General features: G+C 36.7%; 1 protein-coding gene across 3 annotated transcripts; it reads left to right on the forward strand.

Moving 5' to 3' along the window:
- The first annotated feature begins 39,469 nt into the window (after positions 1-39,469).
- Positions 39,470-91,530, forward strand: MDFIC (MyoD family inhibitor domain containing). Of its 3 annotated transcripts, none has more exons than XM_030959482.1 (5): positions 39,470-39,543; positions 41,578-41,734; positions 52,917-53,048; positions 75,233-75,508; positions 88,012-91,530. In XM_030959482.1, exons 2-5 carry the CDS (start codon positions 41,644-41,646, stop codon positions 88,257-88,259), a joined length of 747 nt encoding a protein of 248 aa, XP_030815342.1. In that variant the 5' UTR covers positions 39,470-39,543; positions 41,578-41,643; the 3' UTR covers positions 88,260-91,530. The 3 variants fall into 3 exon arrangements, with proteins under 3 accessions (XP_030815342.1, XP_030815339.1, XP_030815340.1); XM_030959479.1 differs by lacking the exon at positions 39,470-39,543 and adding an exon at positions 40,730-41,157; XM_030959480.1 differs by lacking the exon at positions 39,470-39,543 and adding an exon at positions 41,270-41,338.
- Positions 91,531-144,179: the final 52,649 nt, after the last annotated feature.

The following is a 144,179-nucleotide window of genomic DNA, read 5'->3' on the forward strand; positions in this document are numbered from 1 at the left end:
ACACCACCTACATGGGATTTGTAGTCATTAACATATCTTCTGGTGAATCTACCAAAAATTTTAATGCCATTACTCATCCTTTAGAAGTAATTTAATTTTATTATAACATTTCAAAAAATATACAGAAATACCACATGAAAAACAAGCTATGTGATCTAATGCACTGGTAAAATAAATTATTACAAAGTGTATTTGTTTTTAATAATGTTGGACAGCTTCCATTGTGTGACAAGAATATTGCATACAGTTGTTGAGCTGAATCTGTTAAGAAAGGTTTAGTAATCATTATGAATATATATTTTCAATAGACTGGAGTACAGAAATTCAGAATAATGCTTCCAGTTAAGAGCATTTTGGTCATGTTAATATGCTTTTCTGACTTCTATTGGGATTGTTTTTGTGTTTTTTGAGAATTGGAGTTTTTGTTGTACTTTTGGCTACAGGATAAATCTGTTTTAATAGGTTTCTAATGTGTAGTGAGCACAAATTATTTCAATCAATTTGGCGGGATTATATTAGCCAATGGTATTTTTACTGTCACTCAAGGTTTCCCCAGGCTTTCCTTGGAGATGCCTCAGCTGTTGATCAAGCAGAGTTCACACAAACGTCTCAAAATCAGAATCACACCTCTCATGCCTGCTGTTACTTTTTACATGTGGAGGAGGAAAAACTTTGATCCAGATTTCATCTCAGAGAAAAGATATTTCCCCAGTATGTTGAATAAATGTACCAGCTTAAAAAAGGCCCAACTTTGAAGTGAACTCAAATAAATTATTCTTTTTTTTTTTTTAAATCATGAACATTATAATTTGTCTTTAAATTTTTTAGGGTTGAGATGTTAAATATTATTGCAGTGAATGAGTGGTTGCGTTTGGTGACCCTTACAAAATGATATTTTTAAAAACTTATTCTAAGGGTTTTTTTCTGATTTTGAATTATATAAAGTCCAAATGATAACTGCTCTGCTTATAAAACAATATTTATGATCACAGCGATATTGTAATACATATACTTATTGTTAAGCAGTAGAGAAATCTGAAAAAGTGTCCCCTCTCTTTTATGCAATTCAAAATGGCTTTTCTTAGCAACCTGAGGGCTTTTTTGGTGTAGCACACTATTTATGAGGAAACTTCCATAATTTTGCAATATTTTCATTACTAATAATGGCTTAAAACAACTACAGTTTTAGGAGTTCTATAGTCCTCACTGCTCTAGAGGTTTTCTAAATATTTTCATTATCTGATATAAAATGACTTTCTGCTCAGTGTACCATATAAATCTGACCATGAAGTTACTTACTAGGGTAAGTGAAAGGTGTTGGTCTGTGCTTTTATTGCCCTATTTATGGAGTGATTGCTAAACCCAACAGTACCTTATAACCTCATGAATAAATCATGGAATCATTCACTGTACTTATAAAAATGTCTGATACTTCTTTCCAGTTTCCGGCATTTGAACATCTTTCAGTGACTGAAATATATATTTACTAAATGGTGAGCAAATGGAGTTATCAGGGGTGACTTTTGTCACTCGAAATGGCTGCGAGCAAGGGCTCCTCTGAATTAAGGAACTCTGAATGTCAAAGCTACTTCATCTGTGTTTACACACATACACACTGGCTGTGTTTTCGTGCCTGCCTGCCTAGGAAGTTTATGGGTTTTTTTTCAAATGCAGGGGCAGCCTTGCACTGAGACGCAAAAATTTCATGTTTGAAGCTGTGTCCAGAGCTGTGCCTTCTGCTTAACCCTCACCTTCCTGCACAGTCTTTTGGACCAGAGGAATGGAGCTTTCATGCATGAGCAGTGCAGGGAGTTCCTCAGGCAGGCTGCTGGAACAGCAAAGCGGTTCCACCACGGGGCCATGGCAACACTGCTGACTGCACCCCTGATGTCACTTTATGCCAGCTCTGATGGGGTCCCCAGCTCCATCCCGCCTGGTTGTGTCAGGGAACAGGAACCAGCAGGGACAGCAATAGGGCTGCTGCTGACAGAGCTGCTCTGAGTTCATGCTCCTCTTGCCCTGTTGAACCTGGCTCTGTCTGAGGCCTGAGGGGGCAGCAAGATCTTCTTGCTAACATGCAAAGGCAGAATTAGAAGCATGGCATATGTGTTGGGAAATATTAATGCCAGGCCCTGAATTCTTTATCATGGTCCCTACAACATTTACATTGCTATTGTCAGCTACTATTATTGTACGTCTGAGTACATCAAGCAAATGGGTTCAGCCATTTTCTTACGTCATACAAACATAATGCTGCATTGTCCCAGAGCCCCATGCACTTGGCCTAATCTTTTTGCTACCTTTTATCTAAAACTCTGTTACTCCTGTTGATGACTTTAATAATATGCTCCAGACAACTGTGGCCATGACACACAATGTCTCAAAACAAACTGGTAGTGCAACCTCCTCCTAGAAGACAGGCCCTGAACATACAGCAGTCCTGGGGTCTCACTGAGCCTGGATTTGCCAGTGAGGCCTGCAGATGGTTGAAAGGATTCTGAAAGTGGTGTCATTTGTGCTTCCATTCACCACAGTGAATCCTGTGGTCATTATCACAAAGCTGCGACCAAGGCTGCTCCTCAGATGCAGCAGGAGTCACCACTTAGGCTCTCTTGGACACCAAAGGATAATAATTCTGCTCCTGATTTGGCTCCTTTACACAGCTGGGCCAAAATTCTGTCAACTCTCCAGTGTTAAAAGGAGTTTAAAATGCTGATTTTATTTGCTGAAAGCAAGCTAAAAATGTCATGACAGGGACTATGTCAACAGGCTGCTTTTAGTACAGAAGTTTTGAGCAGGTTAAGTCTGTTATATTTTTGTGTGGTACACATTTGGCTGTAAATAGCCCAGTACTGTAAACAGGAAAATGATAAATTAGTGTTCATTTCAGTGCAATAAAAATAAGTTTAGATGAATTACCTTGAAGGTAAAGGAAGCGTAAACATTTCTGTGCAAATTAGGTCAACCTGGGATTCATTTGAAATAATATAGGAACATTTATTTATTTGAATATCGAAGGTATCTAACCTTCCAAAATGTAAATTCAGTGCTTCTGACAGGCACAGACTGCTCCTTGGAGATCTTGTAAACAGTTTCTTTCTGTGTCTGACTTCCCAAATCCTTTCTCTATCTCCAACTTAATGAATGGTTTTACTCCTCAGGAAACACTTGCTCTGGTCCCAGTTTGAGTATTTTTATGTCTAATGTATTATTATATTGCATAGTTCAGGTGCCTGAAAGTAAATCTCCAGGACATATATTTTAATATATGAAAGTCTGGACTATATATATACACATGTATATAAAAAAAAAGTATATTTAAATACATATATATGGAGAGGGAGAGAAAGAGAGTACTAGAATTAGATACGTAGGTAACTGAAAGTTGGACTTTCACACCATGGTGTTTTTGTGCACTTCTGTCATGTTTTCAGTCCTTTTCAAACATGATTTTCTGTCTTTGTAAGTTATACAGGTAGAAATTCAGTGAAAAATCTACATTTTCAATCTTTCCCTCCCCACATCACTTTTGTAGTATATATGTACACTCTAATATTAAACCTAATGACTGATTGGTTTTTGAAGAATTGACAGCATTCATCCTCCACCTGACGGTATCTTTTCAGTGACAGTTTCTGTGCTGTAGGCATTTTTAAATAGTTCCTCATACATGAGAACAGAATGGACTCCAAATATAGACAATTTAAAATGTATGAAGAGAGTTAACTTCATATGTAACATTCACTTATCAAAACATCAGGAATTTATAAAAGACACTTCTCAAGTAACTGCGGTAGTATATATAAGTGTGAAGCTTGTTCTCTGGGAACTGGAAGTCCACTTTCATTTACATAATTTTAATTACTTGTTAATATTCTGTTACTATGTGGTGGGAAGAACCAGTATAAGGGACAAATACCTTTCTCCCAGGATTCTTCATTATCACTGCCTTTCATCTCATGAAAAACTTCTATTGACAAAGGAAAAGGGAGTCTCAGAAACCAAGAATGATTTCTATTTCATTTATCTTAAAAGAAAGAATCACTGCATGACTATGTGAACATTTGTTATTAGTTTCTTCCTATGCTAGTGTCATTCAGATCATGTGGGCAGCCTATTACCACTTTTTGGCAGATGACCACCTGTATCTACAGTGTCAGGCATTGGAGATGATCTCAGTTGGTCAGAGCATGGTGCTAATAATGCCAGGATTGTGGGTTTGATGGTTATGGGCCATTCACTTAAGAGTTGCACTTGATGATCCTTGTGGGTCCTTCCGACTCAGAATATTTTGTGATTCTGAGAATAAACTTAGGGGCTAAATGAGTCTGTCTGCAGATTTAAAGGCATGTTGGCAAGGTAATGTAGGCAAACTCTCAGAGACAAACAAGGAATATGTCTCTCATATGAGGAAAAATACCCCAGATCATCTGCTTTTCAAAGCTGCAATTGCAACATTATTTGTACACTTAGGCATAAGATTTCAGGGGAATTGTTTTCCACTTGGGAATACACATCCAGGTTATCTTACCTGCAAAGTGTGATTTATTCTTCTCTGAATGTAGATGTGATTGCATCAGGATATCAGTACTCTCCAAAACCTCTCAACCTTTCTGATGCTACCAGATCTTTGGAATGTTGCATGAAGCAGGATGAATCTGGCCCAAGCAAAATTTACAGCAGGAAAATCATCAAGACTAGAAAAATCCAGATATACAGTAGTCTTGCTAAGGTTATTGTTTTTCCTTCAGAATGTTTCTGGTCAGATACTCTAGTAAGAAAAAACCAGAACCTCAAAATTTATAAATCACATTCATATTACATAGCAAAAACTAAATAAATATACCTTCATGTCACTTAAAGAACAATAAAACTTCCAATATCCATCATTTCTGGGAGAAATGGCAAACTAAAAACACAAAGTTACTGTGATGTGGTGTGGTACTTAATTTTACATATTGAGAATGTTCAATGAATAACTTCATAGAGAGGCACTTTTACATCTTTTTAGCTATGTCCACTTGCTATGAATCTTGGTTAATATTTCTGTGATGACTGCAACAATCGAGTCTGAAAAAACAGTTGTAAAGAAAAGCCTATAATTTTTGTTTAGGTATCTTAATGCAGTGGCACTGCAACACAGGGAAGGAATCAGGTTAAAAAAATGTAGGTTGGCATAGTATTTAAGTGTGCAGCAGTCAATCAGGTTTGCTTCAATTTATCTTACAGCTATTTGAAATCTCTCTGAGTAACTTGTTTTTGATATGCAAGTGCTGTCTGTGGTAGAGCAACAGAGACCCTGTGCAGCTTGGGGGCTGCAGGGGTGGGTGCTGCAGCTGAAGCTGGGGGTGCTGCCATCTCCCATGTGCTGGTGAATGTGACTGCTGGTGCTTTCTGACCATAGCAGGGGCTGCCTCCTCTGCTGGAACATTGCTAGCTGTTTTATGCATTTTATTTTTCTCTAACAAGTCAGCAGACAGGTTTGAAGACTGGTCAAAACCTGGCTGTATGCAAAGGACATGTAAAGCAGATATAGGCACTTTGTCAGTGTCTCCAACGGGCTTCATTTATCAGCCAAATAGTAAAAAAGTAATATGCTGTAGGCAATGTTTTGCTGTTGGCTTTGGGTTTAGCTTTTTAATATGTATTGGCATGAAGCATGCTTGAAGATTTTACTGCTTGCCAGACTGGGAATTGCTATCTAATGATTATAACAGAGATTTCAGAAACAGGACATCTGTGCTTCTTCCTACTACTTTCACTGGCTTTCTGTATGACCTTAAGTAGGTAATTTTCCTTCTCTCTGTCTTAATTAACTCACTGTCTATATTATAAATATAATAATTCCTGCCCATCTTAGCCTAAATATAAATTATTAATTTGCCATATTTTTATGAGTGTGCATTTAATAAGTAAGGTATGTTTGAAAAATAAAACTATTTTAATTATTTTATTTTGGTTTGTGCTATATCAGTTAGATGCTCTCTTCAAATCTGAACATGGTGGATTGCCTCCCATATCTTAAATGAGTCCTCTGACTTAATCAAAAAGAGCTGTTCCAATGATGATTAGAACCTCTTCATTTATCTCTAATAGGACCATTTTTAGAATTGGAAAAGCTGTTAGTCCTTCTTCCATGCAATCAAACAACCTTTATATGCCAGTTAGTATCACAAGTAGCAGTTTTCTTTATGCCTAGAATGCAACCAGTATCTTTCAGTATGAGAAAGGAAGTTTTAGCCCTTTCTTCCGTTTTCTCTGCTTCATTTTTGCTGAAGGGGTGGGTGGGATATGCCCATGTTCTCACAGACGCCTTAGTGCCTGGACTTGTTATCCCTTGTGTTTAAAAGTGATTAGGTAATTTCTTCTCTTCCAGTAAAATTGAACCGTGCACTCAGGTTTTCATAACACCATGACATAGACTGGCAAATCAACCACAGGATGCTTATTTTTCTTTTCTTATTTCGAAGTGATCAGATCATCAGAAACTCAGTTAATAGACTTTTCAAGGGGGTTTAAGAATCCCTTATTTAGCAAACTATTTCTTCAGGAAAATAGAAGTTAACATCCATATTTTTTTGTTTGGCTGTGGGTGGCCATTTATGAAGATCTACTCTGGCTGAAAGACATGGAGAGAGAGGCACCTGCTTACTTGAATCTACTTCATACAGAAATATTTTGCACTGTGGATCCTTAGCTAAGGTAGCTGTTTGTTAGTTGTGTGAGTACCTGTTTCAGCTGGTGAGCAGGCAGGGATGTTGATACTCCTGATTCCAGACACAGCACCTCTCTATACTCCAACAAAATTCTCTATCTTGAGTCCAAGACACAGGATCAAACTTTATAACTGTTCTCTGACCTTATAGGAATCGGGCATTGTAACAGAAAATATCTGGAAAGAGATGCTGACTTTGCATGAGTCTCAATTTACAGGGCAAGACCTCCTTAAGATGCTGCAAATTGTGTAATTTGAAATAGGAATCTGAAGCCAAATCTTCCATATCTAGTGTGTCTAATGTTTTTACCATCAGGCATCTTGAAAAGAAGGCAGAGTTTCCTCAATATTTCCTGTTAAGGCTATTAAATATTGCATTAAATAACTAAATGTGGACTAGGAGAAAGGTTAAAGGGATAGCAAGCAAGAGCATTCTCCTGGGACATAGTAAACTTATACTCATGTACCTGTTCCAAAGTATGCTTAATTTTTCATATGAAATGCAGTTCACTTGGTAGAAACACTAATTTTCACCTAATAATTTTTAGATAAGCATACTGCAAATAGGAAGGCTAACAAGAGACAAATACATTGCTGTTGTCACTTCAGACCCTGGGATAATTCATTTGCCTGTTTGGTAGGTAATTTCCTTTTGATTGAATAGTGAAAAATGAGTCTTTTAATATTACCCATTTAGGATGGAAATGATTTCTCCCCACCCCCTTTTAGAAAAAAAGTAGAATGTCATCCTGGTATTGCATGGAGGGGCAGCAGGAGCTGTGAGCTGGTAAACTAATTTCATTCCTCTAATTTAGATTTAGTTGCAACCCTTTCTCATGGAACTGCACTCCCAGTGAGTAATCAAGGAAAGATGGTTTACCTTTGAGTTTATACCACTATGGCTTAGGCTGAATAAATGCTAGGTGTGCAGAGTATCATCTAATTGTCTAGTTTTCCCTACAGGGGTCTATCCCTGTTAGGCAAACGCTGTGCCAGCCCAGCAATGGCTTGAACCTAACCTGGGTAATAAGTGCACATGAAATTTAGTAGCTCAGCAGAACCCAAAGCTTTTGACAATCAAATGGTTAACCCTTTCACAGATCTGTTTCTTGGGAATTGAATAAATGAGGGTATTGTAATGTAAAGAACATTTGTTGGCTGAAGGCCACCATGAGGGAGATTAGTGGGGGGTATTAAAGATGAAATTATAAAGTCTCAGTGAAAGAGATTCAGTTGAATTCAATGATAAATGACAGTGAAAGGAAGAGAGGGATATTTCTGAGATGAGCTGTATTTCCCTAAAGAAAAATACTTGTGAGATCAGATTTTTAAAGAAGGAGTATTCTTTTTTTATTATTGAAAAGGTTAGATTATATCATTTTTGAGAGCTCTGTTCTACTGAATGTAATAAAAATTGACATGAAGTGTTTTAAGTTTGTTGATAATTCCATACTATTCTGACCCACTTTATCTGAATATCTTAAAATTCAATTTCACTTGTAGAAGGTATTCTCATATTATCCTGCTATATAGGCTACAAAAGGCTGGTAAATCCATAGATGTTCATGACCACTCATGCAGAAATGAAATATTTAACTACAAGGGTATCTTGTATTTCAGAAGTTATTTGCTGACACTTCATTCTCTGATCCTTGTAGTCCATACAAAATGATTTGCACATAGGAAATATAAGTAAATGCTTTACAAATTGACTTTTTGAATATTTTCTCACTACTTCTAATAGATATTATTAAGTGCTTTCTGCTCTAAAATGTTTCAAATGTTGTGGGGTTTTTTATCATTTAAAAGCACATTGCATGTATTAATCTTCTTAAAGGAATCCTCAGTTTTCCTCAACAAAAACAATTAGAAAATAAGGTTGCACAATCTTATAAAGTGACATAGGAAAGCTGATGCGTATTTATTATGCTTATTAATTTAACTTTTGTTAAAAGAAAGATTGATTATAATGCTTTTTTTAATAGGAAAAAATCCTTACATATTTTACCTATATCTAAACAGGTAGAAATCACTGATTTTTTTTGCCTAGTTTGAGTGGTTATGAATACAGAAATCTAACTAATCTTCCTTCTTTAACAGTTAGAACAAATTACAGTGCCCATTTCATCCAGTAAAAATACAGCCTCATGTCATCCTAAATCACATTAAGAATCAGTGGAATTTGGGGAGGTGGATGTTGAACTGTCAGATTTTAGAAAGAGTGGAGAAACTTGAGATCAGATTTTCAGCCTACAAATTCAGATGGAAGAATTTAATCAGCCACTTTCCACACAGTCAGTGTGCTTCACTGACTATCAGAAGTTCTGTCTGTCACATACAGATGGGGATGTGAAAGTCTGATATGTTTCCCAGCTCTACCTAATTGGATAACTACAGAACCGGTATTAGAATAGACAATTAGTAGTCAGCACTGTACACTGGACAACAGCCACATTTGGAACAGAGAAGATATATATTTTCAGTGTACCTTCTATGTCAATAAACCAAAAAAAAACCTTAGGAGTGAGTCAGCCTTTACACATCGGATGTTAGCATACCATTTCTATTATAGAAAATAGGTTTCTGTTGTTTGTTTGAAAGCATAACTCTTCGATTTCCATGTGTATTAGATAGCCTTTATTTTTATTTTGTGCTTCCTGGAATGGAAGGAGAATAGGATGACCCTCAGCAAATGCTAAGAAATGTCTATGTACCACCTCACTCGGAAGATTTTCATTCTTAGTCACTTGCCCTGGTAACCCACAGGGAGTCCCAAAGTGTTATAGTCACTCTCATGGATGGAAAATGTGAATATTACAAATTTTACCACTGTAAAACACTTTCCGAACCTGCTTCTTGTGCTATGCAAAGGCCATTACCCCATCCAACTCTGCAAACAGACTGTCCTTTATTATGTGTGTGATAGCATTAGCATCACAGACAGTGTTCATTTTCTTACCAATCCCCACTACAGGACATGAAGAAAAAAGCTTCATGATTGAGGCAGATGCTGTTCAGCAGGATTCCAGCATTGACATAGCAGGCTGAATAGTAACATACATTTCAAACATTATATTATAAAATTCCTGTAACACATCTGGTCAGTGCTGTTGCTAGAAGTCGTAGCCTGACTCCACCAGGCACCCTGTTTTGCCTCAGTTCAGTTACTTGCATTTAAATACAGCCTAGGCAGAATGGAAAAGCAATGAGATTTTTGAATAATTTGCTGGAGGGCTTAAAATATCTTAGTAGAACAAGATGACTACCTAAAAAAAATAATTCTCCTGGGTGGCACATTCATGGCTTCATGACTAATTTGAGATGGCATAATTTTAGAGATACTATGACGAGGACAGAGCTGCTGCGTCCTAAGACTTCAACCTACTGTCATAATGTGAAGGTATAAGGACACCTGAAAGGGCACAATACTTGTCATTTAAATTAAAAGTGCCAGAATAGTTGTCCATGTTGTTGAGTTTCTGAAATGACAACATCTCTTGTTTTGTTTCAGATGCTACCAAAACCCATACTTTAATTATTTCTGCTATGGAGCATTTTGGAGTCACTCTGGAATATAGACTTTAAATCAAATTGTTAAATAAAGCAGAAGTAATTAGTTTCTGGTTTCTATTTGGTTTTGGGTAGAATTTAAAATTTTTGGTTATGCAACCCTAAGCAGTTTGAAAACAAGTCACTTGTGAGGATATTATCTCAGTGAGATGCATTTCCAAAACGGCAGTTGGAAGGATGTGTAAAGTTTGTTTATATGAGCATGGCCTCTTGTGCTTGGTGTTCTCCAAAGCAGTTCTTCAAACTGATTTGTTGCCTCAATCTGAAATAGTGCAAACAGACCAGCTAACAGTTAACATGGAAAAACCAGATCTTTGTTAGGTTCTGAGAAGGGCAAATGATGATGTGGAACAGCACTTTAAGGTACAATAGAAAACTGGTGAGATTTATCCTTTTTTTTTTTTTAAGTATAGCATCAGTTAGTGACCTCCTTATACCTGTTGCAGAAGAAACACCTAAAGAGTTTTTCTTTCGTTTTTAAAAATTAAAAAAAAAAAAAAAGAAAGAAAAAGAATGTGTACATTGGTGAGGCTTTCAAGCTAAATTTTTAGAAATTAATTTATTAAGGGGAAAGGGAATAAGGGGATTGTAGGCCTTCTCTCTGCATTTAGTGCTCCTAGGGATTACATGTGTCAAAGCTTCTTTGCTATGGCATTCCACACTCCTTGCCAAGCACACTCGCCTTCTTCTTGAACCTATTCATGTTTTACTAGGTGTAAAACTAAATAAACAAAGAAAAAGTCTTTTTAGGAATTTCCTGGAAATCCAAAGTGTACCAAATTCTTGACTTTGAAATAATTCGAGAGCAGGCTGCATCTTATTAAACTATGCATACTAAAGTGTATCTGAAATCTTGATACAGAAGCCTTCCAAGCTGCAACTATATTTATACTGCATGATAATATTAAATTAAAAATAATAGTAAGAAGCATTGAAACATTACTTCTTTTGCAAAAAAAAAATCCTGGGTTTCTGTTGGATTATTACAGATGTAGGAGTAAAATGTGTTGACTGTATTGTTTCACTGTCTTACAAACCACCAGGACACAGCAATGCCAGATGATTGGGGTTTATAGCCAGAAATTAAGGCACATTAAAAATATATATAATGAGGCTGTAATAATGCTTATGAGAAGTCTGAATTTAGAAATATCTCAGTCACCAATCACCTCCCAACAATGAATAATCCCTGAGAAAAAGAGCCAGAAAACCCAAGAGATTGCATATACTTTCTTGGAATTATGAACAGATTTCTAACTTGATGGAAATTCAAGTAGTGTCAAAAGTTGTGCAAAGCAAAGGTGTAAAAAGGCCACATATGTAATAACACAGAAGCACATTTACATTATTATATTATATTAATTATATTGAAGTTTGGCATGACAAGAAGTGTGAAGAAATTGCATTGACATGTAGCTAAATATGGATTTAGTGTCTCATTGAAAATTTTCACCTCCTCCCTGGAAAAGTTCTTTAGGAAGTTTAAATAAGAAGAAAATGACACAAATACTATAGTACTTGAGTCATATTAGATTTGAAAAAGACATTTTCATGTGTTCTGAAAGTGTTAGAGATCTTGAAATTATAAGTAAGGAGATGAGTGCAGACAAGTAAAGTCAGCAGAATAAAGATAAGTACTTGGGATGTAAAAAATTAGATAAAGATGGTCATTTTTAAAAAGTTATTTGTGTACAACCTTTTTACACTCAAATAGAGAAATCTCATCAATCATTAAAACTGATTCATGATTCCCAAAGTAAGTGCCTCTTTTCTTTACTTGTAATTTTGCCAAGCCTGAAACATCTGTTCTAAAATTTCCCATATCAACTAAATTTTTTTTTTAAAATTTCAATCCCAACAGATATGTTTCTACCACAAACAAGATTAGACTGAATAAAGTGATGATTTATCCAGGGTCACAATGGCGAATTAAAAAAGATGCACCTAGCCTGTGCCTTAAATGTTGTAGCACAGTGGCTCAATCACAAGTCAGCTCTTTACAAACAAACATGATGTGGGTTTCACAATTCAATGTCCTTTACTAAAAAATCTGTGACCCTGGAGAGAAGCACTTGCCAAAGTGTTGGTTTGTTTTTTGTTTTTTTTTTTTGGTTTTTGGGGTTTTTTTTATGTTGTTTGTTTGTGGGGTTTTTTTGCTCTTTTTTTTTTAATTGACCCCTCCCCACTTTTAACATAATCACTTGAAATTGTAAGAGCATAACTAAGTAAATGTGGTATCTCTTGGCTGCATTATGTTGGTAGTTATAAGGATGTGGCAATGTGGAAGCTACACAGGAAGCAATTGATCCTGAAGGTTGGTATTTTTCAAGAATTTCTCATTATAATTAATTACCAAAAATAATAAAAATGCATTTTTAGTTGTACAGTGTTAGAAAATGAGAAACTGTGTCAGAATATAATGGTGCAGCAGAATTACTCTTGTGGAAGATTTTATTTTTCTCAAAAGCATGTTAGTTACATCAAGAGATTTCAGTCCACTTTTGAAAACAGCCATCTAGAGTTCACTGTTAGTGGAATTAGAGAGGAACCTTATGTAAACCCCAAATTTAGGCTCCTCTATAAGAAGGAAGCCTGGATCATAAGCCTGGCTTCCCACTTTGGGCCCATTTCCATAAAATTCAGAGGGGTTTAGTTCAACATACACTGTTTAAGATGCATCTAATTCAAATAGCCTTCTGTAGAGAATCTTTAGTGCATTCATCCTTCCACAAAGAGGTTCTCCATAAAAGCTCTCTCTTTCAAGCCAGATAGCACCTGTACATGAATAACTTTCACCATAGGAACTCACTGAGGCAGCAAACTGTGATCTTAGTGTCTTTTCAGAAATAACAGGCTCTTGGAACAATATTCTCTAAGTCCCCTTCAGAAGCAATTAACTGCTTCCAGTACACCTGGAGCATATTAAGCCTGGGAGAAGCCTTAAAGCTACAGTTCACATTTCACTTCAGTCTGGTAAGAAATCAAATAAAAGGGGGAATTTAAGAAGTCAGCTAATGCTCATTCCATATTTCTGGCAAGCAAAATATTCATAGAAGGTGCTTGCTTCCTTTGGCAAGGGAAACCCTATTTCCATCTTAGGAAGCTTCACCTTGTATGAATATTTAATCTCCTTTCACTTTAACCAGAGAAAACGTATAGTCGAACATTTTAAGGGCTTTTCTCAGTTTCCAGCTGTGTGATCTACACATCAACATAAAGATCTATGGCATTTGCTAAGACTACCTGCTTTCAGAAATGACACAGGTGTAGCTATGATCACCAGCTTGTCACATATCAAGCTATTAAGTGCTAATGATATCTGATGATATACATTTATTAAAATCACCAAATCAGTGACAGCAGTGTCTCTCTCAGCATATGGATGATCTGGAAAAAAACCCTTAGAATTATTTAGCAACCTCTGAAAAGTTAAGGTATATCCTCTGCTGAAGTTTGTGTCCCTCAGACTATTCCAACTCACAAAGGGAGACTATTAATGGGTGTGAATGTCCCCTTCTCTGAGAAGGTGGGAAAAATCAAACAAACAGAATTTTTTTGAGAATTGAATAGGAATTAAACAACATTGAAAGCTCTGGTTTTCTTTTAAAAACAGGATAAGGTTTTGAAAGGTCCTGATAGTCAAAGAGGACAAGAAATGTCAGAAGTAATCACATTTGAGTACGTGGCATTGAGCCGAGAGTCTTCATATGCTGATCCTACCAATGATATCCCTGTCACATGTGATCATAGTCTAGGCAAAATCATGAAGACGCAGATGAGATAAACCTGAAATAAACTTTTTGCTTTTGTAAAACTGCAGGAATATGAGACAGCTATTATCCATCTAATTGGGATCTAGCAGAAAGAGTAAAATACTTATTCCTAATATTAAAGAGCCATGACTTAGATGCAAGCACAATGCACTTCAGAATGAATGTGCCAGATCAATGTGGCTGGCTTTATTAGCTAATAGAGGCTATAGACAGCCGATCAACCTCTTCCTAGTGAATGGATGAGAACTGGCCTGCGCTTCATTTTTGTTCCATAGCTTGCCTTGCAACAAGGAGCATTCATACCTGTTTAAGGACTAGTGTGGTTTATTCGGTAGTTTAGAAGCTCCGTATTAGGTTCAAATGATATACTGTGATGCACAAAATAATGCATGACTGAGGAATCAATGACACTAAAGGAACAAAACTAAATTGGGAGGAGCTGTCAATTCCCTCAAGGGCAGAGAGGTCCTGCAGAGAGATCTTGACCAAATAGAAAGATGGGCAATCACTGACTGTATGATATGAATTTGAACAAGGGAAAGTGTTGGATTCTGTACCTGGGATGGGGCACAGACAGACTGGGGAACAAGAAACTGTCTGCTGTGCATCAGGTACAGCATCACCAGCCAGGCAAGGGAGGGGACATGCTCTGCTTTGCACTGGGGCAGCCTCACCTCGAGTGCTGCACAGACAGACTGGGGAACAAGAAACTGTCTGCTGTGCATCAGGTACAGTATCACCAGCCAGGCAAGGGAGGGGACATGCTCTGCTTTGCACTGGGGCAGCCTCACCTCGAGTGCTGGGGCTGGTTTGGGTGCTACAATAAAAGAAAGATATAAAGCTAGGAGAGAGCATCCAAAGGAGGGCAGCCAACATGGTGAAGGGCCAAAGGAAGGGCCTCTTCTTGAGAAGAAGCCATATGAGGAGTGGCTGAGTGGTCTGTTCAGCCTGGAGAAGAGCAGACTGAGGGGAGACCTCATTGCAGTTACAACTTCCTCATGAGGGGAAGAGGAGGGACAGGCACTGCTCTCTTCCCTGTGGTGACCAGTGACAGTACCTGAGGGAATGGCCTGAAGTTGTGTCAGGGGCGGTTTATTTTGGGTATCAGGAAAAAGGTATTTCACACTGAGGGTATTTGGTCACTGGAATGGGCTCCCCAGGAATGTGGTCACAGCACCAGCCTGCCAGAGTTCAAGAAGCATTGGGACAATACTCTCAGGCACATGATGTGACTTTTTGGGTGTACTGCACAGGGCCAGGAGGTGGGCTTGATTATCCTGATGGGTCCCCTTCACCTCAGCATAGTATATGACTCTATGATACAGATAGATATAAAATTTGTGTAGATAAACTTTCATCTGGCATTCCCTAATAGGTAGTCTTGTCTGAAACACTGGCTATTCAACTTTAATGTTCTTTGAACATATTTTAAATAGGCACAATATAAATGATATTCCATTCAATTGGCACTTCTCCTGGGACAGGCATGCCTTAGAGCATTTTTAATAACGTACTGACTTTATATGAATGTGATGGAAAACTGTCTATTGTTCTTCCACTGGACAAGGAACACTTTACCTTTGTGAGAGTACCACAATGTTTTGTGACTCTTTCTCACAAAAAAGCAGTTCCAGATGGCTGAGAGCAGAAAGAAAGATTAAGGTGACCATGGCTTTTTTGTTCGTTTAATCTTAAGCAATCTGTCAGACTAGGCAAAAGCAAAGGGACATATCACAATATGCACATATGTGTCAACTAAATGAAAATATCAACTCAGCTCAAAATTTCTTGCTCTTATCAATAACTCTTCTAAGATTGGCAAGGGATTGCTCTTTACCATTTCAGCACACGCAGGAGAAAACAGTCAGTTTGGAAACCTGGGTGAGGACATGGGTCTCAAGGATAAAACTGGGAGGTTATTCTCTGAACATGACTGGTAGCTTGAAGAGTAACATCAGTCTTGTATTGAAATGACTGCTGCTCTCATCTCTTTTTCTGGTGTTTCAGCAAGGTAAGTAGTTGAGCACTGCCATAGTGAAAGTGTCCTGAATGTACTGCTATGCCAACTCTTTGATTATATCTTCTCAATAGATATTGTGTCCTAAATTTAGAAAGGATTTCTTTTAATCAACAAATAAAATGGATAACAATTTCATAGTTTTTTGTTCCTGATAGATTGGGTAAATAACTTTAGAGACCTACTGTAATCCTTTAGAAGTTTATTGTTACAATGAAACAGGAATAGAGCCAAATACTTAGAAACAGGATTGGAAAAGAGAAGCTATATAGGAAAAGGAATGACATATGGACAGCACAAGACAAACAAAAAAAAGATGAAAAATATTTTAGAGGTCTGGAAAATTAATTTCACTAAGATTTTGGGAAAAATTTATATTTTTGCAGGATTTGCAGGATGTATTTTACAATTGAGAGAGAAAGAGAGAGGCTACATTTGAAATTATCAACCGTAAATATTTGCACGTATAACTTTGAAGAAGTGTTTCCCTTTGGAAGTGTTCCTCTACAGTAATCATCTAGAAAGAAGCTATAGAATATTTTTATGTTCACCTATACTGGTAATTTTACATTTCCCAGGTAATATATTTCTTTCTTTTTGTCTTTTTGTGTTAGGTTTGCTAGACTTCTTCTTTCCCAATTTCTCAAATTAGTTTATTTCTTTTTTTTAAAGAGACTTGAGAAGAGAATAAATTAGTTTAGATCTAGTCTCTGCGAAAGTGGTTTCATTCAGCAAGAAATTATTTTCTTTTAGCTTGCATATTTATACTTATGCCCGGAAGCAAAAGAATGTGGTGTTATGCTTTTGAGATTAATGCTTTCATTTTGTCTGCTTCATTTTGTAGCATTTTTGAAAAATCATATACAAAACAAAATTGTTTTAGCACTTATTCTGTGTGCTGGATTTATGTCTTCAGAGTGCCTAGCAGAAACTGTTTTAGTACCAATGGAATTGTTACCAGACTTAAGCTTTAATGCTTCTGGAAGATGCTCTTCAGGTAAGTCTTCAGGCCCTGTTTCTGCAATTGGATCCACTTGGGTGAAATCATGCCAAGGCCTGTTCACTTCACATAACTTGCAGATGACTCATTTTTTTGGGTAGCTCTTCAAAGTTATCACTCTACAGCTTTTGTGTACTTTCCAGGTGCTGCGTATAAAGTACTTGACATACATTTGTGTATATCACAATCAAACAATGGTTAAACACCAGATTTCACAAATTCGTCTTTTTGATTCTTACATGTTGATAAACTTGAATTGCACTTACCATATAATTCCTTGCATGAAAAAGACCTACAAAGACATTGTTTTAGTTCTCCCAAAGACCTGAGAAACTGAAGAGTTCCTACCTCAGAGGTAGGATGTGAGTGTGGGCCTTGTGCAGCTGAATGCTCAAGTTGGGTTTACTGCATTATTTGCACTCACTTACTACTGCTGGCTCTCTGCTGTGGGCATGGGCATTAACCTGTGTTAAGCACCTTAACCTGAAGGGATTTCACATCTGAGAACCTCAGAAGGAAAAAGAGGCAATCAATGTCCAGCCAGGAAACAGATGGCTCCCTTGCCTAGGAGTGCTGACAGATACCCTTATGAATTTCCTACTCTGTGTCATTTCCCTGCTTTCAGTGGATACTATTCTCACAAGCCTATTTCTTCAGGAGCTTCAAGATAGCCAAAGCCCACATGTCTGTCACAAGGTTACAGATTCCACGGAGCAGCAGTGTAATTAGGTTCAGCATTGCAACAACTTACTTTGAAGTCCATTAGGTGGACGTAGCCTTGTGAATTTATCTTCTGAAGATTGGAGAATGGCATACAAAGATAATTATCACAAATGGCGGGAAAAACAGACCAAAAAGATAGTGTCAGGAAAACCAGGAGGTCTCAAAATAAAGGAATTGACCTTGTAGTGTATAAATAATGACAAACATTGGTACAAAGGTCGTGCTTTTATTTTGAGAAATGAGACAAAGGACCTAATATTCACAGCTAAACAGAAGCATAATATCCACAGGGGCCCCAGCTGCCAGAGGTCATTCTTAAGTCACATTTTACAAGTCACAGACTTCAAGCCTTCTTTGGTAATATTTCAGCAAATAAAACAAAACTGAACTTCCAAGATTTCTCACTAACCGTAGCAGCTATTCATCATTCTAAATCTCTACTGGCACTTTCAGAGCTTTTCTGTCACAGTCACTGGAGTGGCAGGAAATTCCTGTATGGAGCTTGTCTTTTCAGCCAGCAGTTCCAATTACTTCGGTCCTTGACTGTCGCTTTGACAGCATCACATCTGAGCCATCCAGCAATGTGATAAAAATTAGGAAACAACAAAACCAACACATGGCTTTTGAATAGGGTATTTCTTAAAAAGTGTTTGAATATGTGTGAGTTAATTACCATGCTCCATGGTCACAAACTAGAGTGGATTTCATCATTTGTATTTCTTTCATCTGTAGTCAAGTGTTTCTTCTTCAAGACCTGTCACAAAAACCGATACAATTTCTCCATGTCTTCCTTGTGAGGCAGAGTTGGGATTTTAAATGTTATTGGAATTATCCTCTATATTAATGAGAATAAATGAATTTTTAAAAATAAACAGAATAAATTTTCAGAAATTCTTTGATGTTTTCATACAACACTCCTACATTTTAACTGTGAATTACTTCAGGTACATGTATAAAACTCTTTTTGAAGTATTAAAAAACCTGAAATAGAAAATAGTTTAATTTTCATCACAAAATATTATTGCTGCTTCTCCACACATGTGCCATTAATTAATAGTCTGCATTTTGAGTATAGTCACAGCCTTGCTATTTGAAACAATTCCGTGGAAACAAGTTTTACAAAAATAAAATTTATTAGTGTACTTTTGTCTACTGGGCTTGTAGAGACCAATTTCTAGCAGAGTCTGAATAAAACAATGACAGTCCTGCTGAATTCTGTGAAGCCTTAAGACTGAGCTTCCCTTTGTTAAAAATCAAAATGTGTCAGAAATCTACTGACTCAGAATAAAATTGCAGGTTACAATTTCACCCTTGGGCTTAATCAAACATGTGGTGTAATATCAAATTTATTGTGTACTTTTGCTTTGAGCTTTGCTGACATTTCAATGCCATCAGCAGTAGAAATGTCGAAAAATGTGATTGTCTTTTTCTGCATTTGGATATGGTGCCACAGTTCACCTTGGCTTTAACAAGTTTCAGGATATTGTCCATTTTTAAGCTGATAGAGGCCATTTTAAAGATCATATTTGTGTATATAAAGAATCTCATATCACACTATGGTTGTTATCATGAACCACTAAAATACTACTTTTGACGTTCTGCTATATGGTTGATTTTAAAGTCCACAGTCCTTGATTACCATATTTATGAATACAAAGATTATGTGATGGAGTATGATAAATGTATAAATAATATACTGGATACTTTTTTCCTTTCAGATATTTAATTTTACATTTTAGACCCCAAAGCATATTTTTTTTAAATTTTAATCAAAACAAGAAATAAACCTGTACAAAATCTATACATTTGGTATCATGTTGCAGACACATTTTTTTAAGCAGACAAAAAGCTTTCAAGTGGCTAGGACATGTGCATTATGCCCATGCATCTGTGTAATGTATATATATTGTTTTAGTGTACGTGTATCAAAAAAAAAAAGCAAAACAAAACAGAGGTTTGAAATCTTATTTTCTTTCTGTATTTATTTTGTGAAAAATGCTGGTCTTTTTATCTGGAATTAGTGTTGTATTTTCTGCTATTCATGTCTAACTTTTTTCAGCATCTCAATTTTGTGAAGAAATTTTAATAGTGAATGACATCTTCGATGAATAAATAAAAAGGTAATTCTTACTCAACAACACCCTTTCTTCAAGTGCCTCACCTAAACTGGAAGTTTATTTTTGCACTCACTGGTGAAGCAGGTATTATTACTGTATTTTAAAACCACAAGAGATGAGACACTGTAGGATATAGTGTAATACCCCCAGATGCAGGTGTCTAAGTGCATGTCTGTGCTGAAAGCCCTCTCAAGACACACGCTGACATATGGAGGCTGTGGCAAGAGCAGCTCTCCTGTGGATGGCAAACCTTGCTGCCACTGAAACAAGAGACATGGGGTGGCAACTCCTTACCTTGGTGGTGTCTCACAGGACCCTTTGATTCGTGAAACCTATCCTGGCAATCCCTCATGTGGCATCTAATCAGGGTGGTGCTTATAACTCCCTAACAGAAGTTTCCACCAGCTAGAGATACCTGGATGCCTGGCTTTTTTTATAGGCTTGTCTCTATACTGTTGACCCAGTGGACACCCCATTGTTGCAATATTGCAACTGAAAAATGTGTTCAAGCACAGTGTTTTTAAAGGACTGACACAAAATTTGCTTAGGACTGCACCAGATTTTATGCCATAATGGAGAGAATACAGCTCTCCTCAAAGCCAGTGCTAAAACTTCAGAGCTGTGTTTTTCTTCATATTTTGTTCCTGATGCTCTTTAGGAAATCAAATTCTTTACTTTCTTTCTGTAACTATGAAGTCCATATGAAATGCTACTTATTCAGCTTGGTGTGAATATCAGTGATTACCTTCCAACATAAGTGCAATTCAAAAGATTATTACACTCTGATTAGGTCTTGTTATTATTGTTTGTTTCTAGGATCCTGTTTTTCTGTAGATGCTCATCTGCTGCCTACAGAGAATGCTGGATAGAACATGAAACAAAAATGAGCTTTAAGTGACATTTACACCTCCTAATCTGAGCTATTTGCAATTATTTTATAATCTTACAGGAGAAGCATTAACAGCTGATTGAGACTGCAAATGATGCAGGTAACAGCCACAAGGATGAGTCATTGAGAGCCCTCTGTTGCAGATCTGGCTGCGATTCTTCAAATTGTAGACCAAATGTTAAACTTGCTCCATGACTGACTAAATTCTAAACTTCTCCTTGGCAGTCCTCCTAAATACAGAGTGACACTGTAGCAGTGAACATTGAATGCTATCACATCGGCCAAACATCTGTGTCCAAATTCTGGCTTACCTATAAGGTGAGTAAAATTTAGCACCCTGTCAGGTACTAACCACACTGTAGCACCCCTTAGGCTTTTTTAACCTTTCTCAATAAAAGTCAATGGCCATCTCTGACCCATGTAACATTAGTTTTGCCAGTGTAATCCAAATTTCCTCTTTATAGTCAGTGTTGCTTGCTGTATTTGGTTTAATATTTTGGCCTTTTTCACACAGTTTAATCTGTAGAAATCATTCATTGTCCCATCTGTGGGGTTGAGAGGCCATATACAGATTCTTCTAAGCCTTGAGGGCCATCTTGACATCTGGACTGCAGGTTGGCCATGCTCATGAAAGGCTCAATACAACAGCTGTAGCCCTAACATATTGTTCTTTATATCCCTTTAGTAGCCATATTTTCTGTACTGTGTTCAACCCACCACCTCAGCAAGCAGCTCTGTACCGGGCCTCTGCCTGTCACTGCTCTGCACCACCACAGTGACCTGACTGCCCCAGGATAGTGTGGCAAGACAATATAGATCAGAGGAAGGTGTCAAAACCAAGTGGAGCTCTGGGAAAGCGCTGAATGTGTTGCCATGTGAGGCAACATCCAAGTGGTTGCTCTGGGAGTGATCATCTGTTCATCCCTGCGCCAGAGAACTGAAAACTGTTGCTGACAATGGTCCTCAGCTCAGCAATGTGCAGGGGACATTGTCCCACTGCCACTGGCTGGAACTGATGAGAAGGTCACTTGCACAGAGTCATGTTAGTTTTGGTTACTGTCACTCTTTATCTTTGGAATGATCAAGAACAATTTTAAACTCAAGTATGCTGTCCTAATAGCCTTGTACCATGATCTCCCACTACTGCCTTACTATGAGCATGCTCTTTACTAGGTATATCAGGAGTTCCTTTAATCTCCCCCTATATTAAAATAAAAGGTGTTAATATAAATGTTATTGCAAGCAGAAATATAGCAGGCTTTAACTGCTTAGTCTTGTTTTGCAATCAACACAGAAAGCTTAGAATGACAGTAGCTATAATGTACCTAATTTCAAAATCACTGACAGAAAACAAAGGAAAAAAGCCCATTAAGTTTGAAAAAGGGAACTACAGCAGAATGAAGAGACTTCTAAAAAGGAATAAACTGGAAATAATATGGATTAAAGACAAACTTGCAAAACATATAAAAAGATATTTTTTACACATATAAAGAACAAGAAGCTTGCAAGAAGTAAATAAGAGTTTGTAGAGATATTAGATAATCAGGGTATGTGAAAAAAATATAGGGAAAATAAAGATGAAACTACTTTTAGCATCTGTGTTAACTGTGGAGAAACTTGGTGTGATGTCTGAAGTCCTTGAAAAACAGGTTCTGACATCGAAGCATCTGTTCCAACAAAAGAGTTCATGCAACAAAATTGCAAAGTTAAGAATAAAAGATAACAGCATTTTTGAAATTAAGAACTTTAGAGTAATTTAGGTACAAAGATGCTATATTCTTTACTACAATGTGAAACCTTTTTTTAAACTGCTTTGCTACCCAATGAATGGATATTTACATATATGTTGTTGTTCAAAAAAAATAAAATTCCAAGAGGATCAATGAATCTATTGTTTCTCATTTGAACTGGGCAATTACAAACAGAATAGCAGAAAAGTATTAGTAGACATGGAACAAATATGATCTGTTTGGGCAGAATTAGTGTTGCTTTTGTAAAGAAAAGCCACATCTAAAATTTTGCATACAATTCATGGGAGGAGTCAGCAATCACACAGACAAGAGCAATCCAGCTGCCAAAGTTGTCTTACAATGCCAAAAGGGTTTTTACAATGTTCCTTGCCCTTTTTAGAATGCTTCTGTAAAATAGACTATGCTGCCACTGAGTAGCAGGGAAAGTCTTGGAATAGATAGATAATTGCTGAAAAGTCGGAAAAAAATAAGTTTATACAGTCTGCTTTCTCAGTAGAGGGAGGGTACTAGCAGAGAACTATAAAAGTGTGTGCTAGATCTGTGCTCTTAAACATAGTGGGAAATGAAGTAGAAAGATAGGTGGAAAGAGAGATAATAAAGTTTGCTAGTATTACAAATTTATTCAGGACAAGAATGAGGACCAGCTGAGAAGAGTTGAAGAACATAATACTTGTTAATAAAAAAACAAATGAAATGAAATAGAAATAAATGTTGAGTGATGTTTGTGAGGAAAAATAACTTCAGCTCTAGCTATATGTATAAACCCTAATTTAACATACACAACCTTCACTCGGGAATGATATCTTCAAGTTGCAAAGAGTAGATAACTGTAGAGAAGCAGTTATAAGAAATAGTCATCTCAAACCAGAAAATATTGTTACACCTCTCTGTAATTTCACAGCGTGAGCTTGTCTTGAACACTGTATATACTTTTTGTTCAGTTTTCTCTCCTCTCTCTCCAATCAGAAAGATACAGAGAAGACAACAAGGATGATTAGAAGTATGAAACAGTTTCTATATGATTGTAAATTAAACCTCTTACTACTCTCCAGACTAGAAAGAGACATTATTAATGTAACAATAGTTTATAAAATCATCAAGATTATGAAGGAGCTAAAAAGTGTATGATTGCGTACTGTCTTTTCTAGAGAGAAAAAGCAGCTATCAGATGAAATTTGAATAAGGCAAGTTTGAAACAACAAAAATCCTCTTCATGTAATGAAGTTATTACTGGACACTCATGGTGTTAGAAGTTGATATAAGCTTGAAAAAGAATTGGAAGAATAAGCTATTCAAAAAAGCTACTGAATAACAGTAATTACTGAGTTTGGCTACTTATAAACTGACAATATGTGTGGCCTGGTAGAGTAGACTTAGGATATATAACTTAATAACTTTTTCCACAGCCTGCTGAGGAATACTTGGGGCAGATGGTTGATGAAAAAATCAACATGAGCCGGCAGTATGTAGTTGCAGTACAGAAAACCAACCAAATCCTGGGCAGCTTCAAAAGCAGCATGGCTGGTAGACCAGAGGTGATTCTCCTGCTCTACTCTGCTCTTTCAGACTCCACCTGGAGTACTTAATACGGTTCTGGTGTCCCCAACATTAGAACATGGAACTGTTGGAACAAGTCCAGAGGAGGGCCATGAAGCTGATAAGAGGACTGGTGTCCTTTCTCTCAGAAGACAGGCTGAGAAAGCTGGGACTGTTCAGACTGGAGAAGAAAATTTTGGGTGGAGACCTCATAACAACCTTCCAGCATCTGAAGGTGGCTTACAGGGAAGCTGGAGAAGGACACTTGATAGAACAAGGAACGATGGGTACAAGTGATAGAACAAGGAATGATGGGTACAAGTCACAGAATCACAGAATTAACTGAATTGGAAGAAACCCAAAAGGATTTTTGAGTCCCAGTCTCAGCCAAGCACAGGAGACCAAGAGCCACACCAACTGCCTGAGAGTATTGCCCAAATAGATCTTGAACTCCATCAGGCTTTGTGCTGTGGCCGTTTCCCTGAGTAAGTGCCCAATCACCCTCTGGGTGGAGAAACTTTTTCTAATATTCAGCCTACATCCTCCCTGACACAACTTCAGGCCATTCCCTTGGCCACCATAGAGAAGAGATCAGCATCTGCCCTCCTCTTCCCCTCATGAGGAAGTTGCACTTCAATGAAGTCTCCCCTCAGTCTCCTCCAGGCTGAACAGACCAAGCGACCTCAGCCACTCCTCACACAGCTTCCCCTCAAGGCCTTTCACCATCCATATGGTCCTCCTTTGGACACTCTCTCATAGCTTTATATCTTTCTTATACTGTGGTGCCCCAAAGTGCAGAAAATTTACAATGTGAGGCTGCCCCAGTGCAGAGTAGTGTTTGGCAATTCCCTCCCTTGCCTGTGTGGTGATGCTGTGCCTGACACACCCCAGGACACAGGTGATCCTCCTGGCTGCCAGGGCACTGTTGACTCAAATTCCAGTGGCCATCGATCAGGACCCTTTCCACAATGCTGCTTTCCAATATTTCATTCCCCAGATTGTACCTACATCCCAGGTTGCCCTATCCCAGGTGCAGAATCCGTCACTTTTCTTTGTTGAAATTCATGTGGTTGATGATTGCCCAGTCCTCTAATTTAGGTTAGATATTAGGAAGAAATTCTTTTCTATGAGGGTGGTGAGACACTGGAAGAGGCTGCCCAGGGAAGGCAGTGTGTGCCCCAGCCCTGGCAAAGTTCAAAGCCAGCTTGGATAAAGCCTTGAGTAATCTGGGCTAGTGGGAGGTGTCCCTGTGCATGGCAGTAAGGGTTGGGAATAGATGATCTTTAAGGTCCATTTCAACCTCTTAAGATTCTATTATTCTATGAAATATAATTGTTTTTGCAGAGGCATCTTTTCCAGGGTAATATTAGAGACAAGGTAATGAGGTACTTTGGACTTGGTCTTACCAGATTCAGGGATGAGTGTTCTATTATGTTCTCTCCTTATTCTACATATTTCATTAGAAGAAGCATTGATTTCCTTATATATTCCTATAAACAGGATTAATAAGTGCTCAGTTCTGTTTCATGTTGTATTTGGTATAGTTTTATTTCTAGAAAAGGTAATTTAATTCATTAAGGTATGCAAATGCACGTCAAGTTTCTTGCTATCGATGGAGAACAGGACGTTGTTACTGTAGACAAAAAGAATAGTGACATTTTGGTTTTGAGGTGTTCACTGTAATATTATTATTAATAATCAGCTTCTTTTGGTACTATGATCTGGTTTAAGACTGCTTATGTTTGATGAGTCAGGGATTTCTAAATGTTTCTTTGTTTTAAGGAGTTCATTAGCCCCATGAATTAGAATTCAATAACAAAGTGGAACATGATATATGAGCTACACCTATACAGACAAGCTGATCATTCTCTGTTTTTCTTGAGAGTCCAATTTGTCTGGTTAGCATCTGTGAATATACATTAAGATCCAACCTCAACTAAAAGTACTTTTGACAGAGAAGCCCAAGTGGGAATGAGAACTTTATGCAAGGCTCAACACCTCACCTGCCATAAGGACACGGAAGCAGTCTGCAGAAATGCCCTCTGGCTGAGGGCTACAGGGCATTTCCCACCATGGATTAGGAAGAGGACACTGTCCCTGAGACCCTTCCTTCTGCCCTGAGTGTTTTCTGAGAAGTGACAGAGCAAGGACCTTAAAGCCAACAGACACCACCAGACAGTTTCTCCTGCACAGCTTGATAGCTGCACCCTAACTTCCACAATTGAAACCTGTTTCCTAGCACATTTCATATTTTACATGGCATGCAAATGAATTAATCTTCAGAGCATTCCTATGCATTAGGTAAATGTTGCTCTGAAATAGAAAACCCCAACCAGTCAACTCATCAGAAGACAGGAGACAGGCAGTGACAGGAAGGCTTCTGAAATTGCCTTGCATCTGGGCTCAGAATTCAGGAAATCTTTTCATTCCTGCTATTGCATAGAGGTCATCTTGCTCTTTGATGTAGTCTAGAAAATGAAATGAGCTATTAAAGTCTGGATACATTGCCCCATTAAATTAGAAACATTTACAAGCCTAGCATTGCACATAAAACATAGATAGCACTTCTCATGATAAAAGTATAACCAGACTTTGTTTCTTCATTTTGGATAGTGTGACCTGTGGTCTCTCTTTTCTATCTGGCTTGTGGCTTACTGCATTATGTAATTTTACATTCACTTAGAGGCCAGTCAAAATGAAATACTTTGCTGGAAGCGAGATGTAAACAAATGTTTGATCTTGCCCTGCCATTTTTCTTAGGTCTTCTGCAGAGCTGGGTTACAACATGCCAGTATTCATTAAAGGAAATTTATTTTAGAACCCATACTGTATTGCTCATAAATATTTCAAGGTACCTGCAAACCTAGGTTAAGAGCTATCTTGTCTTAGAAAACTAAAAAGACAGCTATTGTACACTCAGTTCTTTACACTAAAATCATGTTCAGCAGTAACTAAGTGGACACACATGAATATTTATTTACAATGTCAACTTTAACCACTGCTTCTGCATGTTAGCTTGAAAGTAATCAACTAAACAAAGAAGAGAAAACAAGGAATTCTCACAAACCTTGTTGTTCTATATCTAAAATCTAAACTCTAAATATAAATTATTGAATACTTTGCTTAAGAACCTAAGTATTTTTTCCCCATATTTTTACTTTAAACAGATACTGTAGGTACAGATGTAGTCTTTTTGCATTTACATAAAGCTGGTATTATTAAGAATATCCACATGAGAGAAGGTTACAAAGATGATCCTTGTAAGAAGGTGAATCAGATAGCATATATTGTAATATAGAGTACTTTTTGCTGTAGCTGAATGACACGTTTAGAAAAGCTGATACTTTGATGAGAAGATCAACTGCACAGTATTCTCCCAGAATCTTCTCCAGAGTCTCAATGCAAACTAACATAAGGACACAACGTCTGTGTCAAGAGAAATAAACACACATTAAACCAGACATTCATTTTCCTCAAATTACACTCTGAAATCATACCCAACAAAATACTGTGAAAAGATAGGAGTGCAAATTTTACCGCAACAGTCACATTTCAGATAAAGAAAAGCTTTTGTATGAAGTTGTACCCACAGTCCCCAGCATAAAATATTAATAATTCCAGCTATACTGCTTTATAACTGAGGAGGAATGTTCCTAGGAGAGAATAATTTGATTTAAAAAATCCTGATGCTCAACAAGTATTTAGTATTTGTAATTAAAAATGTATATCTCTTGGCTAATATGTAGGAACATTGGTGAAATATGTTTGATTATTTTATTCAGGTGTGTGATCAGAGCTTAGCATAAAGAGCCTAATATAAAATTGCAAAGGACTATTGCTGAGCTCATATACTGAGGCAATAAATTATCTTATTTTTAATAACTTGATCGTCCTAAAATGCTCTTCCTTGTTTTTTGTGCAAGGAGGACTCTAGTTAAATGCTGTATTCGCCTGTTCTCTTTTTTTAAAATAGTCTGGGAGGAACTGAGTGTCACTGTCCTTCCCCTCGCTATATGCTGGAGGTCAGGGATTTTTGTTTCTCACAGAGCACTTTTGCTTTACTCTGCCTCACCTCCTTACAACGTCCAGAAGAGGTGGCAAGCTGCTTTTGACAACGTGAACCTTACTATGTTCAGTGTGAAAAGGGAGCTGGTTGTGGTCAGATGTGGGCAGCAAGTTGTCATTTAGAAAAGAGCTCCCAACTAATGGATAAAGTATTTTTAAGCATGCTGGAATGGTTCCACAGCCAAGCTGTTATAAATGAATAGGCCTTTTGTTGTGAGCCTTGATCTCTTCCCTCCTTCTCCCTTTCTCCCTCCCCCCACCTCTTTGTCAGGATGAGTCAATATCCTTCTAATTGGGTGTCCTTTCTGGACTTTTTCACCAGATTTTAGGCATTAGGAAAGTTCAAATCCTTAAACACAGAGCCCAGGTGCCCAGAAACTATTTTTTTTCTTTAACAGATTTATTGCTTCAAGAGGCATTCATCTCAGAAGCCTCAACAGTATTGTTATGGAGTTTTTTCTGCGCACAGAAAATGTAAAAGGAACTCAGTTGTACTTCACTGAAATGGCATTATCATCCCAAGAATGAACAAGCTGATTTGTTATGTCTTTAACAAGAGCCCTGTCAACTTCTAAATCATGTTGTGGGATTGTTCTGAAACCGTGGCCCAGTATGCTTTTAGAGATAACTACCCTGCTATCTTGGTGGAAGCTCTGATTTTGTCATCACATCCTTTCTGACTGCCTGAGGAAAGTGAAAGTGGGTGAAGCCCTCTCTGTCAATAATACCACAGGTGAGAATGGCTAAACTGGAACGCTTGATAGTGAGGCAAGACTAAAAATCTGGTAATGGTGCCTCCTAATGGAGACCCCCCACATGGTCCTGGTGAAGATTATTTACAGGTGTGTTCACTGATTTTGCAAATTTTTGCCTTGAGAGTCTTAACAAATAATAACTGCCTGGAATTCATTGGATCCTGGCATCCCAGGATCCCAGGCAAATTTAAGCTTCCTAGGAAGCAAATACTGCCATTCTTATTTCCTAGGTAATTAAAGGAGACTTGCAAAGATTAAGTGTTTTACTTATAGATGCTGCGAAAGTTTGTGGTAGATTTTAGAAGAGTTGAGGTTTCCTGTGTTAAAAAAAAAAAAAAAGCAGAAGAAACTATGTTTAAAGAAATGGAGCTGGGACTCAGTATTTATTATAATAAATACTCATGTATTTACTGTGCAGTTGTAGTCCATCTCCTTTCCAGTATGCTTTTTAAAAAACACCATTAAGTATATTCACCAATTCAGATTTCCTCTCTGTTGTCTCGGTGAATCATTTCTGGATATGAAGTGAGAACATCAGAAAGCTGAAGACAGAAAACTGGTGGAGTAAATAAGGCCTTCTATTCTTTTTTTTTTCATAATGGCCAGTGAAAAGGACAAACATGTTCTATTTCTTTTCTGACTAACACTCCAGGAAGTGCCAGCTTCCCAGTGGATCAAAGTTACCTGCTTCCTCATTAGAGAGACTCTCCAAACCTGCCCGCCCAACTCTGCAGCATCTTCCAGTTTCCTTCTTCACTTCCATTAAATTAAAAGGGTTGAATTTTATATAGCTTTAGACAGATGCATATGAGTTCAGAAGAAGAGGGAGAATGATGATCAGAAATGTCATCAGCTTAGTTTCCCCAGTTCTGAAAATCACCAGACTACAAACTAATGTTCTGGGGTTTAGTTGTTCAGCTGCAGAAGACATTACCTCCTTTTAACCTGAGTACCAGTCATTCCTTCTTTGTAAAAATCCCCACATTAACCAAACATGGCTGGTTTGTATATAGCAGGCTACTGTGTGGGAATGATTTGAGTTTCTTGGTATTCACTGTCTAAATAAATATGAAGTAATAGCCTTGCATTGGCCTTTTACTTATAACTCACAATATTAACTTAAAAAAAAAAAATCCTCCAAACTCAACTTCAACTTCCTCTCCAAGCACTTAGGAGATTTTTCCACCAGAACCTCCCTTTTAATTCTGTAATGGTCTCTTCCTAGGAGTCATTTTTTTACTTCATTTATACTTTTATACTTTTGGGGATATAAATGAAACAGGCTTGTTCCCATGAGACTGGAGAATTGCCACCACACTGGACTTGTTTCCAGCATGTGCTAACAGGCCAGTCTGGCAGATGATAATTGTCACCCTCTCACAGTGGCAATATGAAACTGAGTCATAAACCCTAACTCAAATCACATATGCTCACACCTGAGTCTCAGCCCTCAGGTTCTATGCAGGTAACTCCCTCAGGCAATTATTTGTCCTTAGCCCTGCTCTTAGGGACAGGAACATACTCCTTCCAAATTCTATACAAACTTTACCTATGCCTGCCCTTCGTGGAAGATGAGCTGAGACTCTCAACTGCTTTCAGACCTTCAGTTACCCAGAAAAATCTGTCTTTTTAATGTTGTTTTTTAAATGTGCTTCTCTTACTGGCTGATGTGAAAACAGTCATGTGGCTGGAATATTCCAACACCAAATAGCTCTTGTGATTATCAAATGCCTCAGCTCCATTTCAGCATTTATGCACTCTCAAAAGCCATAAACTGCCCCATGTACTCCTCCACTATGAGTATTGTCTCTTAATCAAACTGGATTAATAAGTTTTAAGAGACAATACCCATAATATATGTGAATTTTGGCAGGTTATGGGAATAATGGGCCAGATGAGGAGATGTAAAAAGCAATATAAGTTGCAAGTCCATGACCTAGAGCTTACACAGCCTGCAGAGAGCAGAAATACGTGCTGTTAGCAGAGAAAGCTACCAACAGGTTCACCATCATTTACATTCAACATGAAAATGTTTACATTATGTCTTGCCCCTAGCAAGCTTAGACGTATTGACAGGGGTAAGTTTCAGTACTGTGTGATATTTGGTACTAATTATATTTTCACTTGGAAAGGCCCTTGTACCCCAACACAGAACTAACAGTTTGCTCTAGAAACCCTTCATGTATTGATTTTATAGTATTGTAGAAGAGATTGATTAAATGGTTTAATTCCTGTCATTTCTGAATTTTAAATTTATGTATCAATTATCATCTATACATTATTTACCCACACTTAGAGAAAATAGTTAAAATATTTCTTTATTCTATTCTGTTCAGGTGCTGTAAGCATTCTTTCTGATAGCTGTCCATAAAAGTCTACTGTACACACACCTGACCACTGCTCATTAAGTGCATTGGAAATTAAAGTCTTTAACTGCTCACTTATCCCAAAGTACTAAAATTTCACTACATGGGCTATCACAAAGTGCAACATAAGGGAAGCCCATCTATGGACAGCAGCATGGAGCATGTGTGTGTTTGTGTTTTGAACCATAAAGCTGTAATGAAAATATTTTATGGCAGGATCCTCTCAGTTCCAGCTCAAGAGTATCAGATCTGTGACCTATGACACAGGCTCTGCTAAGCTAAATATTATGCTAACTTGGTTCAGGAGTTTATGTATTCACAAGTGGAAATTAAAAATCTAGGTTATGCTAGGGGATTGCAGGTATAGCCTGTGGTATGCAAAGATGAGTGAGATATAAACTGAACAAATGTAAATCTTCTGATTTTGCACAGAGTATAGCACAGTGACATTAGTACTTTTCCAGTTTTAACAGAGCTATGTCTCCTTTAATTGACTTAGTTGTGTGATCAATATCACAAACTGCACATGGCATGCAGAAAACTGACTCTTTCTCAACAGTAATATTGTATGAGATTGGCTGTGGATTTATAAACAGACAAAATATTTTAAAATGAAGGACAGAAATCCAAAGAGAGAAAGACATAAGTAGAAAGAACCTAGTCATAAATTAATGAAACTAAACATCCTTCACACATTAAAAAATAAATTTTAGTATTGATTAATGCAGTGAGAAGCACAATTCCATCCCATTGATACCATACTGTCACTTCAACCTGAACTTGCAATTTTCACAAGTTTCAGTATTTGTCTTTGAAACTGTTACCTGTCATGCTTTATGAAACTCAGTGACATTTGTATTTCTTTTAGTACGTTAATATAATTAGAGTTTTAAAAAACCCACTTCAGGGTTAAAATAAATCATAAAACTTCATTAATTATTGCATGATAAGAAGTCCAGTGTGCTGGATTTTTTAGTAAAGTACCGTAGGTTTGTGCTACTGTTACTTTGTCTCCTTTAATAAATATTGATTAGGATTAAATACTTTATAACATATCTTTTTCCATTCATGAGTTCTAGGCATCCACCTTCACAAATGAGGATAAATGTATAATCTCATGGTCTAGTGTAGCATATCCTTTGTGCATGCACACTGTAAGTGTAGTTAACTACGGGTGTCTAGACAGATACTTACACAAACATTACAGAGTATGTACAGAAATCTGTCATGTATTTTCTTCACTTTGTTTTACCAAATTCCCAGATTGTGTATTTCCCTGAAAACTGTAGAGGAAACTATTGTAGCAGTTTTCAAATTGCTGCATCCATGGGTCAAGAATCTGATTTTTCTGGTCAGTGTGAGGCCTAAGTGACTCTACTGTTCCCAAGACCGACCATTTACATTGAGAAAAAGACAAAATATCTTCTGCTTTATTTTAAGAAGCCCTCCTGTGTCATGACACCTTGGTGCTATTTATCAGTTCTCATTCAATCAGAAATCTCATACAAGAGGAGAATGTATTATGTGATAAGTGTGAGAAGCTTTGGATGCCATGGAAGAGAGTTATTTGTTGGTATTAAATAGGGGGAAACCAGCAGTGTTTCTGCTTACCCTCATGTTTTGTATTTTCTAATGACAATTTTTTATATATATAACAAGAAAAGAAAAAGGCTGATAATCTGAAGATTAACTTACAGATTTTTCCCATTGTAGCAAATTTTTTTTAAAATTCTTAGCATACTTGATCCCATATACAACGGGAGGCAGAAAGAAATATGAATACGTCTTGAGTGCTCCTTCACGTAAATTTCCAGGTGTATATTTTGGAAAAGTGGAGTGAGTGGGAATCTCTGCTCCCACCACTGCAAGTGACAAAGTCATGAGAGAAAATGGCACCAGCATTTTTGCTACTCACTTGGTTTACTCCTTAATTATATTTATGGTGAAAATTGACTAAAAATGTACCTTTTATTCTAAAAAACAGGTATCAAATCTTTTGAAGACCAGAGTAGTAGTACTTGAAAGTTTAACAAGCCACTGGAGAGGATTGGATTAGGTCAGGATTGGTTACTACTGTTACACAATCAAATCTGACTCAAAAAAAAAAATACTGACATAACAAAATTGGGCAAAAAAATTAGGGAAGTGGTCAGAGATCCAGGACTGGAACACCAGAGATGTGAAAGTGAAAGCAGCCATGTTTTCATTAAATTTTTCATTATATTGCTTAAATTTTCTTTGTCTGTTGTTCATGGTTATCAGAATTTTACTTTGACATAAAAAATTGTATTAAGTCAAAAATGCAAATAATTTATTGAGTAAATATGAAGACCACTTTGGAAAACTTCAGAAAAATATTTCACTTGCTTAGGTTATCACTGGTTATCAAGGTAATTTAGTCTGCTGGCATTTATATCTTGAAACATTCTCTGAGAGATCAGCTAGTGTGTTAGAAGTATAAAATAACCAAGTACAAACAATCTTACTTTATTTACAACAATAAAAGGAAAAAAGCCCCACAGCTCTGACCCCAAAATAACTGATTTTATAAGTTTACAGGAGCCTGTTTATACATCTTATAAACATAAAACAATATGGAATAAAATTACACTCTAACATTGTGACTTATACAGCTTTTTCATTAATACTTTTAAATGTTTTAAACAAACCACAGAAAAAGTAAAAGAGAAATAAAGGAATTTTACACTGTAACAGGCTCCCACAGTAAACTAAAATGTAATAACTTCTTTTAAAGGCAAACCACAAAAAATTCCAACGATTTTATGTCCACATACAAACATACATTCTTTCTCTCTCAATGATATGTGGCAGATATTACACATATTAGTGAACAGTATCATTGTGCCACCATTCACCAGGCAGGACTGCATCTCCTAGATGAGATCCAAAACTACCAGCTATATGGGAGTCGCTTTAAACCTCATTTGCATTTTCTGTTTTTATCAGTATTTTAGCTGAGGTATTATGAGACCTCGTGTAAATATTTGGTTCTTGCACAGTAGGTGGTTTAGAATTGCCATTAATTGGCAGAAAGTATAACAGAATACTTTTTGGAATGAGTTTCTCTGTTGTGATATTAGAAATATAAAGTAGCTTTCAGTATTGCTTATTAAAATAATACATCAGAAATTATTCTAAAACTAACGGTCAGTATGACAACTATGTAGTCCTTGAAATGATATAGGTAATTTCCTTTTGTGTCTTTCCAGTTATTTCAGCAACTCTATAGAATGAGGAAGGGAACTAGGCTAAAGGCAATTGGTCCTTAGCTTTTCTCTTTCTTCCTGGGGAAAATCCCCATCCTAGCAGCACAGTCACAGAATTAGACCAGACCTGGACCTAATATTTGTATAACTTCATTTTTCTAGTTAAGAAACTGAGGCAGAGGACTATCTCACTCCATTCCCTGTTTTCGAAAAGTAAAATGGTGTCTTTTTCCATCCTTGCATGGGTTGTCAGAATGGTCACCTGTCAATGTAGACAGAGAATAACTTTTTGATACAAATGAAGTTTTGTAATTATTTTATTGTGTAATATTATTCTGTAAATTTCATTCTGTTCAATGTAGAGAACAGCATGTTCCTGGCAGGCAATCCCCCCCACCCCATTATTTTAGGCAAATATACAAATAAACAAATCATGACAGTTAAAAATACTAGTGGAACTGACTGAGAATAATATTTATGTTTGTTTATTCCTATAATCTGCATTTTACATGTACTATCTAAATGAGCACTTGATGCTAAGGGTTTGCTCCAGTCATCTATATGGATACCAAAATGAATCACCAGGAGCATATATATTCAGGCAATTAAAAGAAATATTGATCATGATACAGGACAAAAACCCTTCCGAAATATTTTACTTCAAGAAAACTATAATTCCCAATTGTTGTTGTACTGGCATTTTTTTTCTTTTTTCAGTTGTTAACATATGGGTGAGAAATAACTGCAAGATAGCACAGTTGTGAGTGAGAAGCATGAGAAAACAAATTCTGTTTCTATGTATAGCAATGACTTTTTATCAACAATTTGGCTGTGCATTCAGTATTATGGGCTCATAATATGCAAATGCATTTGGCTGTTAATACACATTCACAGCTTACACGTTAGTGATTCCAAAGGAACTGTTACAATATATGCTCTGAATATGTATGAAGAATAATACACAATATGGAAGTAAGAGCATTCTATATTATGAAAATATAAAATAGAATGCACAGTATTTTCAGTACTCATTCACAGTGTAGTCTCTTGCAGCTCAAAAGGAGCATCTGTACTCTATTATCAGCTCATATTAAAAATGTACAGAATTAACTAAATTTTTATAGATCTCAGGATGTGTTACCATGACCTCACACAGCAATATAACATATAGTCTTCTGTTCCACTGCATAATTTATTCTATTTGTAAAACATACTTGGTTTAGAATTTTCAGATTTAAAATCTTTGGGAACAGATTGATTAGATACTCTTTTCACGTAGAAATATTTTTGGTTTTGTAGAATTCTAGATAAGGTATTTTTAAAAACATCATTTGATATTGGTGATTAGTTTGATACTGCTGAGAAAAGGTAATGTAAATTTCATGAATACTCACAATTGTAAGGAATGTGCATGAAATACTAATGTAGAATAATGCCACATCCAGATACTTCTCAGGGTGCAAAAGCATAAGGAGCCTCGTTAACCAGAAAAACATCAGAAATATTTGGTTCAATTTTTTTTTTTGTTGTATGCTATAAATACAGCCTCTAGGATTATGAGGACTAAATATTGCAGGAAAATTCATTAAGTGATTTTAAATTCACTAAGTCTCTATATAACTCATATTACAATATTCTGTGGTAAGCTAGCTACAATTTTTAATCAATATTCTCTTAAAATTCCTACCCAGTTAACTCAAAAGATGCTGTTGTCCATCACTTGCCCTTGCTGAGATGATCTTTAATGTCACTACAAGTTCCAAATAATCTTCAATGCCTTAAAAATTAGTGCAGAGTTTGAACAATTAGTTTTTGCTCAATTTTATTTCTTCTGATGTCCTATATAAGTTTTTTATTAATGAAGGTGCAATATTAACTGTAAAAAGCTGAATAACTGAAGGAATATTTGCAAATTAATTAATTGTTGCAATCCAGCACAGCTGTAATTGTATACTGAACACTTCTTGACTTATTTGTAGGAATGTAATGAATTACTAGTTGACATTTTCTTGTGATGAACTGTCATTTCCATGCCTCAACATATGATGTTATTTTTCATGAGATCTATTACCCGCCTGAGTGAACTACTTGCTTGAGCTTGCTAAGGAACAGCTGAAACTACCCTCAGCCAGGCCATGTGATGTGCTTTGCCCTAAGCAGGACAAAGCTTGAGCTGAATTCATCTTCATGCAACACCTTGAACTTCATTAGAGTTACATCAGAAAAAATGTTATTTAAAAAATTAATCTCAGTGAATCTTCTTTGCTTGACTTAATAATTTATCAATTTTAATGAAATCTTTACCACCTGTGTTAGACAATATTTTACAGAAACTATTTCTTATACTACTGTATTTCTTACACTTAGTCTAAACAGAAAAACAAAACAGAGAAAAAATCTTGAGCTGGCAGAAATCATTAAGCCTCATATTCCCTTTCTCCCCATTGTGGAGTCCATCCCATGGCAGAAAAACATCAAACCTGGATAAGAATTCTTTATTGTAGAAAAACCTCTTGCTCCCAGGTACAGCATTACTGGAACAAGATGCTCCTCTAAAAGATAATGCATATCTTTATTTCCGCTCTGGTCACAGAAAGAGTTAAATCTGCATGTCTCTAGTTTCATTTTAGACTGTTTATTTGTTTCTGTTAGTGCTCTTTGGAGGTGGATTTCCTTGGCCTAAAAGGGGGCAGTTGCCCTGTTAGGACCAGCTGGTGTCTAAGGCACCATCAATCCCACAGCACTTCATGCTTTATGAAGTACAAATCCTCATCTACAACACAGCTGCAACCAGCTTTGCCCTGGCACCTGACAATTTACATGGCTTTTTAAAGGATGCTTTACAGAAGGGTAATACAAAAGCTAGGTCATGAACTCCAGGAACCAAAAGTACTCCAAACCAAGCACAATAGTGATCTTCAAATTCTCTTTTACTGTCCTTTTATGCATATATTGTGGGTGTTTCTGCTTTTAATCTATATTTTGAAAATTAATTTAAAAATTATAAACTTCAATTGTAATTATGTTATTTTACAATATAATTTGCTTTTAATTCCAAGTTTTTTATTTAGCCCTTTTAAGTATCACTGTCTTTCCATTTCAGCATTGCTGCACTATAAAATATTTAGGACAGAGATCCTGCCATGATCCTAATACTGGAAAAACTGGTGAAGTTTAGAATAATACACATATGTTAAAATTACATATTACAAAGTTGAAAATCACGTTCTCAGGCATAGCAGAAGAATAACTTGAACTCACAGGTATGGAAGTACAAGCAATCAATCACAAAAAGATTCAACAATATTATTGTCCATTATTCAGACCTATTTAGGGGTGTTAAAAGGGAAGTAAAATGTCTTCAGTTCCTCCTGACAGAAGGAAATCAGCATCAGTTAAAGAACAGCCTTGGGGAAGGAAAGGGTAGTGTTAGGATGGAGGGAAAATTAGACTACCTAGACCTTCATTGATCCCTAAGTAATAGCTATTGACCACATTTTTTATTTGAAGAGTTATGCACAATTTTCCTACAGCATTTCTGAGATGGCCATCTCTGCTACCCACAACTTCCTCCAACACAAACTATTTAAAATCCAAAAACCCACAAACACTAAAAGTTTGCCTTGGAAAATTCAAGCTCAAAATATAGCTTGAATTTTTAATAATGTGAGTAAACAACCTCTGCAACTGTTAATTTTGGAATGCTGTGGGCTTACTTTAAATAAACAACTTGCATCTTTCTGAAACACTTCATTTTGTTCAGTGACAAGTCTATTTTGACTGCAGGTAATATCTTTTGCATGGCTTGTGTTGGAGCTCAGTCTAGGAACTGGTGATAAACAATTTTGTCCTGAAGATATGGGATTATATTGTACATTTTGTGCACTTTTAACAGAAGTGTATTTTAGAGAATCTTTTTAATAGAGAAAGAAACTTGGAGGACTTTTTCATGGTGATGGTGGTGTGTGTGGTTTTTTTTACCAGGTGTGGTTTTGTGGGGTTTTTTTTGGGTTTTCTGGTGGGTTTTTTATTTTTTTTTGCTCATTTGTTTTGGTCAGGGTAGTTTTTTGGTGTTATTTTTTTTTCTTTCATGAAATTTTAGCTTGCCTACAAACTATTTATTTTCTGTTTACAAGGCTTTTGAATTTCTCTTCACATCAATCCCAAGATTTGCCATCAATTGCCTACAAGACCTGAATTTTATGGTTTAGCAATGGAAGACTATATCAGAATACATAAGTGCAACATCCAGTAACTTGGTTGCTATAGTAAGATACAGTATACCTCAGATTTGTAGCCGACTTGAAAGGCTGCTGGTGTTAGTATCCGAACTGCCCACTTCCTGAGAATCGTCAATAATATTTTAGAATTATATGTATTTTACAGGAAAGTAATCCCAACAAATATTTGAGCTTTGCTGCGTATTTGTTAGAAGTATGCTGTACAGGAAGTGCGTATGCCAATGAGCTTTGCCTATCTGTGGTATCTCATTAACAGGAACCACATCTGGACCCATCTTTTTACAATCACAGCCTTTGGTATGCAATATGCTGCCTATTGCACAATATTTTTAATGTACAGTTTCAGTGTATTGTGCTTTTTGTGTATTGAATTATCTTACCTTTTCTTAATCAGATTTTGTTTAGGACTGCCTCCGACTGCATCTGTTGTACCGTCTGCTGAAGATCCTGTAAATTCACTTAGTTAGAGATTTAAACTCTACAACTGAACCTTGTCATGGTGACCTCGTCCCATCACCTTTTTAAAGAAGATAAAGCGAACGTCATGGGAGTTTACCATGTGGGTTTCACAGATAAGGTTAAAAAAACCCACCAAAATACCAACCCTGGGTGGTATCAGCTCTCCATAGGCATTTATTATCCAATGAAATATTTTGGAAGCAGGGTGTGGTTGGCTAAATTATTGCTCCTCCCACAGCTCTCTGCTATGTTTCCAGTTGCAGAGGGAAAAACACAAGCTTGTATGTTGAGAGTGAGTCATAACCTTTCTTCTGCTACTGACTCACTTGGGAGTTTGAGGTAAGTCGTTCTACCTTATGTTTTGATCACTCTGCCCCCAGGACAGCAAGGAGGGAACTGTGGAAAGTTATGTAATGTTTGCATAGATGAAAAGTGTAGATATAGCGACCAACATTATTATTACACAGTAAAATAATAGCTTTGTTGGCCTCAAATGGATTTTTTTCACATAGCTTCTTTCCTACATAAAACATCTTTTCCCCCCCATTTTCCATATAAATGTTTAAAGAAAGACTATGCTGCAGCAAAAAACACCTTAGGTTACTGAAATACTAAAAAAATTACAGTATTTTTTGGAGGAAAGCATGTGCACCTTTCATCACACTTCTCTCTGCACCAACAATGACAAAAATAAAGCTGTAGAGTGGTGCAAAATTACTGATGTCTTCTGAAACAAGAGTTAGCTCTGAAGGGTGTGGAGTTCACACAGAACTGGCTCCTAGTCAGGTAATTACACTTCATCCTGGTTGTTTTGCAAGCATGTCAGGGAAAGGCTAAGCTTTAAGAAGTTAACATTTAAAAACTGAGCATATTGCTTGGCATGTGTGATATCAAAATAAATATCTATCAGCTATAGTCTCTCATGGTAGGATGCTGATTGGCTATAACTTTTTTATTTTATATTCCTACTTTTGTTTCTCAAAAAATATATCTAAATATCTCACTGTCACGAGACATACCAGTAATCCTAGCATATTTACTAATAAATAAATAAATAATAAAATAATCTGCTTGTAAGTTTTAAGGAAAATACATTTTAAACCTGTACACAATTGATTGAAAAGGGTGACATACTGTGTTCCCATAAGCAAGGCAAAGCATGTAGCTTATGGACACCAGCACATACGTGAGCAATAATTGCAGTACCCTATGTTGTGGGCAAGAACAGAGCATAACACTGATGATCACATCACACTGTGCCATGGGAAAGAAGTGTTATTTCCTATATGGAGAAAGTCCAGGTAACACTACTTGGCAGATGGTAGCAGAGGAAGTAGTTTGCACTTCAGGGTTCTGCTTTTGAAAAGTGCTTGTTCTATTCCTCGTGTTCTTTGAGTATTTCTGTGTGCCCGCTGTGAAGTCCTTTCAAAGGATATACGAGCACGTTACCAGTCAGGGGCAGGGGTAGAAACGTGGTACGCGCAGCAGGGCCCGCCGGAGGCTGCGGGGGCCCGCGGTTCCCCACGTGCCGCTCCGCGCTCCGAGGCGCAGCCGGTGGCGGGCGATCCGCGGCACCGCGGCCAGCCTGGGAGCCAGCGCCGCGCCCCGTAGCGTGCCCGCGCCACTGCCAGTGCTGAGCTGCGCACCGTGCCCGGCCTGGGAAGCCTCCCTTTCACATTCTCCTGGGGCTTTTTTTTTTTTCCCTTCTTGCCTACTTCTGTCTGAGGGGTTACGGTCTCCTGGGGGAATTTCCATGGCTGGAGGCCCGGCCGGGGCCGGCCGGCCCCGCGCAGCCCAGCCCAGCCCAGCCCAGCCCGCGGGCCCGTGGCTGGAGGGCGGCAGGAGCTGCACAACCGCCGCCCCGAGCCGCAGCCGCCGCCAGCCGGAGCGGGCTGTTTCATTGTCCGGAAATGATGGAGAAGGAGTGACTGTGGCGGCGGTGGGACAGCGGCTGTGAGTGCCAGGCTGTGCGCGCCACTGCCGGGGAAGGCCCGCGGCCGCGGGGCGGGCGGCGCGGCGTGGAGGAGGCAGCTGCCGGGCCGGGCGGCGGCGGGGCGGGAGCGGCGCGGAGCTCCCGCGGCCGGGGCGCGGCGCAGGGCCGTGCGGAGCGGAGCGGAGCGGAGGAAATGCGGAGGTAGGCGCGCCGCGCTGCCGGCCGGCTCCGCCGCGGCCGACGGGCCCCCCGGCCACCCTCACGGCCGCTCCCGCCCCCGGCCCCGCGGGTGCTCGCTGCAGGGGGCGGGGGGCGCGCCCGCCGCCGCGCCGGAAAGTTGCCGCCGCTTCCCTACTGTCCCTCTTCGGTCCCTCGCCCCGAGCCGTGAGTTTTCTGCGTAAAATACATTAACGAGTCCTTTCATTTGCTTGTTCCTTCAGGGTCGCGTGTTAGTTTTGTTGGAGAGGGGGTGCAGGCTCTCGGTTACTTGGCGAGAGAGCTGGCAGATGTCCCAAGTGAGAGAACCTCTTCCTCCGGGGCCTGGAGGGCCAGAGCAAGCTCCGACTGAAAACAGCTCTTTGATCTCCCTCCCTCGAGGTAAGTTGCTTTAAAGTTTCTCTGTAATTGTTGCGCGTTATATATGAATGATACATTTACTGATTTGACTAGTGAGTTTTAACCCCTCTTTTTTTGCCCCTCCCCTCTGTAGTGTATCTCTGCAGGACTTTCGCTTCACCATTTTAGTGTTTTAACCCAAAATTCCCATGGAAAAATTAACAAAAAAATAAAAAGTAAGGAAAAATTTTGCTGCTCTCAGCCCTGATTTTCAGTACTTGAAAAACTGCAGTCATTCAGAGGCAGATGTTGCTCCTTAAAAATCGCATTTGTTTTTCTCAGCTTTGTGTTTGTGTTTGGAAATTCTTCCCTGTAAAGCTGTCCTTCCAGGTCTTGAAGTAAATTATGGAAGTTTGATCCAATAGTGAGAGCCTTGTCCAGGTTGGAAGTCACTTTGCTGTTTTTTTTCTTAGATTGCTCTGTGATGCTGAAGCTAAAATCAGTCTCTGAGAGTATAACTTGTTTCATATCAGCTGTTCAAAAGGTTATTTAAAAGTATGTTCATCTTAAAGATAAATTATTTATGTCTTATTTGCTTTTGAACAAAAACCACTGATACTCTGATCACCTTCATGTAGAGAAGTTTGACAAAGTATATTTTAGGTTATCCTCAAAATTGGGAAGTATGCTTGCCTGTCAAGTCCTGGTCTGTGGAGATGAGACTTTTCTTTGTTTATTTATTTACAGCTACGATTTTCCAGAATTCTGACAGGAGTTTAAAAAGTCTCTGAAAAACAGACAAATAATCTTGTTCAAGAACTGTAACTTTATTCATAACTGGTTAACTGGAGCAGAGTCTGGTAATACAGTTGTGCAACTGTGGATTAAAAGTGCAGTCTTGTTTTTGTAACTAAGAAAATCAATAGCTATGTGTAATCAGAGCTGAAGACTTGTTTCAGAAACCAGAAAGTATCTGTAGCTAAGTAAAAAATGTTTTGGCAAGGGGGCATAGCAAGTTGGCTTATAGTTATCTTATTGTTGGATGGGTTTTGGATTTTTTTTGTTCTAGAGAATGACTCATAACTTCTAAACAGTAAAAAAAAAATAATAAAAGAGACTAAATGCAGAAGACCAAGCATGTGGAACTGAACTGCTAGAATCACATTTTTGCCAGAACCATCAGTACCTGTGATATATGTTTATTTTCAGTGTGTTGTTTTTATTTGCTATGTGGTCAACTGGCCACACTGGTTAAATTCTGCATGTAGGCCATACATCAAAGTGACTGAAGTGGTAAGTCACTGAACTAACTAGCATGGAAGTGGTCTCATTCTCACAGTACCACTTCAAACATAGTGTTTACTATGAAGTGATAGTCCTATGTATGATTGTAAATACATGCTTTTTTTAAATGGAAAGTAAGGAAACAAATACTGATCTGTCCCTGACAAGTAATGTGCAGAAAATCTAAATGACACAATTAAACCTCCCAGCTTTCTGAGGGATCAGTAAGGTACAAATAAGCATTATGATTATGGTTTGTTCACTGGCCACACCTATTAAGGCACATGCTCAATTTTAAAGCTTACGTAGAGTTCACATAAAGACAAAGCAGAATTCTGCATTCAAATACATTATTTTTATTCTAATGAACTTATATTTAAGGATAATATGGATTTTTAATGTGGATATTTGTTGCTTTTTTCTAGTCTAAGTTTGTTGGGGAAGTGGGGGTGGAAAGAGGAAAAGGTGAGTTCATAACATTTCCAGTCTATATTCCAGCATTTCTGTTGTCAGCTTTGTGGTGTATGGTTACAGGGTAAGGTAATTCAGATATTCCAGGGCTGAAAAACTAAGATAGTATGTCTGAGGCTTTCAACAGCCTCTATCCTTCTATTCTGCCCCCTGGACATCCAAAATTACACTGACTTCTCTAGAATTTGGTGATAATTTAAAAAGCTTTGATTGAAATTCATATTATTGACCTATAAATGACTTCATATATTTACAGTGAGATATCTGAAATCTGGGTTGACCTAGAATTAAAGATTCCTTAATCAGGAAAAGATGGCTTATCTTGTATGTATAATAAAGTATTAAGTGCATTCTAATGAGAAGGAATTTCTCATTTATAACAGCATACTTTAATGTGCTTTGTATATGTTTAACTGATAGAGATACCTTGTCCTGGGAACAAACTTTTCCTCTTCTGTAGTCCGGCAAAGTATCATCAAGAAATCCAGATATACAGTGTTCCTTTTGCTTGCTATTATATACATTCAGATGCTGAAGAAAGGAAAAGAAACTTCAGTTGAATTTTGAATATTCAAAAATATAATTAAGGATCAGGAAAACTTAATAAAGCTTAGGCAGTATGCAGGAATATTCATCAGTTGTGGACATGGGGAAAACTGGGTTGAGGTGGAATTTGGCCTACAGATGTGGTATGCTCTGGCTTTCACAATTTAAAATAATTTTTCTGTTACTTTAACCATTATGCTCTCTCAATATATCCCTTGTCACTGTTCTTCCTTGTTAGTTCATTTTTGAATAAATGCATAAATATTAGTGAGAATCTGGTTGTCACCCATCCACAATTAGTAGGCTGTGAGAGAGAACAAATGAAATCATGGCGTCTTCTTTTGTGGCAATGTCAAAATTCAACTTCAGTCCTTAAACCATTATCTATGTCAGTGTGATCTGCTGCTTTAAGATACACACTGCAAGGTGGAAGGTTTAATGTAATTTCTGCAAACATGTTAATTTCTGCCACATCCTTCCAAAAGTGTAGCTCTGCTTGTGCACCCTTGTTCAAGATCCTAGTGATGCCTTCTTTCTTCCCTTAGCTCATGGACCTTGGAACCAAATTATGATTGCATTTACTTGTGTGATGTAGTCAGTGAATACTGCCATGTCTCTGCTCAGACCACTTCAATTTGATTATGATCAGGTATTTCTCAACTCATAGGTATCAAAATAATGTCCCTGAGGAAGGAATGTTGCAATTCATGACCATTGGACTCTATGCTTTAAGGAAAATGTTTCATATATTCAAAATTATGGTGTGATTATTGCCTGGACTATGGGTATGATTTTTTTTTTAAAAATCCTCTGCATTTGAGTAAACCATGAGAGAAATAAACAAGAGAGAAATTCAGGGCTGTCATCTATAGATTATTTGGAATGCTTTTATCTTTGCTTTTCGGTAGCTAACTGTAAGCTAGAATAACGAAGGAATAATATTTAGCTTTCTCAATGAAAAAATAAAATAGAACTCATAATTAACAACTTATTAGAAACTTGAGACTGATAATTTCACTACAGTAAATCTTTAGATGATGTAAATTCACCTAGAACTTTTTATTTTAATGGGGTGGGGAGGATGGAGAAATCGAGTAGGAATATCAAGAATCAGATTCTATAAGTGACTGTTCTCTCTGGTGCAAATCATCTCGCTGTTGCTGGATGGAGATGCAGCTCAAGAAACCATATGCGGCAACTAATACTTCCATTCAGAATATGTACAAAGTGCTCCTCTTCAAGAATGTGATCCTAATCTTCATGTTTTCAGTGCTTAACTGTCTTCATGATGAGGAACACGAAAAGAATCTGATGGCTAGATGAGATTGGGTGACAAAAGACTTAATGCAGGGAATGTTTGGACGTTCTTGAGGCAACAGTGATTGCTATCACAACAATTATTCCACTTTACCAGCAATGCCTCAGTGTTATGAGTAATATATTTTTATTTTAACGGTTAACCAGTGTATTCAGATTGCTCAAACTTACCAACTATTTCCTCTATAATTTTATTCCCTCTTGCTATCTGACAAGAGCTGAGAGAATCTGTATTAATTTGTTTCATTGCTATGTGCCAGTATGAGGCATTTATTTAATATTACTGACTAAAATATCTAAAACTTTGGTAAATAGATGTCTGACTCTAGTTTGTCATGAAAGCATATGTCTGCTTTCAGTTTCACGTGCATACCGTTCCAGTCAAGTGATTCATGCCCTCATGGGTGTGATAGACTTGTATTTCATAGAGTTGACTGTAAAGATCTTGTATCAAGTTTGAAATATTTTTGTTCCATCTTACAGCACAGGTTTATTTTATATCACAGTAATTCTCCTTAAATTCAGCTCTGGGCTCTCAGAAGTTAGATTTCTCTTTACTTTAAACACTTCTTTTATTTTCTTTTATTTTCTTTTTTTTTCCCTAGTAAGTAACATTCAGCAATGAGTGTGTTATCCTACTTTTTTATTTGGATCAGCCAAGCAGTTTTGAAGTAAATCTGCTCTCCTCTACTTTGATTTGCATTGTGGAGTGATCCTAGGGAGTGACCTGGATGGGATTCCTTTTGCTCAAAATAATGTGAAAGCTGCAGGAATGTGCCTAATACACTCCAGCCACTAGTAAGCCTTGAATCTTTAAGATCATATCTGAGAACTAGTTCAAAGTAGAAAGCCCCTGGAATGTGTATTAGATGGAATATTCTTTAAGTTAACTCTTTCACTGTACAGGCCCAGTTTTAGTGGCCATTGCTAGTACAGCCATAGCTGCCAAGTATTGCTTAGCACTTCCATGAAACTGGTTTTGTATACATGTGAAACTTCTTTGGATGAATGACACACATGCATAACTGACTGTATAATTAGTATGATTATTTGTGAAAAGGCTTCACTTATGTATTTGACCTTTTTAACACTTAAAATAATGCAGAATACCTATTTGCACATTGCTGTTCATTTTTAATTTATTGTGACTCAAATTTGTTTATGGCTGTCAAACTTCTAGTGCTTTCATAGTTATTCCGTAGCTTGCACCTGGAAAATCCTGTGTAAGAGTTTTCTAAAAAATTGCTCAGTTAAATTGCTCTAATTTGTGAGAAACTATTTTTTTCTGTGACACTTCTGGAGCCATTGAAAGTTACAACAAGATACTTAAGTGAAAGCCACTGAAATTAAATTAATGCAAATAAGTTTTTTCTTTTTAAGTTTTAAAACAAACATCTAATTGGAGGCTTCTAACTCCATAAGTCATGGATTATCAGTATTAGTTAGATGTCATTAATGAAATGAGATTGTTTCAGGTAAATGCTGGAATAGGTATTCTGTTACACAAACTGTTCAATTTATTTGTTATATAAGATGCCTAAAAGTTTTAGGCATTTCATGAAGTAGATGGTAGGCATTACTGTTAATGATTACACTGTGAAATGTGGTTTTATCAGGGTTTCTTTGTGCTATTGTTGTGAACAGTGGAACTTTCAGTAGGAAGTAGCATCCTTAGTGGTTCCTTGCCAGCAAGGTTATTAATGAACAAAGGAAGTGTTAAAAATGCAGTGTTTGCCACATGTTCTTCAATCCCTCCCAACAATTGTAGACAGAGAACTGATTGTTACATTTCCTTTTGGGAACATTCCTTGACTTTTTTTATTCCTCATAGATCTACTTATGTGTTTGTGTTTATGTTTTGTGGCAATTGATTTTTTTTTGTAATTGCTCTTTCCTTTGAAGGACAAAATTTCATTTGGGATGATTTGAACCTGGCACATTTATTTTTAAATCTGCATCTGCTTGTTGTAGGAAACACTCAGGCCTTCTGATGGTTCATCCCAACAACTAGGTCAGCTTTAGGTGCCTAAGTAACTTTGCTTCCAAATCTTTCCTTTGCCCCTATGCAACAAAACTGTTGGACCGTTTGTGATTGCATTTTTGGAGATCAGTGATCACCGTGCCAGTCCATTTTGCTTATTTCTCTCTCCTTGATGAGAATGATGCACTCAGGTTTCCAGAAACTTCTCCCAAAAGTTGTTTTTTTCTTTACATGCTATTTGGAGCAGTCCACCACATTGCTGGTGAACAGAAAATGAATGTGTCATAGTGGCAAAGGCTTTGGTTGTTGCAGCAGTATTCATTAAATTCATTTTATATACAAGCTCCTAAATTTTATAGACAAACTCTAAACCTGTTTCTCAAGTCCAGCTTGTCATTTTGCTAGTCATGCACTCTAATGATTCACATTCTTGGAAGAGATGGCTGAGTCAGTATATAAGGTTGTGTCATCTAATGAACAGAAATCAGCTGCCAGTCAAACTCTGAGGATGTGCACTTAATGGGGGCACTTGTTTCCATTTTTGTTTTGTGTGTTATATGCTTCATGATACATGATAGCACGTGTATGAAATCACAGAGACCCATTTCTGAACAAGAAGATGTGGTGTGGCTCTTGGGGGCAGCTGGTATATGAATGCATGAATAGAAGAAAAATTGGTTGTTTGTCAGACTTGAGCTCTTTGAGGTGTGTCTTGCAAAGACACATCCATTACCTATCTTTTTCTATCAGCTTTGTGTATTAATTTCATCTTCACTTAATATGCTTTACATTGCAGAGAAAGATACACAAATGTAGCTCTGAAAAGAGAGATTATTCACTGGGATGGTCTAGGAATTTTTCAGGAATCAGTTTGACATATGTTCCAACAGCTTTCCAAAGGCATAGGATGCAGAATTAGAAGTAATCTGGGGAGATTGCCCTGTATACCTGTTTTGCCTAATACATGGGCCTTTCTTGACACCTCTGACTATTTGTTAAGTTTACTTTTTGATGGGGCTGTTGTAATAGTAGTGTTGTTGCTAATCCAGACTGCTGACATTATTCAGTTGGTGGAGTCTTGCAGAATGTATTTGTCGTGTTGCAAAGGAGCATGTGTAACCAGAGGCATTCTCCAACCTAGAACAAAAGTTAACAATCAATATTACAATAGTCTTAAAGGTGAAAACAGATTTCTATTCTATGGAATATGTGTATTTCTGTGTAATTTAAAAATAAATATAACAAAATTATGCTAAAATGAATATGTACTATATGTACTATGTGCTATATGTACTGTAGAAATTATTTGTATGTACTTAAGTAATTCCATAGAGAAAAAACAGTAATTCAGTTTATTCACTTATTTAATGAAGTAGTAATTTTGAGATGTGGTTAAAATTTTAATTTTTTTTGCTAAGTGGCTTACCAGTTGTCTGTATCATAGGTATGATTTGGCTTTTAGCCATCTCAACTCTATACTTTGCAAGTATGTCATATCTCTTACTATTTAAATCTTAAAGTTGTATTAGTCCCTGGACTAGCAGAGTTTCTGCCCATGCTAACCTTCAGAATAAATCACAGGGTGTTCTGTGTGGGTGTCACTCCCTGGGGCTTTTGACTAGAAGCTTTTCAGCCCCGGCACTGCTGTTAGTTTAGGGGAAGTACAGAGCCACACAAGTTGCTGGTTTGGGGCTGAACTGTGGTAGGTAAGAAGTCTGTGTTGCTTTTGTGACATGACCTAGAGTAACTTACTGTGGTTTTGAAGAGAGATTGGATTTATACTTCAGCTCTGCCAGACTCAGAACATAATGAGTCTTTTCTTTCCATTATTTGAACTGTTAAGAAGAGCGTCTCTTTTTTTTCTTGGCTGTCAGTATTGGAGGTTAGCCACATGAGAGTGGAAGGGTGTGCTAAAGGAAGCAAAAGCTAAAATACTAAGGAAGTCTTACAGAAAGAATTCTTAAGGGTAAGCTTGATTGAAACAGAAAAGTGTTACAAACTTACTTCAAGATGCAGTGAAAAAAAAGTTATGCTTTTCTATGACCAGATCCAGTCATTAGCATTTCTGTCAGAGTAAGGTCTTTGTGTTGAGTCTTCATGAACTACTGTTGTGAAAATTCTTAGGTACCTAACATAAAAGTAATGGCATCAACAAAAGACAGGAATGGTCTTGAGGCTGTCTTCATGTGTGATTTGTTGTAATTGGTATGTTGTAGTGGCACCTCTAATATTAAAAAAAAGAAAATATGATCCCATTATCAACTGTTTGTTATAAGGGAATAATTAATAAATTTCTTTGCACAAAAACTGAGACGTGGTATATATTCAAGAAAAAGCAACTGAATCAAGACACCAGTGTGTGTCTTTTCTCAGTAGTCGGATGCAACAGAAGGGATTTATGAAAAAATGCTCAAATATATCAAAGAGATCATAAGGTCTACTATTTCTAAAGCCCCATTGAACTAAGTCTGGGTGCGATGGGGTTAATTTTCTTCATAGCAACCCCTGTGGTGCTGTGTTTGGGATCAGTGACTCAAGCAAGGTTGATAGCTCACCAGTGGGTTGACTATTGCTGAGCAGCACTTGCACAGCATCAGTCAAGGTTTTCTCTTTTCCCACTTTTCTCTCCAGTGAGTAGACTGCAGATAGGCGTGGGACTGGGAGGGGACATGATGCAGGCAGGTGGCCCAGGTTGACAAGAGGGCTATTCCATGCCATAGAATGTCATGATCAGCAATAAAAACAGGGGAGGAGGTTTTAGGGGAGGTAGCCATTGCTTAGAGATTAGCTCGGGCATCAGTCTAGTTGTGGGAGATGGTGAGTGATTGCCTTTACATCTCCTGTTTTACTTTTCCTTCCTCTTTTATTCACTTATTAAACTGTATCTTGACACACAAGTTTCTTCCCTTGGGTCTTTCTGTTCTCTCCCCTTGTCCTGTTGGGGGCTGGGCAAGGGAGGAGAGGCTGCATGGTCCTTAGCTGCTGCTGCCCAGGGTGAGCTCACCACACCACAGAACAGCATCTATCAGGATGAGCTGCTCCAGTGGGTAATTCTGGAGTGCAAAATAAGATACCAAACAGGTGTTTAACATTGTAGATTTCTGTTATGTGCATTTACAGAGAAGTCTTCATGTGAATTCAATAGATCAAATTAATGTTAATTGTTTTGAACTTTCTAGCAAAATTGTTTGCTTCTCGATTGCAACATTGTTTCTGTTTAACTTTTTAATGGTGCTTTTTTATTCTTGTTAACGTGTACTATTGTTTACATGGTCTTGACTGACCATTTACTATATCCAGCTAGGACAATAAAAGTGCACATGAAAAATACACATACAGCCTAGACAATGAAAAGAAAAAAAGAGAAAAAAATACTGAACTGAAAACAAGAAGAGGGATGAAAAATAAATTCATATGAATAATGATGACTGATTGTATTCTGCAGTCCTTCAGATTTCTTAGATAAAAATGTAATCTAGAGCGCTAAGGGCCTCATAATATTAACATTATTGTTTCCTTATAGCCATTCATTGTTTACTACATGAAATAATAAAGTTCTGCAAAGTCATATCCTATATGAGAGCATTGTATACAGCTACTCTCTGGGTCTGTACTAGCACTGCTGGCTACATATTGTAATTTTGGTGCCATCAATGTAGTAAAGTAATTTAAGAGCACAATCTCATAAAATAGCTCATTTAAGCTTAGTGTTTGTGGAAAGCAGAGTGCTTTTACACTAGCTCTGTCAGGACACTACTTATTTTTATTCAGTCTATTCCAGAACACTTTTCAAACACTTTTGAAACATATTTGCACCTAATTCTTAACTGCACAGGCTAAATCATCATACTTCAATACAGCCACTTCATATTTGATAGATACCAGGCAGAAATAATTTGTATCTGATGTCTGTCAAAGGTGTTGAAAAACTCTGTATTTTGGTTTGTTGTTGTTGGTTTTGGTTTGGGGTTTCTGTTTGTTTGGTTGTTTGGTAGGTTTGTTGGTTTGTTTTTTGTTGTTGTTTTGGTTTTTTGGTTTTTTTCATGTCAATAGGATGAGTATCTAGGTAAGATTAAGTCATCAGGGCAAGGGGCAAAACTCATTAAAGTCAATATCTTCCCATTCATTTCAATAACTACACCAATCCAAATGAAACAGTTCCTCTCAGGATGGGCTTGAGGAAATACTGACAAGTTGCTGGTGGGAGGGAGGACTGAGAGCAAAATACTACGGAGGTAGCTAGGTCAGACATTTCAGAGGTGGAAATTGATAGAAGGGGAGCAGCAGTGCTTGAAGGCATATGCTGCTATACACACAACATGGCATATATTATTTTGAGTGATGTCCAGTGCCTCAGTTTAATAGGGTGGATAACAAAGGCAGAAAGTTAGGATTTAAAATCAAACTGCTGTGGGTTACATGAGAAACTACCCTTTACTATGTCACAGTAGCAAAAAGTGATTTTTCTGTGTCTCATGACTGGAATAATTGCTTTACTAGAGGATACAGTATATGAAACTGTAATACAGGATTTATAAATGTATTTATTTGAAACAAATAAATAGTTAACAGACTTTTCAGCAGTTGCTCATCTAGGTTCACTGTAAATATTAAATGTTGTAGATATACTCAAAAAACCCATATTATGAAAATATTTAGTGTTTTACAGGTCCCTTGAGTAAGTAATATAAACTGATTATCTGTTGCTGTGAATAATGAACAAAGTAAATCCAGATTTAGAGATGTTTCCTTGAATGCCGGTAGGAAAAATCGGTAACAATCAAGAACAGAAAGATTTGTGTGTGTGGATTTGATTATTAAAACATTAATGACAGTGAAGATGAAAACTGTCACTTGCTTTGGTTTGAGGAAATTCTGGTCTCCTTGTGATAACTGGCAACATCATCAAAACAACATCTGTTACATTGTGAAATAAGCTGAAGAATCCCTCAAATAAGCTTACTATGGAATTTTCCCTGCATCTTATGTATACTTGGAGAGAAGAAATACTTTTTCTTTTCATTATTGGCTAAGTGCTTACTTTTGATCAGCAGTGGCTTTTTAAAAATATTTTTTTCAACAAAAAATAGGTAATTGTGGTACAATAATTTTTCTGAATTTTTGTACTAGTCACTTTTGAAGCTTCATCTGTATTTGTCTTTGATTATGTGTTTAATTATAAAAAATAGAGAACAAAATTTTGTGAAATTACTCTAACTTTTATGTGCTAGAGCCACATGTATGTGGGTAAAAAATAATGGTTTTTTGTGTGACAAAGCTATTAAAATTTTTATATGAACACTTAGTGGAAGGTAACTAAATAAGAAAACACCTCACACCCCCAAAAATATAATTTGCTACAGAAGCTGCTGAGTTGCTGAGTATTATTTTGCACAATTGGATACAATATGACTAAAAGTCTTTCTTAACAAGAAATTATATTGATCTAGGCCAGAAAACAAATAGAAAATCAACTTTATTGGAAGTTAATTCTAAGGAGACAAAAGCAGATGCTAAGACAAGTTATAATTTATGCCAACATACTTTTAATTTTCAAAATTAGTTTTGCTCACATAGAGAAAAAATAATGTAGAAATTAATATTTTGAAATTTCTTTTGACTTAGGAAAAACTGACCAAGAGTCTGCTGTGGCAGAAGATAGAGACATAAACCAGCCTTCCAGTAATCAAAGTATACAAGCAGAGATCCAAGAGCAGTTCATCTGGGGGAATCGCACTGATGGTGACCTCATCAGAAGTAAGTATTTCCAGAACAAATTGCTGCCGCTGAGGCTTGCTTTCACAGTGTAATGGGATACTGCCTGTTGACTCTGTTAAATGTGTGTCAAATGCAATTGTGTCGCAACTCTAATGCACATCTACTGAATTTATTTCCCAGATTGACTCCTGTCAGCATGCATAAGCAACAAGTATAAAGAAAGGTGTGATTCAAGTGGTACAGTATGGTGTAGACCTCTGTAGCATCTAAGCTTTTAAAGCGTTAGTGTTACATTCTTCTCGTTAATAGTACAGTAGTTAGTACTGCTTGTATGCAGCTGTGCTAGGTGTCATCACCCTTAATTTTCCAGGTAATGCATATATTTAAGCAGCAGAGTGAGCTATGCTGAGAGCAGTTGCTTCCAGATGCACTGAGTACTGGTCAGGTGTAAGTTTTTTAAGGGTTTTGAGTCCTGAAGTAGTAGACCCATGCTATGGAACTGTGGAGTTTTTAAATTAGTTTTTACAGCTCCATATTCCTAGTGTATGTCCTGTATGCTTTAAAACTCAAAAGGTATGCAAAATCATTCCTATTTTCCTGTCTTGGACTGACATTGTACCCTCTTAAGGCAAAAATATTTCTGTCAATTGCCAGAGGTAATACTCTGCAATGCTCTAAAATTTTGTGAATGCTTGAACGTTATTTGCTCAAGGGAGGGGCAGCATAAGGAACTATTCTTTAATTATTGGGTGTATTCAGAAACAAAATGGACTAAATGCAGAGTGGTGCTTCAGCTCTCTTGAGGTTGTCTGATCACATATTTCAGTGTTAGTCTCTCTTTACAATGCACACTATGCTGTTGACAGTGGGGTAAATTCATATTTCTGAACCTGCTGTTGTCAAAACTTGTGATTTTTTGCTGCAGTTATCTGTTTCTTCTAAGGGGTTTTTTTTTCAATTGTTTTGTTATTTTGCTTAGTTGTTTTTTAGTCTTATCTATACATTTATCTTCTCTGGAACTTGGTGTTAGTATTTGAAATTATTTTCAAATCTTAGTTAATCCTTTTTTTTCCCTAAATAATTAATCCCAGTAAATACTTACACCTCTAATGTATTGAACAGTTATCTCAATCCTTTACAGGAAACTTGAATTTACCATATCAGATATTTAAATCTGATTATTTTAAATAATTATATTTAAATCTGATGATTTAAAATAATTCTTAAAGGGCTATAAACAGGGAGAATTGTCCTGCACAGCTTGAGAGTTTAATTAAGATTTACTTCATTCCAAAAGGTTATTGTTTTAAACCTAACTGTCCCTGGACAAGTAATTGCTTTGTGCTTATGTTGAGGATATGGAAGGGTGTATAAGGTGGCATCTTCTGCTTTTGGAATAGCCTCCTTCTCATTCCCTCTTCCTAGAAGTTACCTTATTCCCAAACCCTTGAGGACTGTAGGGTGGTTCTGTGAATCCTCTAATCTGTTCACCACCAAGACATACTGCAGTGGCTGCACTGGGGAGTGTGAGGAAATGATACTTTTTTCAACATATAGTAGAATTTGCAGCAGATAGTGGAAACCCCTGATAAAGTGACTTGATGATTATACATAATTATATCTCTGGGATGGAAGGGTTAGTTGCTGCTGAATTTAGGAAAAAAAAAAAAAAAAGGGAAAAGGGGCAAGATAGGATAAAATGTATTCCAGTGTGCATGACTGTCCTCATCCTGGAGTCATGAGTAGCTTTACTCTGACTCAAAGTCAGAGTAGCACTCTGACTTTGTGGAAAGCAAGTTTAGCTGAAAGCTGTAAGTTTCTAAAACACTTAGTCTTAATTGGTGTGTAGTAGAGGCTTTATTATGAGTCATATTTGATTAGGTGCTATGCTGCAAACCTCTCCTTGCTTCAGATAACCTTTAGTTTAAAGTTTTCTACATGGAAGAAGCAAAAATGATGAAATCAAAGCAGTCTCTTTTTCTTTTTTTGGGGGGTTGTGAGGCTTATGAGTAGGGAAGTTTGTTCTCCTTTTAAAAATTGAGGAACAGTGTTTGACCAGTTATACATTTTGTAGTTTGCAGAAGTTTTACAACTCAATATACCTAGTAGCCAAGTTTGAAAACTAGAACAAGTGCAGCAAACATAAGGTTTCTTATCACAAACACTTATCACAAATACTTAGGTATTTCATGTAAAAACTAAGTATTGTAGCTCAAAATGGTCTTGATTCAACCAGGTCTATTACCCCACCAAACTAAAGTTCACGGACTGTTGCATATTGAAAGAAGTTTGAGGTTAGAAATAAACAGTGTTTTGATTATTACAGTATATTTTAAAACTCTTTCTAAAAATTGTTTTAGACAGCACATACTTCACAACTGTTCCACACTATCCTAATGATTCAGTTTCTTTTTTTCCCCATACAGATTGTTTTCCATCCCCACATTTGATACATACTCCATTTGTCTTAGCATTAGCTTTTACTTTATAAATGTTTTCAGCATTTAATTTCCAAGGATTTCCTTGTTTGCAGCTGTTTTATCCTGCTGTTATATGGAATTAGATTAATCAGTCAGATTTACTGGCACGCTAACAACGAAGTCCAGTGTTAGAGCCCCTGTAATGACTTCATTATGTATGATTTCTCATTTGCACTTGTGAACTCAGTTTACCAGGCAACATCAATAAACTAAAACACTGCCCCCATTTTCCACAGTAAGATGTTTTATGTTCACCTTGCTTTGCCCTTTCACTCTTTTTTTCAAGCTCCCTTTTTGAGCCTCCAGAGATTTCCTCCAGATTAGCCTTTTCCCTGTCTCCTTTGGAGCATCCCTTCTCCCCATTAATGAAAATGTTCAGAATGTCCTGGGTAAATGGTTAATCTTATGGGAAGCCTCAACCAAAGAATTTATTGTTTTTGAAGAGAGTTTGAGAATCAAAAGATTACTGTATACTGACATATAAACAATGAAGGGCTGCATAAGAAGGAAGCAGTTGTATTACCTTTCTGTAGTAATTGTTAATACACTTGCATAACTGTTACTGGAAGACTGTTCAGTTGGAAAAGGGTCAGGGGAGAACCACAAATATCTCAGGAATGACTGGAGTAGTTGAAAACGTGCCATGTTGTGGAAAACCTCCTGGAATTCAATCTGTTTGGTGTTAACAAAGGGAATAAAGAGGGGCTTTGCCTAGTCCCTAAGAAGCATGCCACAACAAACAGAAATTTGTTAAGATAGTTCTTCAATTCTAGCAAGACAAACGGAGAACTAAATATAATGTCAGGAATTTCAGTTAGAATAGGAATAAGGTGTACTTTTTTAACAGAGTATTTGGGAACAGGAAAAGCTGCCAAATCCTTGGTGGCTTTATGTGTGTTAAATTGGCTGTAGTCATCATAAGGTGGCAACTGCTATCCATATCTTTGAATTTTAGAACCCGAGTGAAGGAGAGTCTTTCCATAGGGGTTCCTCCAGCTGGGAAGACACACATTTTTCAGTACAGTTATTCTTCTAGAAAATGTTGATACCTGTTCCCATCTCTTCACAGACGCATATGTATTTTTTATATTATTTCTGACTGTAGGAGTTCTGCTTTTCAAAAGAGCTTTAGAATAACTCCATCTGCTATCTTTTTTGGCAGTGCATTTAAAATATCTGCAAACACCTTCTGCTTATTTTCATTGTATGGTCTGGTGGCCCATAATGAAGTGGTTCTGCTTCTGTTATCACTCACTGTTGGCAAGTGAGGAGGAGTGCACGTTAAACATGCAGCGGGGTAACCTGTGGCTATAGGAATGAAGCCATAGCAGTTTTTGCTGCTCTGTGTAACCACAATGCTCTTCTTTGTTCTCTGGAAGAGGTATGGGATTTTTTTTCCCCTTAGAGAAAAAAAGGCTATAAAGGTGGATTTTAGAATACTTAGGCAGGATTTTTGCAGAGGGCACTAGGTTATCTTCAATGGGTGTTGCTATGCAGGGAAGGGAATGTTTAGGAGGGAATAAAATGCCAGTCTTAAACACTATTTGCTTGTGAGGATTTAATCTCCTTTCCAGTTCTCCAGCAGAAGCTTAGCTATGTGATATTTAAGAAAACAAAAAACATCTACCATAGATTCAAATTGTCATGAATAATTGATTAATAATAATCCAATTCTGAAGATTAAATACCTAAAATATGCCCATGTTTTACAGATAGAAAGGTCATTGCTATCCATCATTTTCTAGCTTCAGTTGTCTCTTTCTCCTCCATGGAACACCCTCCTGATAAGACTGGTTCTTCAGAGAAAGGAATGCTTCTTTCAGCTCTGTGGGGATCAATTTTATGTGGTCTTGTTACCATGTAAAATATTTTATTTACTATATTCTTCTGGAGTAAAAACCTAAATATTTTTATCTTTTTGTTTTCTGTATTCTATGTTGACATTTTCACTTTACATTATTTATTTAATTTTAAGCTTTGGAAATTCCTTTCCTTTGTCTGGCTGAGTGATTTCTGTAGTTTGTTATGCTGTTCGTATTTCGGGGTTTTTTTCCCAACAAGAAGTAGCTAATCTGCTGTTAGAAGTCTGTTTTGTTTGATATTAATCCAGATATCTTTTCTTGGCTGTTCTATGATGCACAGTCATCTTAAAATTACTGTGATTTCAGATGATCCTGTTTATTCTGTCTACAAAATAGTGCAAAGTGCTTGAGTTAACTTAAATGGTTCTTTTCAAAGCTAAAAAGTATGACAAATACAGTCTTGCAGCATAACAGTGTGTGACTACAGAAATTGTGCAGAATAGATTAATGGAAATTATTCAAAATATATTACTGGGTTTGAAAGGTGTATTCTATTAGTTAAAGAAGTGATTTATGTACAATGTTCCAAATAGACCCAGGTAGAAAAATCCGTTAACCTACGAATGAACAAAGCTTAATCAGTTCAATATTTATACAGCAGCACAGTATTTGATATTTAGAACCTTCTTTAAAAAGAGGTTAATCTATGACAAATCTGGCTAGGAGATGTAAAGAGGTCCTCCCTGAGAACTCCTCTCCTAGAGATTTTCTAATCCTCTCCCCAGCACAGAACTAGCCTGTGTTGCTTCTGTTTTTCCTCTGACCTGGCAGTTCTTTTACTACACCTGCTCCAAAAGTCTTCGAAAACCTTCTCAGGCCTATTGAGGGGCCTGGTGGGTTGCACAATCAAAGCCTTTCCCTTTGATCTTCACTTTACCCTCTCCTGGGTAGAGAGGGATTTTCACAGGTAGCTGTACCATTATAGTTACACTCTTCAGAATCTGACTGGGTCTTTGGTGTTAGCCTGGAAAAAAGGAGGCTCAGGGGAGACCTTATCACTCTCTACACCTGCCTGAAAGGAGGTTGTGGCCAGGTGGGAGTTGGTCTCTTCTCCCAGGATAAGCAAACAGTCTCAAGCTGCACCAGGGGAAGTTTAGGTTGGTCATCAGGAAGAATTTCTTCACAGAAAGGAAGATCAGATGTTGGAATGGACTGCCCAGGGAGGTAGTGAAATTACCATCCCTGGAGATATTTAAGGAAAGACTGGACATGGCACTTAGTGGCATGATCTAGTTGACATGGTGGTGTTCTGTCATAAGTTGGACTCAATGATCTCAGAAGTCTTTTCCAACCTAACTGATCCTGTGTGTTTCTGTGTTTACAGAATGACCTGAGTGTTGCTCTAGTAGTCCCTTGTACACTGAGCTGCTGCCAGGTGTATTTGTTTTCTGTATACCCTCTTCCCTTCAACTCTACATTGCATGCTGAAAGGCAATGCGGCTCATGGTGGACTGAGATCGATGAGGAATTTGTATACTTTGTTGTCACTTCATGTCATGAAATAAACTTCTTGCTGTTGTTGATCCATTTACAGAACAGTAGTCAAACTTAAACTGTTCCAGATGGCCATAAGATAGGTGTAGGTATTCTGCATATCACTAATAGCCAGAATTACTTGGAGCCTTTTAGTTTCTGTTTTATTTTACTTGTGGCTCTCAAAATGTTATTTGTATTTATGGTCTGAGGCTGAGGAAGTTTGGATGGCAGTAATCATCAGTACCAGACAAAGGTGAAATTCTTCAAGTAACGTGAAGATTACTGTGCTTGCTGTGTTTGGGCCTGGAGTAAATTGTATCTTTATTTCAGAATATTTTCCTGTGTTGTATTGGTACTGTCTCAGAATTAATCATGCTGTTATGCCTATATGGGAAAGAATAGTTATATTTTTTTTCTGATTATTTCCTCTTATAGGGAAAAAAGTAGAATATGCTTGTAGTAGTTCTTTAAAGAGGAGGAATAATAAAACTCTTGACTGCATTCTATGTGAAATATTATACTACCAAGCCAATGAGTCAGGGTAGTTTTACTCTTCTGTTTCAGTACTAATAGTATTTAGTTAGCCATATTTAGCAAAGAAAACACTAAATTACAAAGTGTAAGAAAGTGTCATTATCTAAGACATACTTTGAGGAACCTGTCTGCTGGCAAAAATGTCATGAATTTAAGCCATGGCAAAAGTTCTTTTTTTCTTGTTTTAGATTTAATTTAGTACTTGCTCTCATTGGTGTGAAAAGCATGGTGTAGGTTTATTAAGCTCAAAGGCAGTATATTGTATATTGTGTTTACATCAAAATAATGAAATGAATTCTTCAAAATTTAAGGGTCAAAATAGTTTTAAATATTTTTTTATTTTTTGATTTACTGATAAAAAAGTGGAAGAGGGGGAGAGGGACTCATGGTGACAGGATAAGCCTTAGCTAAGTAATCACAGTTAAACATTTTTCTTCTTTATATAGCTACATAGAGGAAATGGACATCTGAATACTGCTTACTTCTCATACATTCTGATAATATGATACCTATAGTGCAAAAGAACCCACAAGTACCTTTCAATGAAGGTATTTTTATAAAAGACAAGGAGAAACAGGAGCCTATGACCTGTTGGTGTCTTGTTGTGGTGTGGTTTTCTGTTTTCCCTTAAAAATTTTTTCATAATCCAAACCCAAGGAGCCTTTTGAAAAACATTAAAATGTCGAACAGCTGTGGTCACTCAGGGTATTTCTAATACCAATTTTTAAAAATCATTTTACTGGCAAAGTAGGCTTCCACGTATATTGAGGCTTGATTTAAGAGAATTGTTGATTATTTGCTACCTGAGCCTTAACTCTTTTTGAGTGAACTGGAGTGTTCTGGTGTGTGAGAAACATTTTTGTGTGGAGACTGCTCTTGAAGTTTGTGATTATAAAATGCAAACTCATGCATCCTACCAGAAGAACTTTTCAATTCTGAGTTTGTCTGGACCCATGATTTTTAGAGGCTTAAATTTTACTTGTAAACTTTCTTGCCTCAAATACTATGCAGTATCTCAATTATCATGTTTTCTCTTTGAACTATAAATATTATGACACTTGTTTGGAGAAAATTTAGCAATGCAGATGTTAATTACAGCAGAATTTCAGCTAAGAGACTATTTCCTGTTGCAAAGGTTCCTCACATTTAAGTGAGCTTTATTGATTTATAACTCAAGGTTGTATAATGTTTGCATAAAATGTTAAGAAGTTTGCTTTTGAGACAAGTCAAGTAGAGCAAAGAGTTAGGCAAACCTATTAAAAAATGGCCTATGAGTCAGATTTGACCTTCAGGGCAAGTGTTTGCTACTGAGAGACAGCATAAACTATTGCCCATTCTTTGGCACATCAGGGGGAAGCCTGTTCTCAGGTACAGGTAACTCAGAAGTACATCTTCAAAAATAAAACCTCTTAGCCAGTTAGAAGGCATCTACCTTTCCCAGTCTCCTTTCTTCAATAGGACTGGTGCATATTTTGACTATATTCCATAAGTTGCAAGTTGAAATAAAATTCACATTTTGACAGAAAAGCAATGAAAGATTATTGTGCTGACCAGAACTGGCTGTAAGAGCAGTGTCAAACCAGAATGGAACATCCTTTAGGTCTGTACAATTCAGGAATACAGGAGATCAGTGAACAATACTTTTTTTGCTTGAATTTCAAAATTAAAGAAAATAATTTTGGTGAGAAGATTTGGCATTAACCTGCCTGGTAAAACTTGTCTGAGGGGTCAACCTCAGTTTTTCACAGAGGTGATGCAGAAAAATATTTGGATGGTGAGGCAGGATACAGAGCTAACCTTGGATAATGTACATGTAGTTTTCCTATAGGTGACTTTATCCTTTATCAAATTACACAATTTCATTTAGTATTTTGCAGCTCACTTTGTAACTATAACTTTGTGAAGTATTTCCCTCCTACATATATATATATATATATATATATATATATATATTCTTTTACTGTGTGATGACTTTTTAGTGATGAGTCACTGTCATATTTATAAAATCAGTATAGGTAAATATTTTTATCCAGCAGTAGATAGATCGTTGGGTGGGGCTGTACGCTAATCACGCTATGAAGTAACTGACCGTGTACGTTAAGGCAGCTGAAGCAGCTGTAAGGTCTCTGTGCTCCCTGAGAGTCTTCTGCACAGCCCTGCTGTAAGCTGTCCCGTGCTGGATCAAATCCTGGAAACTTGCAACTAGTGTGAGTTTTGTATTTACAACAAATAAGACAGTGTTTAACTTTGGAAATATGGAAGGGAAAAAACAACTCAGAACACTTTTTAAAGGAGGAATTCTAGTAAAAGGTATCTGGTTTTTATCCACTCCTCTTCTTGTTCCACTCCTTTGACTGTTGCTTGAGATAGTTCTCAGTCCGCTTGATTTTCTGATTCCCGTTTGTAGCATAGTGTTACATCTGCGGAATCCTTTTCTTACAGTTTAGTTGACAGACTCAATTTTAAGTAAATCACTATTTGGTTTTGATTGTTGGTGTTACTATAGAACATCTGCTACTCTAGCATTTTCAGAAGAACAGGAGAGATCCCATCTGCTGGGCTATGCTCCCTCCTTGAACAAGAGAAAATAACCTGGCAAAAGCTTTTGTTATCAAATCAGCATCCACACCAGGAATTCTGCTGTGATAGCTGGAATAGGACAAGAAGTTCAGGTCTCATTATTTATATTTTGTTGAATGTTTTTGAAGCAGGTCCTTATGGAAAAGGAGAGAAGACTTGCTTGAAAGCCCAGGGAAGGTTTTGATAGAAAATATACTTTACTTTCAAAACTTAGGGATAGGAGTGCATTTCACGATGGCTATAATGGAATGGCACTTGAAACTATTGATTTAAAAAAATCTCCTTAGAATTTAGGGTAATTTTGGAAGAAAGTAAAGGGTGCGTATCAGTGATATGGTGGAATCAAAGTTGGAGGAATGCTGAAGGTTTGTTCCTATTTTTAAGAAATTATTCTGTATCCTCTTTCCCTTAAAGTAAAAGGATAAAGAAAAGACTGACCCATCCCTCTCATAATTCTGATGCCAAACCATTTTTCTCTTTTCTGTTTGCATAGTTTTCTCTAGTGCCCCTTTTTCTATTTTTGTTTGTTTGGTTGGTTGCTTGAACAGTCCTTTGTTTCCCCGCTTCTTCTCGACTACAATAGCAAACCTGTAAGCAACAGCAGTGAGGTTGTGCTTAGAGGTTGACTGAAAGTATTTTAAAGTGCTTCAGTACAAAAGCCTGTTTCAGTATCTATGTGTTAACATCAACATTTAAGCTGTTTTTTAAGCAGCAATGAAGTTTTTTGTGTTAGCATGAGTAACCTGACTATTGGAGAACCAACAGTGAATTTTGTAAAGATACTGTGCAATTCAGGCAAAACCCCCAGCTATTAAATTTTACAACACGCTACGAAACTCAGCTTCTAGAGCCATGTGATTATATGAGATTTAAATTTTCATAAAATAAAAAAAAAAAATTAACCTGGTCTTAGTTTGTAGCTACTGACAAAAGCAGAAAGTTAAAGACTGAAAACTGGGGAAGCCAATAAAAAGCATGTATTTAAAAATAAAATATTGGTGATTTTTGAGTAGGTTGGCTTCTCTGTACTTCATTGTACAGAAACAGGGAATTTTGGCTGAATCATCATAATGCTAATTAAATAAAAGGTAGTAGGGAAATATTCCATAATGATTTGTTAGTTCTAGCAGCCTCAGAAAATGTTATGGCACAGTAAAATGTAGCCAGTTATACTCAAGGACATGAAAGAAAAGGGTGCTGGAATTAATTCCAAATGGCAGATAAAATGGCAGATTGCCAGGACTCTCCAGAAGAGTGGATATGGTGGTATTAAGAACAATGTAGTTCTGCCGCCGTAGCAGTTGTTTGAGTGGTTTCCTAAGTGTTTTTGTTTGGGGCCAAGAAGTGCAAGAAGTGAGGCTGCAGTGTTTGCCAGGCAGGGAAAAGCTGCACAGCACAGGGGGATGGAGGAGCAGGTTAGCTCACCTGTCACCAGTCTGGGCAGGTGCTGCTGTTGCTGATGATGCTGGGAATGCTTTTGTGTGGCTGAAGGCTTGTGTAAGCAGCAAGGGAAGGTGGGTTGTGTTTGATGTGGTTGCTGTGCTGTGCGTTGGATCTTTGTGGGTAAGAGAAGCTTGCTGTCTCAGCTGTGACTTTTTAAAGCTCTTAAACTGTAAAAGGACAAAAAAAAGTAGCTAAATTATCATGCTTTCACTTAAAATGATGTTTCTTTTCTTGAAATCCTTCAGCTTATTGTAAAAATCTTTTTGAAATGCATAAATGGACATTTTTCAGTATTGCGGATAATACTGACACAGCACAGATTTCATTTCTGTATCTGCACTCCATAAAAAAAGTAATTGTGATTAGTGCAGAAGGATTTTTTTTCTGTGAATGAAGAGAAGTATGTCTTCTAATTAAGACAAAACAAAAGGTTTTAAAACAAAACAAAACAACTGTGTTGCAAGAAGCGCTGATTCCAAGCATGGAGCTAATTTAAATTTAAATGCTACTTAAAAATATTTAAACCAAAAGATGAACGAAATAAACTTCAGTGGGTCAAATTGCATAGTTTTGAAATTGAAAGAACTATTTTTAATAGAGAATGAAAATAATTCTGTAGGTAATGTTGAATGCTTTTAAGCATGCTGCAATGAGAATAATCCCTATCTGCATGTTAGAAATAAAAACTAGTATTTTACTGTTAATATCGTTTGGGCACAACAATTTCATAGGGAATTACATCTTGTTTCATTAACAGAGTGGAGAATCAGAATTTTAGATCAGTTGTGGAATGAAAGAAAAATGTTTTACAGGTAATTTCATCCCATTAAAACAATTTATCTATTTTTCAACTAGTCTGATGCTTTTTTTCCCATTGAGTTAATGCATTTGTTTCTCTGAATTTTTGTGCTTGTTGCTGTTGGTCACTGATGTGGCACTGTATTTTTCTAACAGGACAGATTTGTAACTGTGTGGCTCAGATATCAGAGCTTTCTTATGTATTGTTTGAGCAGCTTATGCTTTGCTTCCTTTCAGGAAACCAAGTACAACGTTTTTACAGGAAGTTTGGTCTTCAGCAGGCACAGTCAGCAGTCTGACTGTTGCTCTGCTCTAAGGGATGGACCTGTGAGCAGCTGGCAAAAGCTCATTTAGCTTTTCTTTTTATTGCTATATTGAATTCATGTAATCGAGGTCATTATGAAAACTTGGCCAGGATGTGTGGGTTTTTCCAGCCAAGTCAGAAAGAGGTCTTGCTAGATCATTTGGTTGAATGTGATAAATAAGCAGTTAAGTAAAGAATATTTGCCTTTTTTTCCTTAGTATTGGTGACAATGATTGCATGTTCAGTGCATTCAGTTTTGAATTTGACACACAAAGCTCTCAGCTGAAAAAGGTTAATGTTCAGAAAGACTCCGTTGCCTTTTCCCTTAGCATATGATACAACTGTTTTTGAGTTGAAGTTAAACTGCCTGTGGGGTGGGGTGGGGAAGGGGAAAGACATCTCTGATACAGAGATTCAGCCTTTTAGTCCATGGTTGCTTGTGGATTTGAATATAGGGAAGAAAAAAGGAGAATGTAGGTTTTTCAAGGACTCTAAAAAGAGCACTTTTCAAAGTATATTCTCAAGAATCTTACATGCACAGCTTTCACAAAAATATTTTTGGTTACATGGTGCCTTATCACTTCAAGGTACACCAAAGAGTTTGTTCAAAGGTAGAAAAAGAGCTGTCATTTCTGGGTCATCCTGATGCCAAGCTGGTGCATTAGTAGCATATAGCAGCCCACGAGACAGCATTGGTGACAGGAGCTCTGCTTGGACTTTGTGTGTAATGCAAAATCCATTGGTGACCTGGGGTCCCTGGAGTGCTTTGGGATGGGGAAGCCACGCTCGCACAGCCCATGGACTTAGAAGCCTGGTGGATTGGTGAGGGGTATCCTGTATCCATCTGCTGGGCCCTGCTTGCCATAAGGGAATTCTTGCAGCTGAAGAACATCCATAAATGAGACTAAAGCTTCTCAGTGTGTTGTCTGTGCAGATAGATGCAGCTTCTCTTTCTCCTCACACTTTGCTTTTTCAGGATCAAGAAATAGATGGACATTTGCTGCTCTCTCAACCATTTTCCACACCTTTTTTCTCCTACTGGCAATCACTCTGTTAGCTGTGAAGTCTGCAGTTATGAAAAGATGGTCATGAAGAGTTATTGTTGTGGACCTCAAGTCCTCACCCTGCTTTCTGACAAAGAATTTCCATTTTCCATTGTGCTGCTACTGCTGAGTGTGGCTGATTTTTGGCCTGGGCTCCAGGATCCTCTCTGACCTCGAGCAGAAGGGGAGCTATTGCTTCAGCACTTGATCTCTGTATAAGTATGAAATGTTTATCTTTGTTATATTTCACTGCTTATCAACTAATGAGTTATCATTTAATTATTTTCTTGTAAATTCTGTAGCAAATGCTTCAGATTTGCTGGGATTTTACTTGTGATTTTTTTTTTTGTTTCTTCTTCCGTACTCTTTTCTGCCCTCACAGAAGTAAAGTGGCTCAGCTCACTATGTATTATTTCTCTTTGTCTCCTTCCCTTCCAGTGTTCCCTTCTTCTGGATGGTTCCTATCGGCTCTTTTCTCTTTTGATGTTTTTGCTCTACTATTGTTTTAATAATGTAAAATCCCAAGTTTTGGCTGTTATTTGGTGTTATTGTCCATTTGCTTCCCTTGTTACATTTTTCTTGCAGCAGTGCTTTTTTTCATTCTTTCTTTCTTTAGTTTTCTGGTGCTTTGTATCAGCCAATGCCAAACTTAGCATCAGCTATAAATTGCAAGAAAAAATAGCAGAGAGAAAATAAATGCAGCAATGGAATCAAAAACTCAGTTATCAATTTATATATTACTATATTTGTACTCATGTTCTGTGTTTTCCTGCCATCTTTTCATATAATCCTCTCTATTGCTGTTACTGTGTTTTCAATCCTGTTTTTGATTTCTGCAATTAATTTTGTTGATAGTAGCATTGGGTATTAAAATTATAGAGATTACAAAAGATGGTGCACTGAGAGCAGGTGATCACACCTGAGGTGGAACACTTTCTAGACTCTTCTGAAATCCTGTCACTCACGTGAGTTGAGGACTAGAAATCAAGGGAGCAGTGAACATTAAGGAAATTGCTCATTCCAAGCATTTCCTTTTGGGTTCTTTTTAAAACCAAGTACAGCCAGTTTATATGCATATTTTTTTCGTGTGAGTTGAGCTGACCACTGTAATCTTGACAGTGGACACTTTATATATACGGTCAGTGGAAAATAAACCTGACCTCAGAATATCTTCATACTCAGAGGTGAATGCTGTATGGGCTTGTCTGAGAAGCTGTTGCCTCACCATCCCACATTTTTTCCTGTGGTAAAACAGAGTCTGGTTTGTCAGTGGTTGCAGAGGTTTTGAGGAAGGGAGCAGGAGGTGCTGGAGGCAAGAGGACCTGTTTGTGCACTTGCTCAGATTACGGCTGTTAATGACACTGAGGTTATCTCTCCTGTCTGGTGCATCCTGCTGTGCTGCTTATGAGGCAAAACCCAGCAAGTGATATCCTGTTGTTTGTAGCTTCTCTTTGATGTTTTTTACTTGATTTGGGAGCAAGTAACACAATGGTGAGTGACATCAAAACTATTTCAAATATTTGAGATTTAATGTTTCAAATTCCATGGGACACCAGTATGTCTTTATGCAGTGGTATCACTGGATGTTGTAGCAGATACAAATAGCATAACTGCTGTAATGTCACGCCAACAGCTTGGATTACCTTTAGTGGTTGATAAAATTTCTTTTAAAATTGGAGCATCAGAAACAAAGCATTCTGTTCCACAGTGAGATGGATTGTATTGCACTCCTAGTGCCCTTTATCATTTCAGGGCCTGTCTTCACATTTAGGAAATTGCTGATTATTTGTGTTGAAGAAGTAAATCAATTTTGTTACTTTAAGAATTAGCAAAAAGCTAATTCTCTGATTCTTAATGCACATGATTATTCACTTCTGAGATCCAGTGTTTTACAAGCCACTATGATTTATAAAGGAAGATGTAACAACAGCTGATCAAACAAAAAAAAACCCAAGTAGGTGAAGATGCCTCTTAATAAATTACCTCTGTAGAAAACACAGGACAAAATAACTAAACATCTCACCTCTAATAAGAAAAAAATCTTAAATTAAAGAAACCCAAAAACCAATCCACAAACTAGCTGCAACGACAAACAACCAAACAACAAACTAGCTGCAGTAGTAACTAATGAATCTATTAAACTCCATAAATATGCCCTAGGAGTGTTGGAATGGTGACCAGGAGTAAACCTGCTATTCAACATGCCTGTGCAACTGTTACCACTGCAGTACATAGTTGTAATGCTATGAAACCTAAAAGCAAATACAGTACAATTCTTTTCCAGTCCTAGCAAAATGCTTGAGAAGAAAAATGGATACAGAAATCTTGCAAGTGGAAAGTTTGTGGTAAAATTTCCCACTCTTGAATAAAACATTATGTAGGGATTTATTCCCCAGGTGTATGTGTGTGTGTTACCTATAATGCCCTGGTTTGTGTGTGGCTCTTGGTACTTTGTGGTGAGTTCCTGTTGTTTGTTCTCAAGAAGTGACAAACTATGCTACAGTAAGAACTGTATTCAACTTTATGTAGGTGTAGTTAACAATCAGTGCATTAGGGGAATTCTCTTTATTTCTAATTATATTGCAATCTACCAAAAATTCCCAGATCATCTGCAAAGTTTATCATAGGTGACAATATTTGCAGTCTCAGAAAAAACATTGCTAATGATGGCAAGGTGTGTTTGATAAAGAAGAATAATTTACTGACAATCTAATGGTAATTAGAAGCCAAAGGGTATTTTGATTCTGAGATAATTGTTACAAGATAGGTAACTAAAAATGTTAGGGATTTTACTCAGTTTAGCAAAGATTTAAAATTTGCTGTTGCAGCCATTGAAGAAAATCAGTGGGCATTTGTTCATTTTGCAGAATCACATCAGGAAGGATGAGGATTTGTAAATAGAGAGTCACCCCATGTTGTCAGTTGGAATGCTTATCAACTTTGTAAACCCTGGCTACGAGCCCTTTTCATGCTTCCCTGTGCTAACTGCATCTCTCTGGATATGTCAAAGACGTCTTTATACAATTCCTGCAACCCTTCAAACAGTGTGTAAAGTCCTGCAGTGCTTCCAGAGGAAGGCACTGCAGGTGTCTTTGCACAGATGTAAGAGTACTTTGGGCACTGTCTTGTGCACTTGTGTTGCTTCTCAACCGATAGATACACATGCACACGTTTGCCATTCTTGTCCACCCTTCACCAAGTGAAAGCTGACAGGATAAAATGTCTTTTCCCTTTGTCCCCTGCCAGCCTTGTTTCTGTTATACCAGGTGTTCCCTGGATGTGCTCTCAGATGTATTCTAACAAAGTGCTCTCAGTGTGGGTCCTGTAAAACTCGTACCAGCAATTTTACTACAGTGTTTTCGTTACAAAGGACATCCTGTTTCATAATAATATATTGTATTCATTTTGAAGATGTCCTCACATCTTACAAGAAGGAATTCTAAAAAGGTGGTTGATGCTGTTAGTTGATACTTTGTTTTCCTTGTAAAGTCAGCATGGTATAAAAAATTCAGTGTAAAAAAATGATTTTAAAAGATAGATGGTGCCTTGATGGTACCTTGTTATTTAGTTAATGTATGCCTTCTGTGATATGGTAGCTGCAGTATATGCTATTTATGTCCCAGAAAATATTCAAAAATAATTGCTGACAAAAGCCACTTCACAGGTTGACTCAGAGGTACATCTTGTAATCTGAATGTTAATATTCTGGATAGCTAGACAGAGAAAACTATTGATGTAGTTTGAAGATCATATTAGAGACTAGTCAGGATTTAGTTGGAAAGTGGGGATGGAGAAGGATTGAGATACTCGAGTTCTCCCAGTTTCATTACAATTTTATGCTTATTGAACCTATAACACATACAATATATAATATTCTTGAAAAGTTAAGATATTTTTGCTAGTCAGTGGGAAATGTTGCCTTTTATATCTAAAGAATCTATGTTTTCTCCAGAAGTAATTTAGAATCACCTTAATTTTACTCTAGAATTCAGGCAGCCCCTGGTTTTACTGTGCAATTCTTGACTGTCATCTGCTTTATTTTCCCCCTTATGCTTAAATCAGTGTTACAAAGAAGCACTGATAAAAACCAGAGGCCTGATTCCTACCTCCCTTACATATGGTCTGTTCCTTGTGATCCATGTAGAGGGAGTAGGAGCAGTGTCCACTGAGATCAAACAGTTCCTCCAGCTCAAATTAATGTGTAGATCTTGACTTTCAGTGTTAGTGGAACCGATCAGGACCTCTGTATTTCCAAAAAAACTCATCTTCTTGTTGTAGTTGCAACTATTTTGGGAAGAGGGAAGTGTTAAGAATACAGTCAAGTGAAACAATATGTTGTATTTTCTCAATGTTTGAAAATACCATTGCAGTTTTTACAACCAGGAGTTGTGCATTTTATTCTTCCCACATCCACCTGCAAAAATACTGTTACTGTGGCCTGATTTGTCATCATAAACTATTGTGTCATACATAAGGAAAAAAATTGTTCTTCCCTCTCTGGGTGCGTAGTCAGATAACTCATGCTGTAAACTGGAAAGTTTTTTTCCCATCACTTTCATTGGCCAGACTAGCAAAACTCCACGGGTGTCTGTATCAGCTGCTTTGGAATTGCTTTTGATGTGATTAGGCTGCTAATTAACTGTCTCAATTCTTCTCTCCCGCCTGATGTTTTATTTTGATTGACTTCGACTCAGAGGAGTCTGCATTCAGTGTATGCTTGTTTCTGTGTTTTGTATAAAATCCCTAATGATAGCTTAGACTGTCTTTTTTTGGTCCTCTTTTGGTTGAGAGTTTCTCTCTGTTGACATACATTTTCCTGTTAAATGCATGCATCAGAATTTTTCTTTTAAGAACAGCTGGGACTTTGCAAGGTGTAAATCAGTGTGTAGTCAGGGTGCATATCTATGTGAATATTCATTTAAAGTGTGCTAAGAGTTTTACAGTCTGAAGGAGAATGTGCATAGTTACTTCAAAACCATCAAAAACCATAATAAATGTTTACTACTTGAATTCACCAGATAGTAACCTTACAATTAAATTATCGTGCAAAGTCAGTTAAATAACAGCAGAAGTCACGGTTCTAAGGCCCCCTTTGCAAGGAAACCCACGACAAGGAAGTGTGAAACACGCTAATAGATTATATGCTATAGCAATATATGGCCTTTTTATTGCTTTTCCAAGGCAGCAGGTTCATGTGCAGTTATTACTACCTGTATTATCTGCTAGTTTTCTATCAAAAAAGATTCAGTCTATTCAATCATTAATCTAATATTTATCATTCTTATTGAAAATCCACTAGTGTTAGCACTGTATAAAATACTGACTTAAATCTACTGGTTTTGCTAAAGATTAAAAACATATTAACCTGAAAAGCATGGTATTTCTTAGGACATTTTGAAACTACTCATTGTAGATGTTTGAAATGACAATTTTTCTATGTTGTCTGAGGAATGATTTTTTTCTGAAATCTTTAACATATAGTAAGTGACCAGTACCATCCTGATTTGATGATGCTGAATGTTCATCCAACACACATTTGAAATTTTGATGTGTATTGCATTAGTTAGTGAATATCAAGAATAACATTTTTTGCTCATACATAGAGTGTAAAATGGGATCTTTTGTAGCAGCACACGGCCTGTTTAGAATGATATAACAGGCGCTGAATGTTCACATATCAAACAAAATGCCATCTTTCTGTAGAAAAGAGGTGTCAAAAAGTTTCTTTGTACCTTTAACGCATGTGATTATGTAGTACAAAATGCAGAGTTTGTAAAATTTCTTGAATATACAGGCAAAAAATGAATAATTCAAAACAACTCATAAGTTCTACATTCTATTGTATCTTTTATAACGCAGGCAGAAGATAGCATTGTGTTCCCAGTAGAGCTGAATTTGCACAAGTTACACCTCAGAAAATGCCAGATGGTCTATGGTCTACTTTTGAGAGCTGTCACATATGTAAAGATTTGAAAAAAGAAAGACAGCTGAATGAGAGCAGTGGATCATTAAAGAGAGAGTGAGAGTCCCTGGGTATCACTGTGTTTTAAGAAGCATTGTGTCGTTCTCCATATTACACCTTTTTTTTTTTTTTTTTTAAGATATACACAACCTTTAAAAAATAAGGTAAAAATATTTCTGTTCTAAACTGAGTAGTTGTGGTTTAATCTTGGAACTGTCAATTGCTTTTGTTCTTTATGCTAGACCGTGGTCATATGGTTCCTAATTGGTTTCAAGTGTGTTTTAACCATAAGATTCAAGTCTCCCTAGTGCAAAATTATCAATAAAGTTAAAATAAATTTAAATTGAGATAACTAATCCATTTGGGGTTTTATTCCATTTTGATTTGACCTGCGTATCACACGTGAATACTGTAAAGCCAGTCAGCTAAAAAGTTGTATGTTAATGCTAAAAGATGCAAGTAAGAGTACTTTGGGAGCAGGATTACTTAATAAAAATTTAAAATAATTAAAAAAAACATAGAAAAGTCCCCAAACCATTAGTAAAAATAATAATAAAATCAAAAATCTGTAACTGTTCAGATTTCCAAGACTGTCCATTTATCCACAGTTTGACAGAAACACACCTAATTTTAAAGAATGAATTTTGGATATTTTGTCAAGTTACTCTGTTGTAGCAAAGCCCCCAAAATATACAAACAATTTGTAAGCTGCCACCACCAATTTAACTGGCTTAGCAAAAGGTCACAGATGTCAGTTTTATAAACTGACATTTAGACATAAATAATTTTTAGAAAACTCTATTGCTTGTGTTTATTGAGGGAGGTTAACTGCTCCCCAGCAATTCTAGTTCATTGGTACAACTGCACTCCACAGCAGGGAATCATAGACAATGCAGGGTGAGGAAACATTACATGAAATGTGAAAAACACTGTTCCTTAATTACAAAATTTTCATTTAAGTGGGGTAATGAAGATAAAACTATGGGATGCTGTAGACGTAAACACTGAATTTTAGACAGTAAATTTTCATTTCTGATATTGGCAAAGATTTATGACTATTTTGCACATACATGGAAAGAGAATCTGCACAAAGGGTTCCTGGTAGTATACTTTTAATAATATTTAGTCAAATAGGAGAAAATTACGTAAAAATTTGGTTTGGGATATTTATGAGAGTTTGGAAATGTTAACCAAATATATAGTGATGCCTTAAGTTTTAGCTTTCATATTATCCAGATTCTGTACTGCATTAGTGTGTAACTCTGAATTTCATATAAAGTGTCAGCAAGTTCTCCTCACAGTTTAGTCGGACAAAGCAATCCTTTTCCAGCCTGAGAACCAAGGACACCATTGCAGCCTCAGGCCCAAAAAGTACAAACAACAGGAAATTGAGGAGCAATCTGGGAGGATGGGACTGCATAATCTGAAGCTGTAATTGGACAATTAACCCCAATATGTAAATGGACCAAAACCTCTAAAAGTGTGAAAAGGTGTGACCCAGCATCCATCTTGGGTGTAGCCTTGGCCAGCCTCTGGTACTGCCCAAGGTGTGTCCTTTGAAGGTCTTTTAATAAACACCTGCTGTATTCCTTTAACACTGTCTAGCCTCTATTCTAGGTAGCCTCTCAAGGCATCAATAGCACAAATTGAATTCCAGAGTGAAGAAAGTGCCTTGCTTATGCTTCTGTTCATAGATTTTACGAACACTAATGCAAAATTGAAGGAGAAGCAGTTTCAGAGTTGTCAATAAAAAAGCCTTTGGGTAACAGTTACTTCTTCAGGTCTCAGATAGTGTGCTCCTGTTTTGTTGGCTTGGATGTTTCTGAGCAGTTACTACTGGTAATGGAAGGGAATGATCTTTGATCTTTGTATTCCCTCTAACATCTTCGGGGAGTCTAAAACATGAATGTTTCCCCCAGCCCTCTCTTTCTTTCTGCAACAGAAAATTATCACTTTTGGTCAAGTAGGTTCAAGCAGGGTTACTCTGACCTAGATAAACGTGGGCAGTCAAGGCTATCTTCTGAAAATGTTAGTGGCAGTGACTAAAATATCAAGTGGCAAGAAAAGCATGAATTCTTTGTTACCTGTGAGCGTGACCAGAACATAAGGTTTAAGATTTGTATGAAGTTTAATCTGGAAAAGTTTATGATCGTGGAGAAAGCAATATGAGAACAGTGTTAGTGTTCTGGATAAAAGGAAAGCACTGGGGGTTTGTTAGGCAGATTTAGAACTGAGTCCTTTTAGAGACCGTCTTGGTCTGTTTGTCCCAGTAGTATTTGTAGGAAAATTTGTTAACTTGTACCTGAAGTGATCAGTGGAGCAGTTTCTTTCGGAACAAGCTACCTATAATTATCTATGTATATTTTTACCTTGATACTGTGAAATCATCAGAAAATGGATATGAATCATCTGAAAAGAGAATGAACTGCAGCACTGTTTTTCATTACTGCTGGCACTAATTCCTCATCCATTTGGTATCTAATAGAATCTGGACTTCTTCTTTGACATAACATATTTTTAAATAGGTGAAGATTGGACTGTCTGGAAACCTCTTTATTTCCAAGCATGATGCAGCAGTGTTTTGATTAGGAGAGATGATTGGGCTGATGCTTTTTGATTGTGAAATCTTGTTGTGTTACTGTGTTTACAGTTTAATTAGTTTTCCCCCATGAAATCTGCATGTTTTTTCTAAATAAGAATTGTTACATTGAAACCACTTTTCTCTATTACAAAGCTTTACATTAAAAAGGTATGCATATTTTCTTTAGTTACAGACTAAAGAATACATAGGAAATCCCTTTTCCATGTTACAAATATTCTCCTTTATGATACACTAGCTTAACACAAAATGGTCAAGTTTCATACTTAATCATTAGGATGAGTTTATAGCATGCACTCTTGGAGATTTAGCCAGGCCACTGCAGATTCTTGCCTTGACAGGGTTTTTCTTTTTATTCCTTTGACCATTTTAATGTTTCCATTAAATTTCCAACTGGCCCATTACATCCATTTCTTACTTTGTGATTCTGAGTTGAAAAATGCAGAGGCGGGGGGGAATCTGGCAGGCCACAGCTCTGTGGTGTTTGAATGCATGTTCTTTCTGGTTACCTCTTCCACAGAACCAGATCTTGGTTGGTTTTGTACTGCTCTGTAGTCCTTGAGCTCTATGAATTTAAGCTCACTTAGTTAGTTACCTGGATATTCCTGTTTTTCTATAATATACTGGGTGGCTGAGTGTCAGGGGACCCCTACCACGTCACTCAGGTTATTTTCTGAAGGCTGGCAGGTTGGCCAGCCTGCATCTTAGCCCATTACTGTGGTCTCTATGTTTACTCCTACTCTCTTTCTCTCATTTGGATGTATTTCCCATGTTATTAATTTGATTACATCAATACAAATTTATCTCAGTTTGGCTACATTCCTTCCCAATCTTGACTTTTTCCCTTTCTTCAAGTTGCTTGCATTATTCTCTCTGTGTAGTTCATAGAGGTTTGCAAGCCTTTCCTTGCATTGTCAAATGGACAATCTAGGCCTAATGCAGACGTGACATGCTTTTTGAATACCTAATAATTATTTTTAATCTAGAGATATTTTTTGCTTTATTGTCTTGATGGGGAATGTTAACTTGTCAGTCTGTCTTTAGATCAGTAAGAGCAAGGAAAGTTGCATTCCCAGTCTTGCCTAAAGTGTTCAGTAATCAATTTTCAATTTAAATTAACCCCTTCTTTCTTGTACTTTAAGCACAACCTCAACGTTTGCCTCAGCCAAATGTTTCAGCACTGGAAAGGAGTGAGGAAGAAAGTGGCAAAATCCAAAATGGCCATGTGGGTCTGAGTAATGGAAGTGGAATTCACAATGGAGTCAAGCATATGCCTGCAGACAACAGAAAGCTTTCGTCTCCTGTTTCAGAAAAAATGCACAAAAAAATTCAGTCCACCTTGTCTGTCAACAGCACCAGCAGCAAGAAGAGTAAAATAAGCTCTGTGTTTTCTCAAAAGCCAGGTACCTCACCAGAAGGTAAGCTGACATTCTTACTAAAAAAACCAAACTGGATAAAAACCAACCAAACCTCAGTAAAAATTATACAATCAACTGAAAATAATTGAAGAGTGTGACTCATGCTCCAGAAGCAAACAGAACTTACTAAGATAAAAGACATGCTTCTTTTCCAAAGGAAAATATTAAGTATTTGAAGGAAAGGGAAGGAATGGTAGAGTTCTTGCTTTCGACATTCAGTCAACATGATCTGATAATGTTTTAGTCTCTGTACTTAGTATTCTGAACTGATAGAAACTCCTGTCAACATTGTCACACATACATCAGAAAAAAACCCATTAAAGTACTACTAGTTCAAGTCATAGTAAATATTTAAATCCAGTAATGGCAGGCTCCGGGAGGGTAGACTTTGCTTTTGAAATGTTCTGTTAGCTGATATCCTGACTAGCTGTGAGGTCTAAACAGTAGCTAATAAAACAGTGCCCTGTGTTTCAGTGTTCAGTGTGCCTTGTGCTATATTTGGGATGTAGATAATGTGCACGAAAAAGCTTCATACTCCTGCATAACTTAAAAGCAAAAGTAAACTCCTGCACACTTAAGCAAAAGTGAATAATTTCTCCTGTGTTTTAGCTGTGTCTCTGTGCTCTCACTGCTTGAATTTACACTTGTGGTTCCAGAGTTCCTGAGCTTCTCAATCCACTGCCTTCCCATTAGCACTAATATACTCAATGGATTTTGCTACTGCCCTTAACAAGAGCAGTGTAGAGATGCTAGAAATTTTATTGGTTTGAGACAGGCACAGATGTGACTGGTTAAGAAAAAACACCTCTAGACAGAGGGGACAGACACAGATTCATAGAGAAATGGGAAATGGTAGTGTTCAGTGAAATGGGGAAGATTCTCAGCCTAGATGAAAGGATGAGGGATCAGAAGGACTGCATGAAGTGCCCTGAACAAAGCCTGACATCAGTGGAGTGGCTCCGTTTGGCTTCAATTACTTTAGTCAAACTTAGTGAATCAGCATAGTAATATCAACAACAGCTTCAGTCAGACCCTTCCATGGGCTGGTACCCCTAGTTATTGTTTATTTTTATGTCTGTCTTCAAGAATCTACTGTTACTTTTCTGTTGCACTTTTAGTCCTCTAACATTTCTTTCCAAAATCACAACTTCATTCTTCCTGTGTTCTCTTTTCTGTTAGGTGAAATATCCTTATATGGTTCTCCTTAGTGCACTTTAAAAAGACTGTATTTTAAGAATCCTAGATCTGTTCATGTGGCTGAAACAGAGTGCAGGCTTCTGAATTTTAAGAAATCCAATCTCCAAAGAAAAAACCAAACTCTATTGTTTCAGAGGCAGTGCCTGTCCTGTTCATTCCCCTATAGAATTAATTATGGCAAATGTTTCCTTTTTTTCTTCTAAAATTATCCCATAATAAAAAGAGTTGTTGGGGTTTTTTCCTGTTTAATAACTGAATATAATTATGTCAAATTACTAAGTGATTGAGGAGAAAATTATTAATATCTTAGATTTAGCTTTAAATTCTAATGTCTGATTTTAATATTCAACACAATTGTGTTAGTTGCCTGAAACTGCCATCACACAATATTTTATATGCAGTAGAAATTTTGTTATCCTTAAAGGCATATCTGATTAGAATATAGATCATTAAATAGTGTTGTCACATTGTATATCTTGCATTCTTTCAAAGCACAGAAATACAGGATAGTTCTTATTGTCACATGCAATTTCACAAGTCACCTAAAAGCTAAGGTTAAATAAAGTCAACACTGTACAGATGGCATTGTAATGTTCTCCTTTTAGATGTAAGAACTTGGACATATGCTCTGAGTAGCTTGTCCCATTCTGCAAATGTCTGCAGCTCTAACTTTTCTGTTACTCAGTCTGAGTGAAACACAGGTTTTATCATGTAATGATTAAAGTATGTCTGGTGTATTGGAATATGCCCATAAGGGAATATTTGTTTATAAAAGTGATTTTCTGATTTTGAAATTTATTTTGCTTTACAGTTCTCTGACGGGCATGTTTTATATTTGTGTAAACACATCTGCATGCACACATGTACAAGCTTTCTGACAGCTTCTTCAGTTTTTCAGTAAGGTACCCTATGGGGCTGCATAACAGAACTATAAATTATAAGTAGTGTTCTTATCAAGCTGTTGCCTCTCAGGAAGTATCAATATATACTTCATTTATTCTGTCATCCCAATTTTTTAGAAGATACACAATCAGAACGTGTGGCAACAGTCAATTGAAATATCTAAATTAACACAAAGAAGAGTTCATTATTTAAAGGAAAAGTGATTTATTGATAGCTTAAAAATAATTGTGTTATTACTACAAGTCATGTTAACCCCTTATGACTACTTCTGGAAGACTGCATTACAAAAACCTGATATAATTAGCCCAGTTACTTGTTTAAAGGACTGTAATTGCATTTAAATCAGGAATATATACGTATATATGTATTTATGGATATGCTTGATAAATAAATCTAATTATACTAAGCCAGAAGAATATATTATTAAATTCAGTGACTGAGGATTGCATAGACATTCCTTCAAAATGGTATACACAATTTAATTTGAACCTAACTTCTGCAGCTTCTTTGTATAATTTTTGGGCAAAGAGGCATTTTTCTGAGCAGTTGCCTCTTGTGATTCACTGAATTTCTGTAGAGGCTATTGACACAGCTTCCAGGAAGATAGAAAAGATACAAAGCTATTGAAAACTATTTGTGACATTGCTGACTACTTGGCCTTGCTTTAACTTGTACCATGTTAACTTCATAAGCCACTGGTTACTGCTGAAGAGTTGCTGGGTTTGAATTTACTTGAAGGTGTGTATTTGTATTCAGGCACATATATGTATAGTGTAATAATATAACTTCTAGGCAGTTTTTTAAATGGTCTTATGGAGAAAGAGACAAACTATATTTATTTCATAGTGTGAGTAATAAATCACCTGAATTAACTCACCTGCTTAGTTTACTGTAGCATCCAGAAAGTTTTAGTAGAAAGAAGTAAAGTAAACTTGTACACTTTCAGATTTTTCAATTCACTTTAATTTTGCTATTCCTTATGTAGTGCCATGGATTTTATACTCTATTTGCTAGCCTTGTTTGGTTTTTTAAACCTGAAAATACACACCCTGTATTTTTACTACATCTGCCTTGTCTTCCTCCTTGAGTGTTTTGATCTGTTGTCAGTCCAGAGACTAACAGAATTAAGTGAAGGAAGGTGGCCAGAAAAAAGGAATAGATTATGTCCTCGGAAGAGAAGCAAAAATTCTGTTTGTCAAGCTGAGTTTAAACTATGGCAAAGAGAAAATATTTTTCATTTTTATCCTTCCCAAAAGCTGCATTCTTCTTGATTCTTCTTAAAAGACAAGATGTGAATATTTCTGGAGCACCATACTTGGTTGTAATGCAAAGTTTGTCCGGATCTGGTACTTTGCTCTAGAATATTATATCTGTTGACAGAACAGAAAGCCTGGAAGGGCTTGAAGCAGGATAGAATCAAGAAACCTGATGGGCTTGCCCCCATCCTGCACAGGAGCATATTTTGGCTCATGCTTATTTGAAATGTAGTATGCTTCTTCATACTGCAGATTTCAGTATATATACTAGAAAGCTAAATGAAGTTCGGTATTGCTTTACCGTGGCTAGCACATCTGCCTGTGAAGGTTGGTGCTGCTCCTCTTGGTCTCTAAAGTACTAGGCAGTCCTAACAGAAGCTATGAAACCTCCCACTCTGCCACCCCTCAAAAATTCACCCACCACAGTTAAGAACTCTTTTATTAATTGTTCCAGCTGAAAACTCCACTTGTGCTATGGGTCATATCTTGTGAGCTTTTGGAGCTGAATTTGTGTAGGAAATGCTTAAAATGTAGCAGATATTTTGGTGGCAGTAGTATAAAAGCTTTAAAAACTACTTTTTTGAGTGAGTCTGTAGTATATGTGGCCATGTCAGCATTCCAGAATATGCTGGTTAGAAACACTTTCACATCCAGCGAGACTTAGGAGGATGTGAGTGCAGTCACCAGTTCTGCTTTTCCTCCACATCTATTATTAATCCATATTGTCCCTGAAGAAATCTTACTCAGCTCCATAACTTACATTACAAAAAACCAAAGGAATTATGAAATAGTTGGAGTGTCACTCCTAAAAAGCAGTTTTTAAACACTGTTTCAGTTCTAAAGATTTTTCAAAGGGACTGGATAGGTTTCAGTGAATGTTGGGAATAAAAAAAAATTTTAGCTCAAAGAAATTTTAATAATATTTTGAATTATTGATGCCAGAGGTGTCACAGTACTTCCAAAATTCTGGTTGGTAGGCCACTAGCAAAGAGAATTGTAGCTATTTTGCACCCGTTTGTTATGAGCAGTGGAGAAAAACACCTTGGAAACATGAAAAAGCTGTTGTAAATGAGTAAAAAGGCAGGCAGTCTAGCTGCTGTGTTCAGATGCAGAGTATCCGGAGCCCTGATGCAGATCCAGATGCAGACCTTTCCAGAGAAACGTACAGAAGAGAGGAGGTCTAAAGGAGACAGCAATGAGGCAGCAGAACAGTAGATCTAGATGTCAGGAAATAAAGACAGGTGAGTAACTGAATACACACATGTGTGTATCAGAGTGGTGGAAGGGAAGTAATAATGACATGCAGTTGGAGGAGGAAAGGAAAGTTGGGCAGGGGAAGGATGGAAGAGGAATCTAATTAAGGGAGTGAAGGGCCAAGGTAGGTGCTTATTATTTTCTAAAAACTAAACCAAGTTTTCCTACCAAGTCCTTATGAAGCTTAATGTTATACATTTTTTGAATCAGAGCAATAATTTATGAAAAGTTAAGGATGGAGAGAGGGAGTACAGATTTTTATTTGTTTTTGACATGAAGCTCTCACTTCTGGTCAAATTGTTGTGACCTCAGAAGTTTTTGTGTTTGGCGGGGAAATTCCCACAACTCCAGTGACTCGATAATTTGAGTTTAATGTGGTACTTCACTCAAAAGGCTGTGAGCATACACAATTGCTGTATTCATTTGGAAACAGTAGATTGTTAAACTATGCTGAACAGATGATGAGCCTGCCTCCTCTATGGACAGTGAGATCTCCTCCATTCTTTCCTCTCAGAAATTCTGGGAGGATGCCTTCTGCCTAAATCAGAATGGCACTAGAAGGCGTCTTCTTTGCAATGGGTTTCTTTCAGGAGAGGTCTTTAGGAAGTGTAATAAGGCTAGATGCAGAAGTAAGCTGGATAAGGAAAGCCTGCAGCATGGGAGTGAGACTCTGGGGAAGGACAATGCAGACTTGCCACCACATTGAAGTTACCATTCATGCTTTCCCAGAAGCAGAGCCTGAAGCAACCTTCCTCAACTTTCTAGACTGTGCTTCTTGTGGTGTTGAGCTTAGAGATGCAATGAACTATTTCACTGAAAGAAAGTGTGGTGTTTTTTTTAAATCCAGTGTTTAAAATTCAACATTTCAGGGTGCATTTGAACGAGACATCCCTCTCCTCCTCCCCCTTATTTTTAGTATAATGCAACTTCATCTGTTCTAGATTTTGAATCAAAGCATGGGGTTGGTGGACACTATTTAACACATGCTGCTGACCACATTAATTTATTATAATATCCCAAGTGGTACTGATGGCTTAACTGAAGATGAAGCAAATCCAACAAATAGCCTTTGTGTTAAGCCAGGGTCTTAAGAGCCAGTAGGCGCATATATATGGAAAGTAATGTGTAGTTGTCTTAGCATGCTAGCAGACTTCTATTTGAAGTAAGAGTGTTTTACTTTGGTTTCTATAACTTTATATAGGAAAAATTGTTTCCAGGAAACTTTCCTTTTGTATGCATGATTTGCAATAGGATTGTGTTGTTTTTTTCCTCTTGAGGGACACCAGAGCAGCACTAACTTTTCTTTTATATACTGTTCAGTCATTTGATTGGTATTATTTACTGAAATTCAGTAAAAGTGTGCATCAGTAGCCTAACATTGCAGAAGTATCTATTGGCCATCTCTCAACCTGACTTTTTTTTTAAACATACATACACATCTGAAAGCCATCCCATAGCATTAAGTAGTATTTAGGCAGCTACTTGTTAGTATCCTGCAATCTCTCTACTTCAGATGAAATTTTGTTATGTTTTCAAAATTGGTTCAAAGTGGATTTGTGTCAGAGCATGAAGTGCTAAACAGGGGTCTTTGTTAGACAAGGTTGTATCACAACACAGTTGTCAATCAGCCAGTGGGCAAATAACATTATCATATGGTCAAATGTGTGATTTTAAGAATGCATTTTGAAGAGTGATGTGTTTTAAGTATGGTTTACATCTTTTTTTGCACAGAAGTCTTGAAAAGTAATTTACCTGTTTTTAACAGGACTGAGTGGAAAACATGGCCTGTAACAGAAAAAGGGTGTTTCAACAGCATCTATTTTATGAGGACATAGTCTAGCTAGCACCTAAGGACATAGTCTAGCTAGACCTAACTTGTCTCAGTATTTGCAGTGGTGAGCAGTGGCAATGAAGGCTTCATATTCTAAGGAAGTCTTAGGTATTGGAAATTAGCAGATTTCTTAGTATATCTGTATGTTTGAAATTACTCCTGAGGTTATATCTATATTGAGGACTTAGAATATAAGCTTTGATGAAGGTTTTGTTGTGTTCAGTGCGATTTGCCTGCTGAGGCAACATTTTAATTTTGTTGTTCAATAGAGATAATAGGTTTTTATTTTAAATGATGAAATATCATATATACTAGGCTTTTAAAGTATATTTCCCCCTGTCTTAATAAATGTCAGTCTTTCATCTAGAAGTAACCATACTCCATACAACATGTTGGTTCGTTCTTTCAACCTTTTCTTATTTTCCTGTGGACATTTTCCTGGGTGCAGTGATTTTTCTCTGAAGATAGACGATAGGTTGCAGAGGCTGCCCATGAGCCCCATTGCAGGAGTGGTGGCAGGTGTGACAGCGTGTATGCTGCTGCTCAGGAATTCTGCTCCCTCCCCACCTCTGCAGGGCTTTAGGAGCCTTGTGCCGGGTGGTTCCTGGCTGGGGCTGTGCCCTCATCCCGCGCTGAGCGCTGCCAGCCTGCGCTGCAGGACGCCTGTAGCGCCTGCTGGGGCTTCTGTTCAGGGCTCTGCGGGGGCCCTCTGCAGCAAACCCCTGCTGAAGACCTCAGCTGTCACTTTGATTGTGGGTTTGCCCTTTTTGTTTCTCTCTGTGAGACAGCAGAGTGCCTGGAGATTTGTTTTGAGTGGTCTGAACTTGGTGAATATAGTTAGTAAGAAGCTGACCAAGGTCACCATCCTGTAAGTGAGCTTATTTATCACTGTATACATGAAAAACTTTTATCATATGTGACCTGCCTGCTTGGTATGAAAGCTTTTTGAGTCAGTTTGTGACAGGTTAGTGTCGAACATTACAAAAGCAGCACATAGAAGCCTGCACATGCATTTCTCTGTGCATTTTTCAGTTCATCTTCTGCATTTCCTGTACAGTTTTGATGGTTGATAGTTCTCTTCAAAATCTGTTTTTTAAGTAGAGCTGCACCTTTTCATAGAAATGAAAAGGAGGTTATACAAGGAAAATTTAAATAAAATAAATGTGTATTTCAGTATTTGAAAGAAATTGGATACCATAGTAATATCTGTACGCAGAAGTTTTAGAAGGAAAAAGTGGTGTGCACGTGCCAGTGTTTAAAGACATAGACACACATTAAAATAGTTTTATTTTTATATTGTTTCTTTTCCTTAAATGAGTGTAGCTGTTATAACTGGGATAAGTCAGAAATGGAGACTTCTGGGCTTTTATAACAGTGTGTAAACAGTTTGAAGGGATCTTAGGCCTATTTCTTGTCTGGATCTTGTCTGTGGTATTATTTAAAACTCAGTTAAAATAGATGTTACATGTACTGTATCCACTTTATGGTTAAATCAGCACATGGTTGGGGGTGTGTGTGTATGATATAAAGCAGCAAAAACTTGAACATGCTGGTTGGGTTCTATTTGCCTTGGCATTGTTTAACAGTTTTGATGAAGTTCCCTAAGAAATCTGTGCCTTTTGGGGATGTGCCAAAGGATTAAGGGAACACCTTCACTTATGTTGGTTTTAAAAAGTGTCAGATGGGATGACCCTTTTAACTTCAGGTCTAATTTTCATTCCAGACAAAATGAAAGAATAATTGAAGATAAGCTTGAGTATATGAAAGCTCACCTTTTTTCCCCAAACATGAGTTGGTCTAATAAAATGTACTAGCACTGCCTACAGATCAAGACTGTTGTAACTTATGGGAGCTTGGATCTAGTCAACAAATGTGATAGAGTGTTTTGATGAAATCAGAAGCATTTTGTAAAAGAACTTAGGTAGATATAGTGGTTTGGAATTTTTTTTTTTAAGTATGCCTCTAGACAGTGTCACACCCCACATCCTCACTTTTACGTAGTAACAGTCTCTAGTGCAGCATTTCTCAATTAAAGTGTAATATAAGAATTGAAAAACAATGGAAATTTGAGACTGATGTGGGTGTAGTGTGGAAGTCCTAAGAAAAAGTTTATCTTTGTTAATGATTTGCCTGTGTGATTTGATGAAACTTAAATACTTCCACAGAGAGGGAAATTGCTTTAATGAAAGCTTAAGCCTCAGAAACTTCAGTGTTACTGAAGTTAACTTACTATCAACAGCAGTGCATCATGAATGTCAAGACTAATGGAGTTCTTTCCACAATAAAATGTGCCCCTAACTCCTGATTGGGTTGCTAAATCTAATGGAAAAATAAGAATGAGACCCTCTAATTCTCAAACAAACAAACAAAAAAGAGCTTAAAGAAATTTTAAGCTGACATCAGTATCATAACTGGTATTGCTTTATCATTTCCTTTTTAGAAAATAGTAAAATATACTCAAAGAATATACTCAAAGTTTACCAAAAATACATTGTCAGACATTAACATCACCAAGTTTACAAATACATAAAATATATTTAGTTCTAGTTGGATTAAAGTGATGCACTCCTCAGTCACCTGAAAAAAAAAATCAGATTTTGATATGGTGAGGTTGAAGAGTAGAAGTTAAGTATTCTTAGTGTTAATCTTAACATCTAATTAATGTTATTTGAATGTTATTCTTAATTCTTAGTGAGTTTTGAAGTTTAGAATAATATGTAATTTTAAATATTCTCCTTGGTCTTATAAGCAGGAAAAAATTACTGGAGTGTCTTGAGCAAGCAATGAAATATATTGTAGTGGTCTCCAACATGGCAATGAAAAACCTGTGGTCATCTCTTTTGAAGTGAGCTTTGTATAGCACCTTCATGGCTGTATTCCACTGATCATACCAGCAGTCAGTTTTAGCTGTAAAATGTTTTCTGTGGAACTGACAGGTTGCTGTAGATACTAGGAAAGGATGGGTTTTGTGTGGCATGGTGGTTTGTTATTACTATGAAAATACAGTGTAACTGTATCTTTTTCCTATAATTGCATCTGTAGATCAGAAGAAATAGGGGTCATACATGGAAGAAATTATTCTTCCACCCCTTTTATCCAACTGTATTACAGCCCTTTAGAGTCATGATTCTGAATTCACCAAGTTGGGTAGGACTAGGTAACAGTGTGCTTTGTCATGTGTTAAATAATTGCTACCTGGATGGCTATTAAAAGTCAATAACATGAAGAACATAAAAGCATGATTATTTCAGGTTTGTCCTTGAAATGTGGATAAAGTTTATGTTCATTGTGCAAATGAGTCATTGCAAGAATGAAGGGAGCACTAAAGGGTATCTCTACTTTCTCTCAATTGTTTGTGAAGGTTAAGTAAAATTTTTATATAAATATTTTTTGAACCAAATATTAGGTTTGCCTTCTGGGGAGAAGGAAATAAAAATAAAGAGTAGGTAAATAAATCCTTTTAGTGTTTCAGTCATTGAAGAAGAGATGGAAATAAAGACCCTCTGTAGAGTTTCCATAATAATACTAATGGCCAAAATTTTTTACTGTGTTTTGGACCATTTTTCATAGCTTTTACCTTTGAAATATGTTCAGTTAAATCAGTGTGGCCTCTTGTAAGTCTTGATTTGGTGGGTTTTTTAGATTAGGAGGGAAAAGTTCTTTTGTAGGTCCAGAAAATGCTTTCTGAGTACAGTCTCTGTTTTATAACCTATGAACTCTGTTCCTTGCCCATCAGTAGAAACATATTATAATGTCTGTGAATGTGTATTCCTCTCCCTGCAGTTTTACATATCCTTGCATGAAGCAGGCAAGATTTTTTTGGACATCTTATTTACAATATGTATACACACAAAGTTTCATTATGGTGTACTAAAAAACAATTGTAGAATGACATTTGTTGTTGTATTAGCTTCTTCAAGCTGTATTTTAAAGATGTGATATACTAAACCTTAGTTCCTCAAATATGAAGGTTTCTTAGATAGAACTCTTGGCTTCTTTATCTTTTTCCTTCATATTAAAAGAAAATCTGAAAGGAGATTCTACCTGAGCATATTTAACACCATCTCCATGACAACCAGCTAATTAATCGCTATCAGTCTGGCTTTGGTCCTCTTCAGTGAACTGATACTCACCAGCTTTTTTCACATATCTTCTGTGTTTTCTATGAAGGTCATTTATTTAGTGACATTATGTCTTTGGGAATAGAAGCTTTTTAATACAAGAAACAATTTTCTTTAAAGCACGTTAAATGTACCTGTGGTTTCCTCTCAGTTTTGCTTCCTGCGCAGTAGTGGGGATATGTTAGGTCAGAGTTTTGGGGCTTTTTCGCTCTTCTTGCTTTTTATGAAATTTCCATCTTTTTCCTTTTGGGCATGAGGATTCTGTAGTACACTATGACTGTGGCCACATTGCAGTACAGAAATGTCCAAGCTAAGTTTGCATCTAAGTAGTGTAGTAAGTAGGAGTGGGCTAAGGGTTCAAGTAGTTCCTTTGCTTCTTGGTATAGATTTGGCTGGTCTGAGCCTCTGCTGCTGCATTGCTGTAGGTGTTCATGCTTGCTTGTGTTGTCATCACTGCAGTATCATACAGTCAGAGCTTCTGCAGTGTTAGAGGTATTTGGAATCAATCAGCATACCTGTCATGGCTACTGCACAATTTTTAACATCTATAAATTTGGTTGGAAGACCTGATAATAGTATTGCTGTTGCAAGTAATTGCAAATTTTCCCCTATGACAGCAGTCTTCAGCCTGGGAACTTAACCTCCATAGAATGGAATGTCTGTATGTGCTTAGACCAACTGTCTACATAGCTCAATGTCCTTTTGTTCCTAGCAGACTCTCACAGAGGATACTTGTAGGGACTTGTAGGACTCGACTGTCCTACAAGAGACAAGAGATAGGGTGAGGCTGTGCAGGATGTTTCCCCCAGAACATTTTTCCAGTCTTCACCTGTCTGTGGCTAAAGAGTTCAAAGTTTGCAGGCAGTAAAAAGAACTAAAGCTGAGGCTAGGAAAGAAATGTTTCTCCATCCTGAACATATCTTATATTTTCAATTTTTTGTTTTGTTTCTGAGTGACTATTCACTGCCTCTTACAAATTAAATATGTTTATACATATGAATTTATACACATTATGTAAATACAGTATATCTCTCAATCCTGCAGTCTCCTTTTCACTGGCACATGTTTAGTTCCAATCCTTGTTTTCCTGTCGTGTCTCATGGATGTATTATTGTTTGAAGTTATTCCATATATTTACTCTTGGGGCACCATATTTTTTGCAGCTAGTTTGTGGGACACCTTAATTATCTATCTAATTTGGTAGTACATCTAAAAGCTGGATATTGATGTTCAGGTATAGTTAAGAACTCTTGAAGATTGAAGAAGTACATTAAAAGAATGGCAATTATTTAGTAGCTTTGTGTATTAAAGCAAGAGAAAAATCTGTATTTTGACAATATTTTATATATTGTTGAAAGTAAGAAATGCATATAACATGCAGTTAAGCTGGTTTTAACGTGTGCAAAAAACAATAAAGAAAGCAGCAATGTTTGGGCAACTCCTTTATTTTTCTTCTCATGTATTGAGCAAACAAAATAGTTTCAGAAAGGTGAGATGAACTGGGAAGGGCTGGAAATGATTTTAGGTAGTTTCCCTCATCAGTTGTTTTTAAAATTATTTTTTATCAGTTTGTGTAAGAATGTATAACTGAAGATAATAGATATGGATATTTTACATAATAAATGAGTAAGGAGATTGATCTAAGCAGCTCTGAGCAGTTTAGTACTTGGGATTTGTATGAAGTGAAGTGGTGACAAGAAATTTACGCAGAGTTGGAGAGGAGTTGAGCTGCAGAAGTGACCATGAAGATGCAAAGAGGTTTTTTTTGTAGTAGCTTATATCTACTCTGAACTGTTTTCATTCAGCTGCTTACTTGACATTGTGATGTATCTGGATTTAGAATGGCATATTAATGATTTTTTTCTTTTCTTCTTTGCTTTTTTTTTTTATTGTTTTGTTTGTTCCTGACACGCTTCATTCCTTGAACTATTACGTACGAAGATTGCTGTGTTCACTGTATCCTGGCTTGCTTGTTCTGTGAATTTCTCACCCTCTGTAACATTGTTCTGGGACAAGCGTCCTGTGGCATCTGCGCGTCGGAAGCGTGCTGCTGTTGCTGCGGGGACGAGGTGGGGGATGACTGTAACTGCCCATGTGACATGGACTGTGGCATCATAGATGCCTGTTGTGAATCTTCAGATTGCTTGGAGATCTGCATGGAATGCTGTGGGATCTGCTTCCCATCATGAAATATTTATCCCTTTCTAGTTTATTCTCTATAAAACTGGAGAGCTTTTCTTTAAATAAATTTGAAGAAAGACAAGGTAAGATTTTCACACTTGCACTGTTAATTCCCTTTATATAAATATTTTTTTAAAAAGCAATCCTCAAATCTGTATTCTAACACGAATTGTATAGTTTTGTATGTGAAACTAAAGCTACATTCCAGCTTCCTTTTGGCTTTGCAAATGGAAGAGTTTATTGAAAGTGAATTATAGGCCTAATACTGCAGGCCATATGAAGGCAAAATTCCCATTTGAATCGAGTGATAGGTTTTGGTCAGAGAACAGACTGCAAGGCAAACCTGAAGTATTTGCCTTTACCTACTTTAATGTTTAAACACTCAAATGCCTCCATGCATAACATGCCTTTACAGGCATTTTGAAAATCAAGATATCTCTATTTCTCTCTCTTTGGGTTGAAAGCAACTTTGCTCTATTGTTTTAAACTTAATTCAAAAGCCAGCATCAGAAATCTTCCACTGGTTTTGCTACAGTGATCATGTTGGCAATATGTCTTTTGTTTTGAATATCTCATTGGTTAGAGAGCAGTTCCTGGTATTTTCAATTGCTGAGATTATCTGGCAATCTAAAGTCAAATATAAGTTTTGCCCTGGGCTAGAAGAGTACCAGGATTTCTTTGTCATCAGTCAAGACAGAATAGACACCTTATCATTTTAGTTCAGTAATATTATTACTTGAAATGCTTTCTCTTAAAGAGACTTTGGAAATCTGTGTAGACATGAAACATATCCTCAGAGTAACCAACTAATAGGCTAATGATACTTCAAAAATTGGCTATAAGAGGAAAATTATTAGAAGTTAACTCAAGAGTCTAAACCAGTGCATAAAGTGGCCTGGTCATGGCTGTTTGTGGCTTTGGAGCCAGTGTCACATAACTTACTATTTATTTCTTTATGGTCTAAGAAGGATCTACAGAGGGTAGTAGAATTTAAACAGGGCATAAAAACAAATTTAAATTGACTTTATTAAGGAATTCTTTCATATTCATACATGCAAAAAGCACGTGAAAAATGTTTATTCTCAGATACATTTTAAATGTTATTTTTAAATAACTGTGTAAAAAGATCATTTAAAAATACATTATATGCTTTAAAAGTAAAAGGACTGGTATTTAAAATATTTGAAAAATACAGCTAGGATCTGTTGGACCTAACTGTATATTCCCTGTTACACCATTAAGGTTTTCCAAGAAATATGTCTCTTTTGTAATTGTAATTGTGGAACACATAAAGAGGTTTGTGGCATTGCCAGATTTAGGGAATCAGTCTGCTCATTTTCTTTACCATCTGCTAATTTCTACCCTCCACGTGTGTAGTTCATAAACTGTTCTTTGTAAACCACCCACACATCTTGATCTCACATACTTAAACTTTCCTGTTTACACTCCAGGTATTCCATTTGTAGAGCATAGTTTTGTAGATCTCCTAAATTCAGTTCTTGTTACAGGAGTCATCAATAGCCAATAGCATGTGTGTTGAGTGAATTGGCCATAAATGTCTCTACTATAGTGAATTCAGTTTATGCAAATGTGACAAGCTAAAGATCACAGGAGTGTGAAGCTAAGTCGACAAATGGTCTGATAGTAACCAAAGCTGCTTCTTGTGAACACTGACTAGTAGTGCCTACTACTGCAAGTTATCACTGAAGCCAAATCCTTAACTCTGCTAGGGAGCTGGGAAGTGTTACATTTTGCCTTAGCATATGCAATATTGTGGTGTATTCTGATGCAATGCAGATTCACCCTCAGAGGGTTTCCTAATCTGTTTTTTTGATAGTTACTACAAGTATTATTCTTATTATGTTTTTTTTTTCTTTCCATATATTGGGCCAGATTGTGACCTGTAGTCCATAAACTAAGTGCATTTCCATTCATGTCAGAATTTTCTATTGGTTAAATTCCAGTTAGAGAGCACAAAAATATTATGGTAATAGGCAGGCTAATAAGGAATAATATAGTTAAATTGATAAATTCCCAGTGCTCAGAATCAGGCTCATGGGGCTCAATTATGACTCCTAAAAGGCTGAACCACATTGGGAAGGGGGAAGAGGTGCCTTGGTTGAGTGGCATTGCCTGGAGGCGTTTTGTCTTTGTAAGGCATAATGCCTCTGGGGAAATTGGGGGCATCACAGTGAGCATTGGGACTCAATGCACCTTGGAAAAAGTCTAGACAGTACTTTGTCCATTGCAGGTGTGTGGTTGACACCGTGGTTGTGGGAACATGTTCTCTGGGGCTAGACAGCACCATGAACTGTCTTTCCACATGTCCTTCTGGTCACAGAGGTGAATTAGGGCTGTTTCTTGTCTGATTGTGCTTTTGGGACAGGGAAGAGGACTCCCCGTCTCTTGTCCTGCCCCAATATCCATGCCCTGCTGGAACAGGTCCAGTTCTGTGCTTGGAAAATGCACATTTGTGTATCATGCTTTTAGTGAATGCTAGATCTTACTAAAAATTACTTTTACCAGAGGTTGATATGGTTAAAAAAAATAAATTAAAAATACCAATTTAGGGAGTTGCTTGCCTGTGTAAAAGTTATCTACAGAGTTTGTCCTGCACAAGGCCTTGTTTCTACTTACTGGAACTTAGTGGGTTTTTGATTTATTGAAATAATACAAGCAATAATTATGAGAACTTTGTTCATGCATATGTGTATATAGTTTTTCTCACACACCTGGACATACATACACAGATATGTCTTTTCCCACTTTTTTTGTGAAATACAAGGAAGTGAAAATAGTGTTATTAAACCTCATAATGATTAGAGGTATCAAAGTATTACAGACAATTGAAAAAATAAAAAATTGTGTATTTTGTTTGACATTTAAATGTAATCTGCTACTGTTTGCCATAGAGATATTAGCACTTTTGAAAAATGTATCTTTGTAGCAGAGAATATTAGCATGTAGTTTAAGGAATTCCTTTCTGTATTTACATCCTTAAATTCTGTTTTGTAATTTTCACTCTATAATCAGTCTTGTAAGCACCTTGTGTAATAAAAAAAAACAGAATCAGAAGTCAAATGTGAAAATAGAGTTTAAATAAAATGAAAACATTAGCATTTAATTGTCTATTTTATAATAGTACTTGTGAACTTGTACAGTGTTTCAGTTTATAGTTCTGCAAACTGGCCCATTTGAAAGACATGATGTTTGTACTTTATATCAATTGGATGTGCTACTTGCAAACACTATTTTGAAATAAAGATCTTTATTTTGAAACTTTTGGGTGTCACTCTTTTCTAGTCTTGCCTTGTTACTCCTCTGAAGAATAATTTAATGTCTTTTTGTGTTTTTTCTTTTACTTTAACCCTTGGGTAACTTTCACAGAGGGTGAATTGGTGTACAAGTTGTCTTACAAGTGGAGCTGAGCCAACTCAGGCACTAGAAGCTGTGCTAACATGAAACCTCCAGCAGTAAAAAAGTTTGTCATTAAGAGGGAAAATTCATTCCTTGGTGAAATTGGCTTAATTAGGTGAAATTACAGTAATGATTAAATTTTATCAAAATGAAAGTTATTTTAATACATCCATTGCAAGTCTTCAGTTTACTAAAAACAAGCTGAACTAGGAGTGCAATTGGCTCTTAGTATTCATGTGGTTTTTTTTCATGTTGGCTTAAGCTAAGTGTAAACATCTTTATAATACTTTAAAACTGCAGAAACTGCATGTCTGCAGTCTTTTGCCCTAATTTTCTACATTTATACTGCCATAGAAGGTCCAAAAAACTTGCTTCTCTGGTCATTACAGAGGAAAGATGATAAAACTGGCAGAAATTGTGTTTGAGTGTGTATCACGAAGTCTTGCATTGAGACTGTGCACCAAAATAATTATTTTAGTAAAAGAATTGATAAATGCATAGAAAAATAGCATAATTTGACACCTATTTTAGTTGGTCTAACCAGTATCCGTAATACATAAGATTTCTAGAAAAAAATGGCTCCTGAGAAGAATGAACAGGAACATTCAGGAGCTTTTAGATTGAATAATGGCTCTATTTCAGTCATAGTTCTCATGCTAAGAACTGTGTGTTGACTTAGATGAATCACTGATTTTATAATATTCTAAATGAGAAAATTTTCTGAGTTCTTCACACACTTAGGCATTTTTCACATGATCTTAATGGCTGCAATATATGATGTATATTCTTGGAGAGCAGTGCCAATTGTATTGATGTATCTTCATGTTAAAGCTTTTATTGTCTTCACTCTTGTAACTTTTTAAAAGGAAACAGATCATAGAATGAATGTTGTGTCTGAAATCTTACTCTTGGCACCAAAATTAAGTTAAACATTAGAGAAATATCTCCCTAGTGTCTTGTCTTAGTCTTTGAGTGCGTACACCACGTACTGGAAAATTCCACATTGTGTGGATGGAAGCAGGAGTAGCTCTAGAATCCTACAGACATTAATCTTGCATTTTCCCTTACCTTCCGAACCTTTTGCCAGCTCTTAGCACTTCCAAAGGGAGCGGAGAGACCTTAACTCAATTTTAACAATGAAAGAAGTTCAGTAAAAATAATACACTGCACTCACTTCCAAGATGCACGTGTTGAGTGTGCTCAATGCACTTGAACGTGCAGTTGATTGCTTGTACAAAGCTTAGCCTACTCTTAAACACTTGCTTATGCTATTTACCAGTGATTTGGTGCTAGTGTCATAAAAGGAGGGGTTTTCTCACCTTTAGAAATCATTAATATGATGGGTTATTTCTACTATAGTTGGAAAGAGAACATTCTCTGAATTAATTCTGCAAAACAGGCAGATGTTTAATTAGATTAGATGTTCTTAATGTCTTTATGGTTTTTAATCATAGGTTCATAGAATGGCTTGAGTTGGGAGGGACCTTAAGCATCATATGATTCCAACCTGCTTGCCATGGGCAGGGACATCTTCAACTAGATCAGGTTGCTCAGAGCCCCATCCAACCAGGCTTTCAACACTTCCAGGGGTGGGGCATCCACAACTTCTCTGGACAACCTGTTTTCATGCCTCATCACCATCACATTGGGAATTGCTTCCCAATATTTAATCTAAACCTCCCCTCTTTCAGCTCAGAGCCCATTCTTCCTCATCTTATGACTACATGACCTTGTAAATAATCTCTCTCCATTTGCCTTTTAGGCTCCCTTCAGGTAACTGGAGGACTGCAGTTAGGCCACCCAAAAACTCTTTTTCTTAGGCTGAACAATTCCAATTCTCCTATCAGTTCAGCACACTTCATAAAACACTGTGTACAATCCTGTTTTCTTATTTTATGTACGCATATTATAGCAATTGTTAGTACATTACCATTCAGTACTCATAAAAATGGAATGTAAGATGAAAGACTGTATAATACCTTTTATGCATTTTATAGTGCCCTACTGATTTTTATTCTGGTATGCGTATGCTATTTTAACTGACAAAGTACTCCACTGTAATTGGGGCTCTTTATATCATCTCAGTAGGGTATGTAATTGGTGCCCAAGCACTACACAATTCCTCTTCAATCAGTGATGTAGGATTCAGAAATTTGTCTCATCTCCAAGTTGCACAAAGTGACCACACTGTGAATATGCTGTACTCAAATATATTTCATGTCACAATCCTACTTTTTGAGGCACCAGATTCACAGTGCCTACCTTTGTTTCCTTAGCTTTTTTGCAAGGTAGTATGTTTGGTTTTGTTTTGCTTTTAAATTTTGGTTCAAAGAGAATTGAAAGGGTCTTCATTATGGAAGTCTGGGACGATATCAAGATACATGTTGCATTGTAAGTTGTTTCTTCATCTTTTCTATGTTTGCTGCTATATGCAACTTCTAGTTAAAGAGACTTGTAAAAGTGATGTCTTTGGAACTTTGGATTTAGCATCTAAATAACTGAAGCTCAATAGTGTTGAAATGTTTGAAAATGAAAATTAATTGATTAGGTCTTGCTCAATAAAGCACCAGAAGTTCTATCAAGATGGATTCTGCAGAATTTTGCAAACTGACAATCTTCAAAATAGTTCTGCTTACAAGAATAAGGCTAGCACATTAGTTTCAAACTAACACATTTGAGAGTGGCAATATATATATCTCTGTGTGTGTGTATGTGTATATGTATATATATGCTACTTTTTTGGTTCTGAGCTACCTTCAGTTACTGAGGACTAATTAAGAACAAGCTAGAAAGAATAAATGCATTAAACAAGGTGGTATTTCTTTCCTCCCTAGGAAATGCAGCTCCATTTGTCTGTTTCTTCATGTGAGGAGGAGACACCTTGATTACATATTTAATGTAGACTAACAGTAGTGGTTTAGAATCCACAATAACTTCAAGGTCATTAGAAGTAGTGTGTGAAGGATAAAGGGAAATGTGTTACAAGGATCCCACTACTCTTGACAACTGCTGTCTCTGCCTCAGTAATCTGCTTTGCAACTACCAAGCTTTCATGGAGTTAAGTGTAAGAAAATTAGGGTATCCATGACTGAAATTTTATATTCACTCATTTCTTCAGAAGGAGTAATTAGACATATTTACACAATTACATTTTAGTAAACTATTATGTCAGCTTAACTGTAACACTTATTCTGGTTAAAGTACATTAAACAGCAATCCAGAAGAAATTTAGCTGCAGAAGGCATTATTTTCTATCTAATTATTTGCAAATTAATGATTTAAATTAAATTCCAATCACTGAAAAAATGAAGTAATGGTGAGAATCAGAACTGCATATTAGTTAAAGCAATGCAATGCATAACAGAATTAAAGCCACCTTTTATTCAAATTCAATGCTTAAAAAAGAACAAATCCATCATCTTGAAATTTGACTTGTAGCTTGACATTAAAAATAATATGAGTAGAATTTTCAGTGGGGTAAGCACAAAACTAGTTCAAGTAGTGTCACTCTCAATTAATGTACTCAGGTGCTGTGCCCATTAAAATTCCCACTTGTGGGTTCAGCTCTCTATGCAAATGGGGTCATTACCTGGAGAATTTAATTGGGTATGACACTGGGAGTAGGAATTTTCCTTTCAAAATAAACCTTCTTGCACACATTTTCACTAGAAATTTGATTGTTACATGTACTTCATATTGTTTGGCTCTATAAATATTTACCAAAATTGAGAATGTCCTCACTTACTTATTCTTTTACAGGCAATTCATAATGCATCAAAATGATTTTTAAATTGTTCCATGTATTGCATATGCAAGTCTTGTTACAAAATCTGTGGTGAAAATCTCTTCTTTTTTTTCGCGTTAAAATGGTATTTTTGCATGTATCAATTTTAAAGCTGATTTTAATTTCTATTACGTCTGAAAGCAGAACCATAGTATTTTTGTAGTACATGTAAATAAAAAAAAAAAGGTTATTTCATACTGAACTCCTACCTTACACATTGTTTGGAAAAGACAAAAATTTATTTTGTTTCTTAGTAGTATTAACTTCCAACTTCTCTGGACATTACTTGGCATAATCACTTGTATAAATAAGGCTAATGCTGAAAGATATTAATCTCAAAATGTACATACAAATCTTGCAGAAATACAGAATTATATGATTGGATGAAACTTCTAAAGAACTTGCAGTTCAGCAGTCTAAGCTGTAACTGTCTAAAATCATTTCTTGGAAGCCTCTGATGAAGGGAGTTTTGGACACTAGAGGCAGTTCTCACTTGTGCTACAGTAAAGTCTTAACAGATAGAAAGCTTTTTTTTCCATACATCCCATTTAATCTTATTTTCATTTCTGCAAATAAAACTGATGTATCCATGTTCTATTCCCAGTGGATGTGTAGAACAATCACCTTTCTCTTGTCATAACCTTTCATATAGTTTGTATACTCCTGCCTAGCTTCTCTTGCCTAATCCCAAGAAGTATAGTCCCAACCTGTTGTTTTTCAGTGCAACATTCATTTCAGGCATTATAAAACTCTATGAGCTGTGCTTCTCATTTCAAAGTACAACAAGACTGAGGGAGCAACCCATGAAGGAATTTTGTTTCTGCTAGTAAGAATGTTGGATAATGTATTGAGGTAAGAGATACATTCATGTCAATAATGTGCATGGATTTCTGTGGCATGAAAGTTGACAGTATTTCATTTGCAGCTTAACTTCGGTAAAGGAAACAGTCCAAAGAATCAGCATTATGATCATCTACATAATCCCTTGAAAGATTTTTGTGGGATTTGCAGAACACTTTGAAAAATTTCCAGGATGGAGACCTGCAAGTGTTGTATTAGCAAACAAACAGAGAAAATGAGTCAACCATATCATTAAAGTTTATCTCCATTTGTTACTTCTGAGATGGAGTATTTTCACCCCATCTCACCTTTCAACTTCTTGCCACTCTTTTGAGCACTTGATTTAGTAATCCAGCATCCTCTGTGTTCTCACTGAAACTTCTTGTCAAGTTCTGCTGGGTCTGATTGCTTCTTTGATGCTTAATACATATTTATTAAGGGAAAAAAAGCTACTTGAAGAATGATGTTTTTTCTTATTCAACTTACCTGTAACTTTGTAGTAGCCTTGCAATATGGTTTTAAGAACAAAGGTGAGAATGAATTTTAACATAAACAAACTTTGTTTCAAAAGGTTAGTGCTCCATTACTACTCTTCATGTTCAAAAATGGTAATTAGAATTTTATTCACAGAGAAGACCTAATGTATTTCAGTGTAGTTTAATAATACTTCTCAATTATTATTCACTAATAAGAATAAAAGTTTTATAAAAATAATTTTACAGCCATAATATACCTGAGTTCTTAACACTTTTGATTTAGGACTGATATGACATCCTGACTTGCAATATTATTCTTTAATATGTGCAGGTGATGTAGACTGAAACCAAGTAACTGATAGCTCTCAGAACCATACTTGTCAAATGAAAACATGTTAAAAGGGTGATTTTAGAGAGGTTCTGAGGAAATTGGTACTGTGCCTGCAGCTCCTCAACATTTTAATCAATGATCTGGAAACATTTCTAGCAGAATTTGTAGATTAATCAATAGTTGATGGAACAGTAAATTGAATACATAATCATTACAAGGTGCTTATTTAGAGCAATCTGAAGCTGGTAGGATAGATCTCTTCTCAGAAAATGCTTTTCTATGCTATGAAACAGAAAGGAAATATTCAGAATTTACTTCATATAAAAAAGAATAATTCCAAACACTTTGAAAGGACTTGAGATCATGGTGAAAAAGGTACTGAACAATGAGTTTCAGCTGAAATCCTGCAGCCTTTCATGGTGACCTTTCAATATTTCAATGGATAGTTTAGTGAGTGGAAGCAAGGAAGAATGAGTGTGCTAAGGAAAAACACACTTTCAGGCCTTCATGTTTTGAAAAACAGGTCAAAACAGAACATCAGAAATTACTTAGAGATATAGAATCACTTTTAGCAAGAGAGAATTTCAGAGCTTATTCTACTCAAGTTTATCCAGCAGAAGACTGAGCTGTGACTCCATCACACTGTACTGGTATCTTCACAGGCACAAATTACAGTGCTTTGAAGCTTTTTGTATTCAGACAGAGAGATACAGAAAGAACTAAGCTCTAGAGCCAAACAATAATGGATGTCCAATTTCTTACCCAAATGTACATCTGAAGATAGCATTTCATTACTCACCTCTTGGCAGTCTTGGTCCACAACTGATGCTTTTCTCAGAGTCACACTTACCTTTAAAAGGCTTTGTGTGGATATGAATATATATATATATATATATATATATATATATATATATGTAGCATACAGAGCAAAAATGTAGTCAAGAAATGCTGAGCTGGACAGAATTTTATTGCTTTTCATCTTAGAGAACTTAGATGAGATGGTACAGTATTACCTCATGGATTCATCTGGTGGCAGGAAGAGATTACACTGTGTGCATGAGTTTGTCAAATTCTTACTTTTGTCAAACATTAAAATAAAAGAAATATGTTTTTTGCCACTGCAGGATCTCCACAACACAAACATGTATGTTCTCTATCACAGTAGTTGTCCAGGATAATATGTGGTCACAGATGATTCCCATACCAACATTAAAATAGGGTGCATGTTGGTTATAGTTCTGGACTAATAATTCAAATAAAGATTAATTTATATTTGAAAAATCTAAAACACATTAGGTGTTAATTTCAAGGGCAAAATGAAATTGAAGTCCCTAAGAAACTACCTTAAATTGGATGAATTACCTGTAATACAAACATCATAGATAAAAAGTGAATTTGCTTAATATAAAAAAAGTTAATAAAATGGTCTGTGAAAAGAAGATAAGCAGCAGTGTTAAGATAAATAGTTCACTCATAGTGAAATAAAGCATGAAAGTTCATCTATGATATAGAAGTTTATGGAAAATTCACGAGACAAAATGCGTTCCAGTCTATTAAACAAAGGACCAATGGGATTTGTGTGTTGTGAGCTGCCAGTAGGCCCATCGTAACTGTTACAGATCTACTCTGAAGTGTTAAAAAAGCAAAAATACACAGCTAGAAGGTCCAATTCCTCTGGGCTGAGAAAAGGAAGTGGATACTGACTGCTCTTTGTACACCATCCCTCCACACCTTGCAATGCAGGAAATTATAGAGCAGGTGGAGAGGTCAGACGTGTGTGGAGACTTTCCTGCATATTTCACTTCCCTGCTCCTTAGTTAGAGGTTAATAAAATGCTGTGTTACATTGGTTCAGCTGTAATTTTGCATTCCCCTACTCCAGGAGAAATTTAGCTCACAAACTATACCATTAGGTTTATTTATTTATTTATTTCCCTTAGGCTTTCTTGGTCCTGTGGTATTCTTACGGGAGTCAAATGATAAAATGAAAATTGACCCCTATGGAAATCATTAGTAGTTTGTAAGACTGTATTATGTGACATGGGGATCTCTCCAATGACCAAATGAATTTTACCCTTTTCTTTTCCTGGTTTCCAGAGAGAAAAGTGTTTAATAATCCACTGTGATGTATATGCTCGCATGTGTGCTTATCCATTTTCTTACATCCTGTGTGTGCTTATCTATTTTCTTACTCCCTCCTACTCCATTTTCTTAGTCCCTACTAAGGACTTTTAAGCATTATGGTCTCCTTTAAATGAAATGACAAGTGAGAACAATTAAAAAAAGCCAAAAAAAATCAAAAGGAAACGGATCTTATTCTTACCCCAGTGAGAGGACACTGGCAGAATTTGGGCAGCTCCTGTAAGCTGTCAGGGAATCCACAGAAGGGAGACTTACCAAAAATATTTAATAGTGGCAAAACCTGCTGTTTTGGAATTATTTTCAAAATAAATCCTCCTTTGTCTCCTGTTTTGTAGCATTTACTTTTGGAAATGTTGTGGTACTCCCCTTTAATGATTCAAGGTTTCCCCCTCCGTCCCCCAAAACAGCTTTCAAAATCTGTTGTTCCAAGGAAGTCTTGAGGAAGAAAAGTAGAAATTACTGAAAAAATAATTTGCTAGTAGTCAAGAAAGAAAAGACTGAGGGATTGAAAAAGGAACTTTGTTGATATTAAAAGATTTGCTTATTTCCTTTTTATCAATAATACTTTTTGACTCAAGACTAAATTTAAAAATGTTTATCCATATAACAACCTAAAGCATTTTTCTGAAATTAATATTCCCTAATTAAAACAATAAATAATATACCGCATAATTGTGCTCCAACTTAGCATTAATAAAGTATTATATGTGTAATTTTTACAACTAGAAGTATCTCTGTGGCTGTCATAACTTACTGTACACACAGCTTGATTGGTGCAGAGTAGACATCTGCCAGAAACATTTCAGTTTAGCATGATGAATTTACTGTAACCCTGTCAAAAATTACATAGCAATGCCAAAGTATCACTTTGAATATAGGTTGAAAAACAGCAATAAGTGTGTTGAGGAAGGTTTTCAAATTCTCTCAGAATCCAGTCATTACTGCTGTTACAGCTGGGCACATAGGAATGCTGCTGCTCCGTGGGGGATTCCTGGGAAGTGAACATTACTTACTTAATCAGGGTAGTGAAAGGCAAAGTCATGTTGACTGTAGGTGCCCTGTGTAGGTTATCAGCATCCCAGCGAGGACGCTGCTGCAAAAAGGGCAGGCAATTTGCACAAAAGTGTAAAGGCTTTCTGAGGATTTTGTTAAAACTAAAATGGGAAGGCCATACTTGTTTGCGATATCCTCTGTGGTGACTGTATTTCACATGCTTGATTTTTTAATTATGTATGAAACAGTCTATCCAGCACTGCTTGGGTTAATATGCTTGTTGAAATCGTGTGTGTGAATTATTTGGGCCAAATTTGAGCTCAGATAAACAATAGAAGAGGCAATAAGGAAAAGTGCATGCTCTCTGGAGGCTTAATGGTAATTCTCTAGCATCCTGACATTTCAAGCAATAGTCTATTAGGAAAGGTAAGTACTCCTAGATCTCTGATAAAAGATTCTTCAATGTCTTATGTAGTTTAAATAATTGTAGGATATCTCACTATTTTCTCAGGTTAGATCTTTTTGTATTTTCAATAGAGGCCAAAGATATTCTAGCATATTTCAAATAGGAGCTAAGATATGATCCTGGGATATTCTCAATCACCATATTTGTATATTTTATAAAACTATTTTTTATGAAAGGGAATTATAAATCTGCATCTGCATAGGCCTACTCTCTGCCTACATGTATGAATATTACTATAACCTTCAGATAAATCCTGGAATCAAGGGTATCATATTAATACATTGTCTTCTCTAATGGGCTTTTAAACCCTAGACAGCAGAGCTGATTGTTCATATGTAGATACAATTACTGTAAATTATTATTTCCTGAGATTAATATACTAAACAGACATGCATTGTTTGCTCTGTTATCATTTTCTGTTTTTACATGATTTCAAACACTGTGTATAAAGGTCTGGCAGAAGTGTAGCAAGGGGTCCTTCTGTCTTGGCTGATATGTACGGAAAAAACTTCACCATTGAAACCCATATTAAATGGAAGAACCTGCATTTCCCTCTTACCTTTCCCTTCTCAGAATTGTTCTTCAGAGTTCTGGGACAGGTGAAGCCAAGTTGTTCATAAAGAGCCAAAGGGAGAATTTCTTTGTTCCTTTGATGAGCTTTGGTGAGGTATGTGGGAAAGCACCTGTCTGTGAGCTTTCCTTTCAATATCTACAATCACTGTATTTATGTCTATAAATGTATTGCTATGTGACTATAAGTGTTAATATTTGTTCATGCACATGAGTTCCTTTCTAACTAAATATTCCTTCTTGGATTGCTTATGGCTCACATCCTACCCTGCCTTGCTCCTGTGAATTAGCAGCCCAATATGCTGACGGACTGACAAGACACCCTCTTCTGCTACAGCTGAATTAAGGCCGATGCACATTACCCACAGTGCTGCCTGACAAATTGAATCATCTGCTCTAAGTGATTTTGCCTGTTTCAGAGTACTGGGAAACTCAAAGGGCATCAAGTCAAATTACACATTGATTGCTGTTTGCCCTGTAGCTTTTGCACACAGAAGGAATCACACACAACACTTAGAAGATTAGTGGAGACTGCATCAAGGGAATATCACATACAAGCATGTGCAAGTTGGACTTCTCTGGTTGGTAGCAGCATCACAAGTCTAGCCATCCAGGAAAGAACAAAATTTATGTTAATGTGTTCTTCCCAATTGACACAGATGTAGATTACATCATCCTTCCTGTAGAACTTCTAATTCCCAATTTAGCCACACTGTAATTCATGTTTGATTTGGGGTTATTTTTCCTTCATCAAATAAACAAAATATTAGAATATAACCATTAGAATTATGTCTAGATTATTTTATGTAGAAGACAAATCCATATGTATTAATGTTTATGAACTGTTCTATATTAGAATATCTTTAACAATAGAGATCGCTGATCTCTATTGTTACTGTGACTGTTACTCATGTGACTGTATGATCTACAACTATCCAGAATTGGGGTGACAGATATGTAGCTGGATGCCTGAGACCACAGCTTCTATTTTCAGTCTTTGGAATCCACAGATTTATACTTCCTTAAAAAGCTGTAGCAAAAATAATTTTAAAGAAAAAGTCAAGAAAACAAAGAGTCTCATATGAAGGGAGGTTGTCTCCGTGTGGAGATTGGCCTTTTCTACCAGACAACAAGCAATAAGACAAGAGGACTTGGTCTTAAGCTCCACCAGGGGAGATTTAGGTTGGGCATTTGAAAGAAATCCTTCACAGGAATGGTGGTTGAGCATTGTAATGGGCTGCTCATCATCCCTAGAGGTGTTTAGGGAAAGATGGGATATGGTACGCAGTGCCATGATCTAGTTGACATGGTATTCAGTCATAGGTTGGACCTGATGATCTCAAAGTCTTCTTCAATCTAACATAAGTCTGTGATTCTGTGAACTGCTTATTGCAATAGCTGACATTTAAAGGATAATGCAAGATACTATACAAATTGCAGCGATATACCAGGCATCAGCACAGAGGTTTATCTTTATTTCATTAGCAATATTTGCACTGGCTGGGGCCTCTTCTTTCTCCTTCTTATGCTGACAAGCAAACTTTGCTCAAACTCATAGGAATCATCAAGGCTGAAAGAGACCTCTAGGATCATCCGGTCTAACCATCCATCCCTAAACCACTGATCAGCATCACCCAGTGCCAGATCCAGATGCCTCTTGAACATGATAAACTCACAGCATGCTTCTCAGAGAAGCGTTGTAAATATTATGAATTAATAAGCCTCTGTGTATCTTAGTTTATTGATCTATAATTCATGTAGAGTAGTATAAAGTTCAGTGTGGAACTGTGTGTCTCATCTTCTGAAAGGTCTTCCAAGTGATTTAGTCCACTAAATGATCAGGAAGATTTCTAATTTCTGTCTGTTGCTGTGAAAATTTCTTATTCCAGTTTCTTACAGTTAGCTATTTAAGGCACTATTTCTCTAAAATTTTGTTTCTATTTCTAAGAAAGCAGTCACTTGCTTTCTATTTTTGATGTTCTCTCTTACAGTCATAGACATAGGTATGATATGTAAACATATCGCAAAAATATGCTCTCTAACTACTTCTATGGATTGAGGTTGCCAGTCAATGAGAGGTGACAACGAATGAAATAGGACTAATATTGTTGTGTATAGGGTTATTTCCTGTCACGTTCTATGTTTTGAACAGATCCTTTAGTTCGTTCACCTACTGCATACTCCTCTGTCATGATCAGCATATTAGGAAGGATAAGCTGCTCAGAACTCTTCCTAACACAATTTCTGTTTGTTTGCTTGGGCTGAAAGCATTTTTGTTAGGTTTATTGTTTCAGTGAATTCCTTCCAAAGAAGCAAAGAAAACTTTAATTTTTAGTAGCTTTCTTCACCAGATATGAAAACGGTTTGGATTTATGGACAGATAGTCTTTTGACTTGACTTAAAATCTACTGTATCTGTTATTTAAGGTCCAATGCCTCAGTAAAACCTTCCGCAAAAGTGACTTGTTAACTTGCACTTTTATCAGGTCCCTCCTGCAATTTTTTCCCTCCAGCTTTCTTGATTTCAGAAATGACAATGATGGTATTTGAGATTTCTGAGAATTTCTGCATTGTGATGAAAGTTGTGAGCAGAGGGGTTTTTCCTAATTCTGCTTCTGGGCTGCCTCTGATCTTTGTAATGTACAGTGCAGTGCTGTCTTCCCTAGGCAGTTCTCTTATCATTTTCTTAACTTGCTCTGCTATTCCTTGTATGGGAGTAGCTTGTGGAGCTATGTAAAGGAATCATTCACAATAGTAGCTAAACTGCAGAAAAACATTCCTAAGGATTCAACGGAAATGAAGAATTATTAACATTTGTCTTTCTTTTAAGCTCAAAATGAGGAAAAGTGACGGTCCCACAAGCATCAAAAAAGCCCTCCACCTTCACCTGCCAAGGCAACAGAACTTGTACCCCTTCTAAATGCAGGATTCTCCTAGTTCTGTAGAAACTACTTAGGACTGTATTAAGGTCAGAATGAGTAAACAAAAAAGCTTGAACCAAAGCCACACACTTGTTCATAAACATGTATTTAAAAAACTGGAACACCTTTTCTTTCCTCCCCCTCCCTGCACACACTGGCAAATCACCACTCTTAGTAGAAAGCAATACATAGCAGAAATAAATTGCTGTTGTCTCTGGAAAAAAAAGGGATTTATTTTTTGAATAAGCATGCAGTTGTGGGGGCTTTAATCTGTTTTTCAGTCATTGGTACTATGAATTGTTGATTTTTTCCTCTTGATTTACGTGTTTTAGAGTTTACTCCCTGCCTCAAATCACAGTTGTGGGTACTGGAGCTCCTGTGGGCCAGGCAGCCTGCATCCTCATGGGGCTAGCAGCATGCATCCTACCACCTGGCACTGAGAGAAAGTCTACTGCTTCTTATCTTCCTCCCATTTTGGCTTCCCTGCTATGCAAGCTTGCAAATATTTATTTTTTATGTTGCTTTGATTTCTTGTTGTAGCTACTTCGGGCTGCAGCCAATGTTCACTAGAAAAAAAAGAGATATTCAAAGAGGTTATCACAATATTTCAGATTGAAAAGTAACCAATGCTCATGGTGAAGTATTTGAATCCTGTGCTTGAGGCCACACAAGACCTTGCAGAACCTGCTACATCTGTGTGCATGTCTGTCCCTATAAGCTTAATCACAAATTGTTTGCTTTGTTTTCTGGTTAATAACAAGTGCTTCTTAATTATCATGAAATTATAAGAACTTTAATCTGAATCTGCAACTTCTTTTTGCTGTTTCTTTTTCTATAGAGCTGTGTTTATATATGAGACTGTCTCAGTTTGGTAGGACCAAACTGACTGCTACTTCAAGAAACATTTTTATCCTGCTGCCTGGTGTTTTGTTATGCCTCAAGATGAAGATTTATGTTATGGAATAACTATAGAAGGTAGCCAAACTACAAATCCATCAAAAACTGTCAAATTGTCCCAATTATCCTTTTATTGTACTGATGATTTTAACAGAAATATTTGTGCTATTTTGAAACAAGACAGTTATAACACCTGTACTTGGGGCAGCCCAAGTACACCTTTCCCCATAATTTGAAATGCGTGTTTTCCCATGGATGGTACAGCAGTGGTTTAGGGTTTGCTTTTTCTAGTGTAACTCAGCTGTGTATTTTATCTTAATTGTCTTTATTTATTGTTCTTTCACCTTTATTGCACTGTGTTTAGGCCTGTCCTTTTCATGGCTGCTCATGACAGTCTCCTCTCTTTGTACAGATCTTCTGTCCTTATTCTTTTCATCACTGCATGGCGAGTCAGCCAGTATTTTAGACTGAAGCTAACTGGAACTTGGTTACTTTTACAGTTGAAGGACAAACCTGTTCTTCTGGCAACGCATGTTTCAACAGTGAGTAAAGAGAAGTATTGTAGTCAGCAGTAAATAAAAACACATGATTTCCTGCAGCTGGAGTCAGTCTTGTGTGATGTTTCCCACAGTCAGAGCTGCAAGTGGCAGCCTTTAAATACTAGTGGTACGTCAGCCCATGCAATTGCAAAACTCTCCTTTTGGCTAAATTCAAGTTTGTGGCTGTCATCACAAAAGTACCAAAAGACAATGCTATTTAGCTGCATTTCCTTTTGGAATAACTGCTGGGAAATCAGTGGAGGCCAGTCTGATTATTTTATAGGAGATGCAGTTTCTGTACTGAAGGCTGAAAACCACTAGACTTTATTTAGCAGCACTGCTCTCCATTTAACTAGACCTTCCATCTCCCTGTCCTGGGATACCTTCCTTTCTGAAATTACCAGAGTTGTCTAATAGTGGAGTTTTACAGCTTGTAAAAAATATGCTAGTCTTGTTTTAAGAGCTGTATGTGTTAGTGTTCACTTTCTGTGTTGCTCTTGCAGGAAGTGCCACAGTCTTAAACCCTCATCTGAAAACGTTATGAGCCTGTCATTTTTTTTTCCTCTTGATTCACATTTCAAAGAGATTTGCTTCTTTTTATCATCCTGTCTGCATTCCCATTACAATTTTACATTATGATATTGAAGCAGTCTTTGATCGTTTTGTAGTTTGCGTAGGTCCTTGTGTAATATGTTCACTTGCTTGTCTAGTAGCATGTTCACTTGGCTGTCTGGGAGGCTGCATGTCAGTGACACAATCTGCACAAACCTAATCTCATCTGCCTCACTTTTCTGAATGGCTGCTCTCTATTGTATGATGTCCTATATAAATTTTTGGAGTGTTTGGCTGAGCCCCTTTTGATAATCAATACATTATTTACTGGGGATTTTTATAAATAAATTTCCTCCACCCTTCCCCTCTTTTTCTGAATAATAGCAATTGGATATTCACAGACTACTGTCACTACATCTTCCCATTCCCCCCCCCCCCCACAACCACACTGACATGATTTTACTACAATGATAGAAAAATTAGTGTTTGTTATGCTGCTGATAGTTAGCATATGATAATGAAAATTACTGTTTTCAATAATATTCACCCTCTTTAAGCACTTGCATTAAGTTTCAGCATCCCTGTACAGGGACTGTTATCTTAGAGATCACATGAAACAGAAAGCATGTTTGTTACATTGGTAGAGGTCAATTACGCATAAGTTTGACTGAAATGAAGAAGGCTAATGAGTGAGGAACAAGTGTGTGTGTGAGCGAGTGACAGAATCATTTTTACTGTTTATGGGCAAGTACCACACACTGTCTCCCCACTACACTCATTAGACTGACGTTTGGAGGTTGTTGACTTGTAAAGTTTATTTCTGATAATACAAAGTGATCATTTTGTAACTATTTTTTAATGAGGAATATGTGTGAAGTGAATTTATGTGTATCTGCATAGGTAATCAGAAAGAATTTAAGAGTGGCATAAATAAGCGTTGCAAACTTCCAGGCAAATTTTATTTTACATATTATATTTTTATTTTAATTTTGTTTTTGCTTCGGTTTGGTTTTGGTTTTGGTTTTGTCTTATGGTACTGCATAAAACCTTACAGAAAAAAGGATGGGTCTTCTGCTTGCTATGTTGTACTGGGGACTAGTGATGGGAAACAGGGAGCAGCCAGAAAAGTTCCTGTAGGGAGAGGAAGGGGAAGGAAAGGGACCTAAACTTTCATTTTGGCTGCATTCTGCATAGCCTGAAAGCCTCAGGGAAACTTTCAAGTGTTATGGTAGGTAGGCTACAAAGTACTGATCCAGTCTGAAGATTACCAAAGCACAGCTGAGGCTGGGGAGTCTTGAAACTGATTAAAAGTAATCACAGCCCTGTGGCCTGAGGCATGCAGAAAACAGAACCATTAATGCTATCTGGGAATCCATATAATGTCCTACATAGCAATTGCCAGTAAAGGGGAAAAAAAATTTCTCTAACACTACTTCTTGAAGCCAGGGAAATTTCTTCTTTCTGCCTGTATGCTGAGTGAGGGAATTATCCTGAAGTGGCTCGAGTTTCAGCGCTGATGCTGGCGGGGAGGGCTCTGTTGCAGAGTGAGCATTCTAAATCCAAGGGGTGCCTTGACTTTTTTGAGTTTCTTAATTGACAATCCAACTCATCTTCATTTATAACCCAATAGAAGCTATACTGGCAGATAACCACATTTTATTTTGTGCTCAATATATTGTAATATATAGAATAACAGTGGGAGGAAATGGCTGAAAAATAATTGCAATAAGATATTTCAATAATGACTTGTACAGAACCTGCTGTGAATACCCATATACTGTTGACTTCAGTAAGAATATCGACTGTAATGAACACAATAGAGCTCTATTTTCAGTTTAATAAAAAGATTTGTGTAAAAAAAAAAGAAAAAAGAGATGAATTGCATGACTCAGTTGTCTCTCTTGAATTATCTTAACCATATGTGGTTGCTCTTAGAATTAACCAATTTATTATATTCTAAAGAGCAGCTGGGGAACTGTTTAATATATAAAACTGAAAGGAATGTAATTACAAACAGAGAGGCAGAAGTAATATTGTGTAGTCACAGTTTAGAAACCAAGTCTCCATTAGTTTGTTTCAGCATTTATCTCAATAGGATGTTTTCCCCACAGCACGTTTATTCCACCTGTTTGTAGTCCTATAAACATCTTCATTCATATTCTTCATTCTATGATTTTTTTTTCATTTTAACATGGATCAGTTTCAGCTTGCTTTATTTAAGATCTTTATTTTCATGTACTCATAAAAATAGACCAAATCACAATGGCACAAAGGCTGAGACCATTTGGAATAGAATTTAAGAAATATAATAAAAAAGAAGTTATTTCAGGAATTTTTTGAAGTTCACATGTTTATGTATGCATTTTAAATTCTGAAATTGTTTTAGTCCTTGTGAAAGATATCTCAGTATTAGAATATGTAAGTGTGTACCCTCTGAATGTGTTCATAACTTTTGTGCTTGGTACACAAAGTAATTATGTGTGTGCTGGGTAATGGTGCAACCACTGCCACTGGGTCTAATTGACCTACATAGATGCTCTATATAATATCTGCCCATGTGTTTCTAAGGGTTAAAATGATAGATAATTATATTTTTTACCCTACATGACTATTGTTTTTGAAAAGAATGGTCATAGTTTTAGAAATCAGGGTCTATTCACACTTAGCCGAAATAATCCTGTACAAGTGCCATAAATTGTTACTCTTTTGCATTATTTAGGGTAGCTCAGATAGGGCGCTTTGAACTAGAGGATTTTTTCTCACTTTATTAAAAATACTGAATTTTCCTTATTTTTCAATGTCATACATTTTATAGTGCTTCCTTATTAATGCCTTTGTTTTAAAAATGGGGCAGAGAGACTCCTGATCTCAGCAAATATCTTAGTGAGTATACTTTTGCTTTGGGGCAAGCACAACTTAATATTCATAAATCTTGAAATGCAGAGGCAAAACGTGAAGAGAATCAGTGCAGATTCTCAAGCAGTAGGTATTGGGGCTAAATATCTGATCTGAACAACTTATCAGAGGATTGGCAACATTATGAAAGTCTCACGTAAAAGCCATGCTATTTCTAAATTTCAAAAGAATTATGGAAAGCTCCCTAGTACTAGTTGGCATTTCAATATAATATGGTTAAGAAGAAAATACCTCACATAAATAAACCTCAACAGACTAACGTAAAAGGAAACAATAAAGTAGAAACCGGTGCAATAAAATAAAATAGTTCTTTGTAAAGGTGCTTGAAATCTGAAAATCAATTAAAGTTCCTTTTAAATTGATGGGCAAATAGGTCACATTATAAAAGACATGGCAAAACAAGTGCTACATGTGTTGTTAGAAAAATGTTTATTTCTGATTGATGAAAAAGCCTCAGTAGGTGCCTACATTATGCACTACTTGCCATGTTAATATTAACAGTCATTGTCTCAATTTGTACTATGGATAAAATTTGAAGGAAACTATAACAGAAAATAATTCATAACAAAAATCCATCCCTCTAAATGAAGCTCAGAGTTGTGCTAGAGGTGACCCAAGAGGAAAGCAGGCTTTGTTACATATTGATGACAAGCAACACAAAGCTGGGACAGATGGACAGCAAAAGTCAGCTCCTGTGTCAGCATACCTTTGGAAAAAGCCTTCTGCCAGCAGTTCTCTCCCTTTGATACTAAGGGGAGTCAGCATTCTGGAGTATATGGAAACAGGATGGTATGGAGATGGTGGGGAACAGCCTGGACACAAAAGCCTGGTCTGGAGTTGTACATACAAGGCTTGATATGGAGTTGCCTCAGCTGCTTCAGAGCCAGCAGGATTCTGGTTAGGAAAGTCCTGTGATTACTCTTACGTGAAATGTGATTACTCTTTGGGAATGTGACCTGTTTTTCAGTGCATGGTTTGTGTCCCCTTCTCTGTTTGACTGAGATAAAATCTGTATTACTTCCAAGTAATTTATGAGGTCCCTGTCCTGCAAGCCTATTTGCAGGCACAGAATCCTGCATCTATAGCACAGTTCAGGCCTGAGAACTTCCACATTTAATGACCTATATCAACTAGGCATTTTTTCATTGCCATTTTGAAGAATTCTATTGAAGATGAACAGGAAGGAAGAGAATCCATCTTTCTCAGCTGTGATGGCTTTGCAGGTCTAGCTGCATTAAAAAACATTAAAACTTTCTTTTTCTTCCCTACTGTAGTTAGCAGATCCCACTCAGAATGCTCAAAGGGACTGGCTCTGCGGAATAAAACCATGCCATTATTACTCAGAAATTGTACCACTTCAGGATAGAAGAGCAAAAAATACTTGAGAAGGGCAGGACTACTCCATTTTAACTGTGGCTCATTGATGTTAGCTAGTGCAGTTTGTCAAATGGCTATTCCTTTGGCCATCACTAGTGATATTTTCTAGAGTATATGACTTTAGTTTCTTTTATTTGTGTAGATATTTCCTCTTTTTTATTTATTTGAACTTTATTGAATAGTATTTGAGTATGTTGATACCAAATGATAAACTATAACTAAAATAGTAAAAACTGTAGATCCCTGAAAATAGATCAGTGAAATATGACAGTGAGATGTGCAGAGAGATCCATTTCACAGCTATGGCAAAGGTCTGTTTTTATTTGTCTCAAAGTTTATTTCCTCATAGGACAGTTTTGCAACATTTTAGGAGAATGACCATGCCAACAAACATTGAAATTACTTAAATTATTATTAGAATTGTTCCTTCTTAGAAATTAAAGGTATTTTTACATGTGATCCCAATTTTGCAAGATTTTTTAACTTTTTAAACTTTTTTAAAAATTTTGAGTAAGAGAGACATAAAATTATCTTTGCCATATATTCTGTGAAAAACATCATGCTCTAGTAGATAAAAGACTTATATGCCTCATATTTCCTGTACATGGTTTTATAGGTTGTTTAAACGTTTGGGGTGTACTAGTGTGGCCTGTTTGACCAGCAAAATTCAGAGCTCAGTTTGTGGAAATACACTTTAAGTAATTCCCTGTCGTTTCAGCATCAGTAAGGCAGTGTGGGCAAGTTTATGAAAAACATTAATTTTAATCTATGCCCTTAAATCCCAGGGTGAATATATGTTATTTAGCATACAGAAAAGCATGGAAGACTTTCAGAACACGGTTAGGCAGACAAGTACTGTAACAAGGAAAGCTTTTGGCCTGGGGAGTGCAGGAGAACTTGGAGCCCTGTCAGTCCACACTGGACTGCCACCTGGTGCTCGCAGGGTAGGAGCTGCCTGCCTGGGCTTTTCCTTGCCCTCACCTTCCAAATTAATTGGGAGTCAACAAGAGAACCTGCCCATTTTCTCAATTGTTCATAATTTCAGAACTGTATTATCCAAATTAATATATTTCTTAGCAGTTTAATAATGTAAAATGACAAAATTTGTTAGGTTTAAATTGTATCTTTAAATTATTTAGAGGTCTTAACTATTCATTAAAAAATCACTTTCATAAAACATGCAATTGTGTTTTTACAGAAGAAATTATGTATATTCTGAGTGTGGCAACACTGTAGAAGTTTAGCTAATTAGCTGTTTCTGAAAAATCCTTTTGAAGAAGTACATGTGGGCATGATTTTACTTGGCATTAGTTGCCTTAGATTGTTTTATACGAAAGAATGGCCTAATGCACTGAGATCTGTAAATAACCAAGATGCTTCTTGGAGTCTAACAGAATCTCATGGGTTGGATGGATACATCAAATCTTACTTTTCTGGTATAAGTTGTGGTTCTTGTTGTTTCACTTCAGCCATTAAAGTGAGGCAGCTGGGGTCCTTCTATGGTTTGCAGAAGCAGAGGGGCCCTCCCAAAGAGCAATGCATCCAGTGTGAAACTGGGCTCTGATGGCAGAAGAAAAATGGAATCAGCTCTACAAATGGCCATTTCTCCCACTCACTGTAGCTGTAGAAGTCAGATTAGAAAAGTAAAGTCAATGAGAGGAATTTCACTTACCCTGCCTTATTTGGAAATTTCTACTTTTGGATACAAAGAGCATCTCTCAGCTATGAGCCATGACTGGCTGATGCTGCCTATTAATTTTCAATACATTTCCCTCCATGCTATGAAATAATCATTTAATAAAGCTTTCAGGGGCAGTGTGAACCTTAGTAATATAGCTTTAATAGATCCGTTGCCTGGGAACTTAAATGAAGGCTTATGTCCAATGACAGTATTAAGGTAAAGTCTCCCAAAAGCAGCCGTGTCTCCTGTGTCGGTCTAAGATATTATGAACCAGTTTTGGTCATATTTTTCTTGGTGGGAATGTTGACAATAGTGCTCAGCACAGACCTCTGATGGAGAAAGAAACAACACCCCAGTTTGGAAGATATATAGAAAATACCAAAAGATAATATTTACACTGATTAAATACATCTTGCATGATCTGGTGGCAAATCTTAGAAGAAATTATTGAAACATACTGTATTACTTACTACAGTATATTCTATTTCTGCTCCTCCTGTTGCTTAATAATTTTGAAAATTTTGTACGTTTATGTGGTATATTTTAATACAAGAAATACTAAAGTAATTTTGTTGCTTATGACCTTGTTGCAGTTTTTAGCCAGGGAACCAGATCTTGTTATCAAAAGGGGCTGGAGATAGGTCACTCTGTTGGAGCTTTAGAGAATATAGAATGAAAACAGCTGTAGCCCCGTTCTGAGTATTGATACAGAGGTTTTTCTACTCTGTGCTTACCTAGTGCTAAGATGTGTGTTGGACATAACCTTACCTTCACTTCTCCATTTAGAGACAAGAAAAATTGTTGAACTTTTGGCTCCATGAACACCAGCAGTCCCTCTGTGTTGAGATTTTGTGCAGGGTCTGCAAATACAGTAGAAAGATGGATATGAGCATTATTATATGATTTCCAGCATTTCTGCAGAGGAAAGTGATAGACAAAAGGTTCATCACGAATTCTTGATGAAATAAGTTCCCTCACAATGTGGCTTTGAATTAATGACTGGGTACACCTTTGCTTAGAGTAATATTTTGTATTACAAGGTCATAATAATTCTTAAAGTCTTTAGGAAATACATATTTTTCTGTTATGTTCTGTGTAACATAAATAGCAAAAGCATACTTTTCAAAGTTTGTTAAATTCTGATTGGATGAGACGTCATTCTTTATTATGTATAAGCAACATATATATGAAAATAGAAAAGCTTATAAAAATATACTATTGCAATTTTAGTAGGAAATTTAAAATATCTGGACTGAATACTTCCTATTCATACACACCTATAATAACATTAGATTTGAACATGTAAACAAATGAAAGTTCGGCACTTTGTCTAGAATGCCTAGCCTGAGACTACTATATGATCATCATAGTTAGTCTTTTATTGTTCTTGTAGAAAAACAAATTAATTAGCAGTGGTAGGAAAAGTGTAAAACTTGGAAGCAGTTTCCACCTAGACAAATTTAAGATTTGATGATAGCATCTTAAAAGACTGTACAATTAGAGAATTAGAGGTGTAGGACTGTCTCGTAGTTGACAGCCCATCAACTAGCAAATGCTTTAATGACACTTGAGCAAATAACAAATAAGTTTTAAACATCCCCATGACCTTACAGGTTTTTCAGAGCTTGAGGAAAAAAAGGTAGTATCAATCCTTGATTTTCCTTTTGGCAGTTTCTGCAAGGGAGGTGGAAAATGTCTGTTAAAAAGGAATAGTTCAACTGAAACAAATTCTTCTTGCTTTTGTCTCTAAGTGAGCTGCACAGTGAAAGGACATGAAACGTGAATGCACTGCCTAAGAGGTTTACATTAAAAGATAAGGTGCAGTCTGAGGGTAGCTATTAACATCTCCATTGTACAGCAAATACTCAGAATGGTAAAAGGCTGCTGTTCAAGAAACAAGAAGTAAAACACAGCTTTAGAGTTTTTTAAAGGTTCTCTGTAGATATCTTAATTTTTCATGTGTGTCTTTGTTGTTTTGTTAAGAGCTGTTATTAGAGCTGCTTGAAGAAACTCCAAGTTATTCAGGTGTATGAAGTCATCTGCAGCAATAATATGTGAGAAGAGATGAAAATGCCCTTCATTAGTGATTTTATTAATTAATATATTCTGATTTTAAAAATGATGCTTCAATTTAGCAGGAAACATTTTCTTCTAACAAGGTGATTTTTGTTTGTTTGTGGATCAAACTTCCCGAAAAAAAGTTTTAAGTAGTCAAATTTGCTTGAAGCATTGCATATTTGCAGTTGTGTGTGTAATTTTTCTGTGTGTGGGCCTGGATAGGGGATTACTCCTAAATTCATGAAATGCAATGGTAAAGTAACCCACATCAATTTCAATGGATGTTAGGTCAGGCCTTATTCACAGATGTAGATAATTGCCAACTGGAACTAGAAAATACAAACATTGAGGTAACTACTATTTAATTTGCCTTTATATATCGAGGCTCCTGGACTGAACTCCTGAAAAATATTGAAAATATTACTTTCTTGCTACCTTCATGTTGTGATAGGCAAAAAGAAAGCTATATTGTATATCCTGGTTAACATCCTAAATGCTGATACCTCTTTTGAGGTAGAGGATGAGTTGAGTGATCTCTCTAGATCATCATAGTTGTTTTCTATTTTAATTGTATAAGTGCAAGAATAGCTGTTTAGGGGTGTTGAAGGGCTTTGAATGAATGAAGAATAAAGAGCATAATGAGTGCATTTATCTCTTTTTTATATACCTTGCTGGCAAAATATCCTTAAATTGTTTCATTAAGCTAGCAGTTTAAGTGAAAAAAATCAAAGTTCAAAACTGGAGTTCTGCAGCAGTTTTTATCCTCCAGTGTAATATGCCATAAAGTACAATTACAGATGGAGTTCTACTAGGAGAAAGTTATGGCCACAGAGCAGACTTTGTTGTCACTTACAGTGGACTGAGCCCACTGACTTCAGAGAAGTCCATATAAATTTAAAATGTTGCATTTGAGATGTGAAATGCAGAGTACAAACTAGTATTTCTTGAAACTATTAATTAAAAAATATTAATACAGTTAAGTTAATTAGAATTGCAGAAATATATCAAAATGTACATACATAATTTTATGGTTTACTTCACTGAGCTGAATATGGAAGTTGAACCAAAACCACTACTCAGAGCAAAGATGGGTTATGGTTTTTTTTTACAGAATATTAGTGTCGCTTTGATTGCTGAAATTTTGTGGGAGCCACATGGAAGTACAGAGAAGATTTGGGACTGAAAATATCTGTTTCACCACTCTTCAGGAAATAGTATAAAAGTCTTCTGAAAGAGATCAGTGAAGCAGCATCAAGGCCTGGGCAAAAAGGAATTAGAAGAGGTAGTAAAAGTAACTTCTTAATTCAAGTGAAGTCTTTTTCCCTTTATTTTCTCTCCTTCCACTAGACCAATATGTGACTGAAGACCAGAATGAGGAGTAATCTCACATAGTGTTGTAGATCTATATCTGAAGCAGTTACCCCAACAATTTTGGGAGTCTGTGGAGACAAATAGGCACTTTTGGGTAAAATTTATCTGACCTCTTCTAGAGGAATTGTGGCTCAGAGGTGACTGCTGCTCCCACTAACTATGAAGGGAATCTTGGGTCAAAGCAGTGTGAGAAGTTATATTTCACTATTTGGGCTTTTTTTTTTAATGGCCAGCTGGGTTTGTGACCTAAACCCATTTCTTTTTTCATAGAAGGGATCTGGTTTTTGTATTAAAAAAGAATGTAAGAGGCACATGTCAGAAGTCTGGAAGGCTGCTACTCCAGTGCCTTTAGTGCAGTGATTAGAAGGGCAGCAGGTCGTCTTCCCTGTCTCTCCACTAATAAATGGAGAGCTGGATTGCTGAGCTACATTACATCTGGGGATTTCCTTTAGTCAGATTAGCTAAGAAAGGCTACTACTGGATGTATAATGTCCTGGTCATGCAACACTCCTCTGGAAAGGGAGACTTGGGGGACAACCCTTGGCAGACAATATGGCAGGATTTCCATATGAAAATATTTCTACTTCTTACATTTTCTTTCCTATTTGAAATTTTCCATGGGGTGAATTTTCTAACTAATTCTGACTGCAAATACATTTCAATGAATTTGTTCCAGTATTCTGCTTTTTATCCCAGTCACAAAGGGAAAAATGGTTTGAATTATCCAAAATAACCGTGATGAATGAAACTTGAGGCCTGATTAGGACATGAAAAAAGGCTGAATTCAGCCAACAAAAATGATTTTATTTTAAACATTGATTGTTTTGTACAAATATTTTGTTCCAGCAAAGCAACTCATAGAAATAAAACTGAATATGCTTACTCAAAACTCATTTGATGGAAAAAGCAAGAAATTTTAAAAATAATTTTGTTTCCTGCTTGATAGATAATGTTTTGACTTTTCAATGGTCAACCAGAATATTTTAATGAAAATTCTTCTCTGTAGGAATGAGCAACATTTCCCCCTAGTATGTAAAATTCTATTTTCTAAATAAGAGAGCAGCCATTATACAGCTTGTAAAAGAAGTATAAAACAATTTTCTTCTTCTCTAACTCACTGCAGATTTCACCACTGGAAAAGTAAATAGTTTATTACATTAGGCTAATTTAGATTAATCAGATTATTTTACAGTAAAAGCTGTAAAACACATCAAGTATCTCAATTACACCTTCTGGCTTTCACAAAATTGTAATAATTTTGTGATTATTATTTCTCTTAGGAAAAGAATTCTCTGATCTCCCCAGCTTACCAGCAGGACATGAATGTTACACACATGATGGAGGGTCCAGGTGATGTTTCTGGTTTGTGTTGCTACTGAGTGCTCTTCCCCCCACTGTCTCCTTGGCCCATGTCTGAGGAGCAGGGTGAAGGTCTCTGGAGTTCCTGTGCTATTCGAGTCAAGGGGTCTTTTTAGCACAAACTCTGCACTTTCAGTTCATCAGTAAAGGGCCTACTGTACTGCAGCACTGAACAAGTGGGCAGTGGAAAACTCACAAATTCCCTTGGCCCCAGGGAGGAAGGGAAAAGGATCTACAGCATCAGAATGAAGGACACGCTGGAAATACACAGAAGACACGCTCCAAGAAATATGGACACCAGGGAAAAATTAACCATGGATTTCAGTCTCTTTTGGATATGACTCAGGCAGACAATACAAGATATCCTGTGTAGTACATGATTTATTGTGGTAAATATGTATTTTAATATAGAGAACATAAAAGCAAAAAATGTGTTTTCTGACATTTTCTGACATTGGTTTAGTTGTTTTTGTTTTTTTTTTTCTGTTGGATGGCAGCAATATTGCTCTTTTTCTTTAAAGACAACTTATAATCACTAATGCATATATATTTTTAAACAAAACTGAACTACACATCAAATCTAATTACACAAGAAACTTAAAAACTTCATGTAGTATTTTGACCATGAGGATAGGTTTTGTGGGAGCTGTCTATTGTCAGAGAAGTGTGCAAGCAAACACAATTGTTCAAAAAAGCCTTTGAATAAAAATTCTATAGATAATGCTTTAAATTTTTAAATAGTTTGGGGTGTTTTTTCTGTGATAGATCTATTCTTTTTGATGTTAGTGATAACATAACATCGATCTCTCTCCCCAATGACCTGCTGAAGTTTGGTGGTATATCTATTAAAACATTGCTTAAGTTCATCTTCGTTGTTTTTTCTACACTAAGTTATTCCTTCACAAATTATCTGGTGTTGAGAGGGAGCAGGAAAAAAAAATCCCGTGTCTGTGAGCAATATTTTCCACTGGTCTTGAAAGAGCAATAAAGAATGTTCTATTTATTCTTCCAAAGCCAATATTTATCTGTTTGGATATTTTTTTATTTTCCTCTCTCTACTCTTACTATTTTTCAAATTTTGTTCATTTCCTTTAAAGTAATTCTGTGCTTTCTTGTGTTAGATATTTCTCTCTTCCAGTGAATTATAGGTGATAATGGGATGAATAACAGGGAAAAAACAGAAACTCTTTTTATCATTGTCATTTACATTTTCACACTGTAATCTATTTTTTCAGTGAATTCTTATGGAATGATCCACCTACAAAATTACATTATTCTTCTAAAAGTTAAAGTATTCTGAACCAGTTTTTACTGAAATCAATAAACAATTCAGGATAAATTTGTATAATCACCAAATGGAAAGGAGTAAAATCTTTGTTGCATTTTTATTGTATATTTAATTAAGGTTCTGTATGTCATAAGCCTCCAAATCTCTTTTGGAAAAAATGTTCTAAAATTCAAAATACATTATGAATTGCTTCATTTTGCATTGTTTATTCAGAATACACAGCCACTTACCATGTGATATTCAGAGAGATTTTTGAAGGCTGTACTCAGATTTATACAAGGTGAATATATTTATTGTATTGCACAAGAAAACTCCCATTGCAGGTTAATCAAGACTGGAAATATTGTAAAGATTCATTGCAAGAAAAAAATGAAAGTGAATTTCCACTGTAATTTAATAATGAATATTTACAATTTAAATTATATTTATGAAGGTTGAATAACTGTTCTATAAAATCCTCTTGTACAGATGTATTGCAATAGAAGAAATTATAGAATATTAGTTACAGACTATGTATAGCTGATATTTCTTAGAAGTTATGATTATTAAAAAAAAACCAAACATAAAATGCACACATAAGAAGCCTTTAGTATTATAAGCATTGTAATAACTACATTCTGGAAATTCAAAGTCTCAAACAGTTCTATAACTCATCCTATTCAATCCTAATACAGCACAATGCAATTTTTACAGTGCCCTTTGTGCTAGTATCCTGGAGCACTTTAAAATGAATAAAGTTAAAATTAGCAATGTAGCACTCAATTTCCTAAAGGAGTTACTTTAGAAAAACTAAGTAAAATCAATGCCTTAAATGTTTGGATGTAAAACTCTGCCAATTGAAGTTCTTTTTATTTCAAGAAGCAAAGTATTCCAGATCTCCTGAAGAAAATGTCTGAAGGCTCTATAGGTTTAGGATATCAAAAAAGTATTTAAGAGTTATGAAACTATCATCTATCAATCTCTAAGTGCATACTGATAGGCATGGAAAGCAAATGTAATGTCTAAGTAGAGCTATATAGCTGTCTCTGCATCAAATAGTGAGCTAGTAGTTTATTTGCATTTCTATCACACATTTCACCTGAAGATCTCAAGCCAGTCCCTCTGTTAATTCAAGCAGAACTATATAAAACACTTGGAAAAAAACCCCAGTGAACTGCAGTAACATGCTGGAAAAAGGAGTTTTGTATGAGCAGCAGGTGAGGTGCAGCCCTCCAATAAACTACAGGGTTAATTGCACATCAGGGGGCATCCCTTGTGTAATGGGTCTCTTCACAAGTGATTTTATTGAACTATAGTTTTGAAGATGACTATTGCACATCCTGTATTTACATATGGAACCATCATTTGCAAGAAACAGTTTTGTAGAAAGTTGGCAATTGCAGTTGTAGCAGCAAGCAGAGTAGAATCAAGGCCTGCATTCTTTCCTCTCTCTTGAGGAGGCACTTAAATATATACCAGAATGCCAAGATGGAAAAAAGGGAATCCACAATAATATGAGATCTCGATAAGCAAGCAGAACTCCTGCTATTTCTGCTCACTAGCTTGATTTCATCAAAAGAAAGAAATAAACTTGTTTTCAAACCTGACAAAATTGGAAAGTCACCTTTCAAATTATGGATGAAGAGTTACAGTTTATTTTGGTAGTGTTTTGAGAGACATGAAAGAGGAATGCAATAGTTTCATACATGTGACAGGAACTAGAACTGCTCATGGTGCTCAGGGTGATGCATATGGTCATAAATTCCTCTAAGGAGGAATCTGGGTGTCCTTCACCTTGACTGACTGCTAGTGGGGAGGAAAGAAAAATCTGCAGTGGGTGTCTATGAGCACAATTCATTCAATCACCTGTGTTATAAGGCAGCATGGAAGCAAGATGTAGGATGTGTAGCTACCTGCAACTTCTCTTTGTAGCCATAGTTTGCCTCATTTTTTATCCTCTTTTGAGTTTCATTTCTCTTGTCTTCCCTGCAATGGCTACAATTCACTCTATTAGAAGCCACCAACTTCCTTCCTTGACTAGCCATCTCTGATTTCCATTGTGATAATCATTCACTGGGAGGGCAGCCTCATTTACTGGATTTGCTTTGAGCAGAAAGTCAAACCAGATGACTTCTGGAGCTTCCTTCTAACCCATGTGGTTTTGTCATTCTACAATTAATGTGGAGGTAGGCTGTCTTTTCTTTTATATGACTTCTCTTTTAATTTAGTATTGTAATTGAGGTCCAGGTGCTGCTAAGTTATTTAAAAGTGTTACTGTCATTGTTCTCCATGTCTTTAAATAATCTCTTTCTGAATTCAGTGAGTAAATGAAAGCAGTTTAGGTAAGCTTGCAGTTTTCTTATAGTTTCCACATCTTTCTCTCTCTCTCTCACTAGTGATACCTGCACTGATTTTGTCCATGATAACATGAACTGCCAAAAAAACATTTATGCAGGCTCTGCGTCCAGCTGTGGCTCAGAAGGATGAAGCTATTTTGAACAGCACTTCACTGTTTACTGAAACAACTGAGACCAGGATTGATTTGGGAATCTTAACAATTTGTAAAAATTTCTTTTTTTCTTTAACTATGTTTTATGATCTGACAAGTCAACCTATTGGCATAACAGGACAGACTTTGTGTGGCAGGAAACACTATAGGCACTGATTACAAAAATAATCTGCATTGTGAATGTTATCTTAAGTAAATATTTCTGCTTTTATGAGAAGCTTTTCCTAATTTTTTGTGTGATGAAAGACCACTAAAATCTAGCCAGTCTGAAAAGAAAGATATAAAAACCTTTACTGATGGGTCTTTGCCACAGAGGTGGCAGGAGGGCATGGGAGAAAAAGAAGGGAGACAAAGACATTCCGAGTGTAGAGAAAGGTGTTGACTTCACATTGGAAAGAAATAGTGTGTTGGGACATGTATTGTGTCAGGAGAAATGAGAAATACACTTGTGCTAGAAAAATTACAGATGCAGAAATTAGGATCTACAGGAGGCTGCAGGTGAACTCTTGGGCTGTTAAAGTTGACAGCACTGCTGTGTGATTTGCTGCTGTGTAACTCAAGATGCCCATACATTTCTGAGGTACAAGAAGGTGTTTGAAATTGGATTTCTTTTGCCATATTAGGAATGACCAGAAAAAAACCCAATGAAACATCTAGCAGAAAAGCAGCTGCCTCCATGGAAAGAAGAGGGTTTTAAGGAGATGTCCTTATTAGAAGGCACAACCAGCAAGAAGCAGAAAGAAAGCACAATATTATTCCTCCCCACCTTCCTTGCGCAGCTGGGCTCTACAGGAAGGTGGCCTGGAGAAGGAAGGAGTAAACAGTCTCTTACAGACAGAGACTGTCTCTACTGAATATCTAATGAATATCACTAACCTTCCTTCTCCAAGAGTATTTTGATACTGTGGGGTTTCTTTAGAAGTTTATATATTAGTTTAAAGTAGCACAAATGTTAGCTTATGAGTTTCCTCTACATCTAGCAGAAGCAAACGTACCAGCTTAACAAGAGAGTAAGGGTGGCCACTTTAAACTTCTCTCCTAACTAGGAATTCCAGTTCCTGGTTTAGATTTTAGACTTTTTCCTATTCTATCAATCCACAGTGTGCCATCTTTACAATGCAAACCCTCTGTCGCCTGTTCCATATCAGTGATGTTTAAGGAGGTGCTGCATATGAGGTTGTGTGCAAAACAGCATCATGTTTGCATGTCATTGTTGGCCACATGTGCTCCCACCCTTGAAAGGTGTGCACATACTCTGTTCCCTTGTCCAAAATGTCATGGTAATGCAGGTTGGAAAATAAAGCTCCTAGTTAAAAGGAGAGCTCAGTCATTATCTCTTCTGGCTTTGATGGGATTTAAAACATGCTTAACATTAAGTGCACCCTTTATATTTTCCAGAGTGGAGAAATCAAGAACGAAAATGAAGAAAACAATTTCAAATTCTAAATGCCATAAACAATTAAACAACTGTTTTCCAAGAAACAAGGACTGGATAATTAATTCCTTGATGAGCTATTTTGTGCTTGCTAGGAAGGTAGAGATTGAAGAACAATGATAGAAAACTATGAAGTACTTGACAAATGCTTTTAAAGTGATCATAATAGCTATAACGTAAGATTGTATATTGCTCAGGGACTTTTACTTAACTACCAGGTATTCATTTGGCTATAGGCAAACACAGATCAATAGCAACTGACTGAAAAGAAGAAGGGGTAGTATTTTTTTTCTTCAGCAGCTCTTCTAAAATAAGTGTCTTTAAATTTGTGACACAGTCGGTCATGTGCATCATATTATGGCAGGTTACATCACATGATTTTATGTAGCCTGCTGGTAACATCACTTTGCATTATACATTTAAAGAAATACCACTTCTTTTCACGTAGGGTAGAAGACAGTAATCAACTGACAAGTATTCTCCTGCTACCCATGAGAAAAAGCCAAGTATCAGATCTAATACTTTCCACCCCCAACAAATAATTTTCTGTAAATGCTTGTGCATGACAGAATGCCAGCAGATAGTGGGTATTTCACAGCTGGTGACTCTCTTATTGTTTAACTGTGATGTCTGCATCTTATCACACTGTGCAAATTATTTAGCAACTGCCATATTATTTATAGGTATGAATTACACAAATTAATATCATAAATAATTCATTTTTTGCTGTGAATTAACACTCTGCCACAGTTAAAAATCTAATTTTTTTGAAACAGTATCAATTGCTATGGGCACGTTGTGATTTTTCAAGCCAGTGGATTTTGAAAAGCAAGTTGCAGTGAAAAGAATGATAACATTTTTTTACTTTAACTTTACACACCACTAAGAAAAAGCTTTCAGATGGTGAAAAGTACTGCCATGGTCTTTAAGAAGAATTATGTCATGTTTCGGCATTTACAGGAAGAGGAAAAACATTGGATTTCATCCTAACAGTATGCCAGTCTGTCATGACATGACACCAATTTGTAAACAAAAACTAACTTAAATGAGTAATGATCCATTTATATAACTGAAACAAAAAAAAGAATAACATTCTTTTTCTTTCCCCAGTAAGACATAAGATTGTCATTGTGGACCTAACAGAAAGACAGTCGCAAGTTTGTTTGCTAGTAGACTCCTAGGGAGCTGAACACAAAAATCCAATAAATAATTAGCTCTCCTGTGACAGGCTTCTGAATTACTGTGATACATTAATTGGACAAAATTAGCATGAATTAAGGCAAATAAGTATAACATGTAATTTATTACTTACTAAGCACGGTGCTGCAGTGGAAGCCTCAGATTTCCCTTAAGATTGCTTTAACAGCTATAATGCATTCCTTAATTTACTCTGTGGAAAATCAATTTTTTCAGAGTTCATTAAGCACCAATATGTTACAATGCAAGTCCCTAGAGCACAGAACTACAATACGTTATGCAAATTCATACCAGTGTGTTACCAATATGTAAATAGCAATAATACTATTGTCAGCTTTCTATTGATAGACGTGCTGAAAAGGATAATGCTTAAAACTTCTTCAACTCTTTTGACTTTTTTCTGATATTTATCACTACTCCTTTTAAATGCCATTCCTTAGGACAGCTGTTACTTTAAACAATCTTTTTCACTTACATTTCATTAATGAGAGTATTCTGAAGTCTCTGTTTGCAAAACAAGTAGCAGATAAAGCTTTCTAACGTCTTCATAAGCATCATGCCTTCCACAATAAAAACTCAATATTTTTAGTATATGTGTAAATGGACAATGCTGATTAATAGTTATGACCAATATATAACACACAATAAATGAAAGAGAAGCTATTCCTAAACTACAAGCTCTATAAATACATAAATTTATTCAAAACTTTTCCTTCCCTTGCTTTTAACACTAAAAATGAAAATAAAATCACATATAGTATTAATTCAAGCTCTTGAACTTTAACCCAGAGGTGGCTGAACACCACACAGATGCTCCCTTCCCCGTCCCCTGCACTGAGCACAATGTCATATAGTCTGAAATATCCCTTTGGCCACTTTGGGTCATCTGTCCCAGCTGGGTCCCCTCCCAGCTCCTTGTGCCCCTCAGCCTCCTTACTGATGGGGTGGTGTGAGAAGCAAAGTCCTTGATTTAGCGTAAACACTGCTTAGAAACAATTAGAACTTCAGTGTGTTATCAACATTATTCTCATTCTAAATCCAAAACACAGCACTGTACCAGCTACTAGGAAGCAAATTAAATCTATCTCAGCTGAAACCAGGACACCAGACAGTCAAATGTGAGCCACTGGCATTAAGAAAATGAAGTCCCTGATTGTTCGATATTCACCTAATAATACGACAGACTCCAAAGCTCTCACAAGAACGGCCTCTGGAGCTCTTTGGGGAGACAGACGTCACCAGTGGAAAGATGATTTCCATGTCTTGGCACTCTGCAATTGTCAAACTGAGGGAGGGAAAAGGAGAGTAGGATTCTGCTAGTGAGGAAGCATCCTTTGCGGAAGCAGGGGCCATGTCTCACTCTTGTCATTTTCCCTTTTATCAGACTTGTTTTGAATAAAATAGTTTCTGCCTAAATCTCACTCTGAGAAGCAAGGAATGGCTTTGTCATAACCTATAAATACCTGCATTTAAGTCCACAATTTGGCCCTGATCTGTAACAATAAGGGCCAGGTCAGAAGATCTGGCTTGAAGGGTTTGGACCTGTGAAGGCAGGAGGGGTTTTTGAGTGTATAAAACTGATCCTTTGTATTCTGGTGAGACTGGTAGAAGAGCAAGATGTTTGGTCATGATGGTCATGACCATCAGATGAATGAGCAATTTTCAGCCTCAGATGAATCAGCAATTGATAAAACTATTGGGCCTGTAACTACTTCAGAATTTAGTCCACAGAACACTTGTTTGAAGAATTTTTGTCGTTGTCCAGGTCTAATGAACCATAAAAGGTTTAATTTGTTAGCACTTCCTTGTCTATGAAAACAACGCAGTGAGGCTTGTGTGTAATTTTCTTTACTATTATTTTTGTAGTGTTTCTTACTAAAATACAGGAAATACTATACTAGAGATAAATATTATGGTGTAAAAAATGCTCACTAATACACAGCTTTATATTCAGGACTTTCCATAGTCCAGCATTTCATGAACTGTGATTATGGGACCCCATGCCTCTCAACTATAATCAGAGAGATGACTGATCCTCTCCACATGTCCACCCATTGAAGAGCACTACTGTATTCTTCAGGAGACTGGCAAAGCAAAACCAATGCAACCTTGATGTTTTCAGTTTGTATCCACTCTGGAACCATCTTAAATATAAATATGTATTTGAACCTGAGCATATATTAGAGATGAACTCAGTCTGCAAATTGAGATTTGCTTCAGGCTTAAATCTCACCCCTTGACATGCTCAGCCATTCAACATATTCCAGTGCTAGTACTTGCTGCTATAGTTTGGGCCAGTTTAAAATGGATCCCTCTGGAACTGAATTGGATACTCGTAGACTCTGACCCTCTAAGGACAGAAGGAGTATGGAGTAATAGGAAAGTATTTACCTTTCCTTTATGTTAATGACAATTTTAAATAAGGAGCAGGTAGCAATACCTGGCTCCATCTATGCAGGGATTTTATATACAACAAATATTTTATATTTTGAATTTGTATTTTCACAATCCCTGTAATTACTCAAAATAGCGCCACGTATGTTCTGGTAAAAACACTTTTCAAATAGCTTTATATACCAAAGTAAGTGAGCGTTTTTGAATGCAGATTAGTGGATTTGTACTTTCTGTGGATGATTAAATAGTGTGCTTAAAAGTAGTCCCTCAGAGAACCTTAAAGAATCTGGAATGGGTATGAAAGGTACAAAAACGGTGGAAATCCTATCATCTTTATTGCCCATGTAAACGGAGTAGCAGAGAACACATGTAGGGAAATTTTGGGGTCCATATAGGCCATATTTGTGTGTGTGTATATATATATATATACACATAAGTACACACATATATACATATATAAATTTCACTTTCTTTTAAACTGAGATGGAGTACAATACTGTAAGAAAATTTAAAAAGAAGCCTGATTAAGTAAAATCTGTGGTTAATAAAGAATACAAGAAAGATAATTTTTTTCTAATCTGAAAAAACATGGGGGTTTAGTTGTGGTTTTGTCCTTTTTATTGAGACCCTGCAAAATGCACAGGGCACATGTGCTTACAGACAGCACGCTAAAGAGCAGCAGCTGCAATGTTTGCTGGTTCCCAGTCAGACCAAGTTAAAGAAGTGTGAGAGTTTAAAGCTCTGAGGGCTTCTCCTGCCTTGCTGCCATACTTCAGCACTCAAGTCTCCCGGAGGCCTGCCCTGCCTCACCACCCTGTGCAGAGGACTGGAGCACTAATGTTTGTGACATCCTCTGATTGGGTTTCGAAGTTCATTTTAACGCATTGCACAGGAGCAGCAGTGGCTCAAAAATAATGTGTGTCAAGGATTATTACTGCTGTACTGACTATGAGTCTGTGCAAAGTCTTCCACATTTTACTTACAATGCTCCAATTAATGCTAGAAATATTTCTGTCAAAACCAGGTCTCAGATGTCACACTGTTTTCCTATTCTGTTCATTCTTAACTACCTCCATATTCTTGTTTAGAGTTGAGAGTGAAGGCATTTTTTTGCCTTCCTGTAATATATCATTTGAAAGTGATAATAAAAAAAAGCACAGATAAGATACTGAAATTTTATCTAATTTTATACAATTTAAAACCTTTTAATTTTGAATTTATAAAGCAATCAAATTAATTATTCAGAAGAATTTATCCCTAACTCTAGGCATTAATATGTCAGGTGTTGGTTTCTATCATCGCTTATGACTTAATACTAAAAAAATAGTCAGCTTGACTAACTTTCTAATCATATATATTTCGGTATGTCATCTTCCATCTTGCAGAATATTGAAAGCTACTAGAATGGACATTATATTTTCTGTCTTTATCCATGGTATGTCTCATAAATAAATTTTTAAAAATGCTACAAATGGTTAGGGAGTAGACTCTACCTATCTATCCACAGGTGGACTGCACCTATCTGCACCTATCCACAGACTCTCAATTCTGTATTGTCTTTTGACTTCAAGATGTTTTCTCTTTTGACTACATAATGGCTCAGCCTGGAAAGAAGGGTTAGAGAGAATCTTCTCATGAGCCTCTTTCATTCTTGCAGTTAAGTCTGGTTGATCACTGGGCATGGAATTTTGGGGAATCAGATCTCCTTAAGCTGAGGAATAGCTGGAAGACAGATATCACTCCTCTGAGTGCTCTGATCATTAAGACATTTTGCAAAAAGCCATTCATCAGGTCTGGGGCCGGAGCATCATGGCAGAACCACACCTGAACTTTTGTGAGGGGCCAAAGCTCAGACACACACCTGATCCTGACCAACTCTAGCCAACCCTGGGTTTTTCTGATCTCTCTTCTAAGTAGTTTCAATCTGCCTATTGATTGTAGGGCCCTTTGGTACCAGGGTAGCACACTCTGTATCTCTTGATTGAGGTCAGTTGCATACCTGCTTTTTGGAACTCTTAAAGTGCTAATGTAATGACTTAACATTAAGTCATTGCTATCCAGATTAATCAAGCTCTTATTGGTTATAGCAGGTGTGTCAAGAAACTACCAAAATACCAAAATACTTCAATTTCATGTAATACTCATTTGTCCCTTCTCTTGTGGAACCCAGCTATTTAAATAGCTAGCTACAGTGATAGGAAATTTGACAGAACTATGCCAGGAATTTACTCAGTGTATGGCTTCTTGTGGAACTCAAAAGAGGAGTATGGGGTGAAGCACCCCTATTGGCTGTAGAAGGTTTGATTCTTTTTTGCTCCCTGTTGGAATTACAGGTCATTATTTTCCTGCTTTCTTTTAGCATCGAGAGAATAGTGACTCATACCTGTATCCTTCAATTTTCAATCACATTCTCTCCAAATGTAACAATTCTCTTCTGATCTATGTTGTTACTAAAATTGCTATAATGTGTCTGCCCATATGTGTGCCTTATGGTCCCTCATTGGAGCTGCATCTCTAAAAACAGCTTGCAAATTTGTGTTTGTGTTAGGAAATAAATGTCACCTGCATTCTTCTCAACAGAGTCAAATCCAGTGAGATATAAGGCAAACAATTCAAATGCTACTGAACAATGGGGGAAGTAGGCTACACACAGGTATGGCAGGGTAATTATCTATCTGCTCACAATCTGTCCAAAGCTGGAAATTGAGTTATTTTATTTACTCTTTCAAAGAAAAACTGAAGCCCCAAAAATAGATTATTGCCATAAACTTCTCCAAAAAATTACAGTTAAGACCCTGTTTCAGAGTCCTCTCTCTTTATTATACAGTATTATCTGCATCTCATTAGGTCATGACCACATACATTTTCAGGAGAAATAACCCTGTACAGAGGCATCAACCCAATCTCTGGAACTTGACTTTTCTTTTAAGAGCTCCACTTTGAGATATTTCAATAGAGCTTTTTTTTTTTTTGGCTCTTTGAGAATATTTCTGGTGCCTCATTGTAGATGTCAAGTGCCATTTGATTCATTCTAAGGTAATCTGCTTGTCTTCAATATTAGGAGTCTTCTGAAAGAGGAAGATGTATTGCCCCAGATATTGTAATGCATTGGCATTAGAGTACCTAAGTTGCCTTTCCTATTTTGTTCCAGTTATCTCTGTTCTCTACTGTTGCACACTGAAAAGATGCACTGAATGAACTAAGCAAAATGAAAGATTGCTCCTTATATTACTTTGTCCCTCTAGTACATGCGCTTGGCATGCAAGTGATATTCCTTAAGCCTCCTTGGATTCCACCCTCCATATATTTGACCATTTTACCTGTTTCACTGATGAATTCAGCCTTCATGCCACAGTTTACCACTGTTATGGAATACTTTTGGCCTGGCAAAGCATTAGCATATCTGCATTTACAGTGAGATATCTACAAGAAATCTTAATGTGCAGAGGCAGCTGGAAGTTGTTTTGCACAAGGATAACACCTAAAATTTTTGTATTTAGATCTCTGCAAAAATTGTTTTGCTTTGCAGTTGATTTTTACGGAAGAAAGCAAGATGCAAAATATTGTGTAATCATATCCAAACATATTTTAAATCTGCAAGACACACACACACACACACACGCACACAGTCTTGCATTTCAACTTTGTTGCTTAACTGTTAATCATTACCAGGAGTCTTTTGTATCTAAATAAATTTCGTTCTGTCACTTGTTCCTTCTGCTCTGACTATTCTTATTTTGGCATACATTCCTGTTTGTAACCAATATTTCCTTTTGCCTGCTTGCCCTTCCTGGAGGCTGATATGCAGATGGTAGCAAGCTCTGAGGGGGTAGAGAGAATGTTATCTGCTCAAAACTATCAATCTCTTTACTCTTTTGTCTTTCAGATCTTGTTCCCCTGTTTCTAATCATTGCCTTTGAGTAATTCTGAAGATTGATTGTTCTTATGTTCCTTCTCTTGGATTGTAAATAATTTTGAGAAAGGATTTGTGGGTTTGGTGCTGTGTATTCCATTTGTCCTTTTCAGGTAAAACTCTAACACAGAAAATATCTCTAAGGCTGCCAACAACGTTTGCAAGTTCTAAATGTCGGTTGCTTTCATTCCCTTTTTTTTTTTTAATGGGGCATTTCTGTTCCAAATAGACTGTCATTACAGAAGTAACTTTAATGCTTCATAAAGCACAAATCCTCTTCTTTGGCTTCTCTGCATGGTCTCCAATATCAAACGTTTCCTTTCTTGTACTTTTGTCCCCAAAAGGTCTTTAAGAATGAGACCTGTCTGGATCCCACATGAATTTCTTTTTTTCAACACCCAGAGTTGGTTAATAACCTGGTCAAGTCTTTCTTTTGTGACTACTGTTTATTTGCTCCCATATATTCTATATATTGATGGGAACCTCAATATAATTCAGGCTGTGCAGCATCTGATTGTAACAGATTGGTTTTCACTCACAGAAAGCAGCACATCAAAGCAGACACAGATCAATAATACTTTCCCCTTCCTATCTGTGGATAGTGTTGCAGGTTTCTGTTCAACGGCCATAAGAAAATACCTACAAAAATCCAGATAGTGATCGCTAAGTAGCAAATACAGAATCAAACAACTGGCACAGTACCTGGCACATGGAGTATCACATGAAGAGCAAGTTGTTGGTTCTTAGTGAAAGAAACTTGAAGTGTGTATCCTTAAGAGCCTTTCCCCCCTTCTCACTTCTTCCCTTTTACTTGGGCTCCTTCACGCGGTGCTATTCTCCCTTTTTATACTGTAGCTCTGATAGTGAATACTTCCAGTCCCAGCTAGTCATCACAGGATGCAAACGTTAAATGAAAACTTTTTCAATTAAATTTTACATTGGTTGATCAGCCAGAAGTGGGAAATATTTAGGTGAATGTGAGTAGTGGGTACCTGGATGGCAATTAGTGTCAACTTCCAATACCCTGAGGCAGGGACTCAAATATTTCACCTGTGGAGGAGGGGGTCAGGGCTTTTTCATCCATTCTTTTCTTTGCCTTTTAATTCCCTAACTCCCATAATCTGGCAATGTATTATGCAGCGCAGACCAGGAAGGTGGGCTGCAGTAAATGCTGCTTTATGGATCAAGCAGTAGGAAGTGCTATACTCTTCCCCCCAGAGACTGAAGGCTTTACATCAATCAGCATACTGACAATGACTGCTTTTGAACTTACCTGTAGTATAGCAGTGTGGAAAATCATTATCCAGCATTCAATTTTTTAAAGAACACACATAATTTGAACACTGAAGCACCATACGGCCATTTTGTCTGACTCTGAGCACCTTTTTGATTGATCGCCTCTCTCTGTGCCACAAGGAGGAGACAGGATGTATGCTTTGCCTTTTGAGTATGGCATCCAAATAATCTCACATACTGTAATGAAGTGTGAGGAGATTTATGTCATCAACACTGGTGTAAATTTTAATACAGCACAAAATGTTCCAATCCTTGTTAGACATGAAATTTGAAGTGAATTAGAGTATTCTCAACCACACAAACTCAATGGGTGGCAAATAATAAGTGCTGTGCTATGGAATGAATTCAAATCTTTTGTTTTGCTCTGAAGGATGTGAGGAGATATTGTCTTGAGAATGATGCAAAGGTACAAACATGGAACCTAGACCTTATTAATTGGGAGCTTTCACAATTCATATTTAGTTGCAGATCCAAGAATGCGCTCTGTCTGTGTGTGAACTCATTTCACTGCAGGATCAAGACTGTCATACATAGGATCAATAGCATAGAGAGCTCTGTTTAGCTTCAGATTCTTCATTTTAAATAACTACTGCATGGACTGAAAACAATGGTAACAATCCAAAGGCAATTACACCCTGTTCTGATGAGGGAAAATCCAGCTTCAATCTTCAGAGCAAGGAGGCAGCTTGATCTTCTTTGAAAAACAGATTATTTCATATCTACTCTTTAGAATAAGTTCTCTCTTGCTAGACACTGGATCTGTATTCTAGATAATGGGAGTGCTGGGTGTAACCACTCGATCCTCATCCAGACCAAGGGGAATAAAAAGGTCTTAACTTCATATCTTCTTTGCAGGAGTAGTCATTTAATCTCCTCTTCTATTTGTGCTATATTGTTCAATTTCTCTATATTTCCCTAGTTAATTCAGTATTCAGGTCCTGAAAAGTTTGACTATTTATTGGTGGAGTTGACTATTAAAAGAAAAGAAATGTTAATGCTTACATTGGAAAAATGATAGACAACCAGGAAGCATTTTCCTTTATTAACTTCATTTATTTTTGTGATTGGAGTTAACGGGGTATTTTCCAAAAATCTCACTCAAGTAAGAGTCCAGGACTATGCCATCTTAGTATTTTGTGTACCTCTGATCTAAAGATGGACATTAAACAAGCCATTATTTCTGAGACAAATCTTCTAGTGGCAAATCTTCTACTAACAAATATTCTAGTGGTCTGCATTGGTCTTTGAACTTCACCTAGGCAACTGTTCACATCAAGCTGCAAAGCCTACCTCATTACTGAAACTTGCTCCACTCACTCCGTAATTATTTCTTGGTTCTGCTAGAAATAGGAAGGCTGATGGAAAAAACTGAAAAGAAAGGAAAGAAATGTTGAAATATTTCAGGGTAGTGAGTTGTGAACCATTTGTGTCTTAGAAGGTGTTTTTTTGTAAATTTTTTCATTTTAGTTCCATCCTATAGAAGTAAGCTACACAGGCTAAGATTTCCCTAATTCAGGAGAGGCTCTTGGAGGAACCAGTTCCACATAGTCCTGCAAGTACCCTTACAGGTCTGCTACTTAGTGACCCTTCTTTTGACTGAGGAGACCTGGAAATTGCTATTTTGAAGTTGTCTGTCAACATTGTTTTGTGTTTCAGCCAGAAGCATCATCCCAGGGTGACAATAGACTTCGCCTATTTGAAGTCTTCTTTTGTCTTTTTGAAGTCAGTGGCAGCACTGTCTGCCTAAGGATGGCAAGATTTTGCATTCCCAAAGTCTGTGAGAATTACTGAGTTTTAACTGTCTTTATGGCATTAGATCAAAACTCTGATCAAATGTAAATGCCAGAAAATATCAGATACGCTTTCTACATAGTATAGAAGACTCCTAGTTGACATGTAAAAGTTAGGTCTTACCTCTTTCTGTTCTTGTGGCAATGCTTTAACCCAGAGCTGAATGTGTGCATAGCTGACATCAGTAGGTATACTCTTCTGTCTTAACCTAACAGAATAATGACTATGGTTTTAGTTAGTGTTTTTAACTTGGTACTCAGTAATGCTGAGAGACTAAAACAACAGAAATTTGTTAACAAATGCCTTTCTGTAAAATGTCAGACATGATTCTTCCCACCTCATTGTGCTGGGAAGAACACCAACTTTCCAAGGCATTTGTATTTGTGTGTTGCTCTGTGGCTTAATATTGTTTGGCTTCATTTGAATGCGTGAGCACTGAAGATGTAGGAAACAGAAGAAAGGCTATTCAGCCTTCAACCTTCTTTCTTTTTAGTATATGAAGCAGGACATCTAATTGTTTCTTGAATGACCTCCTAGGTCTTTGTGGAATGAGATTGTTGTCTTCTGTGTACAGAAGAGCCTCCACACTCTATTCATTTATTGTAACTTAATTATAGGATGCATGTAATAATTTGGAGACAGTCAATGAATTTGCCTCTCATGCAAGTCATCACGGGACTGTGGGAAATAGATGCACATGTTCATTTATTGTAAAATACTCAGATTAATTATTTCACCTGATATCTGTACTTGTAAACTGCCAGCTGAAGCTGAGGATGACAATGAGCCATGGATGACATATATTAGGAATGGTCTACCACTCTACTGAAGGCATTTTGATACTACATGAGTGGAAACAGTGTAGAATGGTTTGGATTAAAGCCCATTTTATGCTTGCCAGTTATTGTGTTCCTCTTTTCCATGCTACGTCAAACCATATTTTAAAGACGCATTTGGTCACAAATGACAAAATATTCGCTACAGTATTTATCCACTGCTCCTTGCTGTAATTGTAGTTAGTTTAGTGAGATTAAAGAGATATATTTATGTCTTTACTGTAGTTTAATTTCATTTCAGAACTATGTGTTCTCTCACTTGTTATTTTCTGTAAAAAGCATGATTGGCTCCATATTTTTCTGAGCTATTAGTAATGTAATCTTGCTCCACTAGAAGCAGACAAGAATGTGTCATTGCTTTCAACAGGTGCTGTCTTGCCTTCATGTAAAATGACTGTGTTATGGAGCAGTGAGTCTGCTGAAAAGCCCTTTTGCTTCTTTTGCAAAATGTCTGCTTGAAGTTTGGGCTTGTTGCTAGTTTTCAACAGTTTTATTTGTGAATTGTATGCAAGCTGTACATGGTTTATATATTATTTATTCTGCGAAGAGTATTAAATTTAAGTATCTCTTTAGTCTCTCTTTAAATGCAATTTGATTACTCTTTAAAACTCGAAGTAATATTTAATAACTGTTAGTTTTCTTTTAGAGAGTTCTTACCAAGGAAACAGGAGTTCTTACAGCTACATGGATAATTAACTTGAAGCTTGTCTGTCTCTTGGGGGACATCAGATATGTAAATGAGGAACTTAAGTCTGAACAAGATATGCCAGGGAATCACTAAAAGTTTTATTACACTGAAACATTGGTATTGAAATCCTAAATGTTAAAATATACTATTATAAACCACTGCATTTAAAAGAGCAAAGATGTGTGGGGATTTTATTAAAATTTGCAATATGAAATTATAACAGTATGTAGATTTTAGTTTTTTAGGAGATTCAGTAAAATTTTGAAACCTTCAGTAGAAAGCATGGATTGTTATGGAAAAAATATATAATAATAATTTCTTTCAATATCAAAATAAATGTGTATAACAAGCAATATTACCTCTCCCTAATTCTAGAATTGAAGCTGATTGTACAATCTATCACATAATATGTTGTGCCATACTGAGAGCTATCCAGGTAAGGAAACTTTCCACATTATTGCACTGCTGAAAGAAAAACTAAGGCTAATGTTAATCAGAAGAATTTTTTTTGCTCTTTCAAAAATTTCTTATTTTTTATCAAATAATTTAAATATGCATCCAACCAAAACATAGGGAACTTCACTGATAAATCTTTTGCAAAAAACCCCACTATTCCCTAGAATCTGTTAGTGTTCCTATGTTGAAGATTGCATGCAAGATGTTTTCCATTACCATCTGTATGGCTGATTACCTTGTCAAGTGAGCGGTTTGCCTTATCTCTCTCTTTGAATGACCACATTCACACCTTCCTCGGGAGGGGACCTCCACTGATAACGGACTATTGAATATTGGTGCATGACTGATAAGAACTATAACATCCCATTGTGAGATGCTCCGCCCAGAGGGAGGAGCCAAGCACTGCTACCCCATATACTCCAAGATTCTGAAATTGCAGTTTCAGTTTATTTCTCCACGAGATTCCCCAGAGGAACAGCAGCTACCTTTTCCTCCTGGATCTTCAGAGGAAGACTACATCCTTCTCTACAGAACCCCCTTGCTCCAACAGAACCACACCTGATACTTCAGAGGACTGCAGCCACATTTTCAATCGGACTGCCACCAACACCCTGACCAACAGGGTGTCAGGTTGGGTTCTGACTCTGTCAGTGTTGTTCCAGTGGACTGTATTGTTTATTTTATTCTTTTTATTTCTTCCCTATTAAAGAACTGTTATTGCCTGCTCCCATATCTTTGCCTGAGAGCCCCTTAATTTAAAATTGTAGCAATTCGGAGGGGTGGGGAGGGTTTACATTCTCAATTTCAGGGGAGGCTCCTGCCTTCCTTAGCAGACTCCTGTCTTTCCAAACCAAGACATCCTATTAACAATGTCATCAGCGTCAGTGTCAGAGGCCAAGTAAGTGAATAGAAGATCACCTGGCCTTCCAGCTCTTGAGGGGTGGCTTCTTTTTGGACTAAAGACACAACTGGCATAGAGAACTTCTATGACTGTTGTTACTACAAATCCTTCCTAAAAATAGAGAGGAACCACTTTAAAATGACTTGAATGTAATGTCTCTTGTACATGCAATTCATAAAACCACACGTATTCCAGATCTTAGGTAGATACTTGCATACCAATAAGTTGTTTTCCTTTTGGTGACCTGCTTAAAATATGTGTGTGGAATGCAAGTGAGCAATGAAAGCATACAAATAGTACTATTTCTTTAGCAGGATTTAGTGATAGTCTGCAACTCTTATTTGAACTAAGCCCAATGTAGGAGCAAAGTAAATGTTCTAGAAGAGAAGTCATCACTCCGATCTGCTGATCAAACACCACTGTTTAAATCAGCAATGGATGAAAGATTCAAAACCAAATTAAATGAAATGGGAAAAAAAACCCAAAAAACTTTCCCAGTTTTTATATATTGTATTTGTTTCCATCTCGTCCTATTTTCCTATCAGGTATTACCTGCATTCAGATCAAAGTGACCATGTCTGCTTTTTGCGTACATGTTGAGATTGTAGTTCAGCTGATCTCTACTCCAAATGCTGGTTTAAATTTTCTTAAATTTTGTTTAATGTGCTCTTTTTCACATTTTTACCAAAAGGTATATATTTTTTTTTCATGTTTGTTGCTATTTGTTCCAACTAATGGAGTTCAATAAGATATAAGACGTTAATTTCATGTACTAGAGATGTGTTAGGAACTCTTCACGTTCAACTGCATTTAAATTCAGTGAGAATTCAGACATGTTTGACTGTTTTAGTTTGGGCTGAGATTTGGATGAGATTTGGAGATAAAACCATATTACTAATTTGAGAATGAAGTGTCACTTTTTGTCTAGCTCTCTAACACTTTTATTCTAGAATTCTCTGGAAACATTAGGTCAGTTTGTGCAAATTATGTGCAATGAATTCTGGAACCCTTGGAATAAACCATGCAGGGGTAGCTTATAAATTGTTTCTAATATAAATTCCAGGCATGCTCTCTATAAAATGTGGACAAACTTTGTGGACAAACTTCTTTGCAGGTTATGTGATTTTTCCCAGTGGAAATGAATAAAGAAAAACTATCTGTTGCATGAAAATGTACATAATAAAAATAGATTTGTATACAGTTGAAATGCAAAATGCAAGAGGCATCATGTGTGTCATTCATTTAATCTTGTATTCAATTAATTTACACAAACTTTCTCCAAATGTGGAGAAAACTGTAGGAATTAAAATAGAAATGAACTCAAGCAACCTGTTTATTTTTTATGCATATTATTTTTAAAGCTGTTAATGAAAATATTAATAAATCAAAATGTTGAATATATGAATATTAATAATATTAAAAATAAATTAAGAAAAATCAAGTACAGGGCTATCTAATAGGGTTATATTCTTATTGGTATTTTTAAAAATATATTAATGATATGCATTTTCAATCACTTCGGCTGTTCTTAGTGTGACTTAACTGAATATGTTTTTTAAATTTGGTTTTAAAGCTTATTATTTTTTCTTTCTTTCTGTGAGAACACACTACCTTTGATTTAATTTTTTTGACACTATGCCCACTGCACAGTAGAAAAAAAAAGTGTAATTGTAGTTTTGTCCTTAACAGCACAGGACAAATAAATGTCAAAATCAAATGGTGGTGTCCCCCAAGGGAAAATATACTTCAGTTATGAAATATTCTTCCCCATCTCCCATTACTATTCCCATGGACACCTAGGTGAAGCTGCCTCAGGACCTAATCAGATACTGATCATTTGCATATAATAAAAAACCATGCAACGAGGTTTTAGCCCATTCTGAGGAAAAGTGCATAATATATCTTTAAAAGGTTCTGTCTTAAAAACTGGTGCTGCAGTGGCTCTGGATGAATGGTTTGAATGGGGCAGGCCTGGTGAGAAATGAGCATCTGCTTATATTGTTGGTGCCTCGTCAGCTTAGCACTGCATTTAATAAATCTGTTTGGAGGTGGCGTGGTGCTATTTTTTGATCTATATCTTGAAAAGGCAGTGGTATTGATACAATTTTAGACTGTCTCAGGAATAATAATAAAAATCAAATATAAAAAGTCATTAAGGCAGTTTGAATGTCAGATGGTTTTAGGGAAAAGGCTCTCCTTAGGCTTTAGTAGCATTCTTAATTACATTATTACTCAGAGCAAGTGAAACCCGTCACTGTTGGTTTATAAATATATTGTTATATCCTTTTTGATATTAAATCCTGAACAGCTTGAAGTTGTGAATTGTCCTCAAATACTGTCATATTCAAGAGACTTGATAATTCCTGAAGTTGAATGAAATCTTTTAATATTACCCCAAAACTAGTGGTAACTAACCAGTTTGTATTTTAGTTCACATTCATTTTTATTCGGAAAATAAATTTTGAGAAAGGCTGTGGGCCAAATAAAAACATAATATATAGGCATAACAGACAGACAAATGCTTTCATGTCATAACAAATTTTAGATAATTTTCCTATAAGAATTTCTTATAAGAATACAGGCTGGCAGGGAGAGTAAGGAAAACTTTTTGAAGTGGTGGAGCTACCATTTTCTCTTTGTCAAATAAGCAATTATTTATTTTCAAGCAGTTTTTTTTTTTAAATTTGGTTTTCTGCAGAAATAGATACAAATTTAAAAAAAGATATTTCAAATTATTTCAAAATATTACAACATATTCCTTGTAATGATACTTAGAGAGAAATTTGAAAGCTCTTTTCTTCTGCCTTAATTTGCATTGAGTTTTTTGGTTTTTAAAAATCATCTAAATATCTTAAATGCCATAATTTTCCTGGGACATGTAATCTGTTTTCTGGCCAGATCTAACTCTGAAATTAAGTAATTCTTAAAATTGCATCTGCCTGCACATTTTACCCTTGAGAATTTTTTGTGTGAATGGTTTGAGTAGACAGAGACTGAGTAAATGTAGAGGGGAAGAGGTTAATACTCCTCCTGCAAAACCACAAGCTGTGTGTGATAGGGCCTCTGGAAAGGATGAGATGGGAGCATGTTCTACTGAGATGAAGAGGTGAGTCTATAATCTTTCAGCCCTTCTGGGAATCTCATTGTACTCCGTCTCCCTTTCTTGTAGCCCATGTGCCGTCTTCAGGTGAGCAAATATTCTGCCTTTACTGAGGAGGCTGCTGAGGAGCTCTTCTGAGAGGCAGCTAACTCCTGTCAAGCATTTTGCACTGTTTATAAACTTGCTCCTCATTCTTTACCCCTCGGCGCCCAAGCTGTATCTATGTGAAATACAGATACAGAAACATATGGAGAATTGGATCTAATAAAATTTTACCATGATTTCTTCTACCTGCCAGGGACCACTTTTGGTACTAATGGAGCAGAAAACCTCATGTCCCTCCCTTGCCACTCACTGTACTGACCTGCCTGGACAGTGCTTCTGGCAGCCAAAGAAAAAGACAGAGAAAGTTGTGAGAAGAAAAGAGGTGGGAGAAGGTCCAGCAACCATAGTTTTGTGCTCCCAGTGTCTCCTGTGGAAGTGCACAGACTGTCTTAAGTGTAGTTATGTGTCAGCAGATGACAGTGCAGGAAAGGAATGAGAGAAGATACCAAAGCAGAGGTAAATTTTATGTTAAATGAATGAAGGAGGCATGCACAGAACACTCATGTGCCTTAGTGTTTCAGGGGTGCATGGCTATGAGCAGCCATGCTGCAGCAAGGCAGGAAATACCTGCATTCAGTTTCACCCTCTAGCTTTGTCCTAGGAAGATCTGGGTAAGCAAAGTGGTTAGGCACCCTTAAGGTTCTTCCAGTAGCTTCCCACCCAGGAAAGAACAGATGGGAAGATGTGGCTGATAACAATACAACAGGCAAGTACACAGCCGGTGCACAACCCTTACCTTCCACCCAGCTTTTGGTACAGATTTACACAGTATTACACAACCAAATCAAAGACACACCAACTTTCATGTTCTTGTTGACCTCAAGAGCAAATTTCTGGATAACCCTTTTTTGCTGAGCTTTCATTCACTTTGTGGAGTATCTTGGGGATCACAGCTCTCTATTCTTTTGAGATAAACAACGCCGCAACTGATGTTCTCCTGTTCACCTGATAATAGGCATCCAGGCTCTGGGAGCCCATCACAGCCAGCCAGAATAAAAGTTCCAAACCACAGAGAATTTGATGTCAATTCCACATATCAGTGGTGTCATTCCACAAATCCACCCTTGCCAAGTTGTGCACTCCTTCTACAGGTATAGCAGAGATGATTGCTTTTGGGTGAACTTATCCCTCCCACTGTTTCAGATGCCTGTTTATTGAAAGTATGACAGGAATAGCCATTTTCAACCAACACCACTAAAAAAAAAAATAGGATAGATTCAGTGAATGTTCTTAAAAGAAGCTACAATTAAAACCAAATGTTTTAAACTAAAAACTTATCAAAAGTATTTTAAGTTTCTTATTTTGAGATGTAAATTTATGGCTAACATTTGTCCTCATTCTACTATAATCCTGTCATTCTTTTAACTTTTTAAAATTTATAATTAATTTCTTATTTCCTCACCATGCATTACATAAACACAAGAATTTCCACAATTTTTTCCAGTCTTGTATCTCTTCTGCTTCCCACTATGATTTCAGAGGGCTTAATTCCCACTTTCTTCCTTGTGTATTTGAATGTTCACCTAAACACATAGTGTTAAGTTTTAAAGAGACATAATTAGGTTTTAATATCAACACTGGGAGAGCTTAATAAGAGAAGTAGTGTTGTCACCTTCCCAAGCCCAGTTTTCCATCTGTTTCCAGCCTTAGGCATTTCATCCATTTAAAGTCTGTTAGCAATTGCAGGTTTACTTCACCACTATAAAAGAAAGAAATAATATTTTTCTTTCCATGGAAATGTTTTATACTAAAGTTTAGAATATGGATAATTTCAGTGTAATATATGAGCTACAGATTATATGAAGTAAGTCAATTTGGCCTATTGTCTTAAAGCTCAACTGGTCCTTTGACACCATTGGAGAACAAGCAGTGGTGTAAATCAGAAAATCTGCATGCAGTTGAGTCATCAACTGTATTGTATGTTAAATGAGAAATGTAAAATTTGAATATGTTCTTTTAGGATCACAATTTTCTTCACTGAGAGGGTGGCTGGGCATTAGAACAAGCTCCTCAGGGGATTGGTGGAACCATCATCCCTGGAAGTCTGCAAAACACATCTAGATGTGGCACTTGGAGACATAGTTTAGTGGTGAAGATTGAAGTTTTAGGTTAATAGTTGAACTTGGTGATCTTATAGGTCTTTTCCAACCCTAAAAATTCTATGTTATTATGATGTATTTAGTTGCAGAATAGGATAGGAAGGTATATAGGTAGATAGACAGGTAGGTGGGTAGGTAGATGATGATAGATAGATAGATAGATAGATAGATAGATAGATAGATAGATAGATAGATAGATAGATAGATAGATAGAACCTTGCTTATGAAAAGGAGCATATTCTGAATATGCATACCTGTCAACACAGTCTAAATACTCACTTAAGATAATTCAACAGCTGCTAAACCATAAAAAAGTAGTAGAGGAAGGATTGCATAGGTAATTATATTGTCTTTGGCTGTTTTTTCCAAATTAAAACTACTACAAATTTTCTGATTTTGTTACTGTTGATCTGGGTGAAGGAAGGTTACTTTTGCTATTGTTGCTGAGAAGAGATATATAACTTTCAGGAAAGTTAAAGCTTGCTTGGAGGAGACACCATGCCTTACCACACTTGGAGGATTTACCTGCATCTCTGGTAGGTAACCCACAGGCAGAGTGACTGAACCTCTCAGCATTCCTTTTTTTTGGCTCCTGTAGTATTAGTGGGAAGAAGGGAGATACTATTCTGGCTTTTTTACAATGCAGACAGCATGATTGTAAAAACAGAGGCATCCCTCTGCCTCAGTTCTGGAGGCACAGCTGAACTGAGTCTTGATTCACAGCAACAGCACATGTGTGGGACACAGGCTAGCTTCACCATTTGCCCAGCTTCTGCTTACACAGATGCTCCCTCACTGTGGACTACAAAGTCACACATATAGCCTAGAAAAGATCTAGTACTGAAGTGAATACACTCAAATGCAAGATTAATTCAGTTCTGTGGGGTGAGTTTTCTTTCCTGAAGGGTACGTGCTACACAATTATTTCCTTTAATTCCATTTTTAATGAGAGGAACATTGGAGGGATAGATTTTCATATGTTGCAGATGGTCTTTTTTTCCTCAGCCTCTGTGGACCAGCAAGAGCAAAAACTTGCTGAAAACTGTCCCTGATTAATGAGCACATAGTCTTGGTTGTGGTGATGCCAGGTCTCTGTACTCCTGCTCTGTAGGATTGATTTCAGAGCTAATCCTTGCACCTGTGTGGGCCAGCAGCCTCACAAGCTCATTAGTTCCAGTGTGGGCAGGGCTGCCCAGCTGTGGAGGGGGTCAGGACTTGCCCTGCAAGCTCAGGGCTGTTTGCTTGCAGTGACTCATCTTCAGTCATGTCCATTATGCTTTGGCAGCCAGCACCCTTGTTCCTATCCCCCGTACTTAAGAGGCAAATAAAATCAATCCTGTTTTATTTTGTAATGTTTAGAAAATATTTCCATAAACAAAGAATGTGTTGGAAAAACAGATGGATGTTGTCTGACTTTATCACATGCAGGCTCATTTCTCAAAGGTATTGCTATGATGGCGAGGACTTGACAAAGGCAAATTTATTGAAAGTTTTATTTATAAATTCTAGGTCAGTTCTTTTCATGAGTAGAGACTACGTGGTTCTCTTCCTCCTGGAAAATCCATTTTTTTCTTAAAGCTTCCATTGTGCTAGATGAAGCAGAGATTAAAAACACTGGCTGCTTTATTCAAAACATGTTTGACTTAAATTACAATAAATTACTTTGCAGCCAGACATCTGAAAGCCATGTGCTAAATAAACTGTACGTTATGTAGAGAAGGGTGTTAAAAATCCCCTGAAGTTGTAGAAATATGAGAGGCAAAGTAGAAGATGATGATTTTGGCAGTCATAGTCAATACATTGAGGCTGAACTGAGCTTTGCTTACATGGCCCTTTAAGAAGAAAGACGTATGTCTTGAATGTGATTTGAGTGTGTTGCCAATGCAAGCTGATACAGAGGTCATTGCTGTTGGCAGATGGTGCTGCAGAATGAGGCATAAGAGCCAGACAGGGAGCTGGAGTCTGCTTACCACATAGGCACATATGTTCTGGTACATTTTAAAATCACTTAACTGCTGAGCTTTAGTGGTTCCTCTGGTAACTCCACAGAAATATGCTGTAAGTAGCAAATGACAGTCACTGTGCCCATTTTGCTCCCATGAATTCTTTTAAAAGCACTTTGTAGAAATCTCCAAAGGTGTAGGGCAAGGCTGCTACTGTTGGAACAATAAGCTGGCATCATCAATTACAAATGCACTTCTTTTGTTAATTTCCTAGCTGATTATTATTTATATTAATTTAATTAATATGCCTGATATTTGCAACTGTATTTTTTATCCAGGAAAAATAAAGCTCCTGCATCAGCCCAAGTGAAATGATTTTTACCACAGAAAATAATGCTGCAAGGTGGTGCACATGTTTAGAGAAACAGTGTGGTATGGCAAATTGTGCACAGTACTCTAATTTCTAAAAAGGGTCTAGGTTTTCAAGCACTTTACTTGAACAAGAAGATTTAATTTATTTGTTATTTTATGAAGCATTTTTATGTGTAGAAAAAGTGCTACTTGTTTGCACATGCTGGTTATGTGGCATTCTTACATGATTTCATGCTTTGCCGATGGAAAATTAGACCCTTGTGTATTATAAAAGAATAGAAGATAGCTATAGAATCAGGATGCGATTGCCTCAGGACATTCTGTTGACAGCTAGAAATATATACAGACAAAGCAATGTCACTGGATGCTAATGTGAACTATACAAGTTGATGAGTACTGTAAATCCCTGTAAAAAGAGAAATCTATACCCTTTTATTTTGCAGGTTTTTGCCTTTAAAATTACCACTATTAACACTTAGGTAATTGTGTTACATACAATCATTAATAAGATTTTATAATTATGGACATGATTAAGCACAGATATATGTTTCTGATAATGTATCTATCTTCAGAAGAAAAATAACCTTTATTTTTTTATTAAACCTTTGCTTCACATTTACTTGAAGCTGTTATTAATTTAAGGGGCAAATTTGAGTATATAGGGAATGCCAGACTAATCCAGTATTGAGGTAGAGTAGCAGTGCTCAGTTTTGAAACTAAAGCAAGATACATCAAATTAGCCCTAGCATTACAGGAGCCTATCTGGCCTTTTGATGTTTTCTACATCATCCCCTATAATAAGCCCAGATGTTCCAAATAGATGAGATCTCAGTAAAAAAGCAGGAATTTGTTTCTACTGAGCCTAATTCCATAATTACCAATAAATTGCAATACTGTATCGTTACTGAGGTGTAAATATTTGGTTTGCTGCTTCCATT

Source organism: Camarhynchus parvulus, chromosome 1A, assembly GCF_901933205.1.
Source record: "Camarhynchus parvulus chromosome 1A, STF_HiC, whole genome shotgun sequence".
In the NCBI taxonomy this organism is placed as follows: Eukaryota; Metazoa; Chordata; class Aves; order Passeriformes; family Thraupidae; genus Camarhynchus; species Camarhynchus parvulus.

Excerpts from the sequence above, each read along its gene's own strand:
- MDFIC (XM_030959482.1), top strand. The coding sequence starts at position 41,644 with ATGTCCCAAGTGAGAGAACCTCTTCCTCCGGGGCCTGGAGGGCCAGAG. Across the intron at positions 41,735-52,916 it reads TTTGATCTCCCTCCCTCGAG|GAAAAACTGACCAAGAGTCT; the intron begins GTAAGTTGCTTT and ends CTTTTGACTTAG. Across the intron at positions 53,049-75,232 it reads TGATGGTGACCTCATCAGAA|CACAACCTCAACGTTTGCCT; the intron begins GTAAGTATTTCC and ends TTGTACTTTAAG.